Here is a 141,645-nt window from a genome sequence, read left to right as displayed (position 1 = left end):
CTCTGGTCTGATGAAACAAAAATAGAAATGTTTGGCCATAATGACCATTGTTATGTTTGGAGGAAAAAGGGGGAGGCTTGAAAGCCAAAGAACACCATCCCAACTAAGAAGCACGGGGTGGCAGCATCATGTTGTGGGGGTGCTTTGCTGCAGGAGGGACTGGTGCACTTCACAAAATAGATGGCATCATGAGAAGGAAAATGATGTGGATATCTTGAAGCAACATCAAGACATCAGTCAGGAAGTTAAAGCTTGGTCGCAAATGGGTCTTCAAAATGGACAACGACCCCAAGCATACCTCCAAAGTTGTGGCAAAATGGCTTAACCTGTTGGGGCTAGGGGGCAGTATTTGCACGGCCGGATAAAAAACGTACCCGATTTAAAATGGTTACTACTCTTGCCCAGAAACGAGAATATGCATATAATTAGTCGATTTGGATAGAAAACACTCAAGTTTCTAAAACTGTTTGAATGGTGTCTGTGTATAACAGAACTCATATGGCAGGCCAAAACCTGAGAAGATTCCATACAGGAAGTGCCCTGTCTGACAATTTGTTATCCTTCTGTTGCATCTCTATTGAAAATACAGCATCTCTGCTGTAACGTGACATTTTCTAAGGCTTCCATTGGCTCCCAGAAGGTGCCAGAAAGTGGAATGAGATGTCTGCAGTCTCTGGGCGAAGTACAGCAGCTCTGTTTGTTACTGGTCAGGCTAGTGACAGTGACACTGGAGATGCGCATTCATGAGAATCCTCAATTTTTTTCTTTCAGCCTTTGAATGAATACAACGTCGCCCGGTTGGAATATTATCGCTATTTTACAAGAAAAAAACGCATAAAAATTGATTTTAAACAGCGTTTGACATGCTTCGAAGTACGGTAATGGAATATTTAGAATTCTTTTGTCACTAAATGCACTTCGCGTCACCCTTCGGATAGTTACCTGAACGCATGAACAAAACGGCGGTATTTGAATATAACTATGGATTATTTGGAACCAAAACAACATTTGCTGTTGAAGTAGAAGTCCTGGGAGTGCATTCTGACGAAGAACAGCAAAGGTAATCCAATTTTTCTTATAGTAAGTCTGAGTTTGGTGAGGGCCAAACTTGGTGGGTGTCAAATTAGCTAGCCGGGCTATGTACTCAGAATATTGCAAAATGTGCTTTCGCCGAAAAGCTATTTTAAAATCTGACACTGCGATTGCTTAAAGGAGTTCTGTATCTATAATTCTTAAAATAATTTATTTATTTTGTGAACGTTAATCGTGAGTAATTTAGTAAATTCACTGGAAGTTTGCGGTGGGTATGCTAGTTCTGAACATCACATGCTAATGTAAAAAGCTGGTTTTTGATATAAATATGAACTTGATTGAACAAAACATGCATGTATTGTATAACATAATGTCCTAGGAGTGTCATCTGATGAAGATCAAAGGTTAGTGCAAGCGTCCCACCTTGCCCAGGGAGGTTAAGGACAACAAAGTCAAGTTATTGGAGTGCCATCGCAAAGCCCTGACCTCAATCCTATAGAAAATGTGTGGGCAGAACTGAAAAAGTGTGTGTGAGCAAGGTCTACAAACCTCACTCCGTTACTCCAGCACTGTCAGGAGGAATGTGCCAAAATTCACCCAACTTATTGTGGGAAGCTTGTGGAAGGCTACCCAAAACATTTGTCCCAAGTTAAAGAATTTAAAGGCAATGCTACCAAATACTAATTGAGTGTATGTAAACTTCTGACCCACTGGGAATGTGATGAAATAAATAAATCATTCTCTCTACTATTATTCTGACATTTCACATTCTTAAAATAAAGTGGTGATGCTGACTGACCTAAGACAGGAACTGTGAAAAACGGAGTTTAAATGTGTTTGGCTAAGGTGTATGTAAACTTCCGACTTCAACTGTATATTTTACTGGTCATCCCCAAAGCCATTTCCTCCTTTGGCCGCCTTTCCTTCCAGTTCTTTGCTGCCAATGACTGGAACGAATTGCAAAATTCACTGAAGCTGGAGAGTCATATCTCCCTCACTAACTTTAAGCATCAGCTGTCAGAGCAGCTTACCGATCACTGCACCTGTACACAGCCCATCTGAAAAAAGCCCACCCAACTACCGCAGCCCCATATTGTTATTTATTTTTGCACCCCAGTATCTCTACTTGCACATCATTATCTGCACATCTATAATTCCAGAATTTATGCTAAATTGAAATTATTTTGCCACTATGGCCTATTCATTGCCTTACCTCCCTAATCTTACTACATTTGCATACACTGTGTATAGATTTTTCTATTGTGTTATTGACTATACGTTTGTGTAACTCTGTTTTTGTCGCACTACTTTGCTTTATCTTGGCCAGGTCGCAGTTGTAAATGAGAACTTGTTGTCAACTGGCCTACCTGGTTAAATAAAGGTGAATTTTTATTTTGTTTATTTAGAACCTAACAGTTGGCGCTGTGAGCAGGGTTCACCATGAGTTACAGTCAAACTAGAGAGTCCGAATCAGTGTCAGTAGCCGGCACTAAAAACAAGGTAGGCACAGTTCCTGCACCTATTACCACTCATTCCGACATCTTGGGGAGATGAGAATTGTAGGCTGAACAATTATAGGTTACGGACCTAGAAAAGTCGAGTTTTTAGTAGGCCCACAGTAAGCAATACCGGTAGTACTAGGCACTGCGGTCACTGCATACCTAGGAGGGTTTAACCCACTAATAGGTCAGACTGGAGCACTGTGGGCACAGCGTGTTCAGGAGGGTTAAGCCACTTAATAGGTTAGATTAGGGGTTGGAGTGTCTAGTATTGGCACATCCATGTATTAGTAGTAGGATATAGTGAAGTCCATGTAGAGGGACAAAGGTAGGAAGTTCGGTGGAGAATAGGAGATATCTGAGAATATCTGTGTTTTAAAGATTAAACATTGTCAGTGAGTGGAAATGTGTATGGTGATGAAAGGTTGCCAATAAATTCTGGAGGAGAGCCACATTCATGGTTAGAAAAGCAAGAAGATATTGAAATTGTTTGAACGTGATTTGTGTGTTAGCAGTAGTAATAAAGGAGAGGTTGGTTTATGCCCTGTTGGGGCGGGGAACCGTGACAGATTATTTGGAAATAGGAAGACAACAGTGAATAATTTTGGTAATGTGTGTTGTCAACAACAGTGATATTTGAGGTTTAACACTGGAATAAGACATTAGGTCACCTGTATTCTCCAATAATAAATTGGCACACACCTTATATTAGAGCCTAAATTAAAGTATCAGGTCCTGTGACCAAATTATTAGGCACCTATACCATAACTGCTCTCCGGGAAGTGGGTATCACTACCTGAAAAATAGTTAAAATTGTTGTGTATTAGAGACGTGGGTGACGAGATCTAAACACCCATTACACCGTCTGGAGAAATGTTGGAATAATAACTATTGAAATGACAACCAACCGCTACGATTCTCCTTTTTAAAACGGGGCTAGAAGTTGGAAAGTTTAATAAAGCCATTGATGCGCTAAACCAAGCGCACAAGCAATATAACAATTCGGCTCGAATATGGATTTTTTTTGTTGCAAACTGGATAAAATTGGTTAGCATTTCCCTGCTGACGGAAAATTCCAATCAAATAAAGAACTCAGATGTTGTATGACTCAATGACATCAATGAGAAATTGCAAGCTCAATATACAAGTGTTTTGATGTCGGCGTTTATCAACAAAAGTGTATAAAGCTCAAATGAAAGGCAGGGTCATCTTGTCCAGGCGACTGACAAGTATGAGGCAACTAATAAAACATTTGAAATAGCAGATGGACGGGCTTATGAATTAGATGAAAAGAAACAAGACCTCGCGAGGGCTCTGGAAAATAATCAAAATAAAGTCCAACAATTTAGTGCTGTCCTCCAGCAGTATCAGAACACTTTTGGGGGGGTACATAATGTTTCCACTTGCCCACCGTTCACCCCGGGATATAAAGTATCCCAGTTTAAACAGGTCATGTCTCCGCTATGTCCCTCTCATATAGAGGAAAGAGAGTGTTACGGGTTGAGAGGGGCAACAGAGGGACGTATCACCAGTCCAGACAGTAGTCCCAGACTGGATCAAGGAAACCATAGATGGGTGTTCCCAATTTGTACTCATGCTGTTGCAATGATTTATTATCCCTGGCAGAGACTCCCAGAGGGATGGAACCCCATTCTGCCAGAGTGCCAATCAATAACAAGACTCCAAATTCAACACCACCACCAGCCGCTGAGTATTGGTGAAATGCGTAGCATAATGAAAGAATCGCCTGACCGGGTCAGGAGTTTATCCGTTTCTTGAGGAAACAGGGCAGAATTTTTGGATTCCACACCGGTGACTTATGATAATGTTGTCGGTTCCTTATTGCCAAGAGCAATGTTGGCACAATTAGTAGGAAACTATCATGCTTCCGCCTGGGCATCCTCTCGTGAGGCATGTGACCCAGCTACTTCTCAGGAACAAATAGAAATATTTGTGACAGCTATTGGAAATATTTTGTTCCGCCCTGACATGAACAAAATTTGTAAATGCACTCATGGTCAAAATGAGGGGGTATGTGAGTACGTTGATAGGATGGAAGACGCGTTGTGCACTAATCTGGCACTAGCAGAACATTTTAATGAAAACTCAGGAATTTGTACCTCCGCTTTGATGGCAGGGTTGAAACCCACTGTCTCAACTGCTATTGCAGGGGTGGTGGACCAACACTCCACATTGGCGGAGATAGTTCAAGCCGCATTGAGAGTGGAATCTAATTCTGTTCACTTTGCAGTGCATGTAGTCGCTGCGCAACATACCCCAAGTACCGGTAATGGATTCAAGAGTAAGAAAAATAAAATCAATTGGTGAGGTAAATATGACAAATGCATTCGCCAGCAAAAAGCCACCGAACCTTGGGTGAGAGATTGCACGGGGGTGCCTGAGCACCTCTGTACCGTATCATTCCAGGGTAAGTGCAGGTGTGCAGGCATTTTCTTCACTGACTAGTGAGCAACAGCAAGCACTCATGAAAGCGGCTGGAGTTGGTAGTAACGCATAGGTAACAAGGAGAATTGGCACGGCCAAACACTTTGCAAGCTCAGAAAATTGTATTTGTCTTATTCTGAAATAGATTTACATTTATTGTCGTCTTACTCTGAAATAGATTTATAAAATTGACGAAAGGGAGGAGGGGTCACGAGAAATTAGAGTGGAGTTAATATTGTGAGTATTTGTTAGAGTTTTAAAGAAGCAATTCTGTTGAGTGACAGCATTGGGGCAACTGAACTTAAAATTACCTTTAAAATTTTGGTTCATGAACATGAAGGGCATTGTAGTGCAGTGGTTACGGAAAATCATGGGGAACAGAGAGACCAGTCATATACGGAAGTAAATCGTTAGACTCGGTGGCGAGATAAATGTTGCCGTGTCTAAGGGTAGTACATGCTAAATAAAGGGTACTTAAATGTTGGGGTGAATTAAAACAAACAATTAAGGATTGGAGGGAGGACAGTGGACTTATCATTATCATGTTTTGTTTGTAATTAAAACTTTTGTGTTGCTGATTTAAGATGTAGCATAGTGAATACTAACGAAATGTACGCTTTCTCTTCCAGGAGAGGATGGGGTGACCTTGTCTCTCTCTTTGAAATGTTTCATTGGGAGAGCAGTTAGTGAAATTCTGCAGTTTTACAAAGTATAAAGGTATCCGGATCCGGCTGTAAAGGGAGCTCCCAGATAAGTAAGGCCTGGCTATTTGTGTGTTTTTTTGCCCTACGTTTCACCACACACACCAGCACACACAACCCAACGGTTATGAATATTTATTAGTGGTGTTAATATCGTGTTTGATTTATTGTGTGGGGTTTTTATAATTTTGTTGTAAACTGGCTACACAGAATGATGGAAATGTAAAAAAAAAAAAATGGTTTCTGAAGTACAGGGAAAGAACATTTAATGGTATTGAATGACCTTTGTCCTGACTTTCTGGTGAGGCCTGATCAACCTCACTAGAAATGATAGAGACATTAGGTGAGATTTAAGTATAATATGAATAAGGGACACCTGTCTAGTCTATTTTAACATTACCTTATGGGATACAATTATTTCCTAATGGCGTTATCGAGTTGTAATTCTAATTTGATTTGTTATTCTTATTTGTTTATTTTTGATTTAACAGGCAGTGATTTTTTTCACGCATGAATCACGATATGAGTAGTGTTCAAAGGGGAAATTACAAGTTTCCTGGGACCCTGGCCCTTTGGTAAATATGCAAATTGCTTTTGTTCACGTCTGCCTATAAAAGGAAAAGATATGTTGATAATGGTTGACAGTTACTCCAAAAGGATTGAGGTTTTCCGCACCACGAGTGATGTGTCTTGTTGTTATGTGTATTGCTGTTGTTTTGGTTTTTGTCTTTGTTTTTCGATACAAATCTCACCAGATTGGGTCTGCTGTATTGTCGGGATTTCTCCCTAAGGTTTAGCGCTCGAACTCCCTGACCCAGTACCTCTGCGGTGAGGTCACAAGTATAAGTCAATTTGGAAAATGGTTTGAACAGTGTGCTGGTATGCTCTTTGACATTAGTCTGAGGAATTTTGTATTAAGAAAATTAGCAATGTAATAATTTGTCAGACGGTAAATTGTTGTTTTGGATATTCTTAATCAGAAATGCCTTAAACTTTTGTTTTAGTCTGTCCTCTCGCGAAGTTATGGCGATAGTGACTACAGGAATAAATCAACGAGAACAGTGTGAGCTTCACCCCCCCTAACCGGCTGAAAAAAATGGCATTCACTACGGCCCTGTCCGGTATTACTTCTACTGAGACCTGAGTCCAAGCCAGCAACCAGTACACCACATCCAGTCGAAGCTATCAACTGCCTTTTTCTCTCATGCCTTTTCTCTCAGAAGTGCGACATGAGTCCTCATGGAGTGAGTATGAAGAGAGATCCCGTCCAAACTTCTTTCATGCTGCTGGTGTACTGGTAGGAAAATGAACAAGACATAATGGACTGTAAAGGACAGTGGTGGCTCAGGTGAGAGACATTATCAAGGGCCATCCACTTTGAATATGTGCCATTGGGAAGATGAACTGTAACGCTATCTGAAGAAGAAAAAGAAGATATGCCAGAAGAAGCGTGCCGGGAAGGAGGGGGTGGTCAACTGTGCCCGTATATAGATTTAGGGTTACCCTGAACTGTTTACATGGGGTATCAGGTTGATTTTGGAGGTCTACACACTGGGAAGTTCATGGTAATTGAGGTAAAAAATGCATTGAGAAACCGATCTATCATTGACATGCCACTCGCGACAGTAAAACAGGAACAAACGGGGGCTGTAAATGAGAAGTTCATATCTGCGATATAAGTAGTACACACTTATATATTTTCCCTGTTTGCAAATGTACATTCTAACAGTGTCGGTGTGTGCTAAGTTGAGGGTCTTGAATTCGAGTGATAGAATCAACGTGAAGCACTAAGGACTGTCATTCTAAATTTGGGTTGGATAATTTAGCAAATGTTTTAATTATGATTAGGAAAGGAGAGAGAGGGCGCTGCACAAAGTGAGGGGAGGATGCACTGCTCAAATTTATTGAGTCTAGGGAGGGTTTCCTCCCAGGAAACGTTATCTTTTAGTGTCCTCTGAGAGGGAGGTTATTAGAGAACCAATAGATAGTATCTTGGGCTAATCATGAGGGAGACATTGATAGTAGGGGTTCTTGTTTTACCATGTCAGCAGAATCCTAATGTTAAAGCACATCAATACATCTGGCTTGCTGGATGATACAGTACAATTCATTACGTACAAGGCTCATAGTCTGTGGAATGACTTATCTGCAAATGTATTTGTGGTCGGAGGCAAGGTACATACGGGGCCTGTGTTTGAGACAGAATGTTTGCATAAGGGTGTTAGTTGCAGTGTATTCTGTGAAGTCCCAAAAACCAAGGCATTAACATTACATGGAATTGGGAAAGCGGAATGGAATGTGACTGGAGCGGAGATCTGTGTGGCTCATGAATTAAGGAAGGGGGTTTTAGAGTCTCTGTGTATAGCGATACCACTCCTCTCTGTATAGTGATATCAGGGGATAGCTCGTAGGAGAGGAAGGACAGCTAACTGTGCACAATAGAGACTACTATGAAGTTCCAGCTGAAATGTTGTCCGATGAGAGATGGAAATAAGAGTGTGCATAGTGGGATTATAGATCAGAGGCCATAAATCTCAGAGGTGTAAATAGAAAAATCAACTGTGAGTATCAATCATGTTTATTTTTGTTGATTGTTTTATTTTTTGTTCATTTATAAGTAATTTCAAAGTTTGATGTTAAACAGTATGACATTACTATTCAAATAGGAGGGGCTGTTGGGTTGTAATTCGAAATACTTGCTACACTAGAAGTTCATGTTTATATAGATATAGATAGGAGGAATGTATATGGTGGGGTCAATTTAGGGGGGATATGAGCCATGGGCTTGGAGAGTTACTAAGTTATGGAAAAGGCAATCGCATGGTTGCGATCACTGATAAGGGTGGATAGCTGTGGATTCGTGCGGAATGGGGGCCAAGGTCAGGTCACATGAAGGGAGAAGGAACAGTTTATTACCCACATCACTTAACTTCCTGCCAACAAAGATGTAATGTTTATAGAAAAGGAGTAGACTCCACCTAAAAGGGGGTTTAAGTACTTGTGCTGGTGGGAACATGTCTTTGTCTTATGCCGCTCTGTGACCCAGTTGGTGAATAAACTTGGTTTGCGCTTTACTAGTCGTCCGTGAGTTTTTACTCCGTTTATTTAGAACCTGACAAATGTTTCTTGAATGGAAGCAAACAGAATGAAACAGGGATAAACATACATGAATTTGTCAAATAGAAACTCTCCTTTGCAAATGTTGGACTAATGATAACACCCTGGCTCAGCTAGATGCAGGCAAGAGTGTGCAAGGCGGTATTGAATGTGTCACTGTCTGTCACCTTGATTACTCACAATTCTCTCGACCTGTGCACCTACGTTATAAACTTTCATTCATAGGCTAGGTTGGAGCAATTTCATGATGGGTACAGGGAAAATGTTAGTATTATGTAGTAGCCTAAGCCTCCCCCTCGCCCACTGGGCTGCACCCTCACAATTTCATAAATTATAATAATCATCAATCACTTAAATGTATTTATAAAGCCCTTTTTACATCAGCAAACAGTGCTTTTACAGTAAAGATGCATAGACCCCAAAGAGCAATGGGATGTGGAAGCGCAGTGGCCGGGAAAAGGGGAGAAACCTACACCGTAAACCAATGTACTGTCATTACTCAACCTTTTTATTCACCTGCAATGTGCATTCATAATGACGCTAGGGTTAGGAACAGCGTGAGGAGACTACCTAAGCCATTTGCACTGGATCAACAATTTCAGTTACAGGTGCATAAAATATAATGATTGGATTAATTTAGAAAAATGTATGTTATTTGTCTTATGTAGCATAAGATTAATCAATCACTGACTTTTACTCAACTAGTATTTTTACTGGGTGACTTTTACGTGAGCAATTTTGTATTAAAGCATACTTCTTTCTCATTCAAATAAAGTCTCCAAAGCGGTAGATCTGTTCTGTGTGCTATTTCTATGCTTCCCGTTAAGTTTAGTGTTTGCTTCTTTTACTTTTGGTTTTGTACACCAGCTTAAAATACAATATTTTGGGTTATGGAAAATATATTTCACTGCAGTTTAGATGGTACAATGATTCTGTACACTATATGTGCATAACATAAACTGAAATTAGGCTAACTTTTCGAATTTTAGCAACCAGGAAATGGCAGAGTGATTTCTGCATAGTGCTGAAATTGCTCACTGGCTCATCGGTCTTTCTATAAACTAGGGTACCAGTGAGCATTTCTTGCAGTGGACATCTGTTTGGAGCTGTTAAAGTCATTAATAGCATTTTATTCTTGATGTGAATACATTAGGATATAAAGGGGGAACATAAATACATTCAATATAATGCATTAGTTGAATCAAATCCTATGTTAAAACCCTTTATCTTGCTTGGAGTCTATACATATATTGACAAATCATGAGATTTCTTTCCTTACATTGCTGATACAGCTGTTTGTCGTTATATATTAAGCATTTTACAATTGAATTACTCATTGAACTTGATCCTGTAATATTCCTGGATATTGCTGTCTGACTTTTGTATGGAGATCTCGGAAGTGCACTGTTACCTCATAACATTTCATATTTCCCTATGTTATGGTGTGAACAGTTTTCATGGGCACACACATCCAAAATAATGTATGGATTGCAAAATCGCATGTTTCTAACAGAAAGAGTAACTTTGACATGATTAATCACAAAAATTGATTCTGTCATTAAAGGGGTTCTTCAGTAATTATGCATAATAGTTGTTTGATGCGCATTTGATGCCTAGCTGTTTTTAGTTACATGGGGAAATGTACTGCACAACATCAGCTGATTCAGGAAAGGATTTTCTGAATGATAGTCAAGTGATAGAGTGGGTGTGATACTGCACGCAGTTGAACAACAGCCAAAGTGCGGGAATTAATGTTGATCTGGACAAAACATTTGTGTCTGTTACTGTAGTCAAGATAATTAGCCTATGTCATGGACAACACTATGTCAAAATTCCTGAAGTAAGATTACGGTCCGTTTTACGTTTTGATCCGCTCAGGTTAAGTTTGTTTCCGCTCAGGTTATGGATGTGTCACTGCAACCTTAAAGGTCCTCAATGATGTCACCATTGCCCTTGATTCTAAGCAATGTTGTGCTGCTATTTCTATTGACTTGGCCAAAGCTTTTGATATGGTAGACCATTCCATTCTTGTGGGCCGGCTAAGGAATATTGGTGTCTCTGAGGGGTCTTTGGCCTGGTTTGCTAAAAACCTCTCTCAAAGAGTGCAGTGTATAAAGTCAGAAAATCTGCTGTCTCAGCCATTGCCTGCCACCAAGGGAGTACCCCAAGGCTCAATCCTAGGCCCCACGCTCTTCTCAATTTACATCAACAACATAGCTCAGGCAGTAGGAAGCTCTCTCATCCATTTATATGCAGATGATAGTCTTATACTCAGCTGGCCCCTCCCAAGATTTTGTGTTAAATGCTCTACAACAAAGCTTTCTTAGTGTACAACAAGCTTTCTCTACCCTTAACCATGTTCTGAACACCTTCAAAACAAAGATCTTGTAGTTTGGTAAGAAGAATGCCCCTCTCCCCACAGGTGTGATTACTACCTCTGAGGGTTTAGAGCTTGAGGTAGTCACCTCATACAAGTACTTGGGAGTATGGCTAAACAGTACACTGTCCTTCTCTCAGCACATATCAAAGCTGCAGGCTAAAGTTAAATCTAAACTTGGTTTCCTCTATCGTAATCGCTCCTCATTCACCCCCAACTGCCAAACTAACCCTGATTCAGATGACCATCCTACCCATGCTAGATTACGGAGACATAATTTATAGATCGGCAGGTTAGGGTGCTCTCGAGCGGCAAGATGTTCTTTACCATTCGGCCATCAGATTTGCCACCAATGCTCCTTATAGGACTTCTTAGGGCCAGCCGGACACTTGTCGACAATTTCCGGTGAAAATGGAGGGCACGCAATTCAAATAACTAATCATAAAAATTGTGGATATTAAACATTTAGGTACATACAAGTGTCTTATATCGGTTAAAAAATTTAATTCTTGTTAATCTAACTGCACTGTCCGATTTCCAATAGGCTTTACAGCGAAAGCATGCCATGCGATTGTTTGAGAATGGTGCCCCACATCAACCTATTTTTCCACCGGCACAGGCTTCATAAAATCACAAATAGCGATTAAATATTCACTTACTTTTTGAAAATCCTCCTCTGATTTGTCATCCAAAGGGTCCCAGCTATAACATGTAGTGTTGTTTTGTCAGATAAAATCCTTCTTTATATCCCAAAAAGTCCATTTAGTTGGTGCCATCGATTTCAGTAATCCACTCTGTCACGACTGTTCAAAGGAGCGGACCAAGATGCAGCGTTTTCGTAGTTCCACATCTTTATTTAATAGTGAAACGTGATGCAATACATAAATACTTAAACTAACCAGAAAACAACAAACCGTGACGCAGAGGACAACACACTACTCAAAAGACAATAACCCACAAACCACAATGAGAAAAACCCCTACTTAAATATGATCTCTAATCAGAGGCAAATGAGGAGATCAACCCCAAACAATCCAACATAGAAATAGAAAACTAGACTTTAAACAGAACTAGAAAACATAGATCAGCCCAAAAACACCCCCTGTCATGCCCTGCCCTACACTACTATAGAAAATGACATCTTACTAGGGTCAGGACGTGACACACTCGTTGCAGAGAAAGGAATCCGAAAAACTGCACCTAAACTTTGTTTCAACAAGTCAAGATGCATTTCTATTTATTCCTCAGATACCCTAAAATGTAATTAAACTATAATATTTAATACGGAAAGAAGTATGTTCAATAGGAAAGCAAAATTAGCAGGTGCGCGTCCTCTTCGTCGAGCACTCAAACACGGATTTCCAAACTGGTGTCGTCGTACTAAAACTCATATTTCTTCTTCATTATTCAAGTTACAAGCCTGAAACCTTGAACAAAGACTGGTGACATCTAGTGGAAGCCATAGGAATTGCAAAATAGGAGCTGGAATTGCATATGCCCCTATGCTTTCCATTGTAAGAGCATGGGCTCTCAAAAAAAACAATTCAGGTTGGTTGTTCTTTGGATTTTCTCCTACCATATCAATTATGTTATAGTCTCATACATTATTTTAGCATTTCTACAAACGTAGTGTTTTCTATCCAATGGTACCAATTATATGCATATCCTGGCTTCTGGGCTTGAGTAACAGGCAGTTTACTTTGGGCACGTCAGTCAGGCGGAAATTGAGAAAAAAGGACCCTAGCCTGAAGAAAAATGATGGACACATTACTGCACTCTATACTCCTCTGTAAGCTGGTCATCTCTGTATACCCGTCGCAAGAGCCACTGGTTGATGCTTATTTATAAAACCCTCTTAGGCCTCACTCCCCCCTATCTGAGATATCTACTGCAGCCCTCATCCTCCACATACAACACCCGTTCTGCCAGTCACATTCTGTTAAAGGTCCCCAAAGCACACCAATCCCTGGGTCGCTAGTCTTATCAGTTCGCTGTATCTAGCGACTGGAACGAGCTGCAACAAACACTCAAACTGGACAGTTTTATCTCAATCTCTTCATTCAAAGACTCAATCATAGACACTCGTACTGACAGTTGTGACTGCTTTGCGTGATGTATTGTTGTCTCTACCTTCTTGCCCTTTGAGCTGTTGTCTGTGCCCAATAATGTTTTATACCATGTGTTGTTCTGCTACCATGTTGTGGTGCTATCATGTTGTTGTCATGTGTTGCTGCCTTGCTATGTTGTTGTCTTAGGTCTGTCTTTATGTAGTGTTATCTCCCTTATCTTCATGTGTGTTTTGTCCTATATTTATGTTATTTTCTTATTTTATTTTGTATTTTTAATCCCAGCCCGTCCCAGCAGGAGGTCTTCTGCCTTTTGGTAGGCTGTCATTGTAAATAAGATAAAATAAATGTGTTCTTAACTGACTTGCCTAGTTAAAGGTTAAATAAAATAAAAAAATACATTCTTAAATTGAAGAAGTTTGGAACCACCAAAACTCTTCCTAGAGCTGGCCGCCCAGCAATCAGGAGAGAAGGGCCTTGGTCAGGGAGGTGACCAAGAACCCAATGGTCACTCTGATAGAGCTCCAGAGTTCCTCTGTGGAGATGGTTGTCCTTCTGGAAGGTTCTCCCATCTCTGCAGCACTCTACCAATCAGCCCTTTATGGTAGAGTGACCAGACGGAAGCCACTCCTCAGTAAAAGGCACATGATAGCCCCTAAAGGACTCTGGTCATGAGAAACAAGATTCTCTCGTCGGATGAAACCAAAATTGAACTCTGGCCTGAATGCCAAGCGTCATGACTGGAGGAAACCTGGCACCATCCCTACAGTGAAGCATGGTGGTGGCAGCAATGCTCCACATCCAACCTGACAGAGCTTGAGAGGATCTGCAGAGAAGAATGGGAGAAACTCCCCAAATACAGGTGTGTCAAGCTTGTTGCGTCATACCCAAGAAGACTCAAGGCTGTAATTGCTGCCAAAGGTGCTTCAACAAAGTACTGAGTAAAGGGTCTGCATACTTATGTAAATGTGATATTTCAGTTTTTTTTATATACTTTTGCAAAAATGTCTAAAAACCTGTTTTTGCTTTGTCATCATGGGGTATTTTGTGTAGATTGAGGGGGGAAAAAACTATTTAATCAATTTTAGAATAAGGCTGTAATGTAACAAAATGTGGAATAAGTCAAGGGGTCTGAATACTTTCCGAATGCACTGTATATCCTTTCACTGTTTACAGCAGGTATTTAGCTACCTAGAACTGTCTGATCAGCATGCTAGGGTGTTGCGGGTGTGTCCAGCTTACACCTGTGCAAATCCATGTGTGTGTATAGCAATAGAATGAAACCTCCAACCACTACCTCAAGTCATGCTGTAGGTCCACCACACACCCAGAGGGTAGTGAGGTTCTGTCCAGAAGTAACACCTTCAGGTTTAAGCAATGTGTGTGTAAGAGCCGTTCGAAAAAAATGCCTGGAATTTCAGCCTGTTCAGGTGGGATGGAACTTTTGGCCCACATCATGATGTCACAGTGTGATCTGATTATAATAGACCAATTACTGTTAATCTGGGAAGGGGTCGAGCTCTAGACCATCCTATCAGCCAATCAGGGCTGTGTATGTAAATATCTAAACATTTCTTTGATAACGCCCATATGATCAGACTCAGCATTTCAAGGGCCAAATGAGGCACAGGGAAATAAATGATACAAAATATATTTTAGAATTATTTTCACTAAAATAAACACACACAGTGATTTATTAGACATACAGTGATGATTTAAAAATAAAATCATAAAGACTGCATGGGGGCTGTAATAGCTGTCAAATACTTGCTTCCTTTGTCCTTGGAAGAATCTCAATTGCAATTCCTTGATTTGTCGCATCCTCTCTCCTCGTTTCCTTCTCAAAGCCCATTGGATGAGAAGGTCAGAGGTCCTTCCCTTCTCACCTTCTTATCCAATGGGTTTTGAGACGGATGCGAGTAGAGAGGACGTGAGGAATCAAGTAAATGCAATTCAAATCAAACAAATGTATTTGTCACATGTGCCGAATGCACCTTACAGTGAAATGCTTACTTACAAGCCCTTAACCAACAAAGCAGTTTTAAGAAAATACAACAAAAAAAAGTACGAGATAAAATAACAAATAATTAAAGAGCAGCAGTAAAATAACAATAGTGGGGCTATATACAGGGGAGGGGGTACCAGCACAGAGTCAATGTGCGGGAGCACCGTTGTCGAGGTAAGTGAGGCAATATATCCATGTAAACTCAGCAAAAAAAGAAACGTCCCTTTTTCAGGACCGTGTTTCAAAGATAATTCATAAAAATCCAAATAACTTCACATATCTTCATTGTAAAGGGTTTAACCTGTTAGGGCTAGGGGGCAGTATTGACACGGCCGGATAAAAAACGTACCCGATTTAATCTGGTTACTACTCCTGCCCAGTAACTAGAATATGCATATAATTATTGGCTTTGGATAGAAAACACCCTAAAGTTTCTAAAACTGTTTGAATGGTGTCTGTGAGTATAACAGAACTCATATGGCAGGCAAAAACCTGAGAAGATTCCTTACAGGAAGTGGCCTGTCTGACAAGTTGTTGTTCATCTGGGCTCTTTTTATTGAACACTGAGGATCTTTGCTGTAACGTGACACTTCCTACGGCTCCCATAGGCTCTCAGAGCCCGGGAAAAAGCTGAATGATATCGAGGCAGCCTCTGGCTGAAACACATTATCACGTTTGGCAAGTGGCCGATCAGAGGACAATGGGCTTAGGCGCGTGCACGAGTCGACCGAATGCTTTATTTTCTTTCCTCTTTTTACCTAAACGCAGATTCCCGGTTGGAATATTATCGCTTTTTTACGAGAAAAATGGTATAAAAATTGATTTTAAACAGCGGTTGACATGCTTCGAAGTACGGTAATGGAATATTTAGAATTTTTTTGTCACGAAATGCGCCATGCTCGTCACCCTTATTTACCCTTTCGGATAGTGTCTTGAACGCACGAACAAAACGCCGCTATTTGGATATAACAATGGATTATTTGGGACCAAACCAACATTTGTTATTGAAGTAGAAGTCCTGGGAGTGCATTCTGATGAAGAACAGCAAAGGTAATAACATTTTTCTTATAGTAAATCTGACTTTGGTGAGTGCTAAACTTGGTCGGTGTCTAAATAGCTAGCCCTGTGATGCGGGGCTATCTACTGAGAATATTGCAAAATGTGCTTTCACCGAAAAGCTATTTTAAAATCGGACATAGATTGCATAGAGGAGTTCTGTATCTATAATTCTTTAAATAATTATGTTTTTTGTGAACGTTTATCGTGAGTAATTTAGTAAATTCACCGGCAGTGTTCAGTGGGAATGCTAGTCACATGCTAGTCACATGCTAATGTAAAAAGCTGTTTTTTGATATAAATATGTACTTGATTGAACAAAACATGCATGTATTGTATAACATAATGTCCTAGGGTTGTCATCTGATGAAGATCATCAAAGGTTAGTGCTGCATTTAGCTGTGGTTTGGGTTTATGTGACATTATATGCTAGCTTGAAAAATGTGTGTCTGATTATTTCTGGCTGGGTACTCTGCTGACATAATCTAATGTTTTGTTTTCGTTGTAAAGCCTTTTTGAAATCGGACAGTGTGGTTAGATTAACGAGAGTCTTGTCTTTAAAATGGTGTAAAATAGTCATATGTTTGAAAAATTGAAGTTTTTGCATTTTTGAGGTATTTGAATATCGCGCCACGGGATTACACTGGCTGTTGAGTAGGTGGGACGCTTATTGTTATACAATAGATGCATGTTTTGTTCAATCAAGTTCATATTTATATCAAAAACCAGCTTTTTACATTAGCATGTGATGTTCAGAACTAGCATACCCACCGAAAACTTCCGGTGAATTTACTAAATTACTCACGATTAACGTTCACAAAATACATAACGATTATTTTTAGAATTATAGATACAGAACTCCTTTATGCAATCGCGGTGTCAGATTTTAAAATAGCTTTTCGGCGAAAGCACATTTTGCAATATTCTGAGTACATAGCCCGGCTAGCTAATTTGACACCCACCAAGTTTGGCCCTCACCAAACTCAGACTTTACCTTTGCTGTTCTTTGTCAGAATGCACTCCTAGGACTTATACTTCAACAACAAATGTTGTTTTGGTTCCAAATAATTCATAGTTATATTGAAATAGCTCCGTCTTGTTCGTGCGTTCAGGTCACAATCCGAAGGGTGATGCGTGAGCGCATTTCGTGACAAAAAATGTCAAAATATTCCATTACCGTACTTCGAAGCATGTCAAACGCTGTTTAAAATACATTTTTATGTGATTTTTCTCATAAAATAGCGATAATATTCCAACCGGGCGACGTTGTATTCATTCAAAGGCTGAAAGAAAAAAATTGAGGATTCTCATGAATGCGCATCTCCAGTGTCACTGTCACTAGCCTGACCAGTAACAAACAGAGCTGCTGTACTTCGCCCAGAGACTGCAGACATCTCATTCCACTTTCTGGCACCTTCTGGGAGCCAATGGAAGCCTTAGAAAATGTCACGTTACAGCACAGATGCTGTATTTTCGATAGAGAGGCTACAGAAGGACAATAAATTGTCAGACAGGGCGCTTCCTGTATGGAATCTTCTCAGGTTTTGGCCTGCTATATGAGTTATGTTATACTCACAGACACCATTCAAACAGTTTTAGAAACTTCAGAGTGTTTTCTATCCACATCTACTAATTATATGCATATTCTCATTTCTGGGCAAGAGTAGTAACCAGTTTAAATCGGGCACGTTTTTTATCCGGCCGTGCAAATACTGCCCCCTAGCCCCAACAGGTTAATGAACATGCACCTGTGGAATGGTCGTTAAGACACTAACAGCTTACAGACGGTACGCAATTAAGGTCACAGTTATGAAAATTTAGGACACTAAAGAGGCCTTTCTACTGACTCTGAAAACCACCAAAAGAAAGATGTCCAGGGTCCCTGCACATCTGCGTGAACGTGCCTTAGGCATGCTGCAAGGAGGCATGAGGACTGCAGATGTGGCCAGGGCAATAAATTGCAATGTCCGTACTGTGAGACGCCTAAGACAGCGCTACAGGGAGACAGGACGGACAGCTGATCGTCCTCGCAGTGGCAGACCACGTGTAACAACACCTGCACAGGATCGGTACTTCCGAACATCACACCTGCGGGACAGGTATAGGATGGCAACAACAACTGCCCGAGTTACACCAGGAACACACAATCCCTCCATCGGTGCTCAGACTGTCCGCAATAGGCTGAGAGAGGCTGGACTGGGGGCTTGTAGGCCTGTTGTAAGGCAGGTCCTCACCAAACATCACCGGCAACAACGTCACCTATGGGCACAAACCCATTGTCGCTGGACCAGACAGGACTGGCAAAAAGTGCTCTTAACTGATGAGTCGCGGTTTTGTCTCACCAGGGGTGATGGTCGGATTCGCGTTTATCGTCGAAGGAATGAGCGTTACACTGAGGCCTGTACTCTGGAGCGGGATCGAGGTGGAGGGTCCGTCATGGTCTTAGGCGGTGTGTCACAGCATCATGGAACTGAGCTTGTTGTCATTGCAGGCAACCTCAACGCTGTGCGTTACAGGGAAGACATCCTCCTCACTCATGTGGTACCCTTCGTGCAGGCTCATCCTGACATGACCCTCCAGCATTGTGCATGATTTCCTGCAAGACAGGAATGTCAGTGTTCTGCCATGGCCAGCGAAGAGCCCGGATCGCAATCCCATTGTGCACGTCTGGGACCTGTTGGATCGGAGGGTGAGGGCTAGGGCCATTGCCCCCATTAATTTCCAGGAACTTGCAGGTGCCTTGGTGGAAGAGTGGGGTAACATCTCACAGCAAGAACTGGAAAATCTAGTGCAGTCCATGAGGAGGAGATGCACTGCAGTACTTAATGCAGCTGGTGGCCACACCAGATACTGACTGTTACTTTTGATTTGACCCCCCTTTGTTGAGGGACACATTATTCAATTTCTGTTAGTCACATGTCTGTGGAACTTGTTCAGTTTATGTCTCAGTTATTGAATCTTATGTTCATACAAATATTTACACATGTTAAGTTTGCTGAAAATAAAAGCAGTTGACAGTGAGATGACGTTTCTTTTTTTGCTGAGTTTAGGTAGAGTTATTAAAGTGACTATGCATAGATAATAACAGAGAGTAGCAGCAGCATAGACGTGTGTGTGGGGGGGGGGGGGCATCGCAAATAGTCTGGGTAGCCATTTGATTAGATGTTCAGGAGTCTTATTGCTTGGGGGTAGAAGCTGTTTAGAAGCCTCTTGGACCTAGACTTAGTGCTCCGGTACCGCTTACCATGCGGTAGCAGAGAGAACAGTCTATGACTAGGGTGGTTGGAGTCTTTGACCATTTTTATGGCCTTCCTCTGATACCGCCTGGGATAGAGGTCCTGGATGGCAGGAATATTGGCCCCGGTGATGTACAGTACACTACCTTCTGTAGTGCCTTGCGGTCGGAGTACGAGCAGCTGCCATAAAAGGGCAGTGATGCAAACCGTCAGGATGCTCTCGATGGTGCAGCTGTGAAACCTTTTGAGGATCTGAGGACCCATGCCAAATCTTTTCAGTCTCCTGAAGGGGAATAGATTTTGCCGTGCCCTCTTCACCATGGTCTTGGTGTGCTTGGACCATGTTAGTTTGTTGGTAATCTGGACGCCAAGGAACTTGAAGCCCTCAGCCTGCTCCACTACAGCCCCTTCGATGAGAATGGGGGCATGCTCGGTCCTCCTTTTCCTGTAGTCCACAATCATCTCCTTTGTCTTGATCACGTTGAGGGAGAGGTTGGTGTCCTTGCGCCACACAGGCAGGTCTCTGACCTTCTCCCTATAGGCTGTCTCATCGTTGTTGGTGATCAGGCCTACCAACTGTTGTGTCATCTGCAAACTTAATGATGGTGTTGGAGTCGTTGAGATTGAGATTCTCCCCTTGTTTCCCCCATTCCTCACCTCCTTCTCAAAGCAAATTGGGGAGAGCAGTGAAGGTTCCTCTTCTCAGGCTACAATGCACTTTCAAGGAGAGGCAAGAAGTGTAGGAAACAAGGGCAGAGGAAGGAAGAATTTGACAGTTCATTTTCAGATAGACTCACAAACACACAATGCTAGAAGAGTTCACTGATTATGATATCATTATTGGTTATTATTGTCAATGATTTTGTTGACAGAACCCATTGAATTATATTATATAATCTATTAAAACATAAGGAAATGCTGATGATATTTTTCATTCTTCAGGAATCTTTAGCATGGCTATAAATGATAGAGAAGTTGACTAAAGCACAAAAAGACCTGGCAACTAGGTATGACAAAGAAAGATGCGGTGTCCATGTTTCTTGTGACATTTTGAATTACATGTAGATGTTTTGTTGTTGCTAGGTGGAGTTATGGTCTCATTGTGCAACCAAGAAATGTATTCCTGTAACTACACATGTGAAGCTGCAAGAAAATCAAATTTAAATGTATATCAAACCATTTTTAAATTTTGCCCCTGATGTCACACATTGGCCCCTTAATTTATAGAAACACCCATATGTTTACTTTTACTCAAGTATGAAAATTGAGTACTTTTTCCACCACTCACCCAGCCTGTGAGTTGTGTCACTGGCCTAAACTCAAGTGGAATTGTTTTTAGACATTTTTACAAATGTAATAAAAAGATGAAAAGCTGAGATGTCTTGAGACTAAGTATTCAACCCCTTCGTTATGGCAAGCCTAAATATGTTCAGGAGTAAAATGTGCTTAACAAGACACATAAGTTGCATGGACTCACTCTTTGTGCAGTAAGTGTTTAACATTATTTTTTTATGACTACCTCATCTCTGTACCCCACACATACAATTATCTGTCAAGTCCCTCAGTTGAGCAGTGAATTTCAAAGAAATTCACAAAAATCAGACATTAAATATCGTTTTGAGCATAGTGAAGTTATTAATTACACTTTGGATGGTATATCAAGACAACCAGTCACTACAAAGATACAGGCGTCTTTCCTAACTCAGTTGCCGGAAAGGAAGGAAACCGCTCAGGGATTTCACCATGAGGCCAATGGTGACTTTAAAATCAGTTTGAGTTTAATGGCTATGAAAGGAGAAAACTGAGAATGGCTCAACAACTTTGTAGTTACTCCACAATACTAACCTAAATGACAGAGTGAAAAGGAACCTTTACAGAATAAAACTATGCATTCTGTTTGCAATAGAGTACCACGGTAAATCAAATCAAATTGTATTGGTCACGTACACGTGATTAGCAGATGTTATTGCGGATGTAGCAAAATGCTTGTTCTTCTAGCTCCGACAGTGCAGTAATATCTAGCAAGTAATTTCTAACAAATTACACAACACATACCCAATACACACAAATCTAAGTAGGAATGAATTAAGACTATATACATATATGGATGGGCGATGTCAGAGCGGAACGGACTAAGATACCGTAGAATAGTATAGAATACAGTATATACATATGAGATGAGTAATGCCAGATATATAAACATTATTGAAGTGACTAGTGTTCCATTCCTTAAAGTGGCCAGTGATTTCTAGTCTATGCCTATAGGCAGCAGCCTCTAATGTGCTAGTGATGGCAGTTAAACAGTCTGATGGCCTTGAGACGGTGAAATTCCTGCAGTAAGGAAGGGTCCAGGATGTCCTCCACCGGCACCCAGCATCTCTCCTCCGGACCGTACCCCTCCCATTCCATGAGGTACTGAAGGCCCCTCGCCCAACGCCTTGAGTCCATAATGGCTCGCACAGTATACGCCAGGGCCCCCTTGATGTCCAGAGGGGGTGGAGGAACCTCCCGCACCTCAGACTGCTGGAGCGGACCAGCCACCACCGGCCTGAGGAGAGACACATGGAACGAGGGGTTAATACGGTAATCAGGGGGAGCTGTAACCTATTACAAACCTCGTTCAGTCTCCTCAGGACTTTAAATGGCCCCACAAACCGTGGACCCAGCTTCCGGCAGGGCAGGCGAAGGGGCAGGTTTCGGGTCGAGAGCCAGACCCGATCCCCCGGTGCCTCACTGCGGTGGCGGTCGGCGCTCGCCTTCTGCCGCTTGATGGCCCGTTGCAGGCGCTGAAACCATTCGTCCACTGCAGGTGCTTCAATCTGGCTCTGATGGAACGGTGCCAGGACCAGCTGATAACCCAGAACACATTGAAAAGGAGAGGTTAGTGGAGGAGTGGCGGAGGGAGTTTTGGTCCATCTCTACCCAGGGGATGAAAGCCGCCCACTCCCCCGGCCGGTCACCTACCCAAATCCTGGTTAACTCTCTCCACCTGCCCGTTACTCTCGGGGTGAAAACCTAAGGTGAGGCTGACCGAGACCCCCAGGCGTTCCATAAACGCCCTCCAGACCCTAGACGTGAACTGGGGACCCCGATCAGAAACTATATCCTCAGGCACCCCGTAGTGCCGGAAGACGTGGGTGAACAGGGACTCCGCAGTCTGTAGAGCCGTAGGGAGACCGGGCAAAGGAAGGAGATGGCAGGATTTAGAAAACCGATCCACAACAACCAGGATCGTGGTGTTTCCCTGTGACGGAGGAAGATCCGTCACGAAATCCACCGATAGGTGTGACCACGGCCGTTGTGGAACGGGTAGGGGTTGTAATTTCCCTCTGGGCAGGTGTCTAGGTGCCTTGCACTGGGCACACACCGAGCAGGAGGAAACATAAACCCTCACATCCTTAGCTAAAGTGGGCCACCAGTACTTCTCACTAAGACAGCGCACTGTCCGACCGATGTCAGGATGACCAGAGGAGGGTGATGTGTGAGCCCAACAGATCAAATGATCGCGGACATCAGACGGAATGTACAGACACCCAACTGGACACTGGTTGGGAGTGGGCTCTCTACGTAACGCCCGCCGATGTCCGCGTCCACCTCCCATACCACCGGTGCCACCAGGCACAAAGCCGGAAGTATGGGAGTGGGATCCGTGGACCGCTCCTCTGTGTCATACATCCGGGACAGTGCGTCTGCCTTAGCGTTCTGGGAACCTGGTCTGTAGGAAAGGGTGAAAACAAAACGGGTGAAAAACATGGCCCACCTTGCCTGACGAGGGTTCAGTCTCCTCGCCGCCCGGATGTACTCCAAATTGCGGTGGTCAGTCCAAATGAGGAAAGGGTGTTTAGCCCCCTCAAGCTAATGCCTCCACGCCTTCAGAGCCCTGACAACAGCCAACAGCTCCCGATCACCCACATCATAGTTTCGCTCCGCCGGGCTGAGCTTCTTTGGAAAAAAGCACAGGGGCGGAGCATTGGTGGCGTAACCGAGCACTGAGACAGCACAGCTCCTATCCCAGCCTCGGACGCATCCACCTCCACTATAAATGCCAAAGAGGGATCAGGATGAGCCAGCACGGAACCGAGGTAAACAGAGCCTTCAGGTGACCAAAAGCCCTGTCCGGCCCAGCTGACCACTGCAGTCGCACCGGTCCCCCCTTTAGCAAAGAGGTAATGGGAGCCGCTACTTGACCAAAGCCCCGGATAAACCTCCGGTAGTAGTTGGCAGACCCTAAAAACCGCTGCACCTCCTTTACCGTGGTTGGAGTCGGGCAATTACGCACGGCTGAAATGCGATCCTTCTCCATCTCCACCCCTGTCGCGGACAGGCGGTACCCTCGGAAGGAGACTGACTGTTGGAAGAACAGACATTTCTCAGCCTTGATGTACAGGTCATGCTCCAACAGTCGACCAAGCACCTTGCGCACCAGGGACACATGCTTGGCGCGTGTAGCTGAGTATATCAGAATGTCATCTATATACACCACTACACCCTGCCCGTGCAGGTCCCTGAAAAGGTAATCTACAAAGGATTAAAAGACTGATGGAGCATTCATCAACCCTTACGGCATGACAAGGTACTCATAGTTCCCAGAGGTGGTACTAAATGCCCTCTTCCACTCATCCCCCTCCCGGATACGCACCAGGTTGTAAGCGCTCCTGAGATCCAATTTTGTGAAGAAGCGCACCCCGTGCAATGACTCTGTCACACTGGCTATGAGAGGCAGCGGGTAACTGTACTTCACTGTGATCTGATTTATACCTCGATAGTCAATACACTGGCGTAAAACTCCCTTCCACAAAAAAGAAACTCGAGGAGGCAGGTGAAGTGGAAGGCCGAATGTATCCCTGTCCCAGAGATTCGGAGACATATGTTTCCATAGCCGCCGTCTCCTCCTGTGACAAAGGATACACGTGACTCCTGGGAAGTGCTGCGTCTACCATGAGATTCATCACACAATCCCCCCGTCGATGGGGTGGTAATTGAGTCCGGCATATTCAGGGGGGATGTGCATGGTGGAGACCTGGTTTGGACTCTCCACCGTAGTTGCACCTATGGAAACACCTACACACCTCCCCGAGCACTGATGTGACCATCCCTTGAGAGCCCCCTGTTTCCACAAAATAGTGGGGTCATGATCGGCCAACCAGGGATGCCCCAACACCACAGGAAACGCAGATGAATCGATCAGAAAGAGACTAATTCTCTCCTTATGATCCCCCTGCGTTATCATACATAGTGGAGCTGTGACCTCCCTGATCAGTCCTGACCCGAAAGGACGACTCTCTAAGGCATGTACAGGGAAGGGCACATCAATAGGGATCCCTAATCTAATTGCAAATGAACGATCAATAAAGTTCCCAGCTGCACCTGAATCTACTAGCGCCTTATGCTGGGAATGCGGGGAAAACTCAGGAAATTCTACACATACACACATGTGCGAAACAGGAAGCTCTGGGTGAGTCGGGTGCCTACTCATCTGGGATGATCCACCAGTGCCCTGCCTGCTGCCTCGACTCCCTGGAGAACCTCCCCAGCACCGACCAGCAGTGTGCCCTCTGCGGCCACAGGTCGGTCCTTCCCTTCCCCAGACTGCGTTGGCCCATTCGAGTGCTCTACCAGTCAGACAGGAGATGAGGGCGTTTACACTCTTGCGTCCCGAAGGAGCTGGGTGAACGGTTGCCAGGTAGAGCCCAAGCTAAAGTAGGAACCCCTGGCACCCGGCAGCCGTTCCATCGTATACTCTCGGGAGCGCGAGCCGAATCCCACTGGATCCAGGGGAAGGAGGGGTGGACAGCGGTGTGGGTTGTTGTGGGAGCTGGGCTGATGATGACGTGGTTGCTGGAAAACCCCCTCTCTCCCATTGCTCCATGGTTTGCAGCACGTGTTTGCAGCATGGCTGTGCCGAGACATTGCAACATAGTCGCGTGCTGCTGGACGCGCTCCTCCATAGGTAGAGGAGGGCTGTGTGCACCTGCTGACTCCATTAAAGGTCCGTGTTTCTGTCAGAGTCTAGGTGATGTGGGTGAGGCGGAGTCAGGCGCAGGACCCAGAGATGAGTAATAATAGTAACTTTACTCAAAAATAATCCTCCAACAAGGGGAACGAAAATCCAGAATCACATAAACAAGACAACTGACAACAATAAACACGCACAAAACCATGATGGCTCCAGAGGGTTAAATAGGGAAATAATTCAAACGAAATGGGAACCAGGTGTGTACAATACAGACAAAACAAATGGAAAAAACAAATGTAGATCGGTGGAGGCTAGAAAGCAGGTGACGTCGACCACCGAACGAACAAGGAGAGGCACCGGCGGAAGTCGTGACAAGTTGCTGTACCAGGCGGTGATACAGCCCGACAGGATGCTTTCAATTGTGCATCTGTAAAAGTTTGAGTATGAATCCTAATACCGATTAAACCTAGTGGTCAAACAGGGAAATGGTTCCAATTGTTTTTCAACCATAGATTTTTCCCATAGGGGATTTTAGAAACACTTTAAATAAGGGCTGTGTTTCGTGTAGGCTTACCCTGGCGTGACGTTTTGATAACCATGTAAATTTCTAGGACAAGGTGACTTATATTCGCCTGTATTTACCCCCAATTTGTTTTACGCTAATTAGCTGCTAATGTGGCTATCATAAAGAACTACAAATGCCAAGACAAGACCGCTGAATCTTGGCAAAGGTAAGAATCTCTGGATTAATTATCTAATGTTAGCTAAATGTAGTCATTAATAAATTGGCTACATTTCTTTAAATGGGCAATTCTGTGAACTGTCTTCTGCAAGTTTAAAATTGTCACAATACCTGTTAGTAAAGAGAGAGATGACGTGCAGGAACTTTCAGGGATTTGTAGTTTTGCATGGTCTACTTTGATACGAATTAGAATTTTTGAATGCTGCTTTTCCTTCACTCTGCAGTCCAGCTCATCCCAAACCATCTCAATTGGGTTGAGGTTGGGTGATTGTGGAGGCCAGGTCATAAGGCGCAGAACAGCAACACTCTCCTTCTTGGTCAAATAGCCCTTACACAGCCTGGAGGTGTGTTTTGGGTCATTGTCCTGTTGAAAAACAAATGACAGTCCCACTAAGTGCAAACCAGATGGGATGGTGTTTTGCTGCAGATTGCTGTGGTAGCCATGCTGGTTAAGTGTGCCTTGAATTCTAAATAAATCACTGACAGTGTCACCAGCAAAGCACCCCCACAACATAACACCTCCTCCTCCGTGCTTCACGGTGGGAACCACACATGCGGAGATCATCCGTTCACTTACTCTACGTCTCACAAAAACACGGAGGTTGGAACCAAAAATTCTCAAATTTGGACTCATCAGACCAAAGAGCAGTTAGAGCAGGTAATGCGTGATGGACAGACAAGTGTAGCCTATGGCGCAAAATTCTACGGGTGGGGAGAGAGCTAGAGAGGGTTGAGGAGGAGGCTTGAAAAGCTACTCATCTTGTTATGTCATGCATTATCTGAAATAGGTCCACAGAATTATGCCTAGGAGGAGTGGTTCTATGAAGGAACTTTGAATGTCCTTTGAGCTAGCTAACAAGCTTGAGCTAGCAAGCTAACAAGCTTGTGTGTGCAGAGCGGCACTAGAATTAAAAACACATCTTACCTTTTTGTAGTTAATAAATCCAACATGAAACGTGATAACTAGGCCTTAAATATTATTGGAAAAGTTAATCCATTCTTCTCTAGCTAATAAAAAATCTATCTATTCATCTTCTCACACTTCTGTCAGTACAGTAGCCGATGCTTCAGAGGGGAGGGGCAGGTAGCCTAAACATGCACACACATTGGCAAAGATTTTCAGCTTGCAGGCAGATACTGGAATACGTTTCTGAGTGACAGAGGAAGGGCTTTGCATAGGCACTTTGTGCCTACTCCCACCTGTTGTGTACTGGAGTAAACCGTGCCTGACAGGCGTGGGCAAAGGACACTGTCTACCGGTTGTCCCCGCCTCCCGCTAGCACAGCAGTGCCAGTTCGCTAACACACGTTGTCGCCTCCCGCCTGCTATGTACCAGTCCTCCTTAGGACTAGCTGGCTAAACTAGCACACAGTGTCCTTCACTCCCGCCTGCCGAACACCTGCCCTCGCCGTCGTTAACAGAACTCTGGGAAAACAGTGCCCGACAGGCGGGAGCCAAGGACACTGTCTACCGGTGTACGGCTAGCTTGCTACCATTGTCGCCACCGGCCCTTCTTCTGTGGGGTTTATCGGTGGCTACCATCCAACGTTATTGAGCATTAACACCACCTACTGTACTGGAGCGCCCCCGCCTCCTGCCTGTCCTAACTTAAAAATGTACCAATAGAGCAGTGGCGATTTTAGCATGTAAATCATGTAAAACATGTTTTAGATGCATGCCAGCAAACCCACAACACAACACTATAACGGTGACAAACGGTGCCCGCACACTGTAAAGCTGTCCCAACAGCAGAGTCCCAACAGCAGCAGCAACCCCTTACCCCTGCTACACCTTGTCTGGCAGTGAAACAGTTATTTCAGCCTCATTTACTGCCTTTAAAAAAAAACATAGCTGATATGGCTGACTTGCTTAAACAAATGTGGTTTCTACGACAATTGAGATGTACAAACTATGGCATAACGGGATGACGAGTGGATAAGAGGCAATCCGTAATTTTAATTAAGATATTAATGAACGAGCTCGGATGGACGTAGTCAATATAACTTTGTTCAGCACTTGAAATGTACAGCGACAGAATTCAAAACATGGTCCATTCTTACAGTATTCTCCCAGTACACAAAGTCTAAACCATAGGATAAATAAGGGGGCATATAAGCAGACAATGAAAGCTCTTACACTATTCAATAATTACATTTCTCTAAAACAGGCTATAGGCTACATGTGCACCACCAAGTCAGAACAGTAGGCGAAATTAGGTTGGGAAACGGGACGAAATTATTGGGGTGAGGACCATGGGCTACTAACAGCTTAATTAACTTACACAACATACACTTAGTATTACTTTCTTAGCTACAGTATACGTATCTCCCTGGCATATTACATAATTTATGCAGCAGCATTTTTGGACTCACCTTGTTGTGCTGTGCTCACTTGAACAGGAAGGTGGAATGGCTTTCCTTCGTGGGCATATTTTGTCATCAAAGTCTGTCATTCTCTGGATTTATGGTGCTTTCAAGAGAACTAGAAACTTGTAAAAAAAACTATGTTGAATCATGATGATGTCAGTGACCTTCAGGTCGGAGCTCCCGACTTGCAATTCCGAGTTGGATGGCAGTTGAAAACATATTTTCTCAGTCGGAGCTTGTTTCTGTCTGAGTTCCCAGTTGTCTTGAACTCACTGAAATCAGATTTCCCAGTTCTGAGTTTCCAGTTGTTTTGAGTGAGGCAGAATTCATGCTGGGTTGACACCATGGCCAATGTTAAATGTTTATCCTTTTAAGCTTGGAAAAGAGACTCTTAAACCCAGACTTGGGACCACACACCCACTCCACTGAATAGCGGGCTAGTGATTGCTTTGCAATGCTTGCAGTCAGCCACTGATTCCTTCCAAACCATTAATTGTTGAATTTGCGATTTCCAACTTGTTGTGTAATGTTTGTGTCCAATGGCCGATGAACACGATATGTTTTATCTATAATTTCTCTTCATTATTTATCTTCATATGACAAGGAGATTGTCGACTTGATTCGTGATTACTGCTGGCTAAGATTTTGAAAGTATGATGTTGACATGATCAGTCGAATCAAAGCTGCTGTAGATATACTTGAGTAAAAGTACAAAGTAAAAGTAAATGCTCTACATCAAATTCCTTATATTAAGCAAACTAGATGACACTATTTTCTTTTTTGTTCTTTTATTTACAGACAGACAAGGGCAAACTCAGACATCATTTACAAACGCAGTATGTTTAGTGAGTCCATCGGATCAGAGGCAGTAGGGATGACAATTCGTTATATTGATAGGTGCGTGAATTGGACAATTTCTGTCCAGCCTCAGCATTCAAAATGTAACGAGTACTCATTGGTGTTTAGAAAAATGTATGGGAGCAAAAGTTAAAGTTGTCAAAAATATAACTGCAGAGTAAACAGCATGACGTCAGACAGAATTGGTCAGCTGGCACCTCCATCCATCTACAGCCGGGGAGTCCCAAACCGATTACCGTTCTCCTAGCAGCAGGATATTATGCGGGCAGACGATCCGGATTTTTTTCAATGTTTTGTAAGAGTCTCCCTGCAAAGACATACTAAACTTTGGGAATATCGATTTTTTTAAAAAATTTTACGCTGTACAGTGCAACTGTTTTTCACAGCTTTACAACCACCTTTGAAAAAATACATGGACCATTTGACATATTTAACCAGCATTTATGTTTAAAGTTTACACATACTGGTATGTTGAAAGCTATTGTCTAGTTTATATTTAAAGAAATACGCTTTTCATAAAATACAGATACATGTTATTGGAATTACTCAATCGAGTCTGCAATAATGAAATGGGTCTCTTGTGCTGGGCAATTGGTTTAATACAGAGTACTGGTGACTCCTTACTCCACACACTCCATTCATTGCAATGCAATACACGGTACATGGGATACCTGTCTTGGCTAAAGTGGGGTGGGAAATACTCAGTAAAGTCTCTACTAACCAAATATGGCTGAGACGGGTAGAAAAGTTCTCTCTACAAGCCAATATGTATCCCATGTTCAATCTATTACAGTGATTGCATTGGACACTTTAGAGGGGGCGGATTGAAAAGCCAGCAGCAGGCCATGCAACACAGCCCCCCTCCAAAACTAACCATATTTGGTTAGTAGACCCTACTGAGTATTTTCCACACACATTAGCTGAGACAGGTAGGAAAGTTATCTCTACAGTCCAATATTCTCAACATACCAGTGTCAACATTTTATTTTTGTCATTTTTAGTCTTGTTATTTTTTTTACCTTATTTTTTTTATTTTATAAATTACTTATTTAATTTTCTTGTTGGCACAATAAAAGTGTCCATTGATTAAAATTGAATATAATTTCGATGAGTTATCCACATTGAAATGTTTTGAAATGCGGGCTTTTATTTAGAAGGTCTCACTAGTATCATACAAAAGTGACGTTATAGTTTGTGCTGCTGTCAGAATACTAGTGCAGCATACTAGTCCACAGCGCCACCGACACCGAAACAGCATCGTCCTTCACCGAGAACAACATCGGTAGAAAAAAACTGATCAAATATGATTTAAGGGGCGGCTTGGGTGTTGGCAGCACAAGGGAACGCCGTTATCTTCTTCATTTTACCTATTTATATATTGTTTTTTATTTATTTCCCAACGGATTTCGAATCCTCCCAGTAATGGCTGGGGTCAATGCCTCCGGCTGCTGAGCGGCAGGGGTATTGTTGAGGATTTATTTCTCATTCATTATGTATTCAACTACGGCGGATACACAGGTCGGTAAGGACTGAACCGACTGCTACCGGAATTGGATGTTGCTGTCGCGAGGAAGGCAGTAGCAGGGTGCGTCGTTCCGTCCTCGAGGCTGCGGTGCAGCAGAAGCAGTGGTGGTCGGCTCGGGAGGGCGGTCTCTCTATCCCTTTGTAAATAGCCTATATATATTTTATTGTGAATAAAGATGTCTCAATACAGTTTAGTAGTTAAAGGTTATAAATCCTAACTGCCAAAATACCACTCAAATGATAACAACCTTTGAAATCGTTCGGAATATGGAATGACACAGGATATATTTATTGATGATTAATCAGAACGGATTATAATTTCAATGAGTAGTATTTTACCTTTCATCTTGGTAAGCGTGTTTTATAGGCCTATCTAATCAACATCAGCTCACATCTGGAATCGGAACCAGACCTAATTTTGCCAAGATGATGGAAATTGACGAGGTTGTGTATCAGGACGACTATGGCTCAGTGTCGGTTATGTCGGAGCGGGTGTCGGGCCTGGCCAACAGCATCTATCGGGAGTTCGAGCGCCTCATCAGCAGCTACGATGAGGAAGTGGTCAAGGAGCTAATGCCGCTGGTGGTGAACGTTCTGGAGAATCTGGATTCGGTTTTAACGGAGAACCAGGAGCACGAGGTGGAGCTCGAGCTGCTGAAGGAGGACAACGAGCAGCTCATCACCCAGTACGAACGCGAGAAGGCGCTGCGCAAGCAGGCAGAGGAGGTGAGGGTTACTCCATCCATGGCTGTTTTGTTTATACATACTCTACCAGTGTCTTCATCACTAGCCATATCTATGACTAATAATCACTGCACATACATTCACTTTCAATAGCAGTTCAGTTTTCATTGCCACTGTATGCCCATTTTACCAAAATGAAACCCTAAACCTAACCATTATAAACTATACCCACATCCCATTCACATTCCTTCTGTAGGCCATTTATTTCTAGGCCTAATTGGCCATGCCTATATAACAAGGCATACGTATCAAATGGCACCCTATTCCCTATATAGTGCACTACTTTTGACCAGAGCTCATAGGGCCTAATGTAATATACACCGAGTATACCAAACATTAGGAACGACTTCCTAATATTGAGTTGCACAGCCCCCCTCCCCCCCTTTACCTTCAGAACAGCCTCAATTTGTCAGGCGTGGACTATACAAGGTGTTGAAAGAATTCCACAGCGATGCTGGCCCATGTTGACTCTAATGCTTTCCACAGTTGTGTCAAGTTGACTGGATGCCCTTTGTGTGGTGGACTATTCTTGATACACACGGGAAACTGTTGAGCGTGAAAAACAAAGCAGCATTGCAGTTCTTGACACAAACCGGTGCGCCTGGCACCTACTACCATACCCCATTCAAAGGAACTTAAATATTTTGTCTTGCCCATGCTCTGAATGGCACATATACAGTTGTGGCCAAAAGTTTTGAGAATGACACAAATATTAATTTTCACAAAGTCTGCTGCCTCAGTTTGTATGATGGCAATTTGCATATACTCCATAATGTTATGAAGTGTGATCAGATGAATTGCAATTAATTGCAAAGTCCCTCTTTGCCATTCAAATGAACTGAATTCCTCCCAAAACATTTCCACTGCATTTCAGCCCTGCCACAAAAGGACCAGCTGTCATCATGTCAGTGATTCTCTCGTTAACACAGGTGTGAGTGTTGACAAGGACAAGGCTGGAGATCACCCTGGCATGTTAATTAAGTTCGAATAACAGACTGGAAGCTTCAAAAGGAGGGTGGTGCTTGGAATCATTATTCTTCCTCTGTCAACCATGGTTACCTGCAAGGAAACACGTGCCATCATTATTGTTTTGCACAAAAAGGGCTTCAAAGGCAAGGATATTGCTGCCAGTAAGATTGAATCTAAATCAACCATTTATCGGATCATCAAGAACTTCAAGGAGAGCGGTTCAATTGTTGTGAAGAAGGCTTCAGGGCGCCCAAGAAAGTCCAGCAAGCTCCAGGACCGTCTCCTAAAGTTGATTCAGCTGCGGGATCGGGGCACCAGCAGTACAGAGCTTGCTCAGGAATGGCAGCTGGCAGGTGTGAGTGCATCTGCACGCACAGTGAGGCAAAGACTTTTGGAGGATGGCCTGGTGTCAAGAAGGGCAGCAAAGAAGCCAGTTCTCTCCAGGAAAAACATCAGGGACAGACTGATATTCTGCAAAAAGTACAGGGATTGGACCGCTGAGGACTGGGGTAACGTCATTTTCTCTGATGAGTCCCCTTTCTGATTGTTTGGGGCATCCAGAAAAAAGCTTGTCCGGAGAAGACAAGGTGAGCGCTACCATCAGTCCTGTGTCATGCCAACAGTAAAGCATCCTGAGAGGGAGTGGGCTCACTCACAATTTTGCCTGAGAACACAGCCATGAATAAAGAATGGTACCAACACATCCTCTGAGAGTAACTTCTCCCAACCATCCAGGTTGACCAACAATGCCTTTTCCAGCATGATGGAGCACCTTGCCATAAGGTAAAAGTGATAACTAAGTAGCTCGGGGAACAAAATATCGATATTTTGGGTCCATGGCCAGGAAACTCCCCACACCTTAATCCCATTGAGAACTTGTGGTCAATCCTCAAGAGGCGGGTGGACAAACAAACAACCCACAAATTCTGACAAACTCCAAGCATTGATTATGCAATAATTGGCTGCCATCAGTCAGGATGTGGCCCAGAAGTTAATTGACAGCATACCAGGGCGGATTGCAGAGGTCTTGAAAAAGAAGGGTGAAATGCTTGTAATTATACTTCAGTTTTCCATAGTAACATCTGACAAAAATATCTAAAGACACTGAAGTAGCAAACTTTGTGGAAATTAATATTTGTGCCATTCTCAAAACTTTTGGCCACGACTGTACATATACACAATCCATGTCTCAATTGTCTTAAGGCTTAAAAATCCTTCTTTAACCTGTCTCCTCCCCTTCATCTATACTGATTTGAAGTGGATTTAGCAAGTCACATCAGTAAAGGATTATAGCTTTCACCTGTATTCACCTGGTCAGTCTATGTCACCGATTGCATGCAGTGAGTACTCATATCTGGACTAATGGCCCATCCATATAAACACAGCAGATCAGAGACAGTGGAAAGGCTTATTTATGTAGCATCATCAGTGGTGGTTCAATGAGGATAGGGGCCTGGGAATAGCCTAGTGCCTGCATTGTACCTGGGCCAGGTTGGTAATCAGTTCAGTGTGCTTGTGTGTTTGCTAAAGGATTCCTGCAAAGCTGAGGTGTTGTGATGCTGACATGAATGTACTATATTTCATTACATTTTATTCAATAAAATAATTGTATTTGACACAGACTTTTTATGGACAACAATATGCCTAAAATGAAACCGGACTTTTCACAATTACAAGTTGTCTTGTAAACTATTACGGACTACAAAGGGAAACCCAGCCGCTAGCTGCCCAGTGACGCGAGCCTACCAGACGGGCTAAATGCCTTTTTATACAGGCTTCGAGGCAAGCAACACTAAATCATGCATGATTGCACCAGCAGTTCCGGACAACTGTGATAATGCTCTCCATAGCCAATGGAAGCAAGACCCTTTTAAACAGGTCAACATTCACAAGGCCGCAGGGCCAGACGGATTACCAGGACATGTGCTCCGGGCATGTGCTGACCAACTAGCAGGTGTCTTCACTGACATTTTCAACATGTCCCCGATTGAGTCTGTAATACCAACATGTTTCAAGCAGACCACCATAGTCCCTGTGCCCAAGAACACAAAGGCAACCTGCCTAAATGACTACAGACCCATAGCACTCACGTCCGTAGCCATGAAGTGCTTTGAATGGTTGGTAATGGCTCACATCAACACCATTATCCCAGAAACCCTAGACCCACTCCGATTTGCATACCGCCCAAACAGATCCACAGATGATCATCAAATCAAATTTATTTATATAGCCCTTCTTACATCAGCTGATATCACAAAGTGCTGTACAGAAACCCAGCCTAAAACCCCAAACAGCAATGCAGGTGTAGAAGCATGATGCAATCTCTATTGCACTCCACACTGCCCTTTCCCACCTTGACAAAAGGAACACTTATGTGAGAATGCTATTCATTGACTACAGCTCAGCGTTCAACACCATAGTACCCTCAAAGCTCATCACTAAGCTAAGGATCCTGGGACTAAACACCTCCCTCTGCAACTGGATCCTGGACTTCCTGACGGGCCGCCCCCAGGTGGTGAGGGTAGGTAGCAACACATCTGCCACGCTGATCCTCAACACTGGAGCTCCACAGGGGTGCGTGCTCAGTCCCCTTCTGTACTCCCTGTTCACCCACGACTGCATGGCCAGGTACGACTCCAACACCATCATTAAGTTTGCAGACACCACAACAGTGGTAGGCCTGATCACAGACAACAACGAGACAGCCTATAGGGAGGAGGTCAGAGACCTGGCCGTGTGGTGCCAGAATAACAACCTATCCCTCAACCAAGACTAAGGAGATGATTGTGGACTACAGGAAAAGGAGGACCGAGCACGCCCCCATTCTCATCGAAGGGGCTGTAGTGGAGCAGGTTGAGAGCTTCAAGTTCCTCGGTGTCCACATCAACAACAAACTAGAATGGTCCAAACACACCAAGACAATCGTGAAGAGGGCACAACAAAGCCTATTCCCCCTCAGGAGACCGAAAAGATTTGGCATGGGTCCGTCCCCATATCCTCAAAGTTATACAGCTGCACCATCGAGAGCATCCTGACCGGTTGCATCAATGCCTGGTATGGCAACTGCTCGGCATCCGACCGAAAGGCCCTACAGAGGGTAGTGTGTACAGCCCAGTACATCACTGGGGCCAAGCTTCCTGCCATCCAGGACCTATATCATAAGCGGTGTCAGAGGAAGGCCCAAAAAATTGTCAAAGACTTCAGTCACCCAAGTCATAGACTGTTCTCTCTGCTACCGCACGGAAATCGGTACCGGAGTGCCAAGTCTAGGTCCAAAAGGCTCCTTAACAGCTTCTACCCCAAAGCCATAAGACTCCTGAGCAATTAATCAAATGGCCACCTGGACTATTTGCATTTTTACACTGCTGCTACTCGCTGTTTAATATCTAAGCATTGTCACCATACCCCTACCTACAATACCGTTCAAAAGTTTGGGGTCACTTAGAAATGTCTTTGTTTTTGAAAGAAAAGCACATTTTTTGTCCATTTAAAATATCATCAAATGGATCAGAAATATAGTGTAGACATTGTTAATGTTGTAAATGACTATTGTAGCTAGAAACTGCAGATTTTAATGGAATATCTAAACTCAGCAAAAAAAGAAACGTCCTCTCACTGTCAACTGCGTTTATTTTCAGCAAACTTAACATGTGTAAATATTTCTATGAACATAAGATTCAACAACTGAGACATAAACTGAACAAGTTTATGTCTCAGTGACTAACAGAAATGGAATAATGTGTCCCTGAACAAAGGGGGGGCGGTCAAAATTAAAAGTAACAGTCAGTATCTGGTGTGGCCACCAGCTGCATTAAGTACTGCAGTGCATCTCCTCCTCATGGACTGCACCAGATTTTCCAGTTCTTGCTGTGAGATTTTACCCCACTCTTCCACCAAGGCATCTGCAAGTTCCCAGACATTTCTGGGGGGGAATGGCCCTAGCCCTCACCCTCCGATCCAACAGGTCCCAGACGTGCTCAATTGGATTGAGGGCTCTTTGCTGGCCATGGCAGAACACTGACATTCCTGTCTTGCAGGAAATCATGCACAGAACGAGCAGTATGGCTGGTGGCATTGTCATGCTGGAGGGTCATGTCAGGATGAGCCTGCAGGAAGGGTACCACATGAGGGAGGAGGATGTCTTCCCTGTAACGCATAGCATTGAGATTGCCTGCAATGAGAACAAGCTCAGTCCCATGATGCTGTGACACATTGCTACCAAACCATGATGGACCCTCCACCTCCAAATCGATCCCGCTCCAGAGTACAGGCCTCAGTGTAACGCTCATTCCTTCGACGATAAACGCGAATCCGACCATCACCCCTGGTGAGACAAAACTACGACTCGTCAGTGAAGAGCACTTTTTGCCAGTCCTGTCTGGTCCAGCGACGTGTGCCCAAAGGCGACGTTGTTGCCGGTGATGTCTGGTGAGGACCTGCCTTACAACAGGCCTACAAGCCGTCAGTCCAGCCTCTCTCAGCCTATTACGGACAGTCTGAGCACTGATGAAGGGATTGTGCATTCCTGGTGTAACTCGGGTAGTTGTTGTTGCCATCCTGTACCTGTCCCGCAGGTGTGATGTTCGGATGTACCGATCATGTGCAGGTGTTGTTACACGTGGTCTGCCACTGCAAGGACAATCAGCTGTCTGTCATGTCTCTCTGTAGTGCTGTCTTAGGCGTCTCACAGTACGGACATTGCAATTTATTGCCATGGCCACATCTGCAGTCCTCATGCCTCCTTGCAGCATGCCTAAGGCACGCTCACGCAGATGTGTACAGAGGCCCATTTATCGCAACCATCACTCCTGTGTTTCAATGGCACGTTGTGTTAGCTATTCCAAGTTTCTCATTTTAAAAGGCTAATTGATCATTAGAAAACCCTTTTGCAATTATGTTAGCACAGCTGAAAACTGTTGTTCTGATTAATGAAGCAATACAACTGGCCTTCTTTAGACTAGTGGAGTATCTGGAGCGTCAGCATTTGTGGCTTAAAATGGCCAGAAACAAAGACCTTTCTTCTGAAACTCATCAGTCTATTCTTGTTCTGAGAAATGAAGGCTATTGCAAGCAAGAAATTGCCAAGAAACTGAAGATTTCGTACAACACTGTGTACTACTCCCATCACCGAACAGCGCAAACTGGCTCTAACCAGAATAAAAAGAGTGGGAGGCCCCGGTGCACAACTGAGAGATAGGCAAAAGAACACAGACACTGGGCAGAGGAACTCTGCCTAGAAGGCCAGCATCCTGGATTCGTCTCTTCACTGTTGACGTTGAGACTAGACACTAATGTACTTGTCCTCTTGCTCAGTTGTGCACTGGGGCCTTCCACTCCTCTTTCTATTGGTTGCTGATAATGGGCCTCTGTGCGCATATGTAGATATTCCATAAAAAAACAGCCGTTTCCAGCTACAATAGTCATTTACAACATTAACAGTGTCTACACTGTATTTCTGATCAATTTGATGTTATTTTAATAGACCAAAAAATTACTTTTCTTTCAAGAACACGGAAATGTCTAAGTTACACCAAACTTTTGAATGGTAGTGTACAGGTTCAAATTACCTCGACTTACCTGTTCCCCTGCACATTGACTCAGTACCGCTAACCCCTGTACATAGCCTCGATATTGTTCTTTAAAATACCGATAACGATGCTATGTACAGAGGTTAGCGGTTATTTAAAATAACGATAACGAGGCTATATACAGGGGTTAGCAGTACCAAGTCAATGTGCGGGGGAACAGGTTAGTCGAGGTAATTTGTACATGTACAGTTGAAGTCGAAAGTTTACATACACTTAGGTTGGAGTCATCAAAACTCATTTTTCAACCACTCCACAAATTTCTTGTTGACAAACAATAGTTTTGGCAAGTCGGTTAGGACATCTACTTTGTGCATGACACAAGTAATTTTTCCAACAATTATTTACAGACAGATTATTTCACTTATAATTCGCTGTATCACAATTCTAGTGGGTTAGAAGTTTACATACACTAAGTTGACTGTGCCTTTAAACAGCTTGGAAAATTCCAGAAAATTATGTCATGGCTTTAGACGCTTCTGACAGGCAAATTGACATCATTTGAGTCAATTGGAGGTGTACCTGTGGATGTATTTCAAGGCCTACCTTCAAACTCAGTGCCTCTTTGCTTGACATCATGGGAAAATCAAAAGAAATCAGCCAAGACCTCAGAACTTTGTAGACCTCCACAAGTCTGGTTCATCCTTGGGAGCAATTTCCAAACGCCTGAAGGTACCACGTTCATCTGTACAAACAGTAGTACGCAAGTATAAACACCATGGGACCACGCAGCCATCATACATACAAAAGTATCTATATCCACAGTAAAACGAGTCCTATATCAACATAACCTGAAAGGCCGCTCAGCAAGGAAGAAGCCACTGCTCCAAAACCGCCTTAAAAAACCCAGACTACGGTTTGCAACTGCACATGGGGACAAAGATCGTACTTTTTTGATGAAACAAAAAAATGATTGTTTGGTCATAATGACCATCGTTATGTTTGGAGGAAAAAGGGGGAGGCTTGCAAGCCGAAGACACCATCCCAACCGTGAAGCACGGGGGTGGCAGCATCATGTTGTGGGGGTGCTTTACTGCAGGAGGGACTGGTGCACTTCACAAAATAGATGGCATCATGAAGAGGAAAATTATGTGGATATATTGAAGTAACATCTCAAGACATCAGTCAGGGAGTTAAAGCTTGGTCGCAAATGGGTCTTCCAAATGGACAATGACCCCAAACATACTTACAAACTTGTGGCAAAATGGCTTAAGGACAACAAAGTCAAGGTATTGGAGTGGCCATCACAAAGCCTTGACCTCAATCCTATAAAAAATGTGTGGGCAGAACTGAAAAAGCGTGTGCGAGCAAGGAGGCCTACAAACCTGACTCCGTTACACCAGCTCTGTCAGGAGGAAAGGGCCAAAATTCACCCAGCTTATTGTGGGAAGCTTGTGGAAGGCTACCCGAAACGTTTGACCCAAGTTAAACAATTTAAAAGCAATGTTACCAAATACTAATTGAGTGTATGTAAACTTCTGACCCACTGGGAATGTGATGAAATAAATAAAAGCTGAAATAAATTATTCTCTCTACTATTATTCTGACATTTCACATTCTTAAAATAAAGTGGTGATCCTAAGACAGGTAGTTTTTACTAGGATTAAATGTCAGGAATTGTGAAACATTTAAACTTAGTTAATTTGGCTAAGGTGTATATACATTTCCGACTTCAACTGTAGGTAGGGGTAAAGTGATCAAATTTTTTTACTTTAGTTTATTTCGTAAATATTTTCTTACCTCTATTTTCTTAACTGCATTGTTGGTTAAGGGCTTGTAAGTAAGCATTTCATGCTAAGGGCTACACCTGTTGTATTCGGCGCATGTGACAATTTTTATTTTATTTGATCCCTGGTGAAATTAAAGGGTGTAGAGTAATGTATAGTGGTGAATAGCGATGTTATCCTGTGCCTTTAGTAATAAGCGGCCTTCAACAGAGACTAAAAGCCCGGATGGCTACGGTCCTCGACTGCCTTTGTTGCTATTCTTCTCCTCTCCTCCTCCCAGCAGTAGTTAGAGAAACAGAGAAGATGAGGCACCCAGCAGTAGCATCAAAAACCATCCGTCTGTAATCCTTCACCTGCTAGAAGCAGATACCATCTAAAAACAAGCGTAGCAGAAAGCATCCTACTGTGGTGTCAGTTGTCTTAGGCCTGCAGTGGCATGCTGCTTTCCCATGTACAGTGCCCTCCACTAATATTGGCAACCTTGGAAAATATGAGCAAACCGGGCTGTGAAAAAAAATTCTTTATTGTTTATCCTCTTGGTCTTTCATTCAAAAATATTCACACCAATCAAACCTTTTATTAAAGTTAAATAATTGGAAGAAAAAAATAATTCTCAAAATATATTTTTTTTCTCAAATATATGTGTGCCAAAATTATTGGCACCCCTTCATTCAATACTTTGTGCAACCTCCCTTTGCCAAGATAACAGCTCTGAGACTTCTCCAAAATGCGTAATTAGGTTGGAGAGCACATGGCAAGGGATGTGAGACCATTCCTCCATACAGAATCTCTCCAGATCCTTCAGATTCTGAAGGCCACTCTTGTGGACTCTCCTCTTCAGCTCATCCCACAGGTTTTCAATGGGGTTTAGGCCAGGGGACTGGGATGGCAATGGCAAAATCTTGATTCTGTGGTCAGTGAACCATTTTTGTGTTGATTTTGAGGTGTGCTTTGGATCATTGTCCTGCTGGAAGATCCAACCACGGCCCAAGCTTCCTAGCAGAGGCAGTCAGGTTTTGATTTAATATCTGCTGGTACTTGATAGAGTCCGTGATACCATGTATCCTAACAAGTTGTCCAGGGCCTTTGGAAGAAAAGCAGCTCCATAACATCAAAGATTCACCACCATACTTCACAGTGGGGATGAGGTACTTTTCTGCATGGCTATCTTTCTGTCTACGCCAAACCCATCTCTAGTGTTTGTTTCCAAAAAGCTCTATTTTGGTCTCATCTGATCATAGAACCCGATCCCATTGAAAGTTCTAGTAACGTTTGGCAAACTGTAGGTGCTTGAGTTTGCTGTTTGATGACAGCAAAGGCTTTTTTATGGCAGCCCTCCCAAACAACTTATCGTTATGTAGGTGGCATCTGACCATGAATAACCTTTCAATGAAGCTAGTAGTTTGTTTCTATGGGATTCATTTTAACAAGCACCCCAAGATAGCTTTTATATTCTCCATCCTAGTTTTACTGTCATTAGCCTATACACTAGGATAAACGTGCTCATTTTCCTTTACAGCATGCACGTACATTCCCAGGTTCAGTTAGTATTTACAGAGAAATTGATAAAATTGTAATGACGTTATAACAACCAATGAATTAGGGTACTACTTTTCTATAAGATTCACTATCACAAGGACCACTAGGCACTACTTGGTACCAGGTAGCAATTACCAATTGTGCAGAATTATAAAAGATGACATTAACAAGCATGACAGCTGATGACAATCACAATTACCTTCACACAGTTATGACACATGCATTATACTTGGTGTCATGGCAGCGCCCCTGTCAGTTGTCATAAACAGATGTCAGCTATTATGACTCCTTACGACATCTGTTATAATGCATGTGACAGTGTTACAACTAGTGTTATTTGTTATTAGCAACAATCATGCCCCACCCACCTGAGGATCTGTCTTTTTCAGCCATCTATTTCCTGTGTTTGAGGGGTACAAAATCCACTTGTCACTTAAGTCTCGCTGGATTGATTGCTTTCATTTTACTCCTGCGACTCTCCTGCTTGTGCATGCCGTTTTTCTCCTTTACAACCGCGGAAATGTTTGTAATGACTTGTCGAACACAACCCGGTAATGGCTGAAATGGGCTCAATGGAACACATTGACTTTCCGTTACATCTATAAAAATGCAAAAGCTTCATCTGGGATTTAACACTTACATCACAAGAAAGAGAAGAAAGATTTTGATAGGTGTCAATTCTTGGTGGAATTGAAAAAAGGAAAAGTAATTAATACAGTTTAAATGTTTAGAAATTAGATGCGCTCAAACGATAGCAACTTCCGAAAATGAAGACTCGGATTATAGGGATATTATGTCTGATCTTGCAAACAATGTATATGCATTAGGGATGCACAATATATTGGTGAACATATCGGAATCGGCCGATATTAGCTAAAAATGCCAACATCGGTATTGGCCGATGTCTAGTTTAATGCCGATCTGCAAAACCGATGTCAAAGCTGACGTGCATACCTACATAACGTAGGTACGTGACGCCACGTAAAATTTTGCGCTATACGTGCAGGTAAACCTAGGTAGAGCAAGGTTTTGCTGGTTGCAGCCCACCCCTTTAATTTAATGTACTCATATACAGAGCGTTCGGAAAGTTTTCAAACCATTTGACTTTTTCCACATGTTGTTAGGTTACAGCCTTATTCCAAAATTGATAAAATTGTTTTTATCCCTCATCAATCTACACACAATACCCCATAATGACAAAGTAAAAAAATGTTTTTTATAAATTTTTGCACATTTTTTACAAATAAAAACCCCGGAAATATGACATTTACATAAGTATTCAGACCCTCTACTCAGCACTTTGTTGAAGCACCTTTGACAGCGATTACAGCCTCGAGTCTTCTTGGGTATGACGCTACAAGCTCGGCACATCTGTATTTGGGGAGTTTCTCCCATTCTTCTCTGCTGATCCTCTCGAGCTCTGTCAGGTTGGATGGAGAGCATTGCTGCACGGCAATTTTCAGGTCTCTCCAGAGATGTTATATCAGGTACAAGTCCAGGCTCCGGCTGGGCCGCTCAAGGACATTCAGAGACTTGTCTTGAAGCCACTCCTGTGTTGTCTTGGCTGTATGCTTAGGGTTGTTGTCCTGTTGGAAGGTGAACCTTCGCCCCAGTCTGAGGTCCTGAGCGCTCTGGAGCAGGTTTTCATCAAGGATCTCTCTGTACTTTGCTCCATTCATCTTTGCCTCGATCCTGACTAGTCTCCCAGTCTCTGCCGCTGAAAAACCTCCCCACAGCATGATGCTGCCACCACCATGCTTCACCGTAGGAATGGTGCCTGGTTTCCTCCAGACGTGATGCTTGGCATTCAAAGAGTTAAATCTTGGTTTCATCAGACCAGATAATCTTGTTTCTCATGGCCTGAGAGTCTTTAGGTGCCTTTTGGCAAACTCCAAGCGGGATGTCATGTGCCTTCTACTGAGGAGTGGCTTACGTCTGGTCATTTGACCATAAAGGCCTGATTGGTGGAGTGCTGCAGAGATGGTTGTTCTTCTGGAAGGTTCTCTCATCTCCACAGAGGAACTCTAGAGCTCTGTCAGAGTGACCATTGGATTCTTGGTCACCTCCCTGACCAAGACCTTTCTACCCCGATTGCTCAGTTTGGCCGAGCGGCCAAGAAGAGACTTGGTGGTTCCAAACTTCTTCCTTTAAAGAATTATGGAGGCCACTGTGTTCTTGGGGACCTTCAATGCTGCAGATATTTTTTGGTACCCTTCCCCAGATCTGTGCCTCGACACAATCCTGTCTCGGAGCTCTACGGACAATTCCTTCGACCTCATGGCTTGGTTTTTGCTCTGACATGCACTCTCAACTGTGCGCCCTTATATAGACAGGCATGTGCCTTTCCAAATCATGTCTAATCAATTTAATTTACTACAGGTGGACTCCAATCAAGTTGTAAAAACATCTCAAGGATTATCAATTGAAACAGGATGCACATGAGCTCAATTTCAAGTCTCATAGCAAAAGGTCTGAATACTTATGTAAATAAGGTATTTATTTTTATTTTTATAAATTTGCAAACATTTATAAAAACCTGTTTTTGCTTTGTCATTATGGGGTGTTGTGTGTAGACTGCTGAGGATTTTTTATTTATTTAATACATTTTAGAATAATGCTGTAACGTAACAAAATGTGGAAAAAGTCAAGGGGTCTGAATACTTTCCGAAGGCACTGTATGTACATTTATGGAAATGAGGCGCATATAATTGTATTTATTTTAACCGAAAATAAAAGAAATACCTGATACCATTAGACCATTTATATATGAGTGCATTCGAAGAAAAAAAGTAACATTTGACAATACATTTAATACCTGAACTCCATTTGTTAATTGTCTATTCCAGTAAAATGTTTTATGTGCTATAAATTCAAAAAGTTTGGAGTATCTTCATCCATTGTCCAACAGTTTTATAAGAATTGTTTTTAAAACCTTTTAACAATTGTGATGACTGTTGCTGGTGTTATCCTAGACACATTCTAGTACAGTATAAGCAGACAGCTGTGCAGGGTTTTACCCAAAATAAAGGTCCAATGCCACATGATGCTTAGTCACAGATGTGTGTACAGCCATATACCACGTCACATTGTAAGGTCCCAAATAGCACCCTATTCCCAGCCTAGTGCGCTACTTTTTACTAGGGCCCATGGGGCTATATAGGGAATATGGTGCAATTTGGGACGCTGTGGTTTTCTCTGTCTCATTATTTGCTACATTTGAGAGAAGAGAACATGATTAAATGCATACATTTGAAATAGATTATCATGAAAGTGTAAAGAAGATTTGTTTATATGCTTTTTGAAGCAAGTGACACAAAAATAGCATGTGTAAGAATTAGTAAGTGTGCCGGTCAGAAAATATGATAAGTATTTGGATGAAATAGTGCTTGCTACAACCAACATGAATAATGATAATGACAACCTGTAAAGATATAGTGAAAACCCTTTGGAGTAACTCATACTGTTTTATAACTGTATTATATGAATTAGAGACTTCATGATGAACTGCAGAATAGTGTACTATACACTAAAGTAACAGTAATAATCACATTACATTACCTGTACAATGTTATAAGGGTAAGAGTTGAGGTCACAGTTATAACTTTCAGAACAGAGTCCAAGAGCTCCATTTTCGATGAGACCATAACACACTATATTTGCTGTGGTGGATTAGAACTTTGAATACAGCAGCGAACATACGAGTGCACAGATGCTATTTCAAACATAAGTGTTTTAGATGTGACCCAGGGATTGGTTTATGGCACTGCCTGAGACAGTGGCGTGGTGCATTGTGGGGGGATGGGGCAGGGTGCATTATGGGAAATCAATTGTACACCGAGGAAGATTGGCGCTGTAACCTGATTTTGTGCTTGACAGAGAGCGAGAGATGGAGAGAGAGAGGGGGCAATACAGAGGACGAGAGTTAGAGAGAGAGAGAGAGGGGATGAGAGAGAGTTAGAGGATAGAGCGAGAGGGAATGGTGAGAGAGCGATACAGAGGAGAAGAGAGGATGAGAGCGACAGATGGAATATGAGCAGGAATACAAGCCATAAAACAGGGCTAGAGAGGAGAAACAGAGAGGGAGTTAGAGAAAGGTAGACAGAGCGAATGAACAAGACCGAGATTGAGAAATACAAAGGGAGGGAGAGAGAGAACATCTTCCCAGAGAGAGAGAAAGAGGCAGACACAGTGAAAGAATAAGAGACCGATGGAGAGAGATACAGAGATAGAGGGAACATCTTCCCAAGTCTAGAGAGAAAACAACAACAGCCCACACCCTGGCTGGAATCTCCTCCCTGTGCCATGTGTTTCCTTTGGGGGTGATTGTCAATGCTCAGATTACAAGGCTTTTAGACAGACCCAAATGGTGCCCTATTCCCTTTATAGTGCACTAGTTTTGACCAGGACCCATAGGTAGTCAAATCCAGTGCACTAGAGAGGATAGGGTACCATTTTGGACTCAGATTTAGATAGACCCACTGATAAATAAAGGCAACAACATGTTCTATGATTCCTCCCTGAGTCTCCATTGTATCCACAAAGGAGTGTAATTGACAACCACAGTCACTCTAAGGCTGAAATGTAGATAAATATGTTCAAAGGACCATGCATGTTTATTGTTTGATTCCTGATAGTTTGAGACCTCAACATGTTGATCCCAATACGCTTTAAGCTATAAAGCACTTTGTGACCAATGTTGTTTTGAAAGAACAATATACAATTTGATTTATTGATTGAAATACAGTATGTACTATCAGAATATAAATGCACCATCCCACTGCGCGGCGCTTCAATTCATTTCTTTTGATTAATAAGAGGGCCTGTTATTGTTTTGGCTGCATCTAGCGCTAGGCTATCTGCTCACCAGACCACCCCCTACTGTGGATGCTGCTGAGAGCTGGCTGGGTTGCTGGGTCTGGCTGGGGAGGAGGGGTGCACAGGGGCAAGCAGTGTCCTGGGGAGGGCGTTTTGAAGGGCAGGAGGGTCAGCAGGACAGTTGCCCGGGGTGTAATAGTATATTGTGGCAAGGTGGTGTGTGTGTGTGTGTGTGTGTGTGTGTGTGTGTGTGTGTGTGTGTGTGTGTGTGTGTGTGTGTGTGTGGTGTGTGTGTGTGTGTGTGTGTGTGTGTGTGTGTGTGTGTGTGTGTGTGTGTGTGTGTGTGTGAAGCCAGACTGCAGCATAATGCTATTGTTTTCTCATGATGTTGCCTTGCTTTGGTCTCCTGGTGAGAATGGAGTTGTGTCCCAAATGGGACCCATGTTCCCGGTTCCCTATAGTGCACCATGGGCCCCGGTCAAAAGTAGAGCACTATGTAGGGAATAGGGAGATGAGCTGTATGGAGGTGAAATGGGGTCGGGTTGTCTATTTGTTGAGGTCGGGGCAACGCCGGGCATTTGTAGGAAAATGGCAATGGACAGACTCCATGAATAGGGGTGCCATAGACTTATAACAGGAGCATTTTTATGGGTGTACTGGGTGAGCAAATGCACATATGTCCCTGTCCCTAACTTTGGCAGGTTTGCCTTCCCATGTTCCCGGATCCTGTTATTTGAGGTCAGCCAGGCGATGGTAGAGCATATCTCTAGCAGCAAGCAGGGCCTCTCTGCAGTCGGGGGATTACAGTCGTAAGACTGCAGCCCGGCCGGCCCATTGTGCAAGGCTTTATAAAACCCTGCAGGCTGCAGAGTGAGCCCTTGGAAGGAAGGCTGGCAGGCCAGGCAGCTGTGTTAGTTTCTGTTCGTTTTCTGCTTTCTGTATAGAGAGAGAGGAGAGCAGGGTCTGGTTCAGTTGGCACGACATGGGACAAAACGCTTTGAAATGGAGGAGATATGCTAATACATGAACGTGTCACAAAAATAATGCTCATTTTCATGTTTCTAAATCACATTTATTTATAAAGCCCTTTTTACGTCAGCAGATGTCACAAAGTGCTTATACAGAAACCCAGCCTAAAACCCCTAAGAGCAAGCAATGCCGATGTAGAAGCACGGTGGTTAGGAAAAACGCTCTAGACAGGCAGGAACCTAGGAAGAAACCTAGAGAGGAACTAGGCTCTGAGGGGTGGCCAGTCCTCTTCTGGCTCTGCCGGGTGGAGATTATAATAGTACATGACAAATAAGGCCCGATCGTTCTTCAAGATGTTCAAACATTCATAGATGACCAGCAGGGTCAAATAATAATCACAGTGGGTGCAACGGGTCAGCACCTCAGGAATAAATGTCAGTTGGCTTTTAGAGAGAGAGAGGTACATCCGGTGAACAGGTCAGGGTTCCATAGCCACAGGCAAAACAGCAGCATGAATGTTTTTACATTTTGCGCCCTACTGAACATGACCCTGGTTTTTGTGATTGGAGATGACAGGGTAGATGTTCTTGACGCATCTTTCTCTGTGACTCACCCCATCCAAAACAATACTAGCAGTTCATTTGACCAATTATCCTCTAGCTTCAGCAATAGGTGAAGGTTATATCCCTGACCATGACAGAAGCAGAAAGCGGCATTGAAAAATGTAAATTAGTCCTTGTTGCTGGCTGGCATTGCTATTTTATGAGAGACATTTCATACTGTGCAATATTTATTTCATTTATTTAACCTTTATTTAACTAGGCAAGTCAGTTAAGAACAAATACTTATTTACAATGACAGCCTACCAAAAGGCAAAAGGCCTCCTGCGGGAACAGGGGCTGGGATTATTTTATTTTTATAAAATATAAATATAGGACAAAACACACATCATGACAAGAGAGACAACACTACATAAAGAGAGACCTAAGACGACAACATAGCAAGGCAGTAACAAATGACAACACAGCATGGTAGCAGAACAAAACATGGTACAAACATTATTGGGCACAGACAACAGCACAAAGGGCATGGTAGAGACAACAATACATCACGAGAAGCAGCCACAACTGTCAGTAAGAGTGTCCATGATTGAGTCTTTGAATGAAGAGATGGATATGAAACTGTCCAGTTTGAGTGATTGTTGCAGCTCGTTCCAGTCGCTAGCTGCAGCGAACTGAAAAGACAACCCCAGGGATGTGTGTGCTTTGGGGACCTTTAACAGAATGTGACTGGCAGAACGGGTGTTGTATGTGGAGGATGAGGGCTGCAGTAGATGTCTCAGATAGGGGGGAGTGAGGCCTAAGAGGGTTTTATAAATAAGCATCAACCAGTGGGTCTTGCGACGGGTATACGATGACCAGTTTACAAAAGAGTATAGAGTGCAGTAATGTGTCCTATAAGGAGCATTGGTGGCAAATCTGATGGCCGAATGGTAAAGAACATCTAGCCTCTCGAGAGCTCCCTTACCTGCCGTTCTATAAATGATGTCTCCATCATCTAGCATGGGTAGGATGGTCATCTGAATCAGGGTTAGTTTGGCAGCTGGGGTGACGATAGAGGAAACCAAGTCTAGATTTAACTTTAGCCTGCAGCTTTGATATGTGCTGAGAGAAGGACAGTGTAACGTCTAGCCATACTCCCAAGTAGGGTTGCAAAAGGTTGGACATTTTAATGGGAAGTTAAGCCCGCAAATTTTGCTTAAATTCATCAAAGTTAGCTTATAACAGTGAACCTTTTTTGTGGGATACACATAAGGCAATTCTAGGTTTGTGGCATATTTTGGTTAAACTATCCCCAATTCAATGCAATTGCAACCCTCTGCATGCACAGTGCATTTTTCCATCACATGTGCAGTGCACTCTTCCATCACGTGTACAGCTGATTCTCAAGATCTTGCACACTAATGAGATGCTATTGAGCCCACACTTCTACACTGTCTGAGTCAAGGACTACATGCTTTCCGGTAGGTTTTGATTACAATACTGGGTGGTGTGAATATATTTTGTATGACATACATGTTTTTTGTTAACTAGTAAATAGTAGCCTACAGCAAAGTGTGTTTAAATCATTTCTAACTTGTTAACAATTTCTGCTAGTTAGTTTTTGCTACCATGTGGGTTTTAGCTTGCTTGAGCCTGCTAACTGATGAGTGTTAATTCACCTGTTTCCATACATGTTTCATTTTAAAACATTTATCTTACAAAGGAGTTGTTTAATCTAACTCCTTAACTATTTATCTGTACATGGAATTGTATTTTTTTTTTTTTTGTTGCTCATTTTCTTCTATTCTTTACAGGAAAATGCCACGGGCACTATCTGATGTGTGAAGACATTTCACTGCAGCTAATGTAGAAGGAAAAGCTGTGTACATTTGCAAATATTGTGCCAAATCTTATGTGAAGAATGCAACAAAGATGCAGAATCATCTGGCCATGTGCATAAAGTTCCTTCAGTGCTCACAACAAGCAACCTCTGACAAAAGCCCCTCTACTCCGATTCGAGGTGAAAATGATGAATCAGACATCTTATCGATAGCAACAGCTAATGGTCCTTCTGGAATCAGAAGTTTTGTTGACTCAATGGAGGAACGTAGACAGAGAAATGCTGATGAATGTCTTGCTCGAGCTGTGTATGCAACTAGTTCACCTCTGATGCTCACAGGCAATGTGTATTGGAAGAGTTTCTGAATATTCTTCGCCCAGCATACACCCATCCAACCAGACATGCTTTATCTACTCATTTGCTGGATGCAGAGTTCAACAGAGTTCAAGTGAAGGTCAAGCAAATCATAGAAAGCAGACTGTATTGCAATCATCTCTGATGGGTGGTCGAATGTTCGTGTGCAAGGAATAATTAACTACATTATCTCCACCCCTCAACCAGTATTCTACAAAAGCACAGACACAAGGGACAACAGACACACCGGTATCTACATTGCAGATGAGCTGAAGGCAGTCATCAATGACCTTGGACCACAAAAGGTATTTTCACTGGTGACAGACAATGCTGCGAACATGAAGGCTGCTTGGTCTAAAGTGGAGGACTCCTACCCTCACATCATACCCGTTGGCTGTGCTGCTCATGCATTGAATATGCTCCTCAAGGACATCATGGCACTGAAAACAATGGATACACTCTACAAGAGAGTCAAGGAAATGGTTAGGTATGTGAAGGGTCATCAAGTTATAACAGCGATCTACCTCACCAAGCAAAGTGAGAAGAATAACAGCACCACATTGAAGCTGCCCAGCGACAGCCGTTGGGGTGGTGTTGTCATCATGTTTGACAGTCTCGTGGAGGGGAAGGAGTCTCTCCAATAAATGTCCATATCACAGTCTGCTGATATGGACAGCCCCATCAAGAGGATCCTCCTGGAGGATGTATTTTGGGAGAAAGTGGTAAGCAGCCTGGAACTCCTGAAACCTATAGCAGTAGCCATGGCATGGATTGAGGGAGACAGTGCCATCCTGTCTGATGTTCAGACTCTGCTTGCAGATGTAAGAGAAGAAATCCGTACTGCCATGTCCACTTCACTGTTGCTCCAAGCAGAGTAAACTGCAGTTCTGAAATACATCAAAAAGCGTGAAGACTTCTGCCTGAAGCCCATACATGCCGCAGCGTACATGTGGCAAGAGCATTCTGTCTGGTACAGAGATCAACAAGGCCTATGGTGTCATCACTACCATGTCTTGCCACCTTGGCCTGGATGAGGGCAAGGTCCTTGGCAGTCTAGCGAAGTACACTTCCAAGCAAGGGTTTTGGGATGGAGATGCAATATGGCAGTCGTGCCAACATATCTCATCAGCCACCTGGTGGAAGGGACTTTGTGGATCTGAGGCTCTTTCCCATGTTTCCTCCATCATCCTCCAAATCCCACCAACATCAGTTGCCTCAGAGCGCAACTGGTCCTTGTTTGGGAACACACACACCGAAGCACGCAACAGGCTGACCAATACAAGGGTTGAACAATTGGTGGCCATCCGGGCAAATTTGAGGCTTTTTGAGCCTGACAACGAGCCATCTTCAACTAGGTTGGAAAGTGACAGTGAAGAGTCTGATGTTCAAGAGGTGGACATAGGTCCAGGGAGAAGACATGAGAGGAAGACAACCAAATCTTTAGTTTCTAGGCTATCATTTTACTGATGTATTTTGAAAACAATTTTGGGCGATGAGATGGATCATTCAATATTCCCTTTCTTTTGTTGTTCAGTGAAATCATCCCATGTGAAGAGTCAACTCATTTAATTAAAGTTCAGTTCTTAACTAATTTATTTATTTTTCTATTGGAAGGATTTAATAATTTGCAATTATGTCTACTTAGGGTAAAAGGTTTGTTTCTGTCTCTATATGATATGGTAAATATATGCAATGCAAAAAACATTTACATTTAAATGGTGTTAATATTCATTTGCATATATTTCCGTTAATTCCCATATATTCCCCATAACCTCTTAAAATCTAGACGTTCCGCTAGCGGAACACCTGCTCCAATATCCAATGATGGGCGTGGCGCGAAATACAAACTCCTCTAAAATCCGAAAACTTCCATTTTTCAAACATATGACTATTTTACAGCATTTTAAAGACAAGACTCTCGTTAATCTAACCACACTGTCCGATTTCAAAAAGGCTTTACAGCGAAAGCAAAACATTAGATTATGTCAGCAGAGTACCCAGCCAGAAATAATCAGACACCCATTTTTCAAGCTAGCATATAATGTCACAAAAAACAAAACCACAGCTAAATGCAGCACTAACCTTTGATCTTCATCAGATGACAACCCTAGGACATTATGTTATACAATGCATGCATGTTTTGTTCAATCAAGTTCATATTTATATCAAAAACCAGCTTTTTTACATTAGCATGTGATGTTCAGAACTAGCATACCCCCCGCAAACATCCGGTGAATTTACTAAATTACTCACGATAAACGTTCACAAAAAACATAACAATTATTTTAAGAATTATAGATACAGAACTCCTCTATGCACTCGATATGTCCGATTTTAAAATAGCTTTTCGGTGAAAGCACATTTTGCAATATTCTCAGGAGATAGCCCAGCCATCACGGCTAGCCATTTAGTCACCGACCAAGTTTAGCCCTGACCAAACTCCGATTTACTATTACAAAAGTTTGATTACCTTTGGTGTTCTTCGTCAGAATGCACTCCCAGGACTGCTACTTCAATAACAAATGTTGGTTTGGTTCAAAATAATCCATCGTTATATCCAAATAGCGGCGTTTTGTTCGTGCGTTCAAGACACTATCCGAAGTGTAAATAAGGGTCACGAGCATGGCGCAATTTGTGACAAAAGATTTCTAAATATTCCATTACCGTACTTCGAAGCATGTCAACCGCTGTTTAAAATCAATTTTTATGCCATTGTTCTCGTAAAAAAGCGATAATATTCCGACCGGGAATCTGCGTTTAGGTAAACAGACGAAAGAAAACAAAGCATTCGGTCGACTCGGGCACGCGCCTGAGTCTCACAGTACTGTAACCAGCCACTACCCAAACGCGCTACTTTTTTTCAGCCAGAGCCTGCAAAGCCACGATTCAGCTTTTTGCCGCCTTCTGAGAGCCCATGGGAGCCGTAGGAAGTGTCACGTAACAGCAGAGATCCTCTGTAATGGATAGAGATAATCAAGAAGGGCAAGAAATTGTCAGACAGGGCACTTCCTGCATGGAATCTTCTCAGGTTTTGGCCTGCCAAATGAGTTCTGTTATACCCGACCATCACGGCTAGCTAATTTGACACCCACCAAGTTTGGCCCTCACCAAACTCAGATTTACTATAAGAAAAATTGGATTACCTTTGCTGTTCTTCGTCAGAATGCACTTCCAGGACTTCTACTTCAACAACAAATGTTGTTTTGGTTCGAAATAATCCATAGTTATATCCAAATACCTCCGTTTTGTTCGTGCGTTCAGGTAACTACCCGAAGGGTGACGCGCGAGCGCATTTCGTGACAAAAAAAAATCGAATATTTCTCGTAAAATAGCGATAATATTCCAACCGGGCTACGTTGTATTCATTCAAAGATTGAAAGAAAAACATGGAGTCCTCTCGTGGACGCGCACTCCAGTGTCATTGTTCCCTGCCTGACCACTCACAAAAACTCCTGCTGTTTTTCGCCCAGAGACTGCAGAGACGTCATTCCACTTTCTGACACCTTCTGAGAGCCAATGGAAGCCTTAGAAAATGTCACATTACAGCAGATATGCTGTATTTTTGATAGAGATGCCACAGAAGGAGAACAAATTGTCAGACAGGGCACTTCCTGTATGGAATCTTCTCAGGTTTTGGCCTGCCATATGAGTTCTATTATACTCACAGACACCATTCAAACAGTTTTAGAAACTTTAGTGTTTTCTATCTAAATCTACTAATTCCATGCATATTCTCGTTTCTGGGCAAGAGTAATAACCAGTTTAAATCGGGTACGTTTTTTATCCGGCCGTGCAAATACTGCTCCCTAGCCACAACAGGTTAGGGACATGGGCAGCTGTGAGGAGGAGGGTTTATTCTCCAGGTCTTTAACCATTTTCCCTGAACAAACACAGTCTGTCCCACAGTTGGGTAAAGAAAGTTCGTAGTCAACAAAGCATGCAGGAGTCACGAGGCAAATGGCAAAATGCACAAGAAAAAAATTAAATATATAATGACTTGGGGCTCGCCTTTGTAAGATCAGAGTCACTTGCCCCAACAGTGCCTGTGTGCTGAAGGCGAGTGAAAGCTCTGGAGAGAGGGGGAGTATGGTGGGGGTACCTGTACCAGACAGGGGGAGACAACCAGGGCTGATGGTGAACAGATCGCCAGGTGGAATCCAAGCAGCAGTGCAGCAGACAACGGGCGTAGGTGTCACACCCACTTGGGAGAAGCTTTTATTTCTGGAGGCAGATTTCTTGTAGAAAATACCAGTGGATGGACTCTGAACAGAAGGAGGGGGCTAAAAGGCCTCTGGATTTGGGTGGGGTAGCCTGCCATTTGTTGGGCTCAAAGGCTTTGACACCTCACGCTTCACACATCAGTGCTAATTGAAGTTGTATCCCTTTGTCCTAGAAAGCTTGGTAGCCTTAGCATTCAGTTCTTATAAAGTAAAATATATCAGTGTAATGTATTTTTCTTGGCTTTTGAAAGTAAAAATAGCTTCAGACAAAGCATTACTCACTCAGTTCCAGGTTGGATGGTGTCTGTTGGTTTGCCAGAGGATTTGCTGTATAGTTTGGGAATAATATGCTATTTTATACACTCTTAAAAAAGTTTTTTTTATCTAGATTAGAATCTAAAAGGGTTCTTCTACTGCTGTCCCCATGGGCGAACCATTTGAAGAACCCTTTTGGGTTCCATGTAGAACCCTTTTCATATAGGGTCCTATCTGGAAGCCAAAACGTTTCCAAAAGAGTTATTCTACTGCTGTCCTCATGTGAGAACCATTTGAAGAACCCTTTTCATATAGGGTCCTATCTGGAACCCAAAACAGTTCTTCAAATGGTTCTCACATGAGGACAGCAGTAGAAGAACCCTTTTGGAACCCCTTTTTCTAAGAGTGTTTAAATATAATATATTTTACAACGTGAGCAATTTATCACACACCGTGCATTCATGTAATTAATTGATAAATTGTTATGCTGCATATGATAGGGTTGAAAATTATTTAGTTTTTCCTATGTACAGTGCATTCGGAAAGTATTCAGACTCCTTGACTTTTTCCGCATTTTGTTACGTTACTGCCTTATTCTAAAATTGATTAAATCATTTTTTTCATCACTATACACATAATACCCCATAATGACAAAGCAAAAACAGGTTTTAGAAATGTTTGCACATTTATTACAAATAAAAAGCAAAAATATTCTATTTACATAGGTATTCAGACCCTTTACTCAATACTTTGTTGAAGCACCTTTGGCAGCGATTACAGCCTCGAATCTTCTTGGGTATGACGCTACAAGCTTGGTACACTTGTATTTGAAGAGTTTCTCCCATTCTTCTCTGCAGATCCTCTCAAGTTCTGTCAGGTTGGAACGGGAGCGTCGCTGCACAGCTATTTTCAGGTCTCTCCAGAGATGTTCGATCGGGTTCAAGTCCGGGCTCTGGCTGGGCCACTCAAGGACATTCAGAGACTTTCCCTGAAGACAATCCTGCGTTGTCTTGGCTGTGTGCTTAGGGTCGTTGTCCTGTTGGAAGGTGAACCTTTGCCCGGTCTGAGGTCCTGAGCGCTCTGGAGCAAGTTTTCATCAAGGATCTCTGTGTACTTTGCTTCGTTCAACTTTCCCTTGATCCTGACTAGTCTCCCAGTATCTGCCGCTAAAAAACATCTCCACAGCATGATGCTGCCACCACCATTCTTCACTGTAGGGATGATGCCAGGTTTCCTCCAGACGTGACGCTTGGTATTCAGGCCAAAGTGTGCAATCTTGGTTTCATCAGACCAGAGAATCTGGTTTGTCATGGTCTGAGAGTCCTTTAGGTGCCTTTTGGCAAACTCCAAGTGGGCTGTCATGTGCCTTTTACTGAGGAGACGCTTCTTTCTGGCCAGTCTACCATAAAGGCCTAATTGATGGAGTGCTGCAGAGATGGTTGTCCTTCTGGAAGGTTCTCAGATCTCCACAGAGGAACTCTGGAGCTCTGTCAAAGTCACCATCGGGTTCTTGTTTACCTCCCTGACCAAGACCCTTTTCCCCCGATTGCTCAGTTTGGCCGGGCAGACAGCTTTAGGAAGAGTCTTGATGGTTCCAAACTTCTTCCATTTAAGTATGATGGAGGCCACTGTGTTCTTGGGGACCTTGAATGCTGCAGAAATATTTTGGTACCCTTCCCAGATCTGTGCCTCGACACAATCCTGTCTCGGAGCTCTACGGACAATTCCTTCGACCTCATGGCTTGGTTTTTGCTCTGACATGCACTGTCAACAGTGGGACCTTATATAGACAGGTGTGTGTGCCTTTCCAAATCATGTCCAATCAATTTAATTTACCACAGGTGGACTCCAATCAAGTTGTAGAAACACCTCAAGGATTATCAATGGAAACAGGATACACCTGAGCTCAATTTCGAGTCTCATAGCAAAGGGTCTGAATATTTATGTAAGTAAGGTATTTCAGTTTTTAATTTTTTATTCATTTGCTAACCTTTCTAAAAACCTGCTTTCGCTTTGTCATTATTGTGTGTAGATTGAGGAATTTTAGAATAAATCTGTAACGTAACAAAGGCATATTCTGTGTCTGGGAAACCGGCCCGTAGCGTTTGAGGATGGTTTTGACTGACTGTGTATGGTTGTTCTCTCCCACAGAAATTCATAGAGTTTGAGGATGCGTTGGAAGGGGAGAAGAAGGACCTGCAGACTCATGTGGAGAGCCTGGAACTGCAGGGGAAACAGCTGGAGCTCAAGACCAAGAACTATTCTGACCAGAGTGAGTATAAACTACTGTTACTGCCCAGAACTAGAACTACTCTGACCAGAGTGAGCATTAGGATGTTTTCACACTTGGTCCCTTTCTGACAATTTTCGTGACCTCAGTGTGGCTCGCTTCATTTTTTGTCCAGTATGAACACTCCAAAGGAACTCAGAACCCTCAAAAGGGACCCAGAAGCGAACCAAACACTTTTTTAGGGCAATATACAACACAAAGCTACCCAGTTTCGCTTGTTATTATTCCCGCACCACATACTAGAATACTGCAACACCGTTTCCCCTCCCATAACCCCTCACATTGGTGCCACAAAAGAGAGAAAATGATTATCTGCCGGTTTGCAGAAAAATATTATTTGTTTGCAATATGTGATCTATAAAGAGAGATTCTAACCTGTTTATTCGCTTGTGGGGTTTGAATAGTGTGAGATGACAACAATATATTTGGTGAGAATCACAACATCGGGTACAAAATCAATTCTAGCTCTTAAAAGGGAGTAGACTATATTGGGTGTACAATTTTAAATTACAGCATTATTTAATCTGCAGTTATTCTTCTGCTATTTATTCTGTTACTAATAATATTTGTTAATAGTAATTATAATTATTATGTCTCATCTTTTAACTAAATGGAATCTATTAGCTTCCCAAATATAAGTATATATAAATATCTTTATGATAACACGTTCTGATGGAATGGCTTGTCCTGCACTTTGCAAAAACCCAGAGTGCATTCAGTAAATGTTGGAAAAAGATCTTTGTTCCTTTCAAAGCGTAGCAATGTGAATGCAAAGAAGACTCGTACCGCAAAATAGGTGAAGTGAACTGGAAGAAAAAAAAGAGTTGAGTCCTCATTCAAAGTAAAGGGCAGTGTGAATACAAAGAGAACTGAGTTCTTTTGCTTTCTTTTACCCCAGAGTTCACTAGAGGACTGAGATCGGTTATTTTAAAGAGGACTATATGTGAAATCACCCTTAGACTTAATAACTTGGACTACTCTGACTAGAGTGAGTATAAAATTATAATAACCAGAACTACTTCGATCAGAGTGGGTATAGAACTATAATAACTAGAACGACACTGACCAGAGTGACTATAGAACTGTAATAACTAGAACTACTCTGACCAGTTTGAGTATAGACTATTAATAACTATGTAGAACGACTCCGACCAGAGTGCGTATACAACTATAATATCTGCAACTACTCTGACCAGAGTGAGTATAGACTTAACTCGAATTACTACAAATATTTTTATTTATTTTATTTATTTATTTCACCTTTATTTAACCAGGTAGGCAAGTTGAGAACAAGTTCTCATTTACAATTGCGACCTGGCCAAGATAAAGCAAAGCAGTTCGACAACATACAACAACACAGAGTTACACATGGAGTAAAACAAATATACAGTCAATAATACAGTAGAAAAATAAGTCTATGTACGATGTGAGCAAATGAGGTGAGATAAGGGAGGTAAAGGCAAAAAAGTCCATGGTGACAAAGTAAATACAATATAGCAAGTAAAACACTGGAATGGTAGATTTGTAGTAGAAGAAAGTGCAAAGTAGAAATAGAGATAATGGGGTGCAAAGGAGCAAAATAAAATAAATAAATACGGTAGGGGAAGAGGTAGTTGTTTGGGCTAAATTATAGATGGGCTATGTACAGGTGCAGTGATCTGTGAGCTGCTCTGACAGCTGGTGCTTAAAGCTAGTGAGGGAGATAAGTGTTTCCAGTTTCAGAGATTTTTGTAGTTCGTTCCAGTCATTGGCAGCAGAGAACTGGAAAGAGAGCTGGCCGAAGGAGGAATTGGCTTTGGGGGTGACCAGAGAGATATACCTGCTGGAGCGCGTGCTACAGGTGGGTGCTGCTATGGTGACCAGTGAGCGGAGATAAGGGGGGACTTTACCTAGCAGGGTTTTGTAGATGACCTGGAGCCAGTGGGTTTGGCGACGATTATGAAGCGAAGGCCAGCCAACGAGAGCGTACAGGTCGCAGTGGTGGGTAGTATATGGGGCTTTGGTGACAAAACGGATGGCACTGTGATAGACTGCATCCAGTTTGTTGAGTAGGGTATTGCAGGCTATTTTGTAAATGACATCGCCGAAGTCGAGGATCGGTAGGATGGTCAGTTTTACTAGGGTATATTTGGCAGCATGAGTGAAGGATGCTTTGTTGCGAAATAGGAAGTAAATTCTTGATTTAACTTTGGATTGGAGATGTTTGATGTGTGTCTGGAAAGAGAGTTTATAACCATATGAATTGCTAATTATGGAAACTAAGATAAACAGGATTGAAATATATTTTTTATAGCTATATATAATACAAATCGAGGTGAGGGCAATGGAAATGCTTTTGGCGGTTGATCTGCTTCTGTTCTGTGGGTGGCACTGTGTGCTCTTTTGAAGGATGGTCCTGGTCTCTCCAGGGCCATGGGATCCGGGGGGGTCGAAGGTGGTCTGCCGGTCATTGGGATGACAACCCAACTCGGGATGAGGAGGGGTTTTAGCGGGTGGAATAGTGGGGACCAAGTTGAGGTTTACTTAGTAGCAATGCTAATATCATGGTACAGCTATATAGACACTCAATCATCATGTTACTTTTTAATGGTACGTTTACAAACATATATTATGATAAATAGAATTGAAACTTGTCTCATTATTGTAATTGGTGAAATAAGTATAGCCAGTTATAATTGTAATGGCTTAGCAGATAATAAGAAAATATTATCAGTGTTTACCTGCCTAAAAGAGAAGGAATATAATATCTATTGTTTACAGGAAACTCATTCAACAATTTTAGATTTGTGGAAAAAGGACTGGGGAAGTGAAATATATTTCGCCCATGGGCAAAGAAATTCAAAAGGGGTGATGATATTAATTAACAGTAATTTTGATCCAAAGGTGCAAATTGTCCAAACAGATCCTCAAGGTAGATGGATGATTTAAAATATGTTATTGGGCCATAAACAGATATGAATTATTAACCTATATGGTCCAAATAATGATGATCCATGCTTCATAGAAAATATATATAAGAATTTATCAACTCTACAAGCAACACTTGACTCTATTATTAGGGTGGGAGATTATAATACGGTTTTAAATACCTATGTGTACCTTGTTTTTAACTAGGACAGAATAATTTATAACTGACTTTTTCCGACATAATAGGTACAGCAGATCCCCTTATTGTATGTGCCTAAAAGAGTCCATACTAACAAAGGAAATTGAAGGACTAACAGTATAGATAGAATTATTACTTTTACCCCTTTTTCTCCCCAATTTCGAGGTATGCAATTGGTAGTTACAGTCTTGTCTCATCGCTGCAACTCCCGTACGGACTCGGGAGAGGCGAATGTCGAGAGCCATGCATCCTCCGAAACACGACCCAACCAAGCAACACTGCTTCTTGACGCAATGCCTGCTTAACCCGGAAGCCAGCTACACCAATGTGTTGGAGGAAACACCGTACACCTGGCGACCGTGTACGAAAAGGCTTTTGATAAAGTACGACTGGGGTTTATATATAAATGCCTGAAATATTTCAATTTGAGAATCTCTTATAAAATGGGTTAAAGTTATGTATAGTAACCCTTCGTGTAAAATGGTAAATAATGGCTACATCTCAGAAAGTTCTAAACTGTCGGAGTAAAACAAGGTTGTCCACTATCGGCATATCTATTTATTGCCATCGAAATGTTAGCTGTTAAAATTAGATCCAACAATAATATTAAGGAATTAGAAATCCATGGCTTAAGAACAAAGATGTCATTGTACATGTACACTGATTCATGTTTTCTTTTAAATCCACAATAAGAATCCCTCCACGGCCTCATAGAGGATCTAGATACTTTTTATAACCTCTCTGGATTAAAACCAAATTATGATAAGTGTAATATTATAATAATTGTGTAATACGTAATAATATTACATATTGGATCACTAAAAAATTCAACTTTTACATTAACGTGTAGTTTACCAAAAAAATGTCTGACGGGGATGTGGACATTCTCGGTATACATATCCCGAAAGAAAGAAATCTCACTCCAATACATTTTAATAGAAATTTGGCAAAAATTGATAAGATCTTGCTACAATGAAAGGAGAATACCGGTTTATTTGTGTAAAAATCACCCTGATTCAACTCTTTAGTCATATCACGTTTTACCTATTTGCTTATGGTTTTGCCTACACCTAGTGACCTGCTTTTTAAATTATATGAGCAAAAAATATTCAATTTTATTTGGAATGGCAAGCCAGGCAAAATTAAAAGGGCCTATTTATATAATGAAAATGAATTCAGAGGGCAGAAATGAAATATTAAAGCATTAGACCTCTCACTAAATGCATCAGTCATAAAGTTATGCTTAAAGCCAAAATGGTTCTCTAGTATATTAGTAAGAATGTCTCACCCCATCTTCCAGAATGGCCTTTTTCCCTTTACAACTGCTCACTTTTGGTTATTTGAAAACAAAATAATCTCAAATGTTATCTTTTAAACAAGCCATAGAAAGTTGGTTGCAATTTCAGTTTAATCCACCTGAAAAGACAGAACAAATCATTCAAGTATTGTGGTTAAACTGAAATATACAAATTGATTAAAAGTTAAAGGTATAATCTTTGTAAATTATATAAATACGACTGGTGGAGTTGTCACACATGCAGCTAACACAGACATATGGAAATGTCTGATCTACCCAAAAATGGAAGAGGGAAAAAGTAAGGAACTTGTCTGTCGGCCCTGCATTAAAGACCAAAATTGGTCAAAGAAAATTGATATAAAATATACCACTTTCTTTTAAGGACCCAAAAAATGTACAGCTGTGCCATATACATTGCAAAATAGTTGGGAAGGGATTTTGATGTACCGATTCCATGGCACATGGTTTATGAATTGACATTCGAAACTTCCAATCAATAGGTTATATATGGGGGATACAATCTTCCCAGCTCTGCAGATTTTGCCCACGAGAAGGCAGAGTTATTTATTTTGGTACTGTCCAGATGTAGCTCGTTTTGTCACAGGTCCAGGGATGGCTGAAGAATTGCAACATTTACCTAGAGCTAAGGCTACAGATAGCAATACTGGGTGATTTGAAAAGTCTGTCAATCGATCAATAATGATTTCAGCAAAAAAAAAATATTTACAATCTGTAGAAACTATGAGAATAAAAAGGTTCAGTACTTTTGTGAAGCCTCACAGCACAGTTAAAATAATGGCAAATAGAAATCCGAGATGGGAGGTGTTGAATGGAGTTGAAGAGTGGGACTAATAACAAATGTAAAACATACGGGGTCTGTAAAATGTATATAGGTTCAGAAACTTTGAAATAGCTCAGTTACAAATATATGGCAAATAGAAATCAAACTGGATGGACATCAGAAATAGAGGAAGGCTGCCAGGACTAAAAACAAAAGAAAATATAACTTTTGTAAAATAGATTCTCTGTAAAATGTGTAAGCTGGAAGTAGATGCCTAAGTGTTATTGTTTATTAGTTTACTCCAATTGGGAGGGGGGTGGTAGGGTTTGCAGGGCATAATAAAGGAAGGTATTGTTACGTGGAGTGGAACAGGGAAATCCAAGAGCAGACTCAGATGAGGAAACTGGGATGAAGCAACCAAGGTATTTATTGCAACACAGGGGGAGATGGAGTGCAGGCCAGGGGAAGCTCTGGTGGGTTGCAAGAAACCAGGTGCGGAGGCTGAGGTGAGAGGGGTTGGGACAGGGTAAGCAGTTCGAGGGGAATCCAAGGGAGTAGTAGAGTGTGGAATCCAGGACAGAGTAGCAGGATGACGAGACCTGGGACCAGAGTGGGCAGAACTGTAGCGGAGAGGAAAATGGTGTCAGGCAAGGAAAACAGGCACAACAGGATAACAGGATCTGAATAGTAACAAACGGCTAGAACCGTAGACTGACTGAGCAGAGATTACGATCTGGCAGCGTGGAAGTGGTAGGGCTGAGTATTTGTAGAGGTCTTGATTATGGAACAGGTTGCAGCTGGTGGGGATTTGTTCTGACTCCAAGCACACCTGTCTGCATGGGTTCAGGATCTGGACAAGCCTGGGGATGGCGTCGGAGAAGGAGGACAAGGCACTGAAGCAGATGTTATGGCACATGCAACCCTACCTACCCTCCGACGCTCACGGAGACGGTTGTCGATGCGGATAGCGAGAGGGATGAGTTCATGAAGCTCATCCCTGGACACCAACTCATCCTTGAAGGTCTCAGTGAGCACGTTCCGTAATGCTCCCTGAAGGGCCTCCTCATTCCAGCCGCTCTGTGGCGAGGGTGCGAAACTCACATGCCATCTCAGCAACACTATAGGGGCCTTGACGGAGGGACAGGAGTTGTTTAGCGGCATCCTTACAGCAGCCCGGGTGGTCAAATACTTTCCGCATCTCCTCCATGAATCTGGAGTAGAAGAAGCAGATGGGGACGGTCTCTCCCACACCGCCGTGGCCCAGGAAAGCGCTGCTCCATGGAGGCAGCCAATCAGGAAGGAAATCTTTACCCGTTCGCTAGCATAAGAGTAGGGCTGTTGCTCAAATACTAGTGAACATTGTACTAAAAAGGCTCTGCAAGCTCAGAGGTTGCCATCGTAGAGCTCGGGAGTTGGAACAAATGGCTCCCGGGATGGAGAATAAGGACTTGGGATGGGTTGTGAGCTCTGGGCGAAGGTTCGGCCTTGTAGGTCAGACAGGCTCCGTGAAAACCCTTCTGGAGCTCATCAAGGAGTTTTCAGGGCTTGGTCATGTTGCTCGGGCAGGGCGCCTTGGCCAGCGAGAGTTTGGTGGAGAGTAGCAGAGTCTGCTGGGTTCATCTCTTGGCCAGATTTTACTGTTACGCGGAGTGGAACAGGTAAACCCAAGAGCAGACTCAGACGAGGAAACTGGGATGAAGTAACCAAAGTATTTTATTGCAACACAGGGGGGAGATGGAGTGCAGGCCAGGGGAAGCTTGGGTGGGTTGCAGGAAACCAGGTGCGGAGGCTGAGGCTGGAGCGAGAGGGGTTGGGACAGGGTAAGCAGTTCCGGAGGGGATTCCAAGGGATTAGTAGAGTGTGGAATCCAGGACAGAGTAGCAGGATGACAAGACGTGGGACTGGAGACAGGGACCAGAGTCAGAGCGGGCAGAACTGTAGCGGAGAGGAAAACGGCGTCAGGCAAGGAAAACTGGCATAACAGTTCCTGAATAGCATCAAACGGCTAGAACCGTAGACTGACTGAGCAGAGATTACGATCTGGCAGCGTGGAAGTGGCAGGGCTGAGTATTTGTAGAGGTCTTGATTATGGAACAGGTTACAGCTGGCGGGGATCTGCTCTGACTCTAACACACCTGTCTCCGCCCACACAATCACACACGCACAGAGAGGGAGAGAGTACTGGGGGAGTGGCGGCAGGTCAAGGAGACACAGGATGAGCAGTAGAGGATGTTGCAGGAGCAGATGTGACAGGTATATTTAAAAAAGGTGTATGTATGTATGTATGTATGTATGAATGTATGTATGAATGTTTATACTATATATACACTACTCAAACAAATAAAGGGAACAGTAAAATAACACATCCTAGATCTGAATGAATGAAATAATCTTATTAAATACTTTTTTCTTTACATAGTTGAATGTGCCGACAACAAAATCACACAAAAATAATCAATGGAAATCCAATTTATCAACCCATGGAGGTCTGGATTTGGAGACACTCAAAATTAAAGTTGAAAACCACACTTCAGGCTGATCCAACTTTGATGTAATGTCCTTTAACAAGTCAAAATGAGGCTCAGTAGTGTGTGTGGCCTCCACGTGCCTGTATGACCTCCCTACAACGCCTGGGCATGCTCCTGATGAGGTGACGGATGGTCTCCTGGGGGATCTCCTCCCAGACCTGGACTAAAGCATCTGCCAACTCCTGGACAGTCTGTGGTGCAACGTGGCGTTGGTGGATGGAGCGAGACATGATGTCCCAGATGGGCTCAATTGGATTCAGGTCTGGGGAACGGGCGGGCCAGTCCATAGCATCAATGCCTTCCTCTTGCAGGAACTGCTGACACACTCCAGCCGCATGAGGTCTAGCATTGTCTTGCATTAGGAGGAACCCAGGGCCAACCGCACCAGCATATGGTCTCACAAGGGGTCTGAGGATCTCATCTCGGTACCTAATGGCAGTCAGGCTACCTCTGGCGAGCACAAGAAATGCCACCCCACACCATGACTGACCCACCGCCAAACCGGTCATGCTGAAGGATGTTGCAGGCAGCAGAACGTTCTCCACGGCGTCTCCAGACTCTGTCACGTCTGTCACATGTGCTAAGTGTGAACCTGCTTTCATCTGTGAAGAGCACAGGGTGCCAGTGGCGAATTTGCCAATCTTGGTGTTCTCTGGAAAATGCCAAACGTCCTGCACGGTGTTGGGCTGTAAGCACAACCCCCACCTGTGGACGTCGGCCCCTCATACCACCCTCATGGAGTCTGTTTCTGACCATTTGAGCAGACGCATGCACATTTGTGGCCTGCTGGAGGTCATTTTGCAGGGCTCTGGCAGTGCTCCTCCTGCTCCTCCTTGCACAAAGGCAGAGGTAGCGGTCCTGCTGCTGGGTTGTTGCCGTCCTACGGCCTCCTCCACGTCTCCTGATGTACTGGCCTGTCTCCTGGTAGCGCCTCCATGCTCTGGACACTACGCTGACAGACACAGCAAACCTTCTTGCCACAGCTCGCATTGATGTGCCATCCTGGATGAGCTGCACTACCTGAGCCACTTGTGTGGGTTGTAGACTCCGTCTCATGCTACCACTAGAGTGAAAGTACCGCCAGCATTCAAAAGTGACCAAAGCATAGGAACTGAGAAGTGGTCTGTGGTCACCACCTGCAGAACTACTCCTTTATTGGGGGTGTCTTGCTAATTGCCTATAATTCCCACCTGTTGTCTATTCCATTTGCACAACAGCATGTGAAATGTATTGTCAATCAGTGTTGCTTCCTAAGTGGACAGTTTGATTTCACAGAAGTGTGATTGACTTGGAGTTTAAGTGTTCCCTTTATTTTTTTGAGCAGTGTATATATAAATATATAATATATAATATATATATAATATATATATATATAATGTCCTTGTTTTCCATGAAAACATACATGAAATGAGTTTCATAAGGAATAGGAAATATAGTGAAGACGTTGACAAGATTATAAATAATACTCCATTTGCAGCAATTACAGCCTTGCAGACCTTTGGTATTCTAGTTGTCAATTTGTTAAGGTAATCTGAAGATATTTCACCCCATGCTTCCTGAAGCACCTCCCACAAGTTGGATTGGCTTGATGGGCACTTCTTAGGTACCATACGGTCAAGCGGCTCCCACAACAGCTCAAGAGAGTTGAGACCCTGTGACTGTGCTGACCACTCCATTATAGACAGAATACCAGCTGACAGCTGACTGCTTCTTCTGTAAATAGTTCTTGCATAGTTTGGAGCTGTGCTTTAGGTCATTGTCCTGTTGTAGGAGGAAATTGGCTCCAATTAACCCGCCGTCCACAGGGCATGGCGTTGCAAAATGGAGTGATAGCCTTCCTTCTTCAAGATCCCTTTTAACCTGTACAAATCTTCCACTTTACCACCAACAAAGCATCCCCAGACCATCACATTGCCTCCACCATGCTTGACAGATTGCATAAAGCACGTCTCCATCATCTTTAAAAAAAAATTGCGTCTCACGAATGTTCTTCTTTGTGATCCGAACACCTCAAACTTAGGTTAGTCTGTCCATAACACTTTTTTCCAACCTTCCTCTTCCCAGTGTCTGTGTTATTTTGCCCATCTTAATCTTTTCTTTTTATTGGCCAGTCTGAGATATGGCTTTTTCTTTGCAACTCCGCCTGGAAGGCCAGCATCCCGGAGTCGCCTCTTCACTGTTGACTTTGAGACTGGTGTTTTGCGGGTGCTATTTAATGAAGCTGCCAGTTGAGGACTTGTGAGGTGTCTGTTTCTCAAACTAGACCCTCTAATGTACTTGTCCTCTTGCTCAGTTGTGCACCGGGCCTCCCACTCCTCTTTCTGTTCTGGTTAGAGCCAGTTTGCGCTGCTCTGTGAAGGGAGTAGTACACAGCGTTGTACAAGATCTCACATGGAATTGCCTTCATTTCTCAGAACAAGAATAGACTGACGAGTTTCAGATGAAGGTTCTTTGTTTCTGGCCATTTTGATCCTGTAATTGAACCCACAAATGCTGATGCTCCAGAAACTCAACTAGTCTAAAGAAGGCCAATTTTATTTATTCTTTAGTCAGGACAACAGTTTTCAGCTGTGCTAACATAATTGCGTTAGGGTTTTCTAATGATCAGTTAGCCTTTTAAAATGATAAACTTGAATTATCTAACACAACGTGCCATTGGAACAGAGGAGTGATGGTTGCTGATAATGGGCCTCTGTACGCCTATGTAGATATTCCATTAAAAATCAGCTGTTTCCAGCTACAATAGCCATTTACAACATTAACAATGTCTACACTGTATTTCTGATCAATTTGATGTTACTTTAATGGACCAAAAATGTGCTTTTCTTTCAAAAACAAGGACATTTCTAAGTGACCCCAAACTTTTGAACGGTAATATATGTGTATGTATGTGTGTGTATGTACACCAAGCTCTGTCAGGAGGAATCGCCAACATTCACCCAACTTTTTGTGGGAAGCGTGTGGAAGGCTACCCGAAATGTTTGCCCCAAGTTAAACAATTTAAAGGCAATGCTACCAAATACTAATTGAGTGTATGTAAACTTCTGACCCACTGGGAATGTCAGGAAAGCTGAAATAAATCATTATCTCTACTATTATTCTGACATTTCACATTCTTAAAATGAAGTGGTGATCCTAACTGACCTAAGACAGGGAATTTATACAAGGTTTAAATGTCAGGAATTGTGAAAAACTGAGTTTAAATGTATTTGGCTAAGGTGTATGTAAACTTCCGACTTCAACTGTATATAGTTACCCCAAAAATATATGGGGGATTGTAAATGATGCAGACAATTACATTGATGGAAGCAACAATCTATCCGCAATATTAAAGCTGATCCACCCCGTAATAAAAAAAGAATAATTAAAAACATTACTTCAACAAGAGTGAGTATAGACTTATTAACTAGAAGTACTCTGACAATTTGATTTCGACAATGCCATTTGCCCACTACATGGGATAAACAGCTGCAGGTGATTGCGCTGTATCTAATTGCATATACAGCGAGACAGTTATGCCCAGCAGTGCGATGGATCAGACTTTGTTTACATAAGACAACACATCGATCCTGCATGTGTTTTTCTGTTGCTCATCAGTCTTTAATAACTAGAACTACTCTGACCAGAGTGAATAGTACCTCAGTACTAAAATACTGTGTACTATTACTCAGAGCTAGAACTACTTTGTCCAGAGTGAGTGTGTACTTCTCAAAACTAGCATACTGTAACTGTGCACTAATCAGAACTACCACACACACTGTGAGTCTGCATTACTCATAACTAGCACAATGTGACGGTGCACTATTGACAGCCAAGCACAAAGTGCATAGCCCAGCACATAGTGACTGTGCACTATTGTCTACCTACACTGTGGAGAACTACACATACCCTACTAGCACACATTGGTTTTGCACCGTGAAGAGCTTTGCATGTAGTATTTAAGGACACCGTATAGCCTGTTTTACACTTAACCCACAATGTCCGGATGAGCCAGTGCATGTTCTGTCTTCTGTGGTCAATATGGCTTAATAGGGTTTTAGTGCCTCTGACAGCAAACACACTCACATATTCAATTAATGAGGGAACGAGCCTGCCACCATTTAGTGTTTCAAAGCAGACCAGCTTTAAATGGAGAGCACCATCACACTATCCACTGTCCAATATGGAGCCATGTCCAGCAAATCCTGGACTAATAGACACTTTCAATGGAGAATCTCATTTGATCCAAGATCTGTGTCCAGCCCGAAGTGTATAACCCACAGTGCTGTTGCAAAGGGAGGCTGGTTGACTCTGATTCTGTTTTTCTGGGTTTCAGTCACGCGTCTGGAGGAGCGTGAGTCAGACATGAAGAAGGAGTACAACGCTTTGCACCAGCGACACACAGAGGTAGTAACAGCTGTGTGTGTGTGTCAGCGTGCATGGGAGAGTTTAGTATCTGACTCCATACTAGCTGCTAGGTTTGTATCTTGATGTAGTTTGCCTGGTACAATATAACGAAGTCCATCTTCCTCACTCATCCTCTCTCTTCCTGTAAGATGATTCAAACATATGTGGAGCATATTGAGAGGTCCAAGATGCAACAGGCAGGGAACAACAGCCAGTCAGAAGGGCCAGGCAGTGGACGAACGTGAGTGGCTGACTTTTTAAAAACATTTTCATCAGAAAACGTTATTATCCCCCAGTGAGGAAATCCATTGAGCAGCATACAGACAAAACAATACAGTTCATACAACAACATAGATATAAAATAATATAGTTAGTTGTGACCTTTCTGGAAAGTGTGCATGGGTGGGTGGCTGCGTGTGTTAGTAGGCGTGTGTGTGCAGGGGGAAGAGTATAGAAATTGATCCTGGCATAGCTAGTAGTAACAACTATGCTGAGGTAATGGTATGTGGTTTGTTATGCTTGGGTTTAGTGTTCTGTGTTTAGTGTGCTGTAGTTGTGTTGTTCTGTGCTGTGTGTTAGCCTGTGTTAGCTTGTTTTGTGACCAGTGATGTAGTGGTTTACAAAACAGGTTGGTAAAAGATGATCGCTGTTTGTGGTGAGTAAAATAACGCTCCTTATACTTTCGATGCCCTTTTTTCGCAGAAGGTGGATAAATGCTTGTGCAAAATAAAATATTAAACTAAACAACATTTATGTGTGTTTACCCTCCACTACACCACTTGTTGTACCATGGTTTGGCTTCACTCTAATCACCATATGTCTGTCTCGTTGTCTCACTCTGTGCTCGTGCTGCTGTGTTGCACAGTCAACGCCACGTGTGGAGGAAAAGGTAAATCACTACCCCCAAATACCTCTTTGCCTCTTACCCCCCCATCCCTGTCCCCTCAATCCCAATCTCATTCAGTGTTTGTCAGTCTTGGTCCTGAGTATAGGACCCAGGTTCAAATACTTGAAACAATTTTTTAAACACTCACAGATTTTGCTTGAGTCTTTTTGGGACTTTTCTATTGGTTTATAAAGCCAGGCAAGCTGAACCAAACTCAGATATTTATTTCAGTAGTGCTGAGCGATTAGTGATTTTTGAAGTTGTTTCGGTTCGATTATTTATTTTTTACATTAAAATGATTAGAGCTTTTTAATGGAGATGTCAAAAATAGTGAACATTCAATTGCCAAAACATTGGAAATATTCCATTGTCTCTGTCAGGTCCACAAATAGAGAATTTCTATAAAATATTTCAGTTGTCTATATTACTTAATTTTATTTGACGACTTTATAATTTTTCAATCCTTAAAGTCTAAAGTCAACATCTCGTCTCAACTCTGCTCAGGCAGTAGCAGCCAGCCAGACAACCATCTAACGTTATCTTTGTTCTCACCATACTGTACTGTCTTTAGTCAACCTATTTAGCTAGGCTAGCCTGCCTAAGTATGCTGCAGAACTGTCAGACAAAATAATTTTACTAGTTCTTTAAAGTGGATAAGGCGAACTCTCTATCCCTCACTCTCGTCATTGTGTTGTCTACTATCCTCTCTCTCATGCGGTGGCGAATGCGGTCTGTGTGTATCTAACCTAACGTAGCAGGCGTAAAAATGTATCCGAACCAGAAAAAACAGGCACAATGGATAATGGCCATTGTAGTTAATTACCACGTTTCTGAGCTGAGCTTGATTGAATATTTGCTTAATGAAAACTACAACTCCCTTCAGCCCAGCATCCCATATAGCTCTGGACTTAATTTCTCTCGTCAATGATTTGATTTCTATCTAGAGAAATGGCACATTGGGCTAACAAAAAAATATATAATAACTCGAATTCAAGTAATTGAAACGACACTGGTCAATTAGTTGTTTGTAATAACAACAAAAAAACTAAAATGTGGTTCATCGCTTAGCACTATTTTTCAGGTATTTAAAAACCCAGGTCTGCTGGGTATACAGGCGTTTGCTCCAGCCCAGCACTAACACACCTGATTCAACTACTGGGGGGGCTTGTTGATTAGTTGAATCAGGTCTGCAGACACTGTGGTTCCCAGGACTTGACGATCACTGCCCTGGCTCCATTGACCAACCAGCCTCTCCTTCTTGGACTAGAAGTTCCCCTGCCCCCACTATGTCCCAATATGGAATGACCCAGAGTTCGTGCCTTTGTCCTTTACCTTCTCCTCTATCACCAACTGTTTATGGTCTGTCTGTCTGTCTGTCTGTCTGTCTGTCTGTCTGTCTGTCTGTCTGTCTGTCTGTCTGTCTGTCTGTCTGTCTGTCTGTCTGTCTGTCTGTCTGTCTGTCTGTCTGTCTGTCTGTCTGTCTGTCTGTCTGTCTGTCTGTCTGTCTGTCTGTCTGTCTGTCTGTCTGTCTGTCTGTCTGTCTGTCTGTCTGTCTGTCTGTCTGTCTGTCGCGTAGCTGAATCGAGTGGAGACGAATGGATTCGGTTCAGTTAGTTCATGCAATCGTCCTGATGAGCCCTTCCCAGCTCGCTAGTTTATGCTTGTGGCTAGAAACCTCAGCGAGAATTTGAAACTTGTCTGCCGAAGTCAGGACTTGGGAAAGTATTCGGAATCATTACGTTTTTATCGGAGTAATATATATTTTCTTTATGTAGACGTTAATAGTTTAGTTGTACTTATGTATTGCATATTGTTTTTTGTGGTGTGGTTTTCCTATAAGCCCTTTGGCTTCCAACCACACCTGCACACCGTTTTTTTGTTTTAATTTGTTTTTATCTGTATTGTTGTTTTCACTTGTTTTCTTTGGTGAAAAAATAAATATAAAAGTTGTTGCCGACAAACTCTCCCCATTGAGCAGTAGACTGTATCACGGTGACATCCATATGGTTACTACCAATTTTACACATTCTTTTTCATGTAGGCTGTTATCCTACTCAAGATAAAATCAATTGGGATGGAACAAACTACCCATGTGATACAGCTACCCTGTGGGAAGCAATTCACGTCGGCAAGCCTTGATACAACATCGTTGCACTGGTCATTCGCACCGGCTTGACTGAACCAAATCCACTCGTCTCCACTTTACTCTCAGTTGCGCAACATACAGTACGTCATCAATTTGGGCAACAGGCGAGTCCATATGGTCTCTCCCGTTTCTCCATAATATGGATATATTGTGTCATATTATGTTGGTCTGGTTTAGTGTCAGTCTGTCCAGTAGCTGGCTTTGTGTGTTGTGCTTAATTCAGGGGATTTTCAGTTTTATGTTATGCAACCCCAAAGTTAGCTTTCACGTCTCTCCAGATACCTAATGTACAGTATATTATCTCTCACCCTCCCTCTCCATCTCATCCTCTCTCTGCCCCTCTCCTCTCTTTCCCCTCACTGTCTTTCATTCTCATTGTCTTTTTCTTCTCTCTCTCAAACCTTTATCCTTCCCCTCTCCTCCTCCTCTCTCCTCCCACCCCTCCCCCTGTCTTTTCCTCCAGCAGCAAGGTGGAGCGTCCACCGTCATTGAGCTTGTACCCCAGTGGAGAGGGTATGGGAATGGTACGTGGGGGTCTCGGGGGGGCTAGGATGCCTGGGTCTGGGACCAACGTCTGGCAGGTCAGCGAGCTCAGCCAATCCCGCTACACCTCTGGCTACCAGGTGTGATAGAGGGTCCGTCCCAAATGGCACCCTATTTCCTTTATAGTGCACTACTTTTGACCAGAGCACTATAGGCCCTGGTTAAAAGTAGTGCACTATAAAGGGGAATAGGATGCCATTTGGGATGCACCCAGACACTCCCCCTGGACCTCACGTCTGCAGAACACGTCATGCCTCACCCACCTTCATTCAGAATCATCCAGACACATCCCTCACGCCTGCTTGTGTCCCTTGTCTTCCAAGGGCTTTTCTTTGTGGTGTATGTCGATTGGTTTTTATGGCAGTGAGTGTAATGAAGACATGACATTGTATAAACAGATATGAGGGATACATTAATATTAGGACAAAATATTACATTAAATTGGTGTAATTTCTTTTCACTTAAGTGCTTTTTTTCTACAATAATAGAACATAACTTAGCTTCTATCGTCCCATTTGCACCTGTCTTTACATCTCGTTTCACATGTAAGTGTGATGCTTTGTTACTAAGTCTACGTGCAAGATTGTAAGTATAAGCAAGATCGTGAACGATCCTTGCAAGAGAAGAACCCTGGCTTCCCTATTCTCCACCTGTCAGCCTAAATGTGCACTTGCATACTCTCCATCATTGATTTAAAAGCATTGGCTTGGTGCAAACATTGTCTGGTGGAAGTTTCCACCATTGTTAAATCCATGAAGGGAAGTGTACACTTTGGGAGAAGGGGGGGAATCGGGATGCAGCCCCTCTTTTACAATATAGCCCCTTGACCTCTTTAACCCGTGACCTCTGATGCCCCAGGAGGATGGTTCTGAGTCGGACTCGGTAGCGGCCACGCCCAGTAGCACAGGAAGTAAGTCCAACACGCCCACGTCCTCCGTCCCTTCCGCCACCGTCACGCCCCTCAACGAGGGTTTCCTCCCGCCCGGCGAGTTCGACCCAATTCATGCTGTAAGCCGCGGCAGGAAGAGTGCTAAACGCCTCAGCAGAAACATGGAGGTGCAGGTCTCCCAGGAAACCAGGAACGTCAGCATTGGTGAGTGTAACGTGCAGTTACACACACACACATACACGCAACCACACACACACACACACGTTAGCATGAGTGGTTCATTGTGTGATCAGGGCCTGTATTCATAAAGTCCCTCAGAGAAGGAGTGCTGATCTAGGATCAGGTCCTCCCCTGTCCATGTAATCTTATTCATTATGATCTAAAAGGCAAAACTGATCCTAGATCAGTCCTATTCTGAGATGCTTTGTGAATGCGGTATTGAGTGTGTATGATATTCTATTTGTACTCAGGTATGGGTAGCAGTGACGAGTGGTCAGAATTCCAAGAGATCATCGATTCCACCCCAGAGCTGGATATGTGTGTGGACCCCCGTCTCTATGGTGGAGGAAACAGGTAACACACACACACACACACACACACACACACACACGCAATGATTAAATATCAGTGTGTGTGTCAGTCCTTCCCAGGGCATCGTGAATGAGGCATTCGGTATCAACACAGACTCCCTCTACCATGAGATCAAGGATGCCAAGTCTGACATCATTGGGGATGTTGATGCCGGGGCGGAGCTTCTAGGTAAGCCAATCAGAGGAGCACTGGGTGTGGTATATGCAAATGAGCTATTGGAAGACAGCGTGGGCCAGTCTCTGGTCATGTTCCAGGCTGTCTACATTGCAAACGTTGCATTGCATTAACCAATAGTTGTATGCCATGTCATCGACTGCACAGTCGGGTGTCAGATTGCTATTTCAAATTATGTGGTGAGCTGATATGTTAAACACCTATCCAGCTTTGTGAGTTCTGGCATGCGTCTGGAACCCGACCTCTGTCTGCATTACGCAAAGAGTCATTGGGAATGTAAACTGCGGTGCTTAGTGCTAAGCTGGTGGGTGCCTCAAAAAGAGGAAATGGTTATTCCTGTGAAATATGTTTATCTTAAACACTATGTTTTGAGGCTGTGTCACCAGCTGTGTCACCGTTGCCATAGCACTGGCTGGCTCTGAACTTTAACCCTACACACAGCGGAATGTTCACCACCACCCCACATTCCCGGCAGCTCCCCCATCCTCCACTGCATTGCAAAGCACTCTAGGATATCACTTGCACCATGGCTGCAGTTCCCCATTGATTTGATATATTTGAATGGCTGATTTTACAGGGCAAGCTAAATTATTCTTGATTTAGTCTTGGTTTACTTTCTGTTACTGGGTTTAGTTGACATAGCTTTATGATTGGTTTATTTCATTGCGATCATATTAGTTTATTGACCCGTGACCCTTCTCTGTGCTTCCTCTCTCCCTTCCTGTGTATGCTGGACACGCCCCTAGGGGAGTTCTCAGGTGTGTATCTGAACCCTCTCTTTCTCAGACACACACATACACACACACCCCTGCCTCCCACCTTCCAATACATGAAGTTCCACTGTGTGCCTGTAGGCTTTACCCAATAACACGATGCTGGCATTCTAGGCCACACCAGCTGTTTTAAATGTTGATCTAGTCCAGATAATGCTCTCTTTGATTGGTTGGTCGTAACGTTACTAAGCTCAACTGAACCCTGTGGTCAATAAAGGTAAATCTCTCTGAGTCTAAACTGACTTCTAGTGTTCTCTGGTTTTGGACAGGTCCAAGCTCTCTTTTTACTCTCTGAAGCTTTAGTATATAACAAGTGCTTATCAGCATTCTCTCTTCTCTCTCTCTTTTATCTCACCCCATCCCTCCTTCTCTCTCTCTCTCTCTCTCTCTCTCTGGTCTTTTCCCCCTCCCTCCCTCTTTCTTTCTCCTCTCTCCCCGTTTCTCTTCCTCTCTCCCAGTCCGTGATGATTTTTTCGGTAAGGCTCCCTCTAGCCTTATTCAGCATCTCTAGAAGGTTGCTCATCTTCTCATGTTGTTGTGTCTGTCTGTGATGTCTCGTCTTTGCTGCGTTCCATGTTGTGATGCCATTTCCTACCTGTTCCTCTGCTGTGTCACTTCCTCCCATTTCCTGTTGGCTGTTATTTGAGTCTGGCAAGCTTTTTTTTCTTTTGTATTTGTTTTTCATCTTTGACTTAATTTCAGAGATTTATTCTCCTTTCATTTTATAATGTCACAGCAAACACATTATCATATCTGTATTTCTTTTGGGAAATCTTTTGAGCTTTTCTTGGTTTCATTTCAGCTTGCGGAAGTTGGCTTAAACACGATGATGCTCCCCAAAACCTCCAAATGTTCATACATTACTGAAGTAGAATTCATCCATAAATAGCCCCAGAATTCATATTCAAAGACGATTCATGTGTTCATGAAAAAAAGTTAACTAAGTTTATAGTTAATGAACACTTGGAGAGTTCATGAAGTGTTTATAGAGCTATAGAATGAGTCTGCACAAACAGATCTGGGACCAGGCTAGAAAGAGTGTTGTTAGTGCTAATCAATGCTAACACTAACGCTAACTGATACGTCACAGGGATGGGCAAGGAGGTGGAGAATCTGCTGACGGAGAACAAACATCTTCTGGAGACCAAGTAAGTGTGTGTGTTTTGAACTTACACTTGTTTGTTGTGCTGCTGCATATTAAAGATGGTTTGGTGCAAGATAGATTTACTAGGGGGGCTGTTCTTTTGCAAGGGTTGAGTAAAAAGTAAATTATTTTGATGAATAGAGAGAGCACACACAGACATGCAAGGATGTGTGGTGGGGTGTGTGTGTGTTTGTTTGAGATTGATAGTCAGACACGGAGAGAAAGTGGGTTTTTTATTTTTTATGTTTTTATTTAGTTTTGTCCATTTTCTTTTGAGGTGGGGTTACAGGTACAAAAAAAAACAATCAAATAAATGAATACAAGATGTCCCCGTCCGTCTGTCCGTGTCCTCCCTCCCCACCTGGAAACCATTATTGAGTTAAGCAGTACAGTTATTGATTAACATTTCTCCCCATTCAGAAATGCTCTGAACATCGTGAAGAACGACCTAATAGCCAAAGTGGATGAGCTCTCTGGGGAGCATGAGGTGCTGAGAGAGGAACTGGAGGCCCTTAGGACCGCCAAGAAGAAAGTAGACACAAAGGTTAAAGAACTGGAAGAAGAGCTGAAGAGGTGAGGGGTGGTGGGAGTGTGTGCATGCGGGCATAGTGTGTGGGACTTTTGACTCTTATGACTCTTTGCCTCTTCAGGTTAAGAGCAGAGGCTCTGACTCTGGGAGCATCTCAGGACTCCAAGGATGAAGGAGGAGAAGATGTGAGTAAAACAAATAAACAAATGTACATTTAGTCATATAGAAGACACTCTTATCCAGAGCCACATATCATGGTTATAGAGTCATAAGATAGGTTTCCATCCAATTGGCAACAGATTTTCATGCAAATATTTTCAAATGTGCTTCCATCGGAGATGTGTTTCCATCAAATTGACTTGTTGCGGATAAAAGGCTATGCGTGGTGACTTAGTGCACATAAAACAAACTTTTGCAGTTAAACTCCCATGTACCAAATAAAAATACAATTTAAATGGGTTTCCATCACATTTTCATTTCTACTGATGGTTTTGTGACAAATTATTTTCGTTATATAGCGAATGTGCACAATCTGGTCTTGGCACATGCGCTCTAGCAAATACCTCACAGATACAGTCTGGGAATAGCCTACAACATGATGAGATTATTATGGACAAAAGAGCGAGATCGATCATCATGTTACCAGAATAAGACCCTAGATATTTATTGAAGAGGATCATTAAGCTCATCAATGTGGACTTTCACCACTCTGTGAAGTTCATAACTTATTTCATTTGTATCCTAATAAACTGCATGCTTTCCCGAGTCGTAGTGGGAGGACCACACAACACATCATCGCGTGACTCCAAGTTTACTTTGATATGATGGTTATTATACTGAACAAAACACAACATGCAACAATTTCATAGATTTTACTGAGTTACAGTTCATTTAAGGAAATCAGTCAATTGAAATAAATTCATTAGGCCCTAATCTATGTATAACACATGACTGGGATTACAGATAGGCATCTGTTGGTCACAGATACCTTAAAAAGTTTATGATAGAGAAATGAACATTCAGTTCTCTGGCAACAGTTCTGGTGGACCTTCCTGCAGTCAGCATGCCAATTGCTCACTCCCTCAAAACTTGAGACATCTGTGGGATTGTGTTGTGTGACAAAACTGAACATTTTAGATTGCCATTTTATTATCCCCAGGACAAGGTGCACCTGTGCAATGATCATGCTGTTTAATCAGCTTCTTGATATGCCACACCTGTCAGGTGGATGGATTATCTTGGCAAAGGAAAAATGCTCTGTAACCACATTTTTGCACAAAACTTGAGAGAAATAAGCTTTTTCTGCGTATGGAACATTTCTGGGATATTTTATTTCAACTCATAAAACATGGGACCAACACTTTACATGTTGCATTTATATTTCTGTTCAGTATATATCATTATTTGCTCATAAAGGCGTTTCCACCGCCTTTTCTTGCATAATTAATTTTACAGACAGAAAAATATCCCACTTTGTCTAGCGTATTTTGTTTTGTCTACATTTGCTATTTCCATCAGGCCTGTGGTGCAATTTTTTTTATCCGACATGTACTTTACGCGCATTAAAAGGTTGTATGGAAACCTGGTTTCTGTAGGTAACATTTTCTTTAATAAAGCAGAAAAATCAAGTAAGGAAAAACTAGTGTGGTGGAATTATTGTAATCAAAAATGAGACTTTTAGATTTCTTCAAAACAATCAAACTTTATTATTTAATTACTGCAGTAATGGAGCTGGTTGGTAATCACCCCTGGAGGTGATCACTGGGAACTCAACGAGCTGGTTTGAGCCACAGCGTTTTATAGCAAAGTCCATCCTTCTTCAGTTTACATGACAAACAACAGATGTATGGAATGGGTCATGAGGTTAAGATTTGTATGAAAGATGCTTATAATTCACAGCAGACAGTATCTTCTGCTAAAACTGTCCTCATTGTGTAGAAACCAGAGTCTGGCCCCCCCAACTCCACACTGAAGCCATCTCCCCCTGGTACCCCAGTACAGAAACATTAACTCATGTCAGTGTTAAATTCCCCAGAGGCCCACTTTCAGGTCACACAGACACAATAGAGTTATAAGAACTCTCTATTTTGTTGCATAAAACAACCATTTGATGCAATTACAGTATTATAACATAGTCTTGCAATTTTGCTTTCACACTAATGCAGCTGGTAGTGCAAGAAAGGCAAGTACAACAGTGATTTTTCTTTTTTTTTTCAAATGTCGAATTACTGTAATTGGTGGTAGATTTGTTATATATGGGTTAATCCTGGGAGAATGCCACCTGCCAAATTACTATTGAGATTATTGTGCCAGTTTTCTCTGTAGAACTGACCTTGGTAGTTTGCCAGAAATGCCTTTGCAGGAGCCCTCAATCCTAATTGAGCTCATATGAAATTCACAACCGCATTTCACATACCTACCTGTTCAACTAAGATTAGCTAGGGCAGGGGTTCCCCAATTTATTTTAGCCCACGACCCCATTTTTATATACAAAATGTTTCGCGACCCCACCTTGTAACAAAGTGATGTAATCAACAGTCAATGTTTTTACTTCTACTTTTGACAGTATTTCAATCTACAGGAAGTATGGTTTGAAGTGACTGAAATGCATCAGAAAGGTATTGGACAGTTCAAAAGATCATCAGGCCATAATTTTGTATGATCTTGTTTTTTTTTCTTCCCCCAGTCTGATTTAGTACCTGGTCTTGTCCACTGTTCTGATGAGTCCTGCGTGGCTTGTGGGCATTGTAGAGGGGCACACATACAGTGCATTCGGAAAGTATTCAGACCCCTTCACTTTTTCCACATTTTGTTACGTTTAGGGCTATGGCGGTCATGAAATTTTGTCAAACGGTGATTGTCAGGCAAATAACTGCCAGGCTCACGGTAATTGACTGTTAATTATCATAAACACATTTAGCATCTCCTGCCTTCCACGCATAGCCTACAAGCCACTGATGCAGACCTTTGGAACATCTACATTTTAAAAAGTCTAATAAATCCATGTAATGTAGCCTACACCAGTGGTTCCCAAACTTTTTATAGTCCCATACCCCTTCAAACATTCAACCTCCAGCTACGTACCCCCTCTATCACCAGGGTCAGCGCACTCTCAAATGTTGTTTTTTGCCATCATTGTAAGCCTGCCACACACACTATACAATACATTTATTAAACATAAGAATGAGTGTGAGTTTTTGTCACAACCCGGCTCGTGGGAAGTGAAAAAGAGCTCTTATAGGACCAGGGCACAAATAATAATAATCAATAATTTGGCACTTTATTTAACCATCTTACATATAAAACCGTATTTGTTCATCGGAAATTGTGAATAACTCACCACAGGTTAATGAGAAGGGTGTGCTTGAAAGGATGCACATAACTCTGCAATGTTGGGTTGTATTGGAGAGAGTCTTCAATCATTTTACACACACGGTCTGTGCCTGTATTTAGTTTTCATGCTAGTGAGGGCCGAGAATCCACTCTCACATAGGTACGTGGTTGCAAAAGTCATCAGTGTCTTAACAGCGCGATTTGCAACAAGGCAGGATACTCTGAGCGCAGCCCAATCCAGAAATCTGGCAGTGGCTTCTGATTAAATTAAATTTTCACAGGACTGCTTGTTTCAATTTAGATGAGGCTCTCTTGTTCAGATATCGGTAAGTGGACTAGAGGCAGGGCATGAAAGGGATAACGAATCCAGTTGTTTGTTTCATCTGTTTCGGGAAAGTACCTGCGTAATTGCGCGCCCAGCTCACTCAGGTGCATCGCTATATCACATTTGACATTGTCCGTAAGCTTGAGTTAATTTGCACTCAGAAAAGCATACAATGATGGAAAGACCTGTGTGTTGTCCTTTTAATGCAGACAGAGAAGAGCTCCAACTTGTTAATCATAGCCTCAATTTTGTCCCGCACATTGAATATAGTTGCGGAGAGTCCCTGTAATCATAGATTCAGATCATTCAGGCAAGAAAAAACATCACCCAGATAGGCCAGTCGTGTGAGAAACTCGTCATCATGCAAGCGGTCAGACAAGGGGAAATTATGGTCAGTAAAGAAAACTTTAAGCTCGTCTCGCAATAAAAAAAAAAAAAGTCAATACTTTGCCCCTTGATAACCAGCACACTTCTGTGTGTTGTAAAAGCGTTGCATAGTGCAGAAAATACCCGAGAGTTCAGGGGCCTTGCTTTAACAAAGTTAACCATTTTCACTGTAGTGTCCAAAACGTATTGCAAGCTGTCAGGCATTCCCTTGGCAGCAACAGCCTCTCAGTGGATGCTGCAGTGTCCTCAAGTGACGTTGGGAGCAACCGCTTGCATGCGCTTTTCCACTCCACTATGTCTCCCTGTCATGGCTTTTGCACCATCAGTACAGATACCAACATGAGCAGCAGCTACGTTTGGCTACATACGGACCATTAGCGAAATTCCCGCGAGAGAGTAACGGTCAATGTGATTGAGGCCATCACTTTTTAATAGAGGCCATCACTCTGTTTTCTCACGCAATTGCATAGCCTATAGAAATGTTGCGGAACATGATCTCATGGGCTCTCATGAAGTGTTTGATTCGATTTTTGAATACATTTGCATTGCTGTCAGAGTGATTAGAGGGACAATAGAGGCTCGTAACCACCGGTGTGGCGGTAATACGATCACCGTAACAGCCCTGGTTGCGTTACAGCCTTATTTGAAAATGGATTCAATCGTTTTTTTTCCCTCATCAATCTACACACAATACCCCGTAATGACAAAGTAAAAACAGGTTTTTAGAATATTTAGCAAATGTATTAAAAATAAAAAACTATCACATTTACATAAGTATTCATACCCTTTACTCAGTACTTTGTTAAAGCACCTTTGGCAGCGATTAAGCCTTGAGTCTTCTTGGGTATGACGCTACAAGCTTGGCAGATCTGAATTTGGGGAGTTTCTCCCATTCTCTGCAGATCCTTTCAAGCTTTGTCATGTTGGATGGGGAGCATCGCTGCACAGCTATTTTCAGGTCTCTCCAGAGATGTTCGATCGGGTTCAAGTCCAGGCTCTGGCTGGGCCACTGAAGGACATTCAGAGACTTGTCCCGACGCCACTCTTGCGTTGTCTTGGCTGTGTGTTTAGGGTTGTTGTCCTGTTGGAAGATGAACCTTTGCCCCAGTCTGAGGTCCTGAATGCTCTGGAGCAGGTTTTCATCAAGGATCTCTCTGTACTTTCCTCCATTCATCTTTCTCCCGATCCTGACTAGTCTCCCAGTCCCTACAGTTGAAAAACATCCCCACAGTAAGATGCTGCCACCACCATGCTTCACCGATGGGATGGTATTGGCCAGGTGCTGAGCGGTGCATGGTTTCCTCCAGACGTGACTCTTGGCATTCTGTCTGGCCACTCTACTATTAAGGCCTGATTGGTGGAGTGCTGCAGAGATAGTTGTACTTCTGTAAGGTTCTTTCAACTCCACAGAGGAACTCTGGAGCTCTGTCAGTGACCACCGGGTTCTTGGTCACCTCCCTGACCAAGGCCCTTCTCCCCCGATTGCTCAGTTTGGCCAGCTCTAGGAAGAGTCTTGGTGGTTCCAAACTCCTTCCATTTAAGAATGATGGAGGCCACTGTCTTCTTGGGGACCTTCAATGCTGCAGAAATGTTTTGGTACCCTTCCCCAGATCTGTGCCTCGACACAATCCTGTCTCGGAGCTCTACGTACAATTCCATCGACTGCATGGCTTGGTTTTTGCTCTGATCTGCACTGTCAACTGTGGACCTTATATAGACAGGTGTGTGCCTTTCCAAATCATGTCCAATCAATTGAATGTACCACAGGTGGACTCCAATCAAGTTGTAGAAACATGTCAAGAATTATCAATTGAAACAGGATGCATCTGAGCTCAATTTCGAGGCTCATAGCAAAGGGTCTGAATATTTATGTAAGTTGGTTATTTGTAATAAATTTGAAAGAAATCTAAAATCCTGTTTTCGCTTTGTCGTTATGTGTGTAGATTGAGGGGAAAAAATAATTTAATACATTTTAAAATAAGGCTGTAACGCAACAACATTTGGAAAAAGTAAAGAGGTCTAAATTCTTTCCAAATGCACTGTACGTGTTCCTTAGTCTCTTAACTTTAAGTGATGGTGTCAAAATATTTTGTAGTTTGAACTGTTGAAAAGATAGAGGCATTTGTAGGAAGATAACAGAAACCGCTCTGTTTATTACAACCACATCTAGCGGCTACTGGAGATTCTCTCGCGACCCCATTTTCAAATCGGGTGACCCCTCTTTTGGGAAACTGTAAGGGCACAAGGCGAGACCAAAATGCAGACACAAGAGGCAGATGGTTGAGCTCTGATATTTATTACAGCAAAAGGGGTAGGCAAAAGGCAGGTCGGGGACAGGCGAGAGTTCATAAACCAGGTCAGAGTCAAAACAGTACAAGGGGATAGGCAGGCTCGAGGTCAGAACAGGCAGAGTGGTCAGGCAGGCGGAATCGGCGTCAGGACAGGCAAGGGTCAAAACCATGAGGGCTAGGAAAAAACAGAGACTGGGAAAAATAGGAGCTAGGAGAAATGCCGGTTGATTTGGCAAAACAAGCCGAACTGGCACAGAGAGACAGGAAACACAGGGATAAATACACCGGGGACTAATGGGGAAAACAGGAGACACCTGGAGGTGGGTGGAGACAATCACCAAGACAGGTGAAACAGATCAGGGTGTGACAGAAATGCTGATCTAGGGGCATGTTAAGCTAACTATGCCTCTTGGGTTGGCATTCAATAGTTTTCTTTCTGAAAATGTTGTGAAAAAGAACATTTCTGACAGCCAGCACAGAACAGTTTGGGGTCAGCAGGCACAACAGTGTAAAAGAGTATGAATATGCCCTCTTTCCTCCCCCCTTCTCTCTTCTTCCCTTCTCATCCTCCCCTCTCTCTTCCTCTCTTCTCTCCCCCGCCTTCTCTCCCCCGCCTCCCTTTTCTCCTCCTCCTTTTCTCCCTCAGTACTCGTCTCCGATGGTGGATGGGGATGTGACTATGACGCAGCGTCGGCGTTTCACGCGGGTAGAGATGGCCAGGGTCCTGATGGAGAGGAACCAGTACAAGGAGAGACTAATGGAACTACAGGAGGCTGTCCGGTGGACAGAGATGATTAGGTGATGAGAGGAGAAGGAGGAGGGGAGTGAGGGGTAAAGGGGAGAGGAACCAGTACAAGGAGAGGCTAATGGAGATGCTGTAGGCCGTCTGGTGGACAGAGATGATCAGGAAAGGCAGGCCCTATCTCCTATATTTAGCATGACAATGACCAAAGACGTTGACAAGACCAACAGATCTGTGATCATGCTAGGTATATGCTGCTCCCATGCTTTATTCCTGCAAAAACATGCCTCTCTCTGTCTCCTCAGGGCATCCAGGGAGAGTCCTCAGATGCAGGAGAAGAAGAAATCCACCATTTGGCAGTTGTGAGTTGTTATCAGTGCCATGGAGCATAAAGATGTCAGCATACTTCAACAAGTGTGCTCGCATACTCCCTTAAAAGATGTTCGCTTGAAAAATGATAAAAAAGCGGCAATAGTTCTGTTTGTCAATTTTGAGACGACTCAAAATAGTCCTAATTAATCTAAGATAACTCAATAAATCAGTCATTTATTTTGACGTTTTTGCCACGGAGTTCTTAGTTGTGCAATATTACATCTAAGATGTTTGGTGCAGTAGTTCTCAATATTTTTTAATTTTTTAAATGAGTCGCCTCTTGTTAAATGACCACAAAGACTTTATAGAAGAATCCCTACTGTTGACCAATCACGACGAAAGGGCGTAGGCTTCGGCTTGCCTCGAGAAAAAATGTTGTGTGCCCGAACAGCCAAAAAACCCTTACCCGAAATTCAAAACGAACAGAAACATCACAAAATGCCGTCAGAATATACAGTTGAAGTCGTAAGTTTACTTACACCTTAGCCAAATACATTTAAACTCTGTTTTTCACAATTCCTGACATTTAATCCTAGTAAAATTGCCTGTCTTAGGTCAGTTAGGATCACCACTTCATTTTAAGAATGTGAAATGTCAGAATAATAGTAGAGAGTGATTTATTTATTTTTAGCACATTCCCAGTGGGTTAGAAGTTTACATACACTCAATCAGCATTGCCTTTAAATTGTTTAACTTGGGTCAAACGTTTCGGGTAGCCTTCCACAAGCTTCTCACAATAAGTTGGGTGAATTTTGGCCCATTCCTCCTGACAGAGCTGGTGTAACTGAGTCTGGTTTGTAGGCCTCCTTGCTCGCACACGCTTTTTCAGTTCGTCCCACAAATGTTCTATAGGATTGAGGTCAGGGCTTTGTGATGGCCACTCCAATACCTTGACTTTGTTGTCCTTAAGCCATTTTGCCACAACTTTGGAAGTATGCTTGGGGTCATTGTCCATTTGGAAGACCCATTTGCGACCAAACTTTAACTCCCTGACTGATGTCTTGAGATGTTGCTTTAATATATCCACATAATTTTCCATCCTCATGATGCCATCTATTTTGTGAAGTGTACCAGTCCCTCCTGCAGCAAAGCACCCCCACAACATGATGCTGCCACCCCCATGCTTCACGGTTGGGATGGTGTTCTTCGGCTTGCAAGCGTCCCCCTTTTTCCTCCAAACATAACGATGGTCATTATGGCCAAACAGTTCTATTTTTGTTTCATGAGACCAGAGGACATCTCTCCAAAAAGTATGATCTTTGTCCCCATGTGCAGTTACAAACCGTAGTCTGCCTTTTTTTATGTCGGTTTTGGAGCAGTGGCTTCTTCCTTGCTGAGCGGCCTTTCAGGTTATGTCAATATAGGACTCGTTTTACTGTGGATATAGATAATTTTGTACCTGTTTTCTCCAGCATCTTCACAAGGTCCTTTGCTGTTGTTCTGGGATTGATTTGCACTTTTTGCACCAAAGTACGTTAATCTCTAGGAGACAGAACGCGTCTCCTTCCTGAGCGGTATGACGGCTGCGTGGTCCTATGGTGTTTATACTTGCGTACTATTGTTTGTACAGATGAACGTGGTACCTTCAGGCGTTTGGAAATTGTTCTCAAGGATGAACCAGACTTGTGGAGGTCTACAATTTCTTTTCTGAGGTCTAGGCTGATTTCGTTTTATTTTCCCATGATGTAAAGCAAAGAGTTTGAAGGTAGGCCTTGTATTACATCGACAGGTACACCTCCAATTGACTCAAATGATGTAAATTAGCCTATCAGAAGCTTCTAAAGCCATGACATAATTTTCTGGAATTTTCCAAGCCGTTTAAAGGTACAGTCAATTTAGTGTATGTAAACTTCTGACCCACTGGAATTGTGATACAGTGAATTATCAGTGAAATAATGTGTCTGTAAACAGATGTTGGAAAAATTACTTGTGTCATGCACAAAGTAGATGTCCTAACCAACATGCCAAAACTATAGTTTAACAAGAAATTTGTGGAGTGGTTGAAAAACGAGTTTTAATGACTCCAACCTAAGTGTATGTAAACTTCCGACTTCAACTGTATGCGCAAACTCTTCCGAACTGTTTCTGCTGGGAAGCATGCGGACACCTTAAGGCTGTGTACTGTATGCTTTGTAATGTACACCACTGTTCATTAGTTTGGGGTCACTTAGAAATGTCCTTGTTTTTGAAAGAAAAGCACATTTTTTGTCCATTAAAATAACATCAAATTGATCAGAAATACAGTGTAGACATTAATGTTGTAAATGACTATTGTAGCTGGAAATGGCTGACTTTTTATGGAATATCTACACAGGCGTACAGAGGCCCATTATCATCAATCATCACTCCTGTGTTCCAATGGCACGTTGTGTTAGCTTAATTCCAAGTTTCTCATTTTAAAAGGCTAATTGATCATTAGAAAACACCTTTTGCAATTATGTTAGCACAATTGAAAACTGTTGTCCTGATTAAAGAAGCAATAAAACTGACCTTCTTTAGACTAGTTGAGTATCTGGAGCATCAGCATTTGTGGGTTCGATTACAGGCTCAAAATGTCCAGAAACAAAGACCTTTCTTCTGAAACTCGTCAATCTATTCTTGTTCTGAGAAATGAAGGCTATTCCATTTCTGATCAATTTGATGTTATTTTAATGGACAAAAAATGTGCTTTTCTTTCAAAAACAATGACATTTCTAAGTGACCGCAAACTTTGTAATGGTAGTGTACAGTTAATTAAATCTTTACTGAACTTTCTGACTGTACATCTCTCTCTCTCTTCTCTCCTTCCAGTTTCGCCCGTCTGTTCAGTTCCTCGGCCAGTCCTCCACCAGTCAAGCGTCCGTACTACAGTGTCAACATCCACTACAAATCCCCATCCCCTGCAGGCTTCCCCCAGAGACGCAGCCACACCATGTGTCAGATCTCCACCTCAAACCGAACCCTGGAGTTTTTCCCAGAAGAGTGAGAGAAAAACACACACCGACCTTTTTTATTTACATTCTTCCCTCACTCTCTCCGGCCATACCTTCATCCCTCTATCCCTCCACCCCTCTCTCTCTGATCATCCTCCATCTCTGTCCCTCCCTCCTTCCCATCCCTCTCCCTCCGTCCCTCCCTCTTATCTCTCCGTCCCTCTATCCCTTCCTTCCTCACTACGTCCATCTCCATCCCTCCCTTGTCCACCCTTTAACATTGTAGAGTGTGTAGGGAGAGTTTGGGGTTGCACTGTCGTAAGTGTAATCCTACAATATGTGTGATATAATTTATTACCTCCCATCATATTTTGAATCAGTTAGTAGTGCTCTTGCATGTGCCATCATGTTAAAGTGCAAAAGGATGTACGTAAGTATGGTTGCTAGTTCATATTACTGCTTTGTGCATTGTTCTTAGTGATTATTACTAAGTGCAGATCACATTGTGATTGCTGCTTATTTTGCGCTCTACTCCTGTCTATGGGTGTGTTCTTTTGTTTTCCATTCATTTTTTCATAGCTGGCTGTAGCTTAACTGCTTAAAAACACACAATGCTGCCTGTAGCTTCTCTCTTTCTTTGCAGCAGCTTGGCCGCGCTTGCTAACGCTTCGCTTCTCTCTCTCCGCCTCTCTCTCTCTCTCTATGCCTTTCTATCTTTCTCTCCACCCTCTGTTCTAGACTGGCCAGTAATGGTGTTGCGTCTCTCCTTAGCGACTCTGCGCTGTCGGCTCGTCGTGAGCAGCGCCGGGAACAGTACCGGCAGGTCCGAGAGCACATGCGCCGCGATGACGGCATTATGCAGGCCTGCGGCTGGAGCGTACCACCACGCTTCAAACAGGTACCGTCTCTCATCCACCTGTCCATCTGTCCGGTCGTTTGCCCACCAATCTGAGTATTTAGCAAGCATTCAGCATCCAAGTAAAATGCCATCCATGCCATCCCAGCTCTGCAGATTTAGCTGCGAAGAGACATAATCATTAGATCATTTGGTTTGGTACTGTCCATATGTAGCTTGTTTTTGGTTGCAGGTCTAGGAATGGCTGATGAATTGCAACATTTACCTGGAGCTAACTCTGCTGGGTGATTGAAAAGTCATAGTCAACTGATCAATAATATAATAATACTTTTAGCAAAAATGTCTTTAATTTACAAATTGTAGAAACTATGAGAATAGAAAGGTTCAGAACTTTTGTGAAACATCACAGCACAGTTGAAAAATATATGGCAAATAGAAATAAAAACTAGATGATCTTCAGAGATAGATGGGAGGGGTTGAGGGTAGATGAAGGACGGGATTAAAAACAAACAAATAACTATTGTAAAATACATTTTGTCCGTAAAATGTATACCCCTTCACTTTTTCCATACTTTGTTACATTACAGCCTTATTCTAAAATGTATTATTCCCTCATCAATACCCCATAATGACAAAAATATATATCTTTTTTCAAGTGTATTAAAAATAAACTGAAATACCTTATTTACAGAAGTATGCAGACCCTTTGCTATGAGACTTGAAATTGAGCTCAGGTGCATCCTGTTTCCATTGATCAGGATTGTACCGAGTCACAGATCTGGGGAAGGGTACCAAAACATTTCTGCAGCATTGAAGGTCCCCAAGAACACAGTGGCCTCCATCATACTTAAATGGAAGAAGTTTGGAGCCACCAAGACTCTTCCTAGAGCTAGCTGCCCGGCCAAACTGAGCAATCGGGGGAGGAAGGGCCTTGGTCAGGGAGGTGACCAAGAACCCGATGGTCACTCTGACAGAGCTCCAGAGTTCCTCTGTGGAGATGGGAGAACCTTCCAGAAGAACAACCATCTCTGCAGCACTCCACCAATCTGGCCTTAATGATAAAGTGGCCAGACGGAAGCCACTCCTCAGTAAAAGGCACGTGACAGCCCGCTTGGAGTTTGCCAAAAGGCACCTAAAGGACTCTCAGACCATGAGAAACAAGATTATCTGATATGATGAAACCAAGATTGAACGCTTTGGCCTGAATGCCAAGCGTCACGTCTGGAGGAAACCTGGTACCGCTCTTCACCTGGCCAATACCATCCCTACGGTGACTCATGGTGGTGGCAGCATCATGCTGTGGGGATGTTTTTCCACGCCAGGGACTGGGAGACTAGTCAGGATTGAGGGATAGATGAACAGAGAAAACTACAGAGAGATTCTTGATGAAAACCTGCTCCAGAGCGATCAGGACCTCAGACTGGGGTGAAGGTTCACCTTCGAACAGGACAACGACCCTAAGCACACAGCCAAGGCAACACAGGAGTGGCTTCGAGACAAGTCTCTGAATGTCCTTGAGTGGCCCAGCCAGAGCCTGGACTTGAACCCGATTGAACATCTCTGGAGAGACCTGAAAATAGCTGTGCAGTGACGCTCCCTCTCCAACCTGACAGAGCTTGAGAGGATCCGGATAGAAGAATGGGAGAAACTCCCCAAATACAGGTGTGTCAAAGCTTGTAGCGTCATACCCAAGAAGACTCGAGGCTGTAATCGCTGCCAAAGGTGCTTCAACAAAGTACTGAGTGAAGGGTCTGAATACTTATGTAAATGTAATATTTTAGTTATTGTTTTTTTATACATTTGCCAAAAATTCTAAAAAACTGTTTTTGCATTGTCATTATTGGGTATTGTGTGTAGATTTAATGAAAAAACCAACAACTGAATCCATTTTAGAATAAGGCTGTAACGTAACAAAATGTGGAAAAAGTGAAGGGGTCTGAATACTTTCCAAATGCACTGTAAGCTGGAAGTAGAAGCCTAAGTGTTGTCCATTAGTTTACTCCAATTAGGGGAGGGGTGGTAGGTTTAGGGGAAAATAATAAAAGGAACATATTTTTTTTAAATATCATATTTACAACAAAAAAGATATGGGGGATTGGAAATGATGCAGACAATTACATTGATGGAAGCTACAATCTATCTGCAATATTAAATCTACCCCCTAAATATATAAAAACATATATTTAACAAAAAATGCCATCCATGTAGCAGTCAAAATACATCATATAGGGCGGTGTCTCTCTAACTCTATTTCTCCCATAGACTGGTGCTCAGCTGGACAGTGCACTGGAAGGCCCGCTGAAGAAACAACAGGCAAGTTACACCCACAGGGTCCCTCCCTAACCTAGCATGAGCCGTGCTTAGTTACCCCATAGACCCATCACAAGACACACCAACAAACCCCACAGTCTGACACAACACCTACACTGGATTCAGAAAGTATTCAGATCCCTTCACTTTTTCCACATTTTGTTACTTTACAGCCTTATTCTAAAATTGATTAAATACATGTTTTTTCTCATACACCTACACATAATACCCAATATTGACAAAGTGATAACAGGTTTTTAGACATTTTTGCAAATGTATTCAAAATAAAAACGGATACCTTATTTACGTAAGTATTCAGACCCTTTGCTATCAGACTCGAAATTGAGCTCAGGTGCATCCTGTTTCCATTGATCATCCTTGAGATCTACAACTTGATTGGAGTTCACCTGTGGTAAATTCAATTGATTGGACATGATTTGGAAAGGCACACACCTGTCTATACAAGGTCCCACAGTTGACAATGCATGTCAGAGCAAAAACCAAGCCATGAGGTCGAAGGAATTGTCCGTAGAGCTCCGAGACAGGATTGTGTCGAGGCACAGTGGGAGCTTTTCTCTTTTGTTCTCTATTTTTATTTCACCTTTATTTTTTTAGCAGGAGTCCCATTTGAGATTTAGATCTCTCTTACAAGGGAGCCTTGCATATACACAATTTATAAATACAACATAATACAAATACAAAATTACAAAACATACTCAGGAGAATCATTCCTCAGCATAGATGTCCCCATTCAACAATTTGTACTGCCTGAGAGGCACCAGTACATCTAGTTGCAGGGAACTCTGTAGATTGTTCCACACATGGGGTGCAAGGAAACCAAAAGCAGATTTACCCAACTCTGTGGAGACCGAAGGGATCTCCAGAGTTAGCCATCCCTAAGACATGGTTTGGTCATTCGTACATTAACATTTTGTTAATGACGTTAGGTACTGCGGAACTGTATTGTTCCCCCAAGCAAGGGAGAGGCCAATGACATCAGAGGGCACCATCAGACCAACTTCTTAAATGTCCTAGTCCATGAAGTTTGCACTTGTATCTAGAAAACACTATTCTGCTCAAAATATATATTTTTTTACCTTAAGTGTGTGTACATTACTGTATTAAGATATTGTTTTTCAACAGGAAAAGTAAAACAATAGCTGGAGTGTGTCTTTCAGCCCCTAAGCCTTGTCCCCAAGACACACATCAACAGACACCACACGGTCTGACACAGCTAACTGACTCAATGACCCTGTCCCTCATGCATGTGAACAGACGCCACTCAACCTACTGATACAACATCTACCTAAAACCCAAACGCTCTGTCCCCACAATACACACAACACTTACCTCTAACCCAACACACATCGACAGATGCCACACAGTCTGACACACCTCTCTAACTACAAAACCCTGTCCCCAAGTAGACACACATCAACCTACAACACACAATCTGACATAAGCTATTGACACAATGCCCCTGTCCCTCAGTCATGTTAACAGACACCCCACAACCTGCTGACACTGTCCCTCTGCTATATCAACCTACCTCCAATCTCAAAGCTCTTCCCCAAGACACATCAGATATGTCAAAAGTGTGGTTATACGGCTATATGAATACAGAAATGTCGGTTTGATTTAAATGAGTGGTAATGGCTTCTTCTATTAGAGGTCTTGGAGCAGTTTTGTGATTGGAGGGTTTGTCTGTCTGTCTTCTCCCAGGCTAATGAGAAGGAGGACAACCGCATGAAGAATGTCCCTGTTCCTGTCTACTGTCGCCCCCTAGTGGAGAAGGACCCCAACAGGAAGGTAAACAAACAAACAAATATGTACTTGGTTAAAGCCACAATCTGTAATATTTACCACTGTTCAATCAATCGTCATGTTAATTAATTATATATATATATACCCATTGATTCTTTTTTTAACTTTATTTAACTAGGCAAGTCAATTAAGAACAAATTATTATTTACCATCATGGCCTACCAAAAGGCAAAAGGCCTCCTGCTGGGATGGGGGCTGGGACTAAAACAAATAAAAGATATATAGGACAAAACACACCACGACAAGAGAGACACCACAACACTACATAAAGAGAGACCCAAGACAACAACATAGCATGGAAGCAACACATGAAAACACAGCATGGTAGCAACACAACATGACAACAACATGGTAGCAACACAACATGGCAGCAGCACAACATGGTAGCAGCACAAAACATGGTACAAACATTATTGGGCACAGACAACAGCACAAAGGGCAAAAAGGTAGAGACAACAATACATCACACGAAGCAGCCACAACTGTCAGTAAGCGTGTCCGTGATTGAGTCTTTGAATGAAGAGATGGAGGTAAAACGGTCCAGTCTGAGTGTTTTTTGCAGCTCGTTCCAGACGCTAGCTGCAGCGAACTGAAAATAGGAGCGACCCAGGGATGTGTGTGCTTTGGGGACCTTTAACAGAATGTGACTGGCAGCACGGGTGTTGTATGTGGAGGATGAGGGCTGCAGTAGGTATCTCAGATAGTGGGGAGTGAGGCTTAAGAGGGTTTTATAAATAAGCATCAACCAGTGGATCTTGCGACGGGTATATAGAGATCACCAGTTTTCAGAGTAGTATAGAGGGCAGTGATGTGTCCTAAAAGGAGCATTGGTGGCAAATCTGATGGCCAAATGGTAAAGAACATCTAGCCGCTCGAGAGCGGTGTTAACAATGTGTGTAAACAAACTCTGTTTAGTTGTGGTGTGCGGCGGGCGTGGACCTGACGGGATGGAAGACGTGCACTCAGGAAATTATGACAGTAAAGGCTGGCCCCGGCAACAGCGTTACGAATCCTCTAGCCATAGAGGAGGGAGAGGGAGGAGACGGCAAGAGCAACCACAGCTCACCAGAGAAGAGAAAGGTACTGTCTGTCTCTTGATCTAGTTGGTTTGTTAGTTAATTTAGCTAATGTTTTAGTTTGAAAACATACTTATTGCCCCTACTTCCGTTTCTCACCCCCACCTCTCCCTCCTTTTCTGTCCCTCTCCCTTTCCTTCCCCCAGTCTAAGGAGCTCCATGAAACAGACACTATGAGTAGCAGAGTCTGGATCCTGACCAGTACCCACTCGGCCAGCAAGGTGTTAAATAATACTTTTTTGTATCTAATAAGTTGTACTTGTAACTCAGCTTGTTGCTGCTATTTGTACAATTTATCAAATAATGAAAAACTATTATCATCATTAAGGTGGTCATCATTGATGCCAACCAGCCCGGCTCGTTGGTCGACCAGTTCAACGTCTGCAATGCCCACGTGCTCTGTATCTCCAGCGTGCCAGGTTAGCGGTCAAACCGTAACACAAACACATAGTACTCACCTATTAGACCAACTCTACCGCAACTTGACAACTTAGCACCCTACTACTATAATAACACAACCAGATCTACTACCACAACATGACCACATACATTAGCACTCACAATCTGGACCAAATCTACTGCAACTTGACCACTAAGGAATCTACTGCCATAATAACATGACTACCTATCCTACACCCTGTCTATTAACGCAACACAACCATATAGCACTCTCCACCTGAACCAAATCTACTACCATGACATGACCATAGTATTCAGATCAAATCAACATAATATATACAGTGCATTCAGAAAGTATTCAGACCCCTGACTTTTTCCACATTTTGTTATTTTACAGCCTTGTTATGTAATTGCTTAAATAGTTTTTTGCCCCTCATCAATCTACACACAGTACCCCATAATGACAAAGCAAAAAAGGTTTTTAGAAATTTTTGCAAATGTATAAAAAAATTAAAACTGATATCACATTTACATAAGTATTCAGACCCTTTACTCAGTACTTTGTTGAAGCACTTTTTAGAGCAATTGGGTGATTCTCTGGAAATCTTGGTTTCAAAGATTTCAATCATTAAATATTTTAAAAGACTTGCATCAACAAATTTCCTTTTTAGGCATGAATAACAAGGTCTGAAGTGTTTGAGTATTAATTTAAAAACATTTACTGACAATTGAACACCTTTCTGAACATATTTTCCAAAACAAGTCCTTAAAAATCTCATTACCACAACGGTCTGAAAACATCAAAACCATTAGGAAAGCTAATACATTTTCAAAAAAAAAAATCTTGATTATTAACAGTTACTTGAAACTCTGAAATAATATATTTTTAAATAAAAAAAATATTTGATTTTGACTGATTTCTCTCATTACCGCAAAACCTTCCGCAATCTACAACCTAATATTTTTGATATTTCATTGAAACCTGACATATTTTCAAAATGATGTGGCAAACCTGAAAGAACATGATTTAAAAAAATATATTTATTCATTTATTTCACCTTTTATTTAACCAGGTAGGCTAGTTGAGAACAAGTTCTCATTTACAACTGCAACATGGCCAAGATAAAGCAAAGCAGTGAGACACAAACAACAGCACAGAGTTACATATGGAATAACCAAACACACAGTCAATAATACAATAGAAAAAGTCTATATACAGTGTGTGCAAATGAGGTAGGATAAGGGAGGTAAGGCAATAAATAGGCCATAGTGGCAAAATAATTACAATATAGCAATTAAACACTGGAGTGATAGATGTGCAGAAGATGAGTGTGCAAGTACAGATACTGGGGTGCAAAGGAGCAAAGTAAATAAAATAAATAACAGTATGGGGATGAGGTAGTTGGATGGGCTATTTACAGATGTGCTATGTACAGGTGCAGTGATCTGTGAGCTGCTCTGACAGCTGGTGCTTAAAGCTAGGAGGGAGATATGAGTCTCCAGCTTCAGTGGTTTTTGCAGTTCGTTCCAGTCATTGGCAGCAGAGAACTGGAAGGAGTGGCGGCCAAAAGAGGAATTGGCTTTGGGGATGACCAGTGAAATATACCTGCTGGAGTGCGTGCTACGGGTGTGTGCTGCTATGCTGACCAGTGAGCTGAGATAAGGCGGGGATCTGACACACTGAACTCTGTCTGAGAAGTAGTTGGTGAACCAGGCGAGGACGTCATTTGAGAAACCGAGGCTGTTGAGTCTGCCGATAAGAATGTGGTGTTTGTCAGAGTCGAAAGCCTTGGCCAGGTCGATGAATACAGCTGCATAGTATTGTCTCTTATGGTTATGATAATGTTTAGGACCTTGAGCGTGGCTGAGGTGCACCCATGACCAGCTCGGAAACCAGATTGCATAGCGGAGAAGGTACGGTGGGATTCGAAATGGTCGGTGATCTGTTTGTTAACTTGGCTTTCGAAGACCTTAGAAAGGCAGGGTAGGATAGATATAGTTCTGTAGCAGTTTGGGTCTAGAGTGTCTCCCCCTTTGAAGAGGGGGATGACCGCGGCAGCTTTCCAGTCTTTGGGGGATCTCAGATGATAAGAAAGAGAGGTTGAAGAGGCTAGTAATAAGGGTTGCAACAATTTCGGCTGATAATTTTAGAAAGAGAGGGTCCAGATTGTCTAGCCCGGCTGATTTTTGGGGTCCAGATTTTGTAGCTCTTTCAGAACATCAGCTATCTGGATTTGGGTGAAAGAGAAATGGGGGAGGCTTGGGCAAGTTGCTGTGTGGGGTGCACGGCTGTTGACTGGGGTGGGGGTAGCTAGGTGGAAAGCAAGGCCAGCCATACAAAAATGCTTATTGAAATTCTCAATTATCGTGGATTTATCGGTGGTGACAGTGTTTCCTAGCCTCAGTGCAGTGGGCAGCTGGGAGGAGGTGCTCTTATTCTCCATGGACTTTACAGTGTCCAAGAACTTTTTGGAGTTTGTGCTACAGGATGCAAATTTCTGTTAGGAAAGCAAAGGCTAGCTTTTTCAAACTGCCTGTGTATATTGGTTCCTAACTTCCCTGAAAAGTTGCATATCGCGGGGGCTATTCGATGCTAATGCTGTACGCCACAGGATGTTTTTGTGCTGGTCAAGGGCAGTCAGGTCTGGAGTGAACCAAGGGCTATATCTGTTCCTGGTTCTACATTTTTTTGAATGGGGCATGCTTATTTAAGATGGTGAGGAAAGCACTTTTAATGAATAACCAGGCATCCTCTACTGACGGAATGAGGTCAATATCCTTCCAGGATACCCGGGCCAGGTCGATTTAGAAAGTGTTTTAGGGAGCGTTTGACAGGGATGAGGGGTGGTCATTTGACCACAGACCCATTCCGGACGCAGGCAATGAGGCAGTGATCACTGAGATCCTGGTTGAAGACAGCAGAGGTGTATTTGGAGGGCAGGTTGGTTAGGATGATATCTATAAGGGTGCCGTGTTTACGGATTTGGGGTTGTACCTGGTAGGTTCATTGATAATTTGTGTGAGATTGAGGGCATCAAGCTTAGATTGTAGGATGGCCGGGGTGTTAAGCATGTCCCAGTTTAGGTCACCTAACAGCACGAGCTCTGAAGGTAGATGGTGGGGCAATCAATTCACATATGGTGTCCAGGGCACAGCTGGGGGCAGAAGGTGGTCTATAGCAAGTGGCAACGGTGAGAGACTTGTTTCTCGAAAGGTCGATTTTTAAAAGTAGAAGCTCAAATTGTTTGGGCACAGACCTGGATAGTAATGATGTATAGATTCTGTACATGCATTTAATATCAAACTACTATTTTTCCATTCATTAAATTAACAACTGTTGCGGTAATCATACATAGGTTTTGGAAATGAGGTTGATGATTTTGGTAATGATAATAAGTATACTAAGACTGAGGTATGCAAAAATCCTAGCAAAATGCTTGGCGCATAGAATTAAAAAAGTATTGTCAGATATTATTCATCCTAATCAGACAGGTTTTTTACATGGACGATACACTGGAGATAATATAAGACAAGTACTGGAAACAATAGAATACTGTCACGACTCCCGCCGAAGTCGGCCCCTCTCCTTGTTCGGGCGGCGTTCGGCGGTCGACGTCACCGGCTTACTAGTTGCCACCGATCGATGTTTCACTGTTCGTTTGGTTTTGTCTTTATTGTGTACACCTGTTTTTAATTTCGCTAATCATGTTCATTATTTAACATCTGCATTTCCTGTTTGTCTTGTCGGTGATTGTTTGTCTGTTTTGTGTAGTTGGAGGTGTTTCTCCAAACTATGTATTTTTCGATGAGAAGATTTATTGATAATTTTAGTAAACACGTTTGTTTACCTTTATCCCTGTGTCCTGCGCCTGACTCCTCCACTTCTCTAAGAAAACCATTACAATACTATGAAATATCGGGGACACCAGGCCTGGTTTTCATAGCTGATTTTGAAAAGGCTTTTGATAAAGTTGGACTGGAGTTTATATATAAATGCCTAGAATATTTCAATTTTGGTGAATCTCTTATAAAATGGGTTAAAGTTATGTATAGTAACCCTAGGTGTAAAATAGTAAATAATGGCTACATCTCAGAAAGTTTAAAACTATCTAGAGGAGTAAAACAAGGTTGTCCACTATCGGCATATTTATTTATTATTGCCATTGAAATGTTAGCTGTCAAGATTAGATCAAACAATAATATTAAGGAATTAGAAATCCGTGGCTTAAAAACCAAGGTGTCATTGTACGCCGATGATTCATGTTTTCTTTTAAAACCACAATTAGTCTCTCCACGGCCTCATAGAGGATCTAGATACTTTTGCTATCCTCTCTGGATTAAAACCAAATTATGATAAGTGTAATATTATAATAATTGTGTAATACGTAATAATATTACATATTGGATCACTAAAAAAATGCAAATTTTACATTACCATGTAGTTTACCAATTAAATGGTCTGACAGAGATGTGGACATACTCGGTATACAAATCCCAAAAGAAAGAAATGATCTCACTCTTATACATTTTTATAGAAAGTTAGCAAAAATAGATAAGATCTTGCTACCGTGGAAAGGAAAATACCTGTCTATTTGTGGAAATATCACCCTGATTAATTCTTTAGTCATATCACAGTTTACCTGTTTGCTTATGGTTTTGCTTACACCTAGTGACCTGCTTTTTAAATTATATGAACAAAAAATATTCAATTTTATTTTGAACGGCAAGCCAGATAAAATTAAAAGGGCCTATTTATATAACGAATATGAATTCGGAGAGCAGAAATTATTAAATATTAAAGCATTAGACCTCTCACTAAAGACATCAGTCATACCAAATTTATATTTAAATCCAAACTGGTTTTCTAGTAAATTGGTACAAATGTCTCATCCTATGTTCAAGAAGGGCCTTTTTCCCTTTATTCAGATTACACCTGCCCACTATCGGTTGTTTGAAAAGGAAATAATCTCCAAAATATCTTTATTTTTTATACAAGCCTTAGAAAGTTGTTTGCAATTTCAGTTTAATCCACCTGAAAAGACAGAACAAATAATACAGTAAATATTGTGGTTAAATTCAAATATAGTAATTGATAAAAAACTGTATTTTTCGAAGAAATGTTTAAAAAAGGTATAATTTTAGTGAATGATATTATAAATAGGACTGGTGGAGTGATGTCACACATGCAGCTAACACAGACATATGGAAATGTCTGCTCTACCCAAAATTACAACCAATTAATTGTAGCATTACCACAAAAATGGAAGAGGCAAGTAGAAGGGGAAAAAGTAAGGAACTTGTATGTCGGCCCTGTATTAAAGAACATAAATGGTTATAGAAAAGTGTGATAAATAAAAACATATACCAATTTTATTTAAGGACCAAAAAACTGATAGCTGTGCCATATAAATTGCAAAATAGTTGGGAAGAGATTTTCGATGTGCCCATTCCATGGCACATGGTTTATGAATTGATACGCAAAACAACGCCTGATTCAAAACTTAGAATTTTTCAATTTAAATGACTATACAAAATTCTTGCAACAAATAGAATGTTATATATATGGGGGATACAATCTTCCCAGCTCTGCAGATTCTGCTGTGAGGAGGCAGAGTCATTAGATCATTTATTTTGGTATTGTCCATATGTAGCTCGTTTTTGGTCACAGGTCCAGGAATGGCTGAAGAATTGCAACATTTGCCTAGAACTAACGCTGCAGATAGCAATACTGGGTGATTTGAAAAGCCATAGTCAATCAATAATATAATAATTATTTTAGCAAAAATGTTTATTTTTCATTTGCAATCTGTATAAGCTATGAGAATAGAAAGGTTCAATTGTTTTGTGAAGCATCACAGCACAGTTGAAAAATATATGGCAAATAGAAATCCGAAATGGATGATGTTGATGGATAGATGGGAGGGGTTGACTGGAGCTGTAGGGTGGGACTAATAACAAGATAAACAATGTAAAACATACAGGATCTGTAAAATGTATATAGGTTCAGAACCTTTGTCATATAGCACAGTTACAAATAGAAATCAAACTGGATGGCCATCAGAAATAGAGGAAGGACTAAAAACAAACAAAAAAGAAGTATTGTAAAATAGACTGTGTCTGTAAAATGTGTATAAGATGAATAAATTGAAGGTAAAAGCCGAAGGGTTTATTACTTTACTCCAATTGGTCGATCGGTGGTAGGGTTTGTGGGGAATAATAATAAAGGTATATTCTTTAAAAAAGTATATATGTTTATATAGGTATGTGTATGTGTATATATATATATATATATGTATATGTATGCATGCGTGTATGGATATATATATTTACCCCAAAAATAAATGGGGGATTGGAAATGATGCAGACAATTACATTGATGGAAGCAATATTCTTTCCGCAATATTAAGCTGATCCACCCCTAATAATTTTTTTTTTACAAAATAAAAAGACTGAGGTGTCCTGACAAATATTTAGGTATTAGTTGTATTATATTTGGTCAGGACGTGGCAGAGGTATATTTGTTTTGTATTATGGGGTTTTGTGTGTGGTGTAGTGGGGTGTGTTAGTGGTTGGTATAGGTTCTAGGGTTGTTTTTCTATGTATAGTTAATTGGGGTTGGACTCCCAATTGAAGGCAGGTGTGTTGCGTTGCCTTTGATTGGGAGTCCTATATAGTAGGGTGTGTTTGTCTTTGTGTTTTGTGGGTAGTTGTTTTTTGCGCTGCTAGGTATAGGCTGCGATACTGTCCTTCGTTGTTCTTTGTGTATGCTGCTTTCTATCTAATTAAAAGATGAGCATCCACATTCCTGCTGCGTATTGGTCCTCCCTTCAACACGGCAAAATCTGTGACAGAGGTATGGTTGAAAACATCACATTTTATGTAGAAAATAAATGCGATAATATTGGCACAGTAATGGATTCAAGTTCAATCAATTTCATTTTGCAGTGCCTCAAAAGTACATAACATAGGCTAAAAACAGAACACATAAAAACAACACATACAAAAACATTAGTGCTAAACAGGGCAACATTTGAACATATGCTAAAAGCACGTAAACCATTTTACCACGACACTGAAAAATTACCGACCACCTAGGGCAAATACCACATTATGAGTTGTCAATACTTGTCACGTTGGGGGTACATTAATTCTGAACAACCATGCTAACAAGAACAGATGTGTAGAATTTGTGCACAGCTAAAATCAACTATTATAAATGCACATACCATGCACTTCTAATTCATGGAAGTAGTCCAGTTCATTTGGGAGCAGGTACTATTTTTTTCCCCCCAATGTTTATTTGGTTGTGCCTCATATACATTTGTTTCTAAACTTCAAAACGATTGTGAATTAATTACTTTGGCATGGTAGCTGTGGTATAAGCAGGATAATGCACTAGTAGAAAATCAGTTAAGTGCACTCCAGGGGGTTAAATTGCCCTCCGCTTCACGGTAATGAGATCAACTTGGAGGGAGGGTGGCCGTTGTATGGCGGTAATATGACAGTCTAGTCCTATCACCACCCCAACGCCTCCTGCTACCCTCTCTATCCCCCTTCCAATTCCAGTGTTTTATACACGTTTGTTTGTGTACTTTGCCCAGATCTCAGGCAACACACAGAAGTGTCGAACTGAGGATGTGGCAGGTTGTGGCTCTGGGATGATGGCTTTTATGTCGTCAAAGTAGTACCAGACTTTTTCTCCCTCAAATCTGATGGATGGAATGAAACATTTGTTTGCTCTAGCACAACTCATAGTGTCGACCTCGTATTGACCATTGCCAATCTGGAAAGAAAGTAAAAACAATTTTTTATATGACTCAGTATTTATCATCAACAACATGACGTGTCCATACCACCAAATATTTCTACATACCTGTGTGATGGTGCCAGGGAACAGTTCTCCGTCATATTCTACGAGCACCCACTTTCCCACTTCCAAAACTGGCTCATCATTCTCCTTTTCTGACTTCACATTGTCTCGGAAGTCAAATTCTTTCGGACTGAAGCATCCACAGGCATGGAACCTCTCAATCTCCTCAGTCTTTCAAACTGGTGCTTGATGTTATAAATGTGTCTGGAGAATTGAGAGGAGGTCCTGTATGAGGTCCACCAGCTTTTCTATGGAGGTACAGTGGCTTGCGAAAGTGTTCACGCCCCTTGTCATTTTTCCTGTTTTGTTGCATTACAACCTGGAGTTAAAATTAATTTTGGGGGGGTTTGTATCACTTGATTTACACAACATGCCTACCACTTTGAAGATGCAAAATATGTTTTATTGTGAAACAAACAGAACATGAGCATGCATAACTATTCACCCCTCAAAGTCAATACTTTGTCAAGCCACCTTTTGCAGCAATTACAGCTGCAAGTCTCTTGGGGTATGTCGCTATAAGATTGGCACATCTAGCCACTGGGATTTTTGCTTATTCTTCAAGGCAAAACTGCTCCAGCTCCTTAAAGTTGGATGGGTTCCGCTGGTGTACAGCAATCTAAGTCATACCACAGATTCTCAATTGGATTGAGGTCTGGGCTTTGACTAGGCTATTCCAAGACAATTAAATGTTTCACCTTAAACCACTTGAGTGTTGCTTTAGCAGTATGCTTAGGGTCATTGTCCTGCTGGAAGGTGAACCTCCGGCCCAGTCTCAAATCTCTGGAAGGCTGAAACAGGTTTCCCTCAAGAATATCCCTGTATTTAGCGCCATCCATCATTCCTTCAATTCTGACCAGTTTCCCAGTCCCTGCTGATGGAAAAACATCATCACAGCATGATGCTGCCACCACCATGCTTCACTGTGGGGATGTTGTTCTCTGGGTGTTGACTGGTGTTGGGTTTGTGCCAGATGTGCCAAAAAGCTCAATTTTAGTCTCATCTGACCAGAGTACCTTATATTCCATATGTTTGGGGAGTCTCCCACATGCCTTTTTGCAAACACCAAATGTGTTTGCTTATTTTTCTTCTTTAATCAATGGTTTTTTTCTGGCCACTCTTCCGTAAAGCCTAGCTCTGTGGAGTGTTCGGCTTAAAGTGGTCCTATGGACAGATACTCCAATCTCCACTGTGGAACTTTGTAGCTCCTTCAGGGTCATCTTTGGTCTCTTTGTTGCCTCTGATTAAGGCCCTCCTTGCCTGGTCTGTGAGTTTTGGTGGGCGGCCCTCTCTTGGCAGGTTTGTTGTGGTGCCATATTCTTTCCATTTTTTAATAATGGATTTAATGGTGCTCTGTGGGATGTTCAAAGTTTCTGATATTTTTTTATAGCCCAACCCTGATCTGTACTTCTCCACAACTTTGTCCCTAACTTGTTTGGAGAGCTCCTTGGTCTTCATGGTGCCCCTTGCTTAGTGGTGTTGCAGACTCTGGGGCCTTTCAGAACAGGTGTATATTTACTGAGATAATGTGACAGATCATGTGACACTTAGAAATGCACACAGGTGGACTTTATTTAACTAATTATGTGATTTCTGAAGGTAATTGGTTGCACCAGATATTATTTAGGGGCTTCAGAGCAAAGGGGTGAATACATAGGCACGCACCACCTTTCCATTTAAAAATTTTTTGAATTTTTTGAAACAAGTAATTTTTTTCACTTCACCAATTTGGACTATTTTGTGTATGTCCATTACATGCAATCCAAATAAAAATCAATTTAAATTACAGGTTGTAATGCAACAAAATAGGAAACACACCAAGGGGGATGAATACTTTTGCAAGGCACTGTATGCCTCTTCTCAAGAAACACATTCCTCACCCACCTTCTCTTCAGTGGACCCATCTTTGCATTTCTTTGTTATTGGTACAGATTTAGTGACCCACTCCTCCCATACGATGATGTTTCCTTTTGTTGAAGGATCCAGTGTTGTGTGAAATGACTTATGCTTGCAATTGCTGCATGTCCTGTACATGCAGGACATGTCATCGTCACTACACACACTGGCTTATACAGTGTCCCTTGGGGATGATGTTTCTATGACCCCAAGCTGGTGCAGCTTCTTTATCTTCAAACCAAAGTTTTCATGTGTTTTGCAAGCACATGTTTCTCGTCTGTGACTTCACTGGCCAATCCAAAATGGCTAAAGTTTAAAGAATTGTGCCTTGGAAAGGTTGTGCCTTGGATTCTAAGACAAATATTCTTTCGTTTTTGATATCTGGAAATGGAAAGGAAGCATGACATGAAATGAGCATGTCTCAAAACATGGGGAAAATCTCACTGTTACGGACACGTCATCCTATAGTAGAGACTAAATGGCTTACTGACTTTATTTGTGTGTGTCTGCATCCTATAGAAGGGACTGAATGGCTTACAGACTGTGGACATCCTATAGTACAAACTAAATGTGTGTGTGGTGGACGTGTGCACGCGAATGTGTAGACTTCCTAACACTGTAGGGTATTGACTTCCTATAGACACTGTATGAGGGCATAGGCTTCCTATAGACTATATACAGTTGAAGTTGAAGTTTACATACACCTTAGCCAAATGCATTTAAACTCAGTTTTTCACAGTTCCTAAAATTTTATCCTAGTAAAAATTCCCTGTCTTAGGTCAGTCAGGATCACCACTTTATTTTAAGAATGTGAAATGTCAGAATAATAGTAGAGAGAGAATGATTTATTTCAGCTTTTATTTCTTTCATCACATTCACAGTTGGTCAGAAGTGCACATACACTCAATTAGTATTTGGTAGCACTGCCTTTAAATTGTGTAACTTGGGTCAACCGTTTCGGGTAGCCTTCCACAAGCTTCCCACAATAAGTTGGGTGAATTTTGGTCCTTTCCTCCTGACAGAGCTGGTGTAACTGAGGCAGGTTTGTAGGCCTCCTTGCTTGCACACGCTTTTTCAGTTCTGCCCACACATTTTCTATAGGATTGAGATCAGGGCTTTGTGATGGCCACTCCAATACCTTGACTTTGTTGTCCTTAAGCCATTTTGCCACAACTTTGGAAGTATGCTTGGGGTCATTCTCCTTTTGGAAGACCCATTTGCGACCAAACTTTAACTTCCTGACTGATGTCTTGAGATGTTGCTTCAATATATCCACATAATTTTCCATCCTCATGATGCCATCTATTTTGTGAAGTGCACCAATCCCTCCTGCAGCAAAGCACCCCCACAACATGTTGCTACCACCCCCTTGCTTCACGGTTGGGATGGTGTTCTTCGGCTTGCAAGTGTCCCCCTTTTTCCTCCAAACATAACAATGGTCATTATGGTCAAACGGTTCTATTTTTGTTTCATCAGACCAGAGGACTTTTCTCCAAAAAGTACGATGTTTGTCCCCAAGTGCAGTTGCAAACCGTAATCTGGCTTTTTTTTTATGGCGGTTTTGGAGCAGTGGCTTCTTCCTTGCTGAGCGGCCTTTCAGGTTATGTCGATATAGGACTCGTTTTACTGTGGATATAGATACTTTTGTACCTGTTTCCTAAAGCATCTTCACAAGGGCCTTTGTTGTTCTGGGATTGATTTGCACTTTTCGCACCAAAGTACGTTCATCTCTAGGAGACAGAACGCGTCTCCTTCCTTAGCGGTATGACAGCTGCGTGGTCCCATGGTGTTTATACTTGCGTACTATTGTTTGTACAGATGAACGTGGTACCTTCAGGCATTTGGAAATTGATCCCAAGGATGAACCAGACTTGTGGAGGTCTACAATTGTTTTTCTGAGGTCTTGGCTGATTTCTTTTGATTTTCCCATGATGTAAAGCGAAGAGGCACTGAGTTTAAAGATAGGCTTTGAAATACATCCACAGGTACACCTCCAATTGACTCAAATTATGTCAATTAGGCTATCAGAAGCTTCTAAAGCCATGACATAATTTCTGGAATTTTCCAAGCTGTTTAAAGGCACAGTCAACTTAGTGTATGTAAACTTCTGACCCACTGGAATTGTGATTAAGTGAAATAATCTGTTTGTAAACAATTGTTGGGAAAATGACGTGTGTCATGCACAAAGTAGATGTCCTAACCGACTTGCCAAAACTATAGTGTTATCAAGAAATTTGTGGAGTGGTTGAAAAACGAGTTTTAATGACTCCAACCTAAGTGTATGTAAACTTCCGACTTCAACTGTATATGCTAATTACTCTTGCTGTAACCTCTTCAACCCTTAACCTCTCTCTCTCTCCTTATTTCTGTACTCTTCCAGTAGTTCTGGGTTAGTGTAAACTTTTTCTGTGAATTGTCAGCCTTCGCTGAAGCTTTCTTTTTGTTACTTGCTGACTGTCGGCAATTAAACAGGACATAAAGCAAAATATCAACAGTTAGTAAACAATAATACATTAATATTTCATAATATATATTTAAATATAGTCTGTATGATTAAATTCTCATTACTGAAACAGAAGTTCTCTCTACTGCAACTGGCCTTAAATTGCAGCAGTAAGTGAGAATGATGTTGTGGAGGATGAGGAACCTTAGCATGTTTTGCTAACAATAGAGAAGCCATGATGACTAAGCAAATTTTTACTCATTGTACATAATTAGACATTAATGAAGTATAGTTTCATAGAACCTTTTAAAGCGAACCTTTTTCTAAATTTGGAAAACTACCTGTATCGGCAATACTCTCGTGTACGCAATCTGAATGTTTAACTTTTAACTGGAGAAATATGAAGAGTTCTGCTTACCTGGTAGCCATCTTGAAGGTACTGGCAGATGTGTTGCTTCATTCAAAATCAAACAATATTTAAAATTCTGTGTGTGTGTGTGTGCGTGTGTGTGCGTGTGTGTGGTGTGTGTGTGTGTGTGTGTGTATATAAATGTTGCTGAGGATGAGAACATCAGTCATGGACACTTCATTTCCCCACATTTATTTCATTATTATTATACATGAATATTCAGTACATTTTTCTGTCATTTGTAAACATCTAGTAGAACATCCATTTATTTTTTTTCACAATATTTGACAATGTTTCAATTAAAACATAACATACATTCAGACAGAGCTGAACACATTGCGGTAATGAGAATTTCAGCAGAAAATGGAATTAAATACATAATTAATAAATAATTAATTCCCATGTTGAAATTACTCTTTGTGCAAGGTAGAGAACACTTATCTTTTATGATATTTTGTTATATTACATGTTTTATATTTAAAATAATTACTGCCATGGTATTTTAATGGTTTCATGAGAATGACCCAATTACAGCCTCGAGACTTCTTGGGTATGATGCTACATGCTTGGCATACCTGTATTTGGGGAGTTTCTTCCGTTCTTCTCTGCAGATCCTCTCAAGCTCTGTCAGCTTGGATGGGGAGCATCGCTGCACAGCTATTTTCAAGTCTCTTCAGAGATTTTCGATCGGGTTCAAGTCCGGGCTCTGGCTGGGCCATTGAAGGACATTCAGACTTGTTCCGAAGCCACTCCTGCATTGTCTTGGCTGTGTGCTTAGGGTCGTTGTCCTGTTGGAAGGTGAACCTTCACCCCAGTCTGAAGTCCTGAGCACTCTAGAGCAGGTTTTGATCAAGGATCTCTCTGTACTTTGCTCCTTTCATCTTTCCTTCGAGCCTGACTAGTCTCCCAGTCCCTGCCGCTGAAAAACATCTCCACAGCATGATGCTTCCACCACCATGCTTCACTGTAGGGATGGTGCCAGGTTTCCTCCAGACGTGACGCTCTGCATTCAGGACAAATCTTGGTTTCATCAGACCAGAGAATCTTGTTTCTCATGCTCTGAGAGTTCTTTAGGTGCCTTTTGGCAAACTCCAAACTGTCATGTGCCTTTTACTGAGGAGTGGCTTCTTTCTGGCTACTCTACCATAAAGGCCTGATTGGTAGAGTGCTGCAGAGATGGTTGTCCTTCTGGAAGGTTCTCCCATCTCCACAGACGAACTCTGAAGCTCTGTCAGAGTGACCATCGGGTTCTTGGGCACCTCCCTGACCAAGGCCCTTCTTCCCCGATTTCTCAGTTTGGCCAGGCGAACCAGCTCTAGGAAGAGTCTTAGTGGTTCCAAACTTCTTCTATTTAAGAATGATGGAGGCCACTGTGTTCTTGGGGGACCTTCAATGGTGCATACTTTTGTTGGTACCCTTCCCCAGATCTGTGACTCGACACAATCCTGTCTCGGAGCTCTACGGACAATTCCTTCGACCTCATGGCTTGGTTTTTGCTCTAACATGCACTGTCAACTGTGGGACCTTATATAGACAGGTGTGTGCCTTTCCAAATAATGCCCAATCAATTGAATTTACCACAGGTGGACTCCAATAAAGTTGTAAAAACATCTCTTGGATGATCAATGGAAGAAGTATGCACCTGAGCTCTATTTCGAGTCTCATAGCAAAGGGTCTGAACTTAAGGTGTTTCTGTTTAAAAAAATATTATAAATTTGCAAACATTTCTAAAAACCTGTTTTCGCCTTGTCATTATTGGGTACTGTGTGTAGATTGAGGGAAAATGTTTTTTCATACATTTTAATATAAGACTGTAACGTTTCAAAATGTAGAAAAAGGGGAAGGGTCTGAACTTTCCAAATGCACTAATTCCACATCTACTGAACTAGAATCATCTCTAATGTTTGTTTTTCTCTGTGTGCGTGTGCATTTGTATGGGTGTGTATTTCTGTGTGTGCGTGCTTGTTTCTGTGTTTGCATATGTGCGTGTCTGTGTGTCTGTCTGCAGCGGCCAGTGAGAGTGACTACCCGGCGGGTGAGATCGTGCTGGACTCTGGGGAGGGTGGTGGTGAGGAGACAGGCGGGGTGGAGGGCATGCTAGCAGGCATCACCCTGGTGGGCTGTGCCACCAACTGTAGCGTGGTCCGCAGCAACTGCTCCTCGCGCACCGACACACCCGTACTGGACCGGGGGCAAGGTGAGAACCCCAGATATTTATCTATAGTGTCTTCAGAAAGTATTCATACCACTTGACTTATTCCACATTTTGTGTTACATCCTGAATTCAAAATATTTTTTTCTCACCCATCTACACAAAATAACCCACAATGAGAAAGTGAAAACGTGTTTTTATTAATGTTAGCACATTTATTGAAAATAAAATACAGAAATATCTCATTTACTTAAGTTTTCACACCCCTGTGTCAACACTTTGTAGAAGATGCTTTTGGCAGCGATAACAGCTGGGAGTCTTTCTGGATGAGTTTCTAAGAGCTTTCCACACCTGGATTGTGCAACATTTGCCCATTATTCTTTTCAAAATTCTTAAAGCTCTGTGTAATTGGTTGTTGATCATTGCTAGACAACTATTTTTAGGTCTTGCCATGGATTTTCATGTAGATATTAAGTCAAAACTGTAACTAGGCCACTTGGGAACATTCACTGTCTTCTTGGTAAGCAACTCCAGTGTAGATTGACCTTGTGTTTTAGGTTATTTTCCTGCTGAAAGATGAATTACTCTCCCAGTATCTGGTGGAAAGCAGACTGAACCAGGTTTTCAACTAGGATTTTGCCTGTGCTTATCTCCATTCCGTTTCTTTTCAACCTGAAACTTCCCAGTCCTTAACGATTACAAGCATACCCATAACATGATGCAGCCACCACTGTTTATGGAGAGTGGTATTCAGTAATGTGTTGTATTGAATTTGCCCCAAACATATAACACTTTGTTTTCTGAACAAAAAGTTAATTACTTTGCCACATTTTTTTCAGTATTACTTTAGTGCCTTGTTGTAAACAGGATGAAAGTTTTGCCATTTTTATTCTGTACAGCAGGGTTCCCCAACTGGTGGCCCATGGGCTCAATTTGACCATGTTAAACACTATTATTGCACACAGAGTGAGTCCATGCAACTTATTGTGTGACTTGTTAAGCAAATCACTCATGAACTTATTTAGGCTTGCGTTAACAAAGGGGTGTGAATACTTTTTGAAGGCACTGTACATTACACTGTGTATGTATCATCAGGCTTGCAATGAAAAAATATAGGCTTTAATTGCGGCACAATTCTTCTTCTTCTTGTCCCTCTTCCCTGTGTCTCTAACGTGGCTCTCCCTCTCAGTGGGAGGCTGATTTCGGGTGAATCTAGTTGGGGACCTCTGCTATATATGTTGGTGTATATATTCCAGCAAGTGCTGATATGTCTCTATTTCTCTCCCCCCCAGCCCCAGTAGTTTCCCCACTCATTGGAAGCTGCACCCAGCCCAGTCAGTTGAAGAGTTTTAAGTATAGTTAATAGGCCTCCACATGTTTTTTAAAGTCCTATATGATATCAATTGCAAATAAAACAAATTTCAACTAATATCGATAGGAACTTTCCATATTAGTGCCCATCTCTACTTAATAGGTATAGTTGGTATAGTTATTGTAGTATATAGTGTATAATGTCTCACCCTGTGTCCCTGTCGCCTCAGCTCCTACGGCTCCACCACTCAGTGGGAAGCTGCACCCGACCCAGTCAGCAGAGGAGGCCACAGAGGCTACAGAGGTAGCTGAGCCGGCCGCCAGCGAGACAGACGACACCTTGGGACCTCCAGGGCCCTTCATGGAGCATGTCTTCACAGACCCCCAGCCTCCGGTGGTTGATGCTGGCCAATACGACCGGTAAGACACGATTTGACCGGATTTGAATTGCTAGTAGTTTTAAAGAGAAAGCATATCGCCAGTACATTATTGAAAAGTTGTCATTGAAACTTTGAAAAATGTTCAGTGTTCTCAAAATTTTACTGAAAGTGTATTTACTTAAACTAAATCAAATCAAACTAAAGTGTAACTTCTACTATTTAAATCCTTTAGTCATCTCTTTACATTTCTGCAGCAGACAATACTGCTAACATGCTACAGTAGTTGGACTGTGGTAGTCTATAGTGGACTTCAAGACAACTCTCTGTTTGTGTCCACTGTCAGGTGTGCAGGCCAGTCAAAAGAGGAGTCTAACTCCCCACCCCAGGAGACGGAGGATGGAAGCGACGACCCGAAAGCTGGAACCAGCGTCGCCCCCACCATGTGGCTGGGAGCACAAAATGGCTGGTGGGTAACTAATCACTTAATGCCTAGCTAGTGGCGGAAATGTAATATGGGACATGATAGTGATGTTGTTTTCTGGTTTTCTAAAAAAGTGCAAAAAATGTATTTTTACAACTCTTGACCACAATGTCACAAAAAACATCATGATTTTTTCGGGCAACCAGTTTTGCCTGCATATGTCTCCAAACCGATAACCCTAACCCATAAAACCCTATCTCTGTCTATGTCCTAACTAAGCTTTACATCCCTTCTCCAGGCTTTACGTCCATTCGGCAGTGGCCAACTGGAAGAAGTGTCTCCACTCCATCAAACTGAAGGACTCTGTGCTCAGTCTAGTGTAAGTCCCCCACTACTGACCACTGTCTGCTTAGAATGGCCATTTTTACCAGTCCTTGATTTATGTTGTAGTAAATGGGTGCATATTGCTTTGTGTAACATTAGCGTGACTGTCTCTGTTTCAGGCATGTGAAGGGTCGTGTGCTTGTGGCTCTGGCAGACGGGACACTGGCTATCTTCCACAGATCTGAGGGTAATGTAAACTTAACCCTAACCTACCTAATTCTTCTGAGCTCTCACCTATGAGCCTTAACCATTAACTGACTGATGTGCTCAAAAAATGACATTCCATGAGAGCAACATTACTTTTTCTAATCATGATTTAAAGCTTTACATAATTTGTTTATGTATGTGCGTGTGTGCGCGTGCCTGTGCGTGTGTGTGTGTGTGTGTGTGTGTGTGTGTGCATCTCCAGATGGGCAGTGGGACCTTTCTAACTACCACCTGATGGACCTGGGTAGACCGCACCACTCTATCCGCTGCATGGCCATGGTCCATGACAAAGTGTGGTGTGGCTACAAGAACAAGATCCATGTCATCCAGCCCAAGAGCATGCAGATAGAGGTTGGTCACAGGAGGGGAGGGACTGTTTGTATAGTAGAGGAAGTTGCAAAGTAACGTTTTTTGAAAGCCTAAGACTCACGCTAGCTCCCAGACATAGTGTCAAGACATTAGCTCAGTGGGCTAACATAGTCTTGAGTCTATCTGCAGTTATGTTGCAGATAGATGGGTCGGGGAGAGCTCATGTAATGTCGCTCCACATTGATAATATTCTGAAATGAATCAAAGTAAATCAATCAACCAATTCACCCCCCTAACCCCTCTCCCACGTCAGAAGTCCTTTGACGCCCACCCTCGCAGGGAGAGCCAGGTGAGGCAGCTGGCATGGATCGGGGATGGGGTGTGGGTGTCAATCCGTCTGGACTCCACGCTGCGTCTCTACCACGCCCTCACACACCAGCACCTACAGGATGTCGACATCGAACCCTACGTCAGCAAGATGCTGGGTAGGAAGAACCTAAGCTAAACAGCAAGAATGGAGTCAATTTCCATGTCAATTCAGAAAGTAAACTAAAATTCCAATTCCAGTTTTCCTCTAAGAAAAAGATGTGGAATTGGAATTACAGTTTACTTCCTGAATTTACTGAATTGAAATGGAATTGACCGCAACCATGCTATCCAGCTCTGGCTAGGCTGGTGGTCCAAGATCTGTTTGTGTTGTACGGCCAATTTGTATGCTTGTTGTCATATCAAGACAATGACTATAGGAGTTGGCAAGACAGCTCAGACAGATTAGATCTGGGACCAGCAGGCTAAGCTTCGGCCAACTCATTGATAGGGCACCATATTATTTGACTCCACTTTTGGTCTATTGAGATGCATCCAATGTATGGATTGACCTGTGTTCTCTCTCTTTCTCTCTTCTCTCTCTTCTCGCTCTGATTGACAGGTACTGGCAAGCTGGGCTTCTCCTTTGTGCGAATAACAGCCCTTCTTATTGGTGGAAACCGCTTGTGGGTGGGGACTGGGAATGGTGTGGTCATCTCCATACCACTGACAGAGAGTGAGTTTGAGTGGTGCGCACACACACCTCTTTGATTCCACTATTCTGTGTTTTTGTTTGCTTCTGTCTTTTACTTTCCCTTTTTATACTGAACAAAAATATAAATGCAACATGCAACAATTTCAAAGATTTTACTGAGTTACAGTTCATATAAGGAAATCTTTCAATTTAAATTAATTAATTAGGGCATAATCTATGGATTTCACATGACTGGGAATACAGAAATGTATCTGTTAGTCACAGATACATAAAAAAAGTAGGGGCTTGGGTCAAAAAAAACAATCAGTATCTGGTGTGACCAACATTTGCCTCATGCAGCACGACACATCTCCTGATCAGGCTGTTGATTTGTGGCCTGTGGAATGTTGTCCCACTCCTCTTCAATGACTGTGCAAAGTTGCTGGATATTGACGGGAACTGGAACACGCTGTCGTACACATCAATCCAGAGCATCCCAAACATGCTAAATGGGTCACGTCTGGTGAGCATGCAGGCCATGGAAGAACTGGGACATTTTCAGCTTCCAGGAATTGTGTGCAGATCCTTACATGGGGCCGTGCGTTATCATGCTGAAACATGAGGTGATGTCGGCAGATGACTGGCACAACATTGGGCCTCAGGATCTCGTCACGGTATATCTGTGCATTCAAATTTCCATTGATAGAATGCTATTGTTTTTGTCTGTAGCTTATACCTACCCATACCATAACCCCACCTCCACCATGGGGCACTCTGTTCACAATGTTGACATCAGCAAACTGCTCACCCACACAACGCCATACACGTGGTCTGCAGTTGTGAGGCAGGTTGGACGTGCTGCCAAATTCTCTAAAACGACGTTGGCGGCTTATGGTCGAGAAATGTACATTCAATTGTCTGGCAACAGATCTGGTGGACATTCCTTCAGTCAGCATGCCAATTGCACGCTCCCTCAACTTGAGAAATCTGTGGCATTATGTTGTGTGACAAAACTGCTCATTTTAGAGTGGGCTTTTATTGTCCCCAGCACAAGGTGCACCTGTGTAATGATCATGTTGTTTAATTAGCTTCTTCATATGACACACCTGTCAGGTGGATGGATTATCTTGGCAAAGGAGATATGCTCACTAACGGGGATGTCAACAAATTTGTGCATATAGAAATTTCTGCCATCTTTTATTTCAGCTTATGTAAAATGGGACCAACACTTTACATGTTGCTTTTGTATTTTTGTTCAATGTATATCGGTCTGTCCATTTTTCTGTCTTCTCTTATTCCGTAATGGCTTCTCTTCGTTTTTTCTCTTTCTCCCTTTCTTTCTCTCTATTTTATGGCTGGTATCCCTGTACTTGTCCTCCCTGTCCTGATTGTCACTCTTGTCCACTCTCTCCTCTCCTCCCTCCTTCCCTCCCTTAGCGGTAGTACTTCATCGGGGACAGCTCCTAGGTCTGAGGGGTAAGTTAGGACTCCCTCTGTCCCACAGGGATGATGTCACATACATCTGCCTGCCTGTCTTACCTCCATCTTCCCTTTATCGCTCTCCAACATAGGCCTGGTTCAGTTTCAGTCCTAAGCACCCTTATTACCCTAATGTTCACATATCTGATAGACTGGATAGGTGTGAGTAATATAGTGATTGGACCAGAGTAAATTACAGTATATAGCACTTGTGGAGATCCGAGAGGATTAGATAGCCCTCCAACAGAACAAGCACATTTTCGTTCATAAGGCCGCCTGCCACCTATCCAGTCATTTCAGATCTGTCAACCACAAAGGGGACGAGGGGCTAGGGTCCAAAATGGAACAGAGACAGAAACGGTGGTCTGGATCTGATTCAGGGAAATCACTTTTGTTCACTTGTAACTCTGCATGCTATCTTCAGGTGTTGTAAAGTACTGTATATAATGCATTGGCACACATATACTCTACCGTTCAAAAGTTTGGGGTCACCTAGAAATGTCCTTGTTTTTGAAAGAAAAGCATTTTTTTTTTGTCCATTAAAAGAACATCAAATTGATCAGAAATACAGTGTAGACATTGTTAATGTTGTAATGACTATTGTAGCTGGAAACGGCAGATTTTTTATGGAATATCTACATAGGCGTACGGAGGCCCATTATCAGCAACCATCACTCCTGTGTTCCAATGGCATGTTGTGTTAGCTAATCCAAGTTTCTCATTTTAAAAGGCTAATTGATCATTAGAAAACCCTTTTGCAATTATGTTAGCACAGCTGAAAACTGTTGTTCTGATTTAAAGAAGCAATAAAATTGGCCTTTAGACTAGTTGAGTATCTGGAGCATCAGCATTTGTAGGTTCGATTACAGGCTCAAAATGGCCAGAAACAAAGAACTTTCTTCTGAAACACGTCAGTCTATTCTTGTTCTGAGAAATGAAGGCTATTCCATGCGAGAAATTGCCAAGAAACTGAAGATCTCGTACAACGCTGGGTATTACTCCCTTCACAGAACCGCGCAAACTGTCTCTAACCAGAATAGAATGAGGAGTTGGAGGCCCCGGTGCACAACTGAGCAAGAGGACAAGTACATTAGAGTTTCTAGTTTGAGAAACGGATGCCTCACAAGTCCTCAACTGGCAGCTTCCTTAAATAGTACCCGCAAAACACCAGTCTCAATGTCAACAGTGAAGAGGCGACTCCGGAATGCTGGCCTTCTAGGCAGAGTTTCTCTGTCCAGTGTCTGTGTTCTTTTGCCAGTCTGAGATATGACTTTTTCTTTGCAACTCTGCCTAGAAGGCCAGCATCCCGTAGTCGCCTCTTCACTGTTGACGTTAAGACTGGTGTTTTGCGCGTACTATTTAATGAAGCTGCCAGTTGAAGACTTGTGAGGCGTCTGTTTCTCATACTAGACACTCTTAATGTACTTGTCCTCTTGCTCAGTTGTGCACCGGGGCCTCCAACTCGTCTTTCTATTCTGGTTAGAGGCAGTTTGCGCTGTTCTGTGAAGGGAGTAGTACACAGCGTTGTACGAGATCTTCAGTTTCTTGGCAATTTCTCGCATGGAATAGCCTTCATTTCTCAGAACAAGAATAGACTGACGTTTCAGAAGAAAGGTCTTTGTTTCTGGCCATTTTAACCTCTATGGGCTAGGTGGGACGCTAGCGTCCCACCCGTGGTGCACTCCATCAACAGCAGGTGCATTTCAAGAGCGGCAAATTTGAATCCAAATAAATGTCAAAATTCAAATTTTTCAAACATACAACTATTTTACACCCTTTGAAAGATAAACATCTCCTTAATCTAACCACGTTTTACGATTTCAAAAAGGTTTTACGGCGAAAGCATAAATTTAGAGTATGTTAGGACAGTACATTTACAAGAGTTGTGTGTAATGTTTTGTCAATTCAAAGACAGGGTCACCAAAACCATAAAACCAGCTAAAATGATGCACTAACCTTTTACAATCTCCATCAGATGACACTCCTAGGACATTATGTTAGACAATGCATGCATTTTTAGTTCTATCAAGTTCATATTTATATCCAAAAACAGCGTTTTACTATGGCATTGATGTTGAGGAAATCGTTTCCTCCAATAACCGGCAGTCAAGTCAGCATCACAAATTAAATAATTAAAATTAGAAAACATTGGTAAAATATTATATTGTCATTTAAAGAATTATAGATTTACATCTCTTGAACGCAGTCAACTTGCCAGATTTAAAAATAACCTTACTGGGAAATCACACTTTGCAATAATCTGAGCACTGCGCCCAGAAAAATACGCGTTGCGATACAGACTAGTCGTCATGTTGGGGAGATCTAAAATCGAAAATACTATGTAAATAATCCATTACCTTTGATTCTCTTCATCAGATGTCACTTCCAGGTATCACAGGTCCATAACGAATGTAGTTTTGTTCAAAAAAGCTCATCATTTATGTCCAAAAATCTCCGTCTTGTTAGCACATGATCTAAGCCCGCCGGACTTCACTTCATGAACGAGGGGAAAAAATATATTTACGTTCGTTCAAACATGTCAAACGTTGTATAGCATAAATCATTAGGGCCTTTTTTAACCAGAACATGAATAATATTCAAGGTGGACGAATGCATACTCTTTTATAACGTATTGGAACGAGGGTACCCAACATGAACTCGCGCGCCAGGTGTCTAATGGGCCATCATCGTTCCATGGCTCTTGTTCTGTCAGATCTCCCTCCAGAAGACTCAAAACACTTTGTAAAGGCTGGTGACATCTAGTGGAAGCAATAGGAAGTGCCAAAATATTCCTCAGCCCCTGTGTTTTTCAATGGCATAGGTTTAAAGGTAATACAAAACATCAGGTATCCACTTCCGGTCAGAAAATGTCTCAGGGTTTTGCCTGCCAAATGAGTTCTGTTATACTCACAGACACCATTCAAACAGTTTTAGAAACTTTAGAGTGTTTTCTATCCATATATAATAAGTATATGCATATTCTAGTTACTGGGTAGGATTAGTAACCAGATTAAATCGGGTACATTTTTTTTATCCAGCCGTGCAAATACTGCCCCCTAGCCCTAACAGGTTAAGCCACAAATGCTGACGCTCTAGATACTCCACTAGTCTAAAGAAGGCCAGTTGTATTGCTTCATTAATCAGAACAACAGTTTTCAGCTGTGCTAACATAATTGCAAAAGGGTTTTCTAATGATCAATTAGCCTTTTAAAATGAGGAACTTGGAATAGCTAACACAACGTGCCATTGAAACATAGGAGTGATGGTTGCCGATAAATGGGCCTCTGTACGCATCTGTGTGAGCGTGCCTTAGGCATGCTGCAAGGAGGCATGAGGACTGCAGATGTGGCCAGGGCAATAAATTGCAATGTCCGTACTGTGAGACGCCTAAGACGGCACCACAGGGAGACAGAACAAGAAAGGTCTTTGTTTCTGGCCATTTTGAATCTGTAATCAAACCCACAAATGCTGATGCTTCAGATACTCAACTAGTCTAAAGAAGGCCAGTTTTATTGCTTCTTTAATCAGAACTGCAGTTTTCAGCTGTGCTAACATAATTGCAAAAGGGTTTTCTAATGATCAATTAGCCTTTTAAAATGAGAAACTTGGATTAGCTAACACAACGTGCCATTGGAACACAGGAGTGATGGTTGCTGATAATGGGCCTCTGTATGCCTATGTAGATATTCCATAAAAAATCTGCTATTTCCAGCTACACTAGTCATTTACAACATTAACAATGTCTACACTGTATTTCTGATCAATTTGATGTTATTTTAATGGACAAAAAATGTGCTTTTCTTTCAAAAACAAGGACATTTCTAAGTGACCCCAAACTTTTGAACGGTAGAGTGTATGGTGTTAATGTATGAGTCATGTTTGTATGCTATTTGTGTGATGAATATGGATCATTTTGGGGACGTAGTCAAAATATTAGGTAATGGGGTTTTGGGGATGCCTTGTCTCTTCATTATTGCATGTTGATGGCATGTTTTAGTATTGCTACTATTTCAGTATTCAGATTTTTTTTCTTATTCACCGTTTGCAAATTCATAAGTGGATGACCACAGGCTTATTCAGTGGGTTGCCAGCCGACACAGTTTCCTATTCTGCATGACTGAGAGGGATGTCTGTTCTATATTATACATTTCTATTTTAAATGCTCTGTAACGATGTAGCCTGCCCAATTGATGGGTCTTATTGGCAAGCTTGCTCTGTGTATGCTTTTGTGATTGTATGGTCTCATATCATCAATGTCCATGTCCTATTCGCTGGTCTGTCAGATGTTCTGATTGGCTATTGACTCCACTCTTATCCCGATAGCCAATAAGGTGTCTCCGACGTCATCCGGCGGCGTGGCCGGGGGTGTGATTCATGTGTATGCGGACGACAACCCAGAGAAAAGCAGCGGCAGCTTCATCCCATACTGCTCCATGGCCCAGGCTCAGCTCTGTTTCCATGGACACAGAGATGCCGTCAAGTTCTTTGTCTCTGTGCCAGGTCAGTTAGTAATCATAATTAGATTTTATAAAGTCAATAAAAGTAAATGGAGTTTATTATACTCCTAAAAACATTTCATCAAATGTGGAGTAATTGACTAACTAAAAAAGTATTATACCTACTGTCAATACTCTCAACTTGATGTATTTGAGGACTGGGAGGATGGACCAGGTTGTCAACTGGGCACTAAAATGCAAAAGTGGTTTACAGTGTTTAATTTGTGGGTATCTATTGGTAACGTCCTTTAGTACTATGTGACAACTGCTGATGTAAAAAGGGCATTATAAATACAATTGATTGACTGATCTGTTTCTCATTACCTGTTATTTTTATATATATGTGTGTATATATGCATGCATGCATACATACATACATACATACATACATACATACATACATACATACATACATACATACATACATACATACATACATACATACATACATACACACATACACACAGTTGAAGTCGGAAGTTTACATTCACTTTGGTTGGAGTCATTAAAACTTGTTTTTCAACCACTCCACAAATTTCTTGTTAAACTATAGTTTTGGCAAGTCGGTTAGGACATCTACTGTGTGCATGACACAAGTCATTTTTCCAACAATTGTTTACAGATTATTTAACTTACAGTGAATTATATCACAATTCCAGTGGGTCAGAAATTTACATGCGCTAAGTTGACTGTGCCTTTAAACAGCTTGGAAAATTCCAGAAAATGATGTCATGGATTTAGAAGCTTCTGATAGGCTAATTCACATCATTTGAGTCAATTGGAGGTGTACCTGTGGATGTATTTCAAGGCCTACCTTCAAACTCAGTGCCTCTTTGCTTGACATCATGGGAAAATAAAAAAATAAATAAAAAGAGACCTCCACAAGTCTGGTTCATCCTTGGGAGCAATTTCCAAATGCCTGAAGGTACCACATTCATCTGTACAAACAATAGTACGCAAGTATAAACACCATAGGACCACGTAGGCGTCATACCGCTCAGGAAGGAGACGCGTTCTGTCTCCTAGAGATGAACGTACTTTGGTGCAAAAAGTGCAAATCAATCCCAGAACAACAGCAAAGGACCTTGTGAAGATGCTTGAGGAAACGGGTACAAAAGTATCTATATCCACAGTAAAACGAGTCCTATATCGTCATAACCTGAAAGGCCGCTCAGCAAGGAAGAAGCCACTGCTCCAAAACCGACATAAAAAAGCCAGACTACAGTTTGCAACTGCTCATGGGGACAAAAATTGTACTTTTTGGAGAAATGTCCTCTGGTCTGATGAAACAAAAATAGAACTGTTTGGCCATAATAACCATTGATATGTTTGGAGGAAAAAGGGGGAGGCTTGCAAGCCGAAGAACACCATCCCAACCGTGAAGCAAGGGGGTGGTAGCAACATGTTGTGGAGGTGCTTTGTTGCAGGAGGGATTGGTGCACTTCACAAAATAGATGGCATCATGAGGATGGAAAATTATGTGGATATATTGAAGCAACATCTCAAGACATCAGTCAGGAAGTTAAAGTTTGGTGGCAAATGGGTCTTCCAAATGGACAATGACCCCAAGCATGCTTCCAAAGTTGTGGCAAAATGGCTTAAGGACAACAAAGTCAAGGTATTGGAGTGGCCATCACAAAGCCCTGACCTCAATCCTATAGAGAATTTGTGGGCAGAACTGAAAAAGCGTGTGCGAGCAAGGAGGCCTACAAACTTGACTCGGTTACACCAGCTCTGTCAGGAGGAATGGGCCAAAATTCACCCAACTTATTGTGGGAAGCTTGTTGAAGGCTACCTGAAACGTTTGACCCCAAGTTAAACCATTTAAAGGCAATGCTACCAAATACTAATTGAGTGTATGTTAACTTCTCACCCACTGGGAATGTGATGAAATAAATAAAAGCTGAAATAAATCATTCTCGACTATTATTCTGACATTTCACATTCTTAAAATAAAGTGGTGATCCTAACTGACCTAAGACAGGGAGTTTAAATGTATTTGGCTAAGGTGTATGTAAACTTCCGACTTCAACTGTATGTATGTATGTATGTATAAAAACAAATCTTCTGTTTTTCTGTCAGGCAACGTGTTAGCCACCCTAAATGGTAGTGTGCTTGACAGTCCGTCAGAGGGTCAGGGGTCCTCGGCACAGCCAGAGGCTGAGACTCAGAGCGTACATAACGTCCTGGTGCTGAGTGGAGGGGAGGGCTACATCGACTTCCGCATCGGTGAGGAAAATCACTCACGCATGCACGCACACACTGCCATATACACCCAAGTCGAATTCTACTTGTCTCCAGATTCTCTACCCTTCTGCCCTAGTTGTGCACTTGTTCATATCACTATATAGATTTAAAATACCAATCCGATGCTTTTATATGTGTGGATGTGCAGAAACACTTCAGTGCAAAGGTGACAGACACCGGGTGTGTCTTTTCATGCTGACTGACTCTCTCACTTCATCTGTGTGTCAGGTGATGGCGAGGACGACGAGACAGAGGAAGGGGAGGTGCCGGGGGGCGCCCCGCAGATGAAGCCTGCCGTGTGCAAAGCCGAGCGGAGCCATATCATCGTGTGGCAGGTGTCCTATGTCCCCGAGTGACACTCCCACCCTCAAGGGTCACCTTGCATCTCCCTGTCCCCCTTCTTGCACCCAGATGATCACCCCCTTCTCCCATCCTAAAACTAACCCACCCTACCCACCCCGCTCTTCCCTGCCCCTGTATCTACCCCTGGTCATGATGTAACTATCCCTAGGCTTGGAAATGACCCCTCAGACCCTGTACGTAATATTACACCCCTTGTAACTATCGATATCTCCCCCAAAGACCTTGTAACTACCTATTGCCTTGTAAGTATCACTCCCCCAGTCCAGTAACTTTCAAAATACCTTGACTATGACTACCCCCTTCCCCTCCCTCCCTCGCCCTGTTTCTTGCCGCTTCTACCAATGTAATTGTCTCCCCCCCACCATGAGCCTTGTAACTACCCCTGCCTCCTAACTACCTCCGCTACCCTGTATCTACTCCCTAAAGCCTGGAGTGTGTCTTAAATGGCACCCTAGTCCCTATATGGTGCATTACTTTTGATAAAGACCCATATTGCGCTGGACAAAACTAATGCACTATATAGGGAATAGGGTGCCGTTTTAGACGGCACCCAGATGTACTTTCCCCTGGAAGTACATCTGTATCTCTCCTGTATTTGACCTTTGACTTGTAATGGCCTGCATCTTCCCCCAAGCTACCCCCTGATACCTACATTCACCCCTAACCCAACCCTTTCTCGCCTCGCCCACCTGCATCTTATCAACAACACAAGTACAGGAACATTAAAGACTACTGCATAATATAACGCCTCTCCAGAAATTACCCAAGTTTTGCCAACCAGTAATCCCAAAACTATTTATGGTATGATTTACTAAGACCCCCCACCTCCAATCAGCTTTCAGCTCACTGAACCACGCTGGAAACAGAGACAGCTGATTGGTCAAGAGGAATTCAGAGATGGGCAGCTATTGGTCGGAGTGAGTGACACAGTCACTAGCCGCTCATTGGTGAGTTGAATGTAGAGAGAGAGAGACTGACAGTTGATTGGTTGGTTCAGGGTGATTTTACCTCAGCCAGCTGTTAGTTAGGTGAGGAGACGTTGTTGAATGTACTGGGGAAAAAACAAGATCAGTCTTGAATGCATTGGCCTGTAAATACAGTGAAGTTTGATCAGGAGGTGTGCAGACTCAGGATGCCTCGGAAAATGGCGCCCTATGCCCTTTATAATGCACTACTTTTGACCAGAGCCCTATGGTTCCTTGTCAAAAGTAGTGTACTATATAGGGAATAGGGTGCCATTTGGAATACAGATGTAGTTAAATTCATGGGGAATAACTGAGCCAGTAAATCAGGTGTAGTGGAGTGAAGAGAAACTCTTGTTTTGGCATCAGAGGATGAACAGGGATTTTAATTGCTCCACATTAGAAACAATTTTCCAGACAGCCTTATGGACATAGATTGGCCGTGTTTGAGCGGATCAAATATGTGATGCATTGTGGGTAAATTGTGACTGACTGATTGATTTACAAATAATAACGAGTAGTTATTTATGATGCAAGGTGATTTGTAGATCAGTCAGTCAGGCTGCACTGCCTATCAAACCCGAACTCTCCTGTAGAGAAAATGGACTGTTTCGGCCTCTGTTTCGGCCTTTGTAAAAACCTATCTAGTCTTCTCAGGTCTGTGAACACCAAAGGGGTAAGGGCGAAGGGGAAAGTAACCGTGCCAAATAGTGGAAGGAGAGAGAGAGCCAGGCATATCCTCGACTGTGAGCTGTTTGGTTCATAACTAATTCACCAACCACCCACTCTACTCTGATTCCCAGACTAATAGTTGGACAGTGAGGTTTGTGCATGGTCGCCTGTTTTGAGTGACAGCTGTCATTGACGATTCTGTAACTCTCCAGACATGTCCAAGGCCCCTCCCCTTCTTGTTCAGTATGTTACTCATATGTTGATCTCTTTATCTGTGTGGATTAAATATTAAACCTATTTGTGCGCTGAAAACCAGAGGCCATGTTGTCTGTCTTTCTTTTCTCTGTTGATTGATTTATTTTCAACCGTTTTTTGTGATCTTTTTTTTTTTTTTTGGCTTTTTGAATTCGGACCAGAATTCAATCTGATTGCAAGGCCAACCTATGCCGCATTTAAAGGTAATTTCCGATTGAGTCGACATACAGTATGCAGAGTTTACTGTGAATGCAGTCTCCGCTAACGTGGGAACATTGCCTTTAAACGATGCCGCAGTTCGGAACTTCCGGGTTTACGGATTGAATTGAAGGTGTACAAAGAAGTAACAAGGACAGTGGTTCAGATTTGGAAGAGTGAAGCTCAAGTCCATTTGGAACATACCCTGTCAACTTTAGGCACCTCTAACAGCAGTACTATAGATGTTCATGTTGCACAGTTACATTTTAGATCCTGGTTAAAAGTCCTTTGAGTACAGTACATAGCCGATCACACATACAACCACCCTTAATGTCTATGATATACCTGTAACAATAAAGGAATGAAATTCATGGAGAATTTTTTTATTCATTTAAATTCATTCATCCAAATTTATTTGAAGCTATACAGTTGGCTGTTCGACCACATTCAGTGTTTACAAACTTCCTTCTTCACAGTTGGTTCCCCTCGGAGGTTTAAGAGTGTTTTTGGATCATGATGCGGTAAGAAAGCAGTACACAGCTTCTTCACGACATATTCTTCAAAAACCAAGAGGTGTTATGTTACAGACGACATCTTTAAAACTGCTAAAATGAATAAAAATAAATACAATGACCGAACTGTGAATGTGTGCCTTCAGATTAAAACACAATAAATCACTATGAATGAATGAGATTAGAAAAATGTGGCCTATGTTCACCTTTCTCTCTTCTCTCTCTGTCAGTGGTTATTGCTAAGTTTCAGAGAGAGCACTATTGCGTTCTACATCCATGGCCATCCAGGACATACAGAGAGCAGCAGCAGATATGCAATTAAAGAACCTACAGTACAAGGATTCTCCTTGCAGTGTAAATTCAATCTTAAAGTTAACTCACTGTGAATCTCACACCTTGCAGTTTAATCTCAATGTTATCTTGTGTAAGTAACTGTGGCGAAGATGTGTTGTCATTCATTCAATAAATATTTCATCAAAGCAGCAATATCACTCCTATAACCTACAGTACAGCTGCCTACTACAGAAAGCTGCAAAAATATTTTGTATCAGTGTGTGTTTTAAGTGTCTGTGAAGAGAGTGAGTTGGTATGATCAGTGGTCATAAAAGTAGACCTACATTGAAAAGTACAGTGCATTCAGAAAGTATTCACACCCCTTGACTTTTTAAACATTTTGCTGTGTTACAGCCTGAATTTAAGATGAATTCAATTTAGATTTTGTGTCACTGGCCTACACAGAATACCGCGTAATGTCAAAGTGGAATTATGTTATTAGACATTTTTACAAATTAATTTCAAAAAAAGTAAAGCTGTAATGTCTTGAGTCAATAAGTATTCAACCCCTTTGTTATTGCAAGGCTAAATAAATTCAGGAGTAAAAATGTGCATACATAAGTTGCATGGACTCCCTCTGTGTGATATAATAGTGTTTAACATGATTTTTGAATGACTGTACTGCACACATACAATTATCTGTAAGGTTCCTAAGTCGAGCAGTGAATTTCAAATACAGATTCAACCGTAAAGACCAGGGAGGTGTTCCAATGCCTCACAAAGAAGGGCACCTAAACATACATTGAATTTCCTTTTGAGCATGATGAAGTTATTAATTACATTTTGGATGGCGTATCAATACACCCAGTCACTACAAAGACACAGGTATCCTTCCTAACCCCGTTGACAAAGAGGAAGGAATCGCACAGGGATTACACCATGAGGCCAATGGTGACTATAAAACAGTTTGTCTGTGATAGGAGAACTGAGGATGGATCAACAACATTGTAGTTACCCCACAATATTAACCTTAATTGACAGAGTCAAAAGAAGGAAGCCAATGCAAAATAAAAATATTCCAAAACATGCATCAAGGTTTGCAATAAGGCACTAAAGTAAAACTGCAAAAAATGTGGCAAAGAAATGTACTTTAATTCCTGAATACAAAGTCTTATGTTTGGGGCAAAACCAACACAACACATCACTGAGTGCCACTCTTAATATTTTCAAGCCTGGTGGTGGCAGCATCATGTTATGGGTATGCTTGTCATCGGCAAGGACTAGGGAGTTTTTTTATGATAAAAATAAACAGAATAGATCTAAGCACATGCAAAATCCTAGAGGAAAACCTGGTTCATTCTGCTTTCCAACAGACACTGGGAGACACCTTTCAGCAGGACAATAACCTAAAACACAAGGCCAAATATACAGTGCCTTCAGAAACTATTCATACCCCTTCACTTATAACACATTTTGTTTTGTTACAGCCTGAATTTAAAAAATGATAATCTCACCCATCTACACACAGTACCCAATAATGACAAAGTGAAAACAATTTTATAGAAAAGTTAGCAAATTTATTTAAAATGAATTACAGAAATATCGAATTTACATAAGTATTTACTGGTGTGGTAATTCAACCACTGCAAACCCTCCTACTTACTGGCCAATGGATTTTCTCATGGAGTTTTCATTCAATAGGGTTTTTAGTACATTTATCTTAAGCCAAACCTTTAAATACGGTGTACCTTTTAGTTTGAATTTTGATGACAGACTCAATAGAACATATCTAGTTATATATATATATCGGGTTCAGAATATTAGGCGTCAATGAAAGAAATCCATCTAAATAAATATATGCATATTCGTCTCCGTTTCAGCACCAATTGGTAGATTTAAAAATATAAACGCAACATGCAACAGTTTCAAAGATTTTACTGAGTTACAGATCATATAAGGAAATAAATTAATTAGGCCCTACTCTATGGATTTCACATGACTGGGAATACAGATATGCATCTGTTTGTCACAGATAACTTTTTTTTTTAAAGGTAGTGCGTGGATCAGAAAACCAGTCAGTATCTGGTGTGACCACTATTTGCCTCATGCAGCACGACACATCTCCTTTGCATAGAGTTGATCAGGCTGTTGAATGCGGCCTGTGGAATGTTGTCCCACTCCTCTTCAATGGCTGTGTGAAGCTGCTGTATTTTGTTGGGAACTGGAATACGCTGTCGTACACGTTGATCCAGAGCATCCCAAACATTCTCAATGGGTGAAATGCCTGGTGAGTATGCAGGCCATGGAAGAACTGGGACATTTTCAGCTTCTAGGAATTACGTACAGATCGTTGCAGCATTGGGCTGTGCATCATCATGCTGAAACATGAGGTGATGGCGGCAGATGAATGGCACGACAATGGGCCTCAGGATCTCGTCACGGTATCTCTGTGCATTCAAATTGCCATCGATAAAATGTTCTGACTTTACTGTCATTAATCTGATGACTGTTATTTATTTAATCCACTAACTATGTTTAATTGTTACCCGATTAAATTAATCATGTAACAATTAACTCATTAGGATTTGGGGCACCACGGAAGAAGTTGTTTAGAGTTACCATCTCCTGAATTAAACTCTATAAGGTCTTTACCTATAACCGATAAACAGTCATCTTATTAATCATTACCTCTTATCAAATACTCATTCTGAACAATCGTAGCCTTCTTGGATCTGCAAAAACCCCAGCCTTGCGCATTATTCAGTATTGGTTTAATCATTTATTTACTAACTAATGAAATAATAACACAGAATACACACACTTACATGAGACAAAAGTCCCTAGTGGACTGACAAGATATGATGGCTTGTTACAACATAGATGGAGAGGGGGGAAGAGAGAGAGAAAGAAAAAGGCACACTTGTGTACATCATGTATACATTCTAGGACTGTCCTCACATTAATCATATACCTTGCACACAAACCGTCACCTGTTTGAATTAAGAAATCAGGAATGTATTTACGTGTGAAATGCCCTCATTCATTGTTTATCTCGGTCGAATCCAAGCCTTTTCAGGAAAGTTGTTGGCTTTCCAGCTGTATGGCTCTGATTGTCCGAATGGGTTCTTCTATTTCCTGTCTTCTACTGTTGTTCACTCTGGAAGATAACCAACCATGTTGACGGTTCCCATTGGTGATGAGCGTAGTAATATGGCCTCACTTAGATTCGCTATTCTCGATATCTGACTTAAGACAGCTAATCAACTGTACCAGTGATTGTCTGAGGTGAGCTTCTCGCCTCTTCCTCCTCGTGTTGGTATTCAGGCTTTGGACCATGATGGACATGAGCTGCAGCTCTTCGTCTCTCTGGTCTAAAGGAAGGTGAGTTTATTTCCTCACCGCTTGTTGAGGTTGAGTTTCAACCATTTAAACATGTAGCTCTCGCCTCACCTTTCCTGGTCTAAATGTTGATTTCTCTTCCAAGCCTTTATGCACTCTTAGTCAAAGGTGGCATTCTGTCAATGCTGACAAGCTCTCCGACCTCACTCAGGGCGTGGCTACATAATGTGCAAAGGATATCAAAACTATTACCCTATTAGAAAACTAAAATCACATTCCTATCTTAACAAAATATTGTATGTACGACATATTGGATGAAAACTTGACAGATAAAGGGGTATCCTTTCCAAGTTACAGTATTTGGTTCATACAGTTTTTAATAACATCACAAAATGAAAACCAATATTACATTCGTTTTCCATAGTTCCCCACTGACCCTTTCCCACATTCCCCATGTTAAAATTATTGTTCCATTATCCACTTTTGGACGTTAGAGTTTTAGGAGGGCAAAAGTCTCTGGAGACAAAAGACATTCCATTAGCCAATATTGTAGAGCAAGAGAGTCTCCCTCTCTTGTAATTAACAACCGGGTGTGAACGGTCGACCATCCAGCAGCTCCCCCTCTCCCCTCTGTGGGAGAGAGAGGCCTGATTACTGTCACCCTCCACAAGTCTTATCTGACCCATTCTGATCCTCACAGGACAATCATGACACTGCCTATACAATAACCCCATCACCATCATGGGGCACTCTGTTCACCATTCTGACATCAGCAAACCGCTCACCCACATGACACCATACAGGTCTGGCATCTTTCCAGCACAGTTGAAACCGGGATTAATCTGTTTAAAAGCACACTTCTCCAGCATGCCAGTGGCCATCGAAGGTGAGCATTTGCCCACTGAAATCAGTTAAGACGCTGAACTGCAGTCAAGTCAAGACCCTGGTGAGGAGGACGAGCACACAGATGAGCTTTCTTATGTTGTGCAAACCCACAGTTTCATCAGCTGCCCAGGTGGCTGGTCTAAGATCATCCCACAGGCATAGTCGTAGGAAGTAGGGGTACTGAAGATGCTGCAGCACCCCCTGAACAATCAGAATAAAATAAAAATAGAATAAAAACATACACAAAAGTAGTGCATTGGGCCTTTACTAATTAATATTAGAGGTATTGCAGACTAAACATTTTTTTTTTCATCATCCCTCCTTTGGCAAAAGAGGTAGTTGAATAATTAAGAACAGTATCTTGCAGGATTCAATAGTTGGAATTTTAAGAGTTGCTGTCCCATTCTCTGCGATTGTCATTCTAATGGTATCCAGAAACAATTAAACCCTGTCCATTTACATCAAAAGGTGCAAAGTTATGGGCAAAGACACAAAACATCCACATCAAATTAAATATTTCTCTTGATCAAATAACATGGAAAACAACCACTCTTGGTGTAGTATTAATTTACCATCCTTACAAACCACTTAATGTAAATGTACTTTACTGTATTGTACATAGGCTGGTCATCTAGGTTTGTACCTGTAGACTTTTCATCACCATGATGAAAAACAATGCACAATACAGTAATTGAGCACATTGAGCCATCAAGTGGTTTGTGATGAAGTGATAATGTGGCTCAATTGGTACAGCATGGTGCTTGCAATGCTAGGGTTGTGGGTTCGATTCCATTGGGGAACCAGTATGAAAATGTATGCACTCATGTATGCTGTGGATAAGAGAGTTTACTAATATGGAAAATGAATGAATAGACCATTTCAGTTTTCACAAAGAAGTAAGTTGCATTTGCAAAGTATTTCAAGAAACTGGAAAACATATTGCATTCAGACCCCTTGACTTTTTCCACATTTTGTTACATTACAGCCTTATTCTAAAATTGATTAAATAATTTCCCCCCCTAATCAATCTACACACAATACCCCAAATGACATAGCAAAAACAGGTTTTTAGAAATGTTTGCAAATTTCGAATATTTTTTTTAATCACATTTACATACAGTTTAAGTCGGAATTTTACATACACTTAGGTTGGAGTCATTAAAACTCATTTTTCAACCACTTCACAAATTTCTTGTTAACAAACTATAGTTTTGGCAAGTCGGTTAGGATATCTACGTTGTGCATGACACAAGTCATTTTTCCAAGAATTGTTTACAGACAGATTATTTCACTTATAATTCACTGTATCACAATTCCAGTGGGTCAGAAGTTTACATACACTACTACCACTGACTGTGTCTTTAAACAGCTTGGAAAATTCCAGAAAATGATATCATGGCTTTAGAAGCTTCTGCTAGGCTAATTTACATAATTTGAGTCAATTGGAAGTGTACCTGTGGATGTATTTCAAGGCCTACCTTCAAACTCAGTGCCACTTTGCTTGACATCATGGGAAAATCAAAATAAATCAGCCAAGACCTCAGAAAAACAATTGTAGACCTCCACAAGTCTGGTTCATCCTTGGGAGCAATTTACAAACGCCTGAAGGTACCACGTTCATCTGTACAAACAATGGTATGCAAGTATAAACACCATGGGACCACGCAGCCGTCATACCGCTCAGGAAGGAGACGCGTTCCGTCTCCAAGTGATGAATGTACTTTGGTGCGAAAAGTGCAAATCAATCCCAGAACAACAGCAAAGGACCTTGTGAAGATGCTGGAGGAAACAGGTACAAAAGTATCTATAGCCACAGTAAAACGAGTCCTATATTAACATAACCTAAAAGGCTGCTCAGCAAGGAAGAAGCCACTGCTCCAAAACTGCCATAAAAAAAGCCAGACTATGGTTTGTAACTGCACATGGGGACAAAAATGGTACTTTTTGGAGAAATGTCCTCTGGTCTGATGAAACAAAAATAGAACTGTTTGGCCATAATGACCATTGTTATGTTTGGAGGAAAAAAGGGGAGGCTTGCAAGCCGAAGAACATCATCCCATCCGTAAAGCACAGGGTGGCAGCATTATGTTGTGGAGGTGCTTTGCTGCAGGAGGGACTGGTGCACTTCACAAAATAGATGGCTACATGAGGAAGGGAAATTACATTTACATTTACATTTAAGTCATTTAGCAGACACTCTTATCCAGAGCGACTTACAAATTGGTGCATTCACCTTATGATATCCAGTGGAACAACCACTTTACAATAGTGCATCTAAATCTTTTAAGGGGGGGGGGGGGGGGTTAGAAGGATTACTTTATCCTATCCTAGGTATTCCTTAAAGAGGTGGGGTTTCAGGTGTCTCCGGAAGGTGGTGATTGACTCCGCTGTCCTGTCGTCGTGAGGGAGCTTGTTCCACCATTGGGGTGCCAGAGCAGCGAACAGTTTTGACTGGGCTGAGCGGGAACTGTGCTTCCTCAGAGGTAGGGGGGCCAGCAGGCCAGAGGTGGATGAACGCAGTGCCCTTGTTTGGGTGTAGGGCCTGATCAGAGCCTGAAGGTATGGAGGTGCCGTTCCCTTCACAGCTCCGTAGGCAATCACCATGGTCTTGTAGCGGATGCGAGCTTCAACTGGAAGCCAGTGGAGAGAGCGGAGGAGTGGGGTGACGTGAGAGAACTTGGGAAGGTTGAACACCAGACGGGCTGCGGCGTTCTGGATGAGTTGTAGGGGTTTAATGGCTCAGCCTTGTTGGCTGCAGACCAGCAGTTCCAGAGGCTGCCGGAGACCTGGAACTCCACGTGGGTCGTGTGCGCTGGGACCACCAGGTTAGAGTGGCAGCGGCCACGCGGTGTGAAGCGTTTGTATGGCCTGTGCAGAGAGGAGAGAACAGGGATAGACAGACACATAGTTGACAAGCTACAGAAGTGTTGTTTCTTGTATTATTGTCTCCTGTGTCTTTAGAGAACTGTTTCACTTTGATATCCTTTTTCTTCTGTCCTGATTTTCTCTTTCTTTTCTTCTGTTAACTAGATATTCTTTGTTGTTCTTCGTTAGCTAGATAGCTTCTTCCAAAAGAGTCCCTAGCAACTGCTTAGCAACTGGTAAACAATTCAGCTAGCTAACTACAATTTTATGAAAAATTGTTATTTTTCAAAAGCCTATCTTCTTTGTTTGTTGCTAGTTTTTTCTCCTATTCAGTCTTGCAGTTTTCTTTTGCTTTTTTCCGATGTACTTCACTCTAAAAACCATGTAAATTTCAATATTTGTAGGAGCTCATTTTTCAGCTGCTGCTGCTCAAATTGGAGTTCCGGAACAATTATGTGGATATACATATAACAATATATACATATACACATAACAACAAATTATGTGGATATATTGAAGCAACATCTCAAGACATCAGACAGGAAGTTAAAGCTTGGTGGCAAATGGGTCTTCCAAATGAACAATGACCCCAAGCATGCTTCCAAAGTTGTGGCAAAATGGCTTAAGGACAACAAAGTCAAGGTATTGGAGTGGCCATCAAAAAGCCTTGACCTCAATCCTATAGAGAATTTCCCTGTGGTTCAGTTGGTAGAGCATGGTGTTTGCAACGCCAGCATGGTGTATGTAATGCCAGGGTTGTGGGTTTGATTCCCACAGGGGGGCCAGTACAAAACAAAAATGCATGAAATGAAATGTAGGCATTCACTGCTGTAAGTCACTCTGGATAAGAGTGTCTGCTAAATGACTAAAATGTCAATTTGTGGGCAGAACTGAAAAGCATGTGTGAGCAAGGAGGCCTACAAACATGACTCAGTTACACCAGCTCTGTCAGGAGGAAAGGGCCAAAATTCACCCAACTTATTGTGGGAAGCTTGTGGAAGGCTACCCGAAACATTTGACCCAAGTTAAACAATTTAAAGGCAATGCTACCAAATACTAATTGAGTTTATGTAAACTTCTGACACACTGGGAATGTGATGAAAGAAATAAAAGATGAAATAAATAATTATTTCTACTATTATTCTGACATTTCACATTCTTAAAATAAAGTGGTGATCCTAATTGACCTAAGACAGTGAATTTTTACTAGGATTAAATGTCAGGAATTGTGAAAAACTGAGTTTAAATGTATTTGGCTAAGGTGTATATACGATTTCAACTGTAAGTATTCAGACCCTTTACTCAGTATTTGTTGAATCGCATTTGGCAGCGATTACAGCCTCGAGTCATCTTGGGTATGACGTTACAAATTTGGCATACCTGTATTTGGGGAGTTTCTCCCATTCTTCTCTGCAGATCCTCTCAAGGTCTGTCAGGTTGGTTGGAGAGCGTCGCTGCACAGCTATTTTCAGCTCTATCCAAAGAAGTTTGATCGGGTTCAAGTCCGGGCTCTGGCTTGCCACTCAAGGACATTCAGAAACTTGTCCCAAAGCCACTCCTGTGTTGTCTTGACTGTGTGCTTAGGGTTTTTGTCCTGTTGGAAGGTGAACCTTCGCCCCAGTCTGAGGTCCTGAGCGCTATGGAGCAGGTTTTCAAGGATCTCTCTGTACTTTGCTCCGTTCATCTTCCCTCAATCCTGACTAGTCTCCCAGTCCCTGCCAATGAAAAACCTCCCCACAGCATGATGCTGCCACCACCATGCTTCACCGTAGGGATGGTACCAGGTTTCCTCCAGACATGACGCTTGGCATTGAGGCCAGAGTCAAATCTTGGTTTCATCAGACCAGATAATCTTTTTTTCATGGTCTAAGAGTCCTTTAGGTGCCTTTTGGCAAACTCCAAGCGGGCTGTCATGTGCCTTCTACTGAGGAGTGGCTTCCGTCTGGCCACTCTACCATAAAGGCCTGATTGGTGGAGTGCTGCAGAGATGGCTGTCCTTCTGGAAGGTTCTCCCATCTCCACAGAGGAACTCTGGAGTCTGAATACTTTCTGAATGCACTGTATATCAAACAAGTATTTTTATATTCCACAAGTATTATCATATTATTATTTTTTTTCAGATAATAATCAGACAAGTTACAAGTGCTGGTAAACACTCAAATACGTTTAGTTAAAATGTTTTCACAAAATGAGTGCTCTGGGCCTTTACTAGTCCTGTTTTACTGGACCAAAATAGACATCTTCAGCACGGGCAAGCATTTTTGCAGCACCCCCACCCCCAAACTACTTCCTGCGGCTATGCCAGGGAAGAAGCCGGATGTGGTGGTCCTGGGCTGGCGTAGTTACACGTGGTCTGTAGTTGTGAGGCCGGTTGGACGTACTGCCAAATTCTCTAAAACGAGGTTGGAGACGGCTTATGGTAGAGAAATTAACATTCAATTATCTGGCAACAGCTCTGGTGGTCATTCCTGCAGTCAGCATGCCAATTGCACACTCCCTCAAAACTCGAGGGGTCATGTGGCGTTGTTTAGTTTGGCAAAACTGCACATTTTAGAGTGGCCTTTTACTGCCCCCCGCACAAGGTGCACCTGTGTAATAATCATGCTGTTTAATCAGCTTCTTAATATGCCACACCTGTCAGGTGGATGGATTATCTTGGCGAAGGAGGAATGCTCAATAACAGGGATGCAAACAATTGTGAACAGCATTTGAGAGAAATAAGCTTTTTGCGCGTATGAAACATTTCAGGGATCTTTTATTTCATCTCATGAAACATCTGTGTTTTGCATCAAATAATGCTAAATGCATCATACGGGTCAGATTTCTGTATTTTCAAAGTTAGACATCTTGAAAACTTGATTGCTGACATGCAAAACGTTTTGGGACTAGATCAGCAATGCACTAATTAACCAAATACCAAAACTTTTGTTTTTCGGTGGAGTTTTCCTTTAAGATTTAAGGTCAGAATAAGCAGAGAGAAAAGTGCATAAAAAGTGAATTACGTACCATTTAAGCTCGCTTAACTTGGATCGGGACCCTGGATTCTACAATAATTACATTATTATTTAAAAAATTCCTCAAGCTCTGTCAAGTTGGTTGTTAATCATTGCTAGACAGCCATTTTCAAGTCTTGTCATAGATTTTCAAGCTAATTTAAGTCAAAACTGTAACTAGGCCACTCAGGAACAACTCCAGTGTATATTTGGCTTTGTGTTTTAGGTTATTGTCCTGCTGAAAGGTGACTTTGTTTCCCAGTGTCTGTTGGAAAGCAGACTGAACCAGGTTTTGCAATAGGATTTTGCCTGTGCTTAGCTCTATTTAATGTATTTTTATCCTAAAAAACTCCCTAGTCCTTGCTGATGACAAGCATACCCATAACATGATTCAGCCACCACCATACTTGGAAATATGAAGAGTGGTACTCAGTGATGCATTGTGTTGGATTTGCCCCAAACCTAATGCTTTGTATTCAGGACATAGTTAATTTCAAAATGTTTGGCAATTTTACTTTAGTGCCTTATTGCAAACAGGATGCATGTTTTGACTTTTTTTTTCTGCACAGGCTGCCTTCTTTTCACTCTTTCATTTAGGTTAGTATTGTGGAGTAACTACAATATTGTTTCTCCATCCTCAGTTTTCTCCTATCACAGCCATTTAATGCTGTAACTGGTTTAAAGTCACCATTGGCCTCATGGTGAAATCCCAGCGAGATTTTCTTCCTCTTTGGCAACGTCGTTAGGAAGGAGACCTGTATCTTTGTAGTGACTAGGTGTATTGATACACCATCCAAAATGTAATTCATAACTTCACCATGTTCAAAGGGATATTTAATGCTTTTTTATACCCATTGGTGTCCTTTGCGAGGCTTTCAAAAACCCCCCTGGTCTTTGTGGTTAAATCTGTGATTGAAATTCACTGATCTACTGCTGGACCTTACAGATATGTGTGGGGTACAGAGATGAGGTAGTCATAAAAAAAAATGTAAACACTACTATTATTGGACATAGAGTGTCCATGCAACTTGTGTGGCAAATTTTTACTCCTGAACTTATTTAGGCTTGCCATAACAAAGGGGTAGAATACTTATTGACTCAAAACATTTCAGCTTTTAAATTATTAATTTGTAAAAAAAATAATAATAATATACCTAAATCCACTTTGACATTATGGGGTATTGTGTGTAGGACAGTGTCACAATCTCAATTTAATCAATTTTAAATTCAGGCTGTAACAACAAAATGTGGGAAAAGGGGTGTGAATACTTTCTGAAGGCAATGGCGTTGCTTACCAAGACAACATTGAATGTTCCTGAGTGGCGTAGTTGCAGTTTTCACTTAAATCAGCTTGAAAATATATGGCAAGACTTGAAAATAGCTGTCTAGCATGATCAACACCCAACTTGACAGAATTTTCAAAAGAATAATGTGCAAATATTGTATAATCCAGGTGTGTAAAGCTCTTAGAGACTTACCCAGAAAGACTCACTGCTGTAATTGCTGCCAAAGGTTATTCTAACATGTATTGACTCAGGGGTATGAATACTTATCAAAGATGTATTAGTGTTCTATTTTTCATGAATATTTGTACATATGTTGTACATATGTTAGAATTTCTTTCACTTTCACAAAGTATTGTGTAGGCCATTGACAAAAAAAAGACAATTAAATCAATTTTAATCCTGCTTAGAAAAACAAAATGTGGAAAAAGTAAATCGTTTCTGAAGGCACTTGGGTGGTCTACAAGTGGTGTGTGTGTGTCACTCGTAGATCCAGTGTCCGCTGCTGTCCTCCCAGCACTGTAGCTCATTCTGCCTGAACCACAGAGAGATCTCTCTCTGAGCGCTCTCCACAGAGTCACTGCCATGGATCACATTCCTACAACACAGAAAGTCAACAAGATATAATTTCATGGTCACTGATGATAACACATGTAACAGTATTGCTTCCATCCCTCTCCTCGCCCCTACCTGGGCTCGAACAAGGGACCCTCTGCACACATCAACAACTGCCTCCCACGAATCATCATTACCTATTGCTCCACAAAATCGGTGGCCCTTACAGAGCAAGGAAAACAACTACTTCAAGGTCTCAGAGCAAGTGACCTCACTGATTGAAACGCTATTAGCGCGCACCCCGCTAGCTAGCCATTTCACACCAGTTACACACACAATACACAGACACATTTTACCTGCCCACTTCCATACAGTAGTCTCCTCTGATGGTTCCTGGTAGGGAGTCTGCCGGGTTGGTCTCTCCCAGCATCTTGCGAGACATCTTCACCACATCCAGACCTTGCCACACCTAAACACACATATACACACCTGGATGAACAATTGCACAACTAGGGATGTGCACATTAACGTGGATAACCAGTAACCGTTAAAATTGTGTAAACCCTAATAAAATATGTAAAATGTCTTGAGCGGGAGAGGGTAGCTGTGTATGTAGTAGTATGCATGCTATCTCACCATGGCAACGATGGGTCCAGAGCTCATGTAGCGCACCAATCCATTGAAGAAGGGTTTGTCTTTCAGGTCCCAGTAGTGCTCTCTCAAGAGATCCTCGGACGCCTGGCGAACACACACAGCCACATCACATCAGAGAGAGATCAAACACAGACAGTATATCATAAGCCCCTTTCCCAAACATAAATCACATATTTTATTTAAATATGTCTTACAAGATTTCTCCAGTTACCCCCTTCACACTGCTCTGGAAAGGCTGATTATTGCCTGTTTGTTTTGAAAGATGGCGTACAAGTGTTGTAAACTATGTTAATAAGCCGTCAAATGAAGTGGTTCTTCTCCTCGCGTGTGTGTTTGATGGATGTGCGTCATGGTGTGTGCTCTAACCTGGACTAGTTTCATTCCCACCAATCTGAAGCCCTTTTTCTCAAAGCGCCGGATGATCTCTCCCACTAGCCTCCGGTGCACACCATCCGGTTTCACAGCTATGAAGCTGTGCTCGTTGACGCCCATCCAACCTAGGACGAAAGCATGACCATCATGTCCAGTCCCAAATCAACCCCTAGCCTATGACATTTGTTGATTGGCCATACCTCGTAGATTTGAAATAGGCAGCTGGGGTGTGTGAGCAATATGGTGGAAACTCCATCTAGCCCACTGATTATGGCAAACGTACAAATCTGTTAGGGTGGCAGGTAGCCTAGCAGTTAGAGCGTTGGGTCAGTAACTGAAAGGTTGCTGGTTCGAATGAGCAAGGCACTTAACCCGAATTTGCTCCAGGGGCGCCACACTACAATCGCTAACCCTGTAAAACAAAACATTTCACTGCACCTATCCGGTGTGTGACAAATTCTTCTTTTTAACAATCATGTGTGATACACCTAATATCAGTCCAAGCAAGTACAAGCAATAAAATATCACATCTATTACTACAATATCTCATGGCCAATTTAATATGTTCTAGAGAGGATTTAGTTAACTGTTGAGCTGAGCAGGTGTCGGATTACACACACCCCCACACCTTCGATAAAGTGTTGCTTGTAAACCATACCTTTTGGCTTGCGTGAAATATGAAATAGCACCTTACCATCAGATTCCTCAATTCGTGCATGTTTTGCCTCCAAATCCTCATTTTCCCCCTGCTGAACAGGCAATGACCGTTTTCTTCGTCCCATATCATAGAATTGCTTGCGCCGAGGTGCTCTTGTGTGAGTGCCACCAACCAATCAGATTGCTAGCGTCACCGGCGCTAAACCCCGCATATTACTACAATTCCTCTTATTAAAATCTGATTACATAACCCTAACCTTAACCACACTACTAACCTTATGCCTAACCTTAAATGAAACCAAAAAGCACAATTTTGTTTTCATGAATTGTTTTGATATACTGTAGGCCTAGACAATTTTGACTTTGTGGCAAATAGTGAAACTGGATACAGTGTCCGTGATGTAATCGTTGTAACTATGTTACAGCAAAGATGATGGGTACACTGACAAAATACATGTCTCTCCGCCCTAACAATTGGAGTCATTGTCCACAAAGAAGAACGGCAGGCTGACTAGCTCCCGCCTATCGTTTCTTTGGATTGGTGGACACATCTCATTGTAATATTCGACGAGGGTTGTCGATGTCAACCGCCCGTATCCAATGAAGAGATGCTATGCTACTAGCCTCATGATATGAATATGCATAGCCATCTCGCGACAATTCCGATAGTGTTTTTTCTCAAAGTTGCCAGGATATCACGTGTCCTACTTATATCAGTACACTCAAAACAATGTGTGCATTACAACACTTATTCGACCAAATAAGCCATTTAAGTTTTTGTTGACCAAATTTCGACACACTCATTGACCTCCATACAAAAACTCCTTGCTTGCTAAGTAAAACAACACCACCTGCTGGAGGGAGACAGATTTTCCGCCGAGTTTGGCCACTCCCTTCCTCTTCCTATCTGGGTACAGCTGGCACGATCACGTGATCAGTGCAGGTTTTTGTGAAAGCGTTGCTCGGTTTCCACTAGTTACCACAGCCACAAAGTCAGAATTGGCTGTACAAAAAAACAAAATTGTGCTTCATTTAACGTTAGGAATAAGGTTAGCAGTGTGGTTAAGGGTTATGTTGACAATCAAAATTTAAGAAGATAAATTAAAGAAATTGGCGGGGTTATTTCTTTGCGGCTGTGGTAACTAGTGACAACCCATTTGCTTTGTTGCTTGTGGTGCTTTCAAGAGAACTGGGAACTCGGGGAAAAACGAGGTCAAATCATGACCTCAGTGATCTTCAGCTCGAACATTCGGAGCTCTAGAAAGAGGCTTTTACCCAATCGGAGCTCGTCTTTTCCCGAGTTCGCAGTTGTTTTGAATGCAGCATTAGAACTCCGAAGCGTAGACATAGGAAAGCACTATAAAGACAACTTCTTGTGACGATAAATAGGCTATCAACGCATTTGAATGGTAATGTAGCCTATGAAAAAGCCAATGTGACAGCGGCTATGATTAAAACCGGCTTGAACTTCTACCCTGGCCCTCCAATATTGGCAACTTACGGAACAGCAATCGATCGACGATCACACAAATGTCACAAGGCAATAGAGTCCCACTCCATTCGCAAAATAACGCTGAACCTTCTGCTACGTTCATACTATGTAGGCCTACAGTGTCAGGTGAAAACTTGAATGACTATAGCTGCGAATACTAACCACTACCGCCAGTCTGCTGCAAGCAAACCAGTATCGAACATATGCAATGCATTTAACTTCAATCAACACTATGAAATTCAGGAAATGTCATATAAACCCATAATAAGTGCAACCAACCTGTTTGGAAAACACTTGCCAATATAGTCAAGAGGAAAATCATCGTTGCATCATCCACGGGGAAAAAGTGAAAATAGAGAAGAAAGTCCTATACCTTCACGTATCTTCGGAAGGCAGCCAGGAAGTAGGGCGCGAACGCGCACTGTGTGGAGTGATTCATGCCATAATTCAGCCGAGTGAAGCTACTGATACCTTTCACCAAGTTACCGAACATCTTCCTAGCTTCATAAGATACCGCCATGCATTAACGTGGACTGTCAATGGAGACAAGGACTGCAGTCCAAACATGTTAATTTGACCCTGGTTGGTATAATTTGTGGAACGTTCCAAGAGGAATCTGTTCCAAAATCTTCGTAAATAACAAGGTTGCCAACAAATAACGCATACAAAGTTGTATCGCGGTGGAATTGGATACCGGGTAGGGAGTGTGCTATGTATTTACGTGTTTCATTCACCACGTTTATTCCCGAAAAATTCATTCTGGTAGCCTCCACCATTTCTCGTTTAATGTTTTAGTTATTATTTCCGGTGTGTCGGCATTCGGCCAGTGAACTCTACTGCGCCTCAATTAGGCTATCGTTATGGTTAACATGTAACTTAACTAATGACTGCTAGCTCCAATATTTTATTAGCTAGGTGGCTTGTACACAATTGTTACCGATGATACTGTATATACCAGCCTACTCGTAATACAGAAACATACATTGTATTTTGCCAAGTTCTCTCTGTGTTAATCCTGTTGCCCAAATATAGCAGGTAACTTCTGTCTGTGTCGAAGATGTTGTTGAGTTCAATTTAATATATGCTTTGACCTATTTCAGGTAACCTCAAGATCCTTGACTCACTACAGCTGCTTTTGAAGAACTTTCCAGTCGTTTGTGCTTTACATTCCGACTTTTGAATGTCTGTTTATTGGACATGTATATTAGTGTCTAATAAAAAATAGCAATGTATGTAAAGCATCCTATCTGTTTTAGGGTTATAGTGTGGTGTAGTTCCACTTGATGTCCACTAGGTGTCAGCATAGTTTCAATAATATCACACCAGGTTCACAACATGTTTTCATGTGTAACAGATCAAATCAAATTGAATTTGTCACATGCGCCACATACTACAGGTGTAGACCTTACAATGAAATGCTTACTTACAAGCCCTTAACCAACAATTGAGTTTTAAGAAAAGTACGTGTTAAGTAAAAAATAATACATAAAATTAACAATAATAAAAAAGCAGCAGTAAAATAACAACAGCGAGGCTATATACAGGGAGTACCGGTACAGAGTCAATGTGCCGGGGAACCAGTTAGTCGAGGTAATTGAGGTGTTACTTTCAAGTCCAGTGGTGTAAATTACTTAACATAAATGTATTTAAAGTACTCCACTACATTATATATATATACTGTATTTCTCTGCAGTTTTAATTTCACAAATATTTAATCTACATTTCATGGTTTACCATATATCATACAGTGTATATATATTTATATATATGCAGTTGAAGTCAGAAGTTTACATCCCCCTTGACGGAGGAGCGAAATGGAAATTGTTGAATTTATTTACATTTCAATTGTGGAAATGTTGCCATTGGGTGGAGAGCAGTTTAGAATTTTTTTAATACATTTCATGCAATTAGAGTAATTTTGCCATGGAGCCGAGAAGGTGCAGTACTACAGTAAATTTGCTGCAATTCTGCACATTTTGCTAAGACTTATGCAATGTTAACCATATCTGAGTGAGAGTGACTAACAAAATCATTGGGGGCCTCCTGGAGGTCAGGGCCCTTGGGCACGTGCCCAGTCAGTATCGGGCTATTATTACTAGAAGTTTAGATAACTGGCTAGACTAACTTAACAATCTACATTTTTGTAGCTGATATGGCTAATTGTGACTGGCAATACCTGTTCTAATATTTATTATATACATTTTTAGGATTGTGTGTTTTGTATTGTTAGGTATTACTGCATTGTTGGAGCTGGAAACCAACATTTTGCTGCACCTGCGATAACATATGTGTATGTGACAAACCTTTATTTTCTAACCAACTGCTGATACATGACCAAATCTCAAAATGTCCCCTTGTGTATTTTATCATTGATTACGGGGGATATGGTTTTATTTTTTCAGCTAATGTAATTCACTTTCAATCCATGTCCTTTACGTTCAATGTCAAATTCTGCATACTGATTATTTCCATTCAAAATGAAGTAACGGATGTAGAATGTAACAGGTCTCAATTTATTCTGAATGGACCCAAATCTGGCTTTGTAAACTATTTGAAGCACTAGGGGACATTTTTCCATATAACATTCCATATAGTTAGCCTGTACCTGTCTGGAAAACTTGTCCTAAGTGTCATCTCCATACTTATACCAATGTAATTTTCCAAGAAAGAGGGCCCCAACTTTTGATGACATTGCCTCAGTTGTTAAAAGGTTAGGCCTCTAACCAGAAGAATTTACAGCAGTGGGTTACCATCAGGAAAATGTATGCTGGTCATTGAACTGGAAAGGTCGAACACCCTCAGCTATCGTCGTCAACTCTCTGTGGAGTAAGGGAAGGATAGCCAATGCGCAACCCCCCCTCCGTCTCCCAGATTGCCCCATC

The 141,645-nt window shown here is 42.1% G+C and overlaps 2 protein-coding genes and 1 long non-coding RNA gene across 19 annotated transcripts; 1 reads left to right on the top strand and 2 right to left on the bottom strand.

Annotated features, from left to right (window-relative positions):
* Positions 1–21,289: 21,289 nt before the first annotated feature.
* LOC145877584 (uncharacterized) lies at positions 21,290–28,006 on the bottom strand. 2 transcript variants are annotated; one of them, XR_014391917.1, is made up of 3 exons: positions 26,344–28,001; positions 22,190–22,383; positions 21,290–22,082 (listed from the first exon to the last, which is right to left on the bottom strand). It is a non-coding gene; the product is annotated as an uncharacterized LOC145877584 (long non-coding RNA). The 2 variants fall into 2 exon arrangements; XR_014391916.1 differs by having other exon boundaries at positions 22,190–28,006.
* A 2,650-nt stretch (positions 28,007–30,656) lies between these two features.
* mapk8ip3 (mitogen-activated protein kinase 8 interacting protein 3) lies at positions 30,657–122,747 on the top strand. Of its 13 annotated transcripts, none has more exons than XM_014192220.3 (35): positions 30,658–31,706; positions 56,691–56,811; positions 68,857–68,927; positions 69,077–69,168; positions 69,793–69,816; positions 72,426–72,483; positions 73,361–73,595; positions 73,862–73,964; positions 74,032–74,150; positions 74,903–74,914; positions 75,388–75,405; positions 76,020–76,077; positions 76,494–76,646; positions 76,724–76,787; positions 83,585–83,736; positions 83,986–84,042; positions 86,843–87,013; positions 87,736–87,862; positions 90,083–90,133; positions 91,853–91,939; positions 92,870–93,034; positions 93,177–93,251; positions 93,359–93,449; positions 108,056–108,244; positions 109,741–109,930; positions 110,234–110,356; positions 110,610–110,690; positions 110,815–110,882; positions 111,105–111,253; positions 111,525–111,696; positions 112,140–112,253; positions 113,649–113,687; positions 118,014–118,190; positions 120,269–120,415; positions 120,662–122,747. In XM_014192220.3, the coding sequence occupies exons 1-35, from the start codon at positions 31,407–31,409 to the stop codon at positions 120,787–120,789; spliced, it is 3,981 nt and encodes a 1,326-aa protein (XP_014047695.3). In that variant the 5' UTR covers positions 30,658–31,406; the 3' UTR covers positions 120,790–122,747. The 13 variants fall into 13 exon arrangements, with proteins under 13 accessions (XP_082829681.1, XP_082829688.1, XP_014047695.3 ...); XM_082973557.1 differs by having other exon boundaries at positions 87,703–87,862; XM_082973554.1 differs by having other exon boundaries at positions 72,426–72,540.
* A 10,747-nt stretch (positions 122,748–133,494) lies between these two features.
* nme3 (NME/NM23 nucleoside diphosphate kinase 3) lies at positions 133,495–139,597 on the bottom strand. 4 transcript variants are annotated; one of them, XM_014192166.3, is made up of 5 exons: positions 139,498–139,597; positions 136,609–136,739; positions 136,225–136,326; positions 135,945–136,057; positions 133,495–135,631 (listed from the first exon to the last, which is right to left on the bottom strand). In XM_014192166.3, exons 2-5 carry the CDS (start codon positions 136,732–136,734, stop codon positions 135,514–135,516), a joined length of 459 nt encoding a protein of 152 aa, XP_014047641.1. In that variant the 5' UTR covers positions 136,735–136,739; positions 139,498–139,597; the 3' UTR covers positions 133,495–135,513.
* Between the last annotated feature and the right edge of the window lie 2,048 nt (positions 139,598–141,645).

Source organism: Salmo salar, chromosome 03 (assembly GCF_965601325.2).
Source record: "Salmo salar chromosome 03, fSalSal1, whole genome shotgun sequence".
Taxonomy (NCBI): Eukaryota; Metazoa; Chordata; class Actinopteri; order Salmoniformes; family Salmonidae; genus Salmo; species Salmo salar.
The sequence above is the reverse complement of the archived record's forward strand: the minus strand, read 5'-3'. Positions and strand labels throughout refer to the sequence as shown.

Bases quoted from the DNA above. Each gene is read 5' to 3' on its own strand.
- mapk8ip3 (XM_082973551.1), top strand. From the start codon at position 31,407: ATGATGGAAATTGACGAGGTTGTGTATCAGGACGACTATGGCTCAGTG. The intron at 73,596-73,861 runs GTGAGTGTAACG...ATTTGTACTCAG, and splicing joins AACCAGGAACGTCAGCATTG to GTATGGGTAGCAGTGACGAG. The intron at 87,014-87,702 runs GTGAGAGAAAAA...CCTCTGTTCTAG, and splicing joins CTGGAGTTTTTCCCAGAAGA to ACTGGCCAGTAATGGTGTTG.
- nme3 (XM_014192165.3), bottom strand. From the start codon at position 137,396: ATGGGACGAAGAAAACGGTCATTGCCTGTTCAGCAGGGGGAAAATGAG. The intron at 136,327-136,608 runs GTTAGAGCACAC...TGTGTTCGCCAG, and splicing joins TGGGAATGAAACTAGTCCAG to GCGTCCGAGGATCTCTTGAG. The intron at 136,058-136,224 runs GTGAGATAGCAT...ATGTGTGTTTAG, and splicing joins CTGGACCCATCGTTGCCATG to GTGTGGCAAGGTCTGGATGT.